The 144,179-nt window shown below is 42.3% G+C and overlaps 1 protein-coding gene across 1 annotated transcript; it reads left to right on the top strand.

Moving 5' to 3' along the window:
* The first annotated feature begins 49,473 nt into the window (after positions 1-49,473).
* On the top strand, positions 49,474-123,664 carry POU2AF1 (POU class 2 homeobox associating factor 1). The gene is made up of 5 exons (XM_075604372.1): positions 49,474-49,882; positions 116,031-116,158; positions 117,856-117,898; positions 117,995-118,281; positions 120,875-123,664. The coding sequence occupies exons 1-5, from the start codon at positions 49,867-49,869 to the stop codon at positions 121,190-121,192; spliced, it is 792 nt and encodes a 263-aa protein (XP_075460487.1). The 5' UTR covers positions 49,474-49,866; the 3' UTR covers positions 121,193-123,664.
* The last annotated feature ends 20,515 nt before the right edge of the window (positions 123,665-144,179 follow it).

Genomic DNA, 144,179 nt, shown 5'->3' with positions numbered 1-144,179 from the left:
CAAAATACTATAACTGGATTGAAAAACAACTTTAAAGGTCTAAATAATATTTTATAGCTGCAATAAAGCCATGCAACCCTTGTTCAATTTCTAACAGTTAGTTCAACATTTTACATATGCTTAATAGCTGTAAAAATGAATACAAAATATCCCAATTTTCAGGGATTTTATTGCTTCCAAAATTTCAAGGGGCGCTATAGTTTTTTCAAGGTATTATATAATTCAAATCTAGTGTGGGGTGCTGGCATTCTGCTAAAAAATTTCGAATCTTTATTCCCTTTTTGTTTTTAGCAGAGTCTCCAACTGGGCCTGGTAAATTGTAAAGGGATGTATAGTATTTTTTAAATGAGTCACTTATGTTATATCAGTAGATTCCAGTTGTAGTGAAATTTTTAAGGGGTTACATCTGAGTGGTTGATTCCTTTTTCACTTTGGGAGAGGGGGAGAGAGGGCGAGAGAGGTTATATACCTCCCCAAACACTCCTTTATACCATGCGTGGAGAAATACATGTGAATGAAAATGAACACACCTGAGAGTGCCCTTATGGTGTGCTCTGAGCCCTTAACGTGAGGTCACATCCTTTTGAACAAATGGAACATATCACATGGTACAGGAACCAATGGGATTGTCTTCTATCCCAGTGATGTACAGTAATAGCCATGTGGTTTTAAGGATGTCACATACCTCCCTTGGAGATGACGTTGCATCCTTATATAGTCCCTTTACCCCCACCCTTAGTGAGATCTGGTCTGCTACTAGTGTCTTTGATGTAGAATGGCGCATACCTGTTAGGTAACAGGAGGGCTGAGCACTTCCGCGGTGGTGTGGGGAATCATCAGGACAGGATTTACAGGGTACCTTTGTTCATTGGTTGCAGCGCCTCCAGTCAGCTTGGATCCTCTGGATAGTAGGATGGTCCAGACTGACACCTTTCTTTAGCCCAAGACAGTGAATCGCACTGGTACTGATGCAGCCACGAGTATCCGAACACTTGCCTGGGAAAATCTGGGGCAATACCCCAGTAATGCTGCAACATTACATACATCCAATATTTATCTCAACTTTAGAAGTCTTCACCCTCCGAATTCTGGCGGATCAGGAAGCTCTTGATCGGCGACGTCATCCACCGCAATCCACCTCCATCCTCCGCGAAGATCAGCATAAGGTTAAAAAAAAATCTTCTTTCTTCCATCTTCTTTCATCTTCTGTAATTCTTTTCTTCCATCTTCTTTATTTGTAATCCATTCCCCCTGGTAAATCCAGCAACAGAAGTAGCCTCATAGTCTTCTTGAGCTAAAATGAGACGGAACAGGCCTTATATAGGGCCTGTAATGTCATATTTCAGGGTCAGATGATAGAGCTCCAATCCGATTGAATGCTGTATCATGTGACCGGCTTTTTCTTTTTAAATGTAAATGTAGCCTAGCCTCCGGCCGCTACTTATTTCCCTGGGCCCTACCAGTGTAAGCCCTGTTACGTACAAACAGCGGATGGGTTCATTCCTCCATAAGGCCTTGTTTGCTATTGCAGCCTTAGATGCAGTAGCTGTATCTAAGGACGGGCCTAGCAACAGCCAGAGAGTGTCAGCCTGGGGGAGGTACTGGCTGAGTGTCATGCTGGATGTGCTGACCTGTCAGTATCAGACCTGTTCTGTTATGGGGCAGGGTTACAAGCCCAACCCCAGGGTATAAATACAGTCTCTCTGCCAAAAGTGGGTGTGTCTCTTTCCTCCCTCTGTGGAGTGAGCAACAACTTCCCTGTGTCCCATAAGGGGGCATCAGGGGGAGCACCATGCAGGAGGAAGCTTGGAGGGGCCTCGAGCCTTGAAGGGACCTTCTTAGGGGAAGCAAGGGAAGTGATGTACCTGCTGTGTAAGATCCTAAACACTGCAATAAATACCATCGAACTATATACAGATGCAGCAACGAGTATCCCAACACTTGCCTTTTAAAATCTGGGGCAATCTCCCAGTAATGCTGCAACATTTCTGTGATGTTTCTGCTCCGGAGACCCCCAACTCATGTACACTGGTATTAACATTTATATTAAAACCATGCGATCGCTGGCAAGATATGTGCAAGGAGATGCAGCTCACTCTGTGCAGCTCTCTTTGCAGCTGGCCCACATCGCTGCAGATCGCACGTGTGAGAACTTTTGGGAGAGGCTGAGATCAAATCGCTGCTCATCGTAAGTTTGGTCATTTTACTATCACATGGCTTCAGAGTCTTTCTGAATACGGTGATGACTAAACTAACAAAACCTCTGGCGTAACATGCTAAGCGAAAAATGTTATCAAGGTTACTAGAATAGGCCCCTGTATTTTTTTGGCGATACCGAATTTTTTGCTTACTACAGCTTGATGTATCCGGACCATAGTATCCATACATTCACACACTTATACAGATAAGACAGTCATTTACAATACTGTATACATAGAGTATATTAACACACTGGTCGTAGTGACCCATAGTGATACACACTGTATGCACACATTAGCACACTGATACACACAGGCAGTGATAAACACCCAACGCACACATTAGCACACTGATGCAGACACACAAATGCATTATTATGCACAGAATAGTATTGCTCATGCACACATGCAAAACGTACTGTACACACAGACCCACACATGTTCAGCCCACATTTTTCTAAATCATACCGTATAAATGGAAATAAAAGAAAACATAAGGAATAAGCTATTAAATTCGATCCATATGTTATTAGTATTTTCTTTTATGCAAAGCTGGTGCCATTTTACGCATTAAAAAGTGCAACAGAATTCCTGTATTAAAGGAGCAATCCAGGCCATTTTTTACTTTTCTTTAATTTTCTAATACAGGATTGAAGCAGGGGGTCTCCGGAGCTGAACCCCATTAATTTCAGCTTTGGGAACCCCCTGCTTCCAGAGATACTTACCTCTGAAGGGGGTGCCAGTATCTCTTTGCGGGTTTCTGCAGTTAATGCCCACAGTCACATATGCCAATCGGAAGCGGAACTTGATGACATCATGGCTTCCTATTGGCCAGCAGGGCCCGGGAGCTTTGAAAATCAGCCATAATGTGAATTCTGGAGTGGCTACCGGCACCCACTACAGAGGCAAGTACCTCCAGAATCAGGGGTCCCAGAGCTGAATTTAATGGGGTTCAGCTCCGGAGAGACCTTGCTTCAATCTTGTAAAAAAAAGGAAAAAAATAAAAAAATAAAACGGCTTGGGTTGCCTCTTTAAGGAAAGCAATCCTAATTATTTTAATATGATTTTTCTCTTTGCTATATCTGGTGCACAATTTGTGCCCCCAAAATGTAGTGGTTAATAGCAAAGAAATGTATAACAAATAAACATTGTACATAGCCCTATTGGGGTGAGTTAGTACTAAACTCTCACGCCTGCAAACCTAAAGCAAACCCAATGCATAAGATTTACATAAGATTCATCAAAGGAAAACCTAAACATTGATTGTAATGGGATTTTTTTGCTTTAATAAATCTGGGGATGTCTTTTGCACTGGTTTGGCAGCCTGAACACTTTAGCAAATTGACTCCTTAATATGTACTGTGTATGTTTGATGTGCCGATCTCATCACACAGTAATTTCCTGTATTTTATACACATACACATATGTACTTAGACAATGGTAACTTATTTTAAAGGGTTTGCGAAAGGGTCTTTTTATTTATTAGTTGTTAAGTATCTATACTTATTAGCTTTGACCCACTTTCTATCCCCTTTTATTACACACTCTTTATGATGTAACCTAAATATTGGTATTGGACTTAACACAACATAAGATCCCACCGGTAGCAACGTGTATATGGAATTACACAAGTGTTCAGGCAGATTTATTATTTTACAGAAGAAAAAGCCTCAGTAGATTGATTTTAGTGCTCGACTTGGAAAGAATGGAATATTTGGTCCCAAAATGTAGTGCAGCTGGTTTAACTGGTATAGGTGCTGGAAAAGTGTAGATTTGTTGAAGGCTGTGGAACCTTTTAAAGGGAGAGATATACAAGTAGCCACCTTTATGTCACACGTTAACCTGACACAACATCAAAGCTGACATTAATGTGAGATTGGGAGCGCTGTAAACAAATGTTGCTGCTCACTAAATGATGCATCAGTGGGCATCATTTAATGCAATTTTTTTTACAACATTGATACGTTAACGGTGGTAATTAAGTTGGCTACATATGTAGTTCTTCATATGTGCAATAGTATGTACAATGCTTTTAATGTTTTACAGGTCTCTTCTTTATGTGTATACTGTAACAAGGGGGTAGTTACACAAATTATTCAGCAATCCAAAATGAGAACAATGTTGCATGAAAAGCTTCTAATGCAGATAATTATTGTTTTTCCCAAATGTCTGGCTTTTCTCCTTCTTTTAACACTTTTGTAAAACTTAGTAAAATGGTCTCTGTGGGGACACTATGTGAAAAATTCCCTGCTGTTAATTTGCCCTGATGAAAACGTGTATTATTTTGAAGCAATAAATATCTTTAAAATGCTCACTCAAAAATATCACAGAGGCTTTTATAAAATCAGTGTATTTATTTGTTTAATTTACAAAGTATGAGACAGCGAGAGAGAGTGAAACAGAGTGTGTGAGTGAGGGTGAGATTAGGAGATGGAAAAAGCGTTAAGATTCACATATCGTTATGTTTTTTTTTTTAAATATCTAAAGTTGCTCATTTTGTTTACATCAGTAACAGATGTCTTTTTAAGTAAAACTGGTTTCAAGTAAAAATCAGACGTTTCTATGAGAGTTAATCATTTCTTCTTTTTCTGCTTCAAAGCAGAAGATCCACCCACTTCTCTCAAAGAAGAGGATTCTGGGAGTTTTCAGTTGAGTTCTGGAAGTGCATGTCCTGTTTCAGAAGGAGCAGTCCTTGTGCTTTGATCTTCTAGATTAAAACAAAAAAAACAATTGGAGTCAGGGAGCGGTTATATGGACCAGTAGGAAGAGTTATAGGTAGGGAGCAGATTTTTGGGCCGATAGAAGGAGTTATAGGTAGCGGTTATATGGACTAGTAGAAGTACTTATATGGAACAATGGGAGGAGTAAGGGAGAAGCTACCAACTTGTTAAGTTATCAAGTGTAGTGTTAAAAAACTGAAACTAGTATATTTTTCAATCTCAGCCATAGCATTACACCATAACATTACCCATAGATTGGTACTCTGCAGAAGCATTCTCCTCTTCTGTAGGGATATTATGCATAACTGGAGTCTCTCTTGCATTTCCACTCATGCCTCCGATCAGTTGCTCCCTGAAGTCGTTATATGAACCTAGATAAAAAGATAAGAGATGTTGCTGGAATATGTATCGGGAATGGTTAAACCAGGGGAGACTGTGTTAGCAGATACAGTAGATATTTTTAAGAAAAAGTTCCACATCTTTTTTAGAAAGGAAAGACATACAAGGATATGCCAAACAAATTAAAACAAAGTATAGAAAATAATCCAGAGAGAAATCTGATTGCCATTACTGGAGTCAGGATGGGAGGTTTATACTTTATGAGGCATAATTGGGTTTTCTCTTCAAGTGTACTGTCTTGAACTGTCACACAGTACACTTGAAGAAGAGACGTACAGTATGAGTTTTGGAAAGGTCTGTAGTTCAATGTAATATATGAAGAACACTTACAGTATGTTGGACCCCTAAAATGTATAACAGTTCTCCAGGATCTATACATCTACTCGAACTTTGAACTACATACATATCATGCAAATGGGACAACCTCATAGTCACATTTCACTATGAGATGGATGTATACTGTATGTATAAATGTATGTTTAATATTATTTATATAGCACCAACAGTATGCACAGAGCTTTACAAGATAATTGTGTGGTATTACTCACAGTGCATGAGTTCTTTAACAGACAAATGACAAGCCGGGTCATTTAATTGGAGATCGGATATGTGCTGACGTTGAAATGTTACAGGACAGTAAAAATACTGAGGGAGAGGAGAAGGTAACTGCTTTTCAAGTCTTCTCAGCTTTGCCAAACTGGGATAAAAAAAAGGAAGAGAGACGCAAGAGATGTTAGAAATGTAGAACAGATGCATTTTATATAACACTTTTGTCAACGCTGAGTAATTTAATGTAGTTTAGATACAAATGAACTGGTTTTTCTTAATATTTCCGCACCTTTTTCTTTACAAAACTGCCCACTAACAGTAATACATTTCCTTATATAGCACTGAGAGTGTATGCAAAGCTGTACATAAAAAATGAGAGACAGAAAATATCAAATTAATGGAGCTCTCTCCTTATAGGCCGCTGACACAAGATAACTTACGTGTGGTGAGACATATTAAAAAAAAATAGTATATATGTAAAAAGTGTGCAAGGCGAAAGCAACAATTTGGTTCCCTCCACGAGTAGAACAGAGTACCTAATGCTAGTAGTACTGTATATGAGGAGAGAGTAGTTATTTTGTTACAGGGTGTCTCTCTGTATTTGCACAGATACCGTAGTTGTTATTGAATACAATAAATAGAGATGGGCTATTGTTTTGCACAAGTTTGTAAACCATGTGAAATTTGCTGACATTATTTGTGAAACATTTTGCAAAAACGTTAACTTTCGCAAACACGGCAAGCATTACAAGTCAATGAATATTGCAAATTTCAACACAGACACAAATGGGAACGAATGGAACAGTATAAATATTATTATAGGCTTTAACTGTTAAATTCCAGGCATTATTGAAATCCCTATTCTCTGATTGGATAATGCCCGGAATTTTAACCAATCAGTAATGGCCCGGAATTTTTGGCACCGTGCCAAGTTTTTCAGCCAATCAACTTTCAGTTCTCATTCATAGAGTCAGATTAGCTCTTAGACAGGGTAGGTGATTGGACAGGAGGCAGCAGCAAGGCACTGGCTCCTCCCACACCCTGCCTAAAGAGATCTCTGCACAGGAGAGTGAGGGGCAAGGTTTGTGTGTCTGTGTGTGTGTGTGTGTGTTTTGTGGGTGTGAAGGGGCCAGCAGAGTGTTTTATTGTTCTGTGTGTCTTCTTTTGATGTGTGTTTTGTGGGTGTAGAGAGGGCAGCAGTCTGTTTTGTTGGTGTGTGTATGCTGTGTGTGTGTTTTGTGGTTGTAGAGGGGGGGGTTGCAGTGTGTGTGTCTTCAGTGTGTGTTTTGTGGGTGGAGGAGGGGTGGAGAGTGTTTTGTTGGTGTGTGTCTTCAGTGTGTGGGTTTACAGGGGGCTGCAGTGGGTGTAGGGAGGGGGCTGATGGTGTGTTTTTGCTGATGTAGAAGTGGCAGTCAGTTTTTTTGGTTTGTGTGAGTCTGCCGTGTGTGTTTTGTGGGTTCAGAGGGGGGGCTGCAGTGTGTGTTTTGTGGGCGGAGGAGGGGTGCAGAGTGTTGTGTGTGTGTGTCTGCAGTGTGTGGGTTTACAGGGGGCTGCAGTGAGTGTAGAGGTGGGCTGCTGGTGTGTGTTTTGTGGAGGTAGAGGGGCAGCAAAGGGGGGGAGCCGTTTGTTTTGTTGGTGTGTGTCTACAGTGTGTTTTGTGGGTATAGAGAGGGGCTGCAGTGTGTGTTTTGTGTTTTGTCAGTGTAGGGGTGGAGGAGGGCTGCAGTGTGTTTTGTGGGTGTAGAGGAGGGGGCTGCACAGTGTGTAGGGGGGACTGCAGAATGTTTGTATATATAGAGGGGGGTTTGTAGAGTGTGTGTGTGTGTGTGTGTGTGTGTGTGTGTGTGTGTGTGTGTGTGTGTGTGTTTATATATATATATATATATATATATATATATATATATATATATATATATATATATATATATATATATATATATATATATATATATATATATATAGAGGGGGCTGTGTGTATGTATACAATGTATCTTTTTTTAATGAAAATTTAAAAAAAAAAGCCTATAATAGTAATAACCCCCTCAGAAAAGGGCATTATTGGCCAGTAATGCACCCTGTTCTTCTGGGATTATTACTTAAATATTGCAACATTTTGTAAGCATTATAACACCTGTACCATACATATATTTACATTACCTTAACTCAGCGGTGCGCAATCTGTGGGGCGCGACCCCCAGGGGGGGCGCGAGACTGCCGACGGGGGGCGCGGGGTTTACAGAGGCCCCGCGCGCTTCCCGAAGGCACTTAAATTAAGTGCCGGGGGAGCTGCAGGGCCTCTGTAAACCATACTTACCCGTGGCTCCGGCGGCTTCCTCCCGGCGTCGCCATGGCAACGCGGCGTCAAAATGACGCTGCGGGGTCATGTGACGTCACGTTGCTATGGCAACGTGACGTCATTACGCCGGGGCGCGGGTAAGTTGGGGTTGGGGGGGGCGCGGGAGCGAGGGGACAGCCGTCAGGGGGGCGCAGGGAAAAAAGTTTGCGCCCCCCTGCCTTAACTTACTGCCCAGGTGAGTTTCAGTGTGAAAACTGCACTGCCTTAGCTACTAGTAAGAAATTAGCAGGAACAGAGAGACCAATTGCCACATCAATGTTGAAGAGCTCCGCCATACAGTAAGATCTACAGCCTTGTAACAAGAACCCAAAGCTTACCGGATTGATAATTCACACTGAGATGCACTCCTCTTTCTGTAACTACGACGTTCTGTGCCTTGCCTTCCTCTCATCACTCTAGCATGCTCCAGGAAGGTACGCTGGCCTGCTCTCTCTTCTGCCTCATGCAGACCCCCAGAGGTGCCCTTATATTCTGACTCTGCTTCAAGCTGAGGGTCTATCCTTAAACAAGTAGAACTCGAGCGAGGTAAGACCCAGAAAGCAGGCATGTTCCTGTAAGAAGAATTCATAGTTTATAGCAACGTTCTAATACTCATTTACTTATCTTTCTTCCTCGATCTGCCTATCTTCTTTCTTTCTTCTCTCTTTTTTCTTCGCAGCCGCTCTCTTTTTTTCATTTATTTTGCTCTCACTCACTTTCTTTTCATATATTTTCTTTTCTCCTGTATTTTTTTGCACACAGATGCAGCAGCCGTTATTCGAACAAATCACAGAGCCGTTTTCGTGTGCTCAGCTGTATTACAAGCGTCATGAACGCGGCCAATCGCCCCAAGCACTTGTGTTATCGCGGTTGCTTTGTTTGAATTTCATTGGTTCTGTTTTGTTTCCGTGGCAGAAATGAATGAATTATATTGTGTACAGTGCTGTGATACTGTGTCAATTTCAGTGTTTAACACTGTTTAAAACTAAAATGCAATTTTCTGCACTTGCGTCTTAAGGCGGTACGGTTGGAAGAAATCACGCGCTATGACATGGGTATTCCGAGATATACAACGCGTGACGTGTTTGAATAACGGCCGTTGCATCTGTATGATGTTTTCATTAGAAGCTAGTTAAAGGATCAGACCAAAATGAGGCAACAACACTTCAATGGTTTCAGAGCCACAGGGATTTGGGATGACTTATAGAATGTTTCTAATAAAATTCGCTATGGTGTCCATAACTACTGTAAGATAACCCACCTTTTTTAACCTCTTGGGCCCCTAAGGTTTGCAGCACATTGTGCCATAGATTTTCCTACTTCTGGTGTAGTGGTCACATAACTGTAACCTTCCCCTAAGCCTAGAACAGTCCTCCTTTTCTTCCATTACGTTTGCAATCTCAGCCCACTGAGAACTGAGGTTGTGATTTCCCCTATATACAAGCAAAATATCAATGACATTGGGGTAATATCATAAGACCACCAGGAGGCTACCTAATATGACTTTGCTCCAATGTCATGGGGCATTCGAAGGGTTAAAGCTGCAGTTCAGTCTTTTTTTTTTTTACATTTATTTTTTTACTTCAATAGTTTCATGTGTGCAATCTCTAATTACCTAAAGAACTGTATAGCTGCAGCTCAATTCGTTTTCCATGTATTGATAGGTCGAAATTTGGTGACATACAGTATTAAAAGCTGGCATTTGTTTATAATCTGCTTGACTGGCAGTGGAAGCTCATGAATATTCATGAGCAATCCTGAACTGACAAGTGCTAGAGGGAGGGCAGGGCTGACAAAGGGGTGTGCCAGGGCTTGTGACAGGACATGAAGGGGCAGTGCCTTAGCAAATGGCTGTTAAAATAAAATACAAGAAAATTGGTCTTTCAAATTTGTTTTTTTTAAAACAGAAAATGCTAAAAGTATTTTTTCTTACTACAGAACTGATTTATTAAAAAAAACAAACATGCAGGATATTGACTGAACTGCAGCTTTAATACTGACATTTATTTTGTATTACAATAAAACAATGAGAGGTGCAGGTAATTTCTGTAAGCAAAATGGGACTGAGGTTTACCAAAAATCCAAGTCTTGTTTTTGATCAACCGTCTCCATTGTCTTGTTCCTGTTGTTACTTTCATTCCCACAGCTCTTGTTTTTGACAAAAGCTTTTGTTTTGTTTGAGCCTTTTGAATTTGTTTTTTGAGGACCTGAAAAAAAGAAGAGAACTCTTCGTTAAACAGAACATCTTGTCCTTCTATTTACAGTAGTGGAGTATTGGTGTCTTGTGTGTAGTCGTCTTGTCTTTCATGGGTATTAACTGACAAGAGGTATCTTGTCCTAGATGACAGAAGGTTCCTTGTTCTGCTAGGAATGAGAGGGAGCAGGTAACATGGAATGTTTTGTCTTCTCTTGGTAACCAAGCTCTTTTCTGGTTTTCCTTTTATCTTTCTCTTCTCCTATTGACCTGTCTGTTGCTGTGCGTCAGGGTACTGTCTTAGGACCACTCCTTTTCGTTCTATATACACGGTCACTTTTCTCTGTCTGTCTACTCTAATAAACGTTAACGCACGCCCTTATTCTCTCCGGTCTCGACTATTGTAAACTTCTTGTGTCCGGCCTTCCTTACTCTCACCTGTCTCCCCTACAATGTATCTTAAATGCTTCTGCTAGAATCACCTTACTCCTAAATCTGTCTCAGCATCTCTCCTGCTGAAATCCCTCTCCTGGCTTCCTTTTAAATCCTGTATTATACACACAATTCTCCTCCTCTCTTTTAAGGCTATACACTCTTCTGCCCCTCCTTACATATCAGCCCTAATGTCTCATTATAGACCTGCCAATCTTGCATTCTGCTCAAGGATGTCTTCTGTCTACCCCTCTTGCATCTAAAGCCCTCTCCCCCTAAAACCTTTCTCATTCACTGCCCCACACCTCAGGAATGCCCTTCCTCTTAATATCCGACTGGCACCCTCTCTCTCCACCTATAGGACCTTTCTTAAAACATACCTCTTTAATGAAGCATATGGGTAGCTCCGCTGGCTGATACTATACATCTCAAATGCACTGACCTTGGCCCCTTGCAGACTTACTTACCAGAGTCCACTCCTTCTGTTTCTGTAAATTCTCCCACTTACTACTTAGATTGTAAGCTGTTCGGGGCAGAGACTACTTTTCCTATTGTTTTATGTCTGAAGCACTTATTCCCATTGTGTTATAATATTATGTCACGTGTATTGTAAAGTGCTATGTACCTTAATGGCACTCTATTAATAAAGATATACATACATGCACTTGTTGATTTCTTTAACTTCTTTGGATTCAAATATCACCTCACATTCTAAACTTTTTCCTGACATCCAGTACCAAGTAACTTATTGTCTCTCTGCTAATTCAGACTGGATGGCCCTCTGTCGTCTGAAGCTTAACATGTCTAAAATGAAGCTCATCATAATCCCACCTAAATCAGGTCAATTGCTTTATTTTCTGTCAATAGTTTAAACATTTATCCAGTCTCCAAAGCATGCTACCTAGGTGTAATATTTGACTTATCCCTTTCCTCAGCACACATTCATACTGTTGCTAAATCTTGCCAATTTACAGTATTCTCTACAATATTGCCAGAATTTGCTCTTTCCTCTGACGCTCCACAACCAAAACTCTTATGTGTGTCCTCATTATCACCCAACTTGACTATTGCAACCTTCTCGTCTCTGATCTTGCTCCATACTCTACAATGTATACAATGTATATGTAACGGGTTTTCCCCCACCCTCTGGGAGATTCTGCCATTACTGGTCGTGTGGTGCATGATACCTGCTGGTAACAGGAGGGCGGAGTCGTTCGCTGATGGTAGTGGGGACACAGGATCAGGTTTCTGAGGGTACATTAACCACATGGTTCTGTAGCAGTGCAGTGCCTCCATATGCTGTAGGCTCCAGGTTGGTGGAGATGATCTCTTACAGTAGAACTATCACCTCTCCCCCCAGTAAGATCACATACTAGGCGGGAGTATAACAACAGGAACGGTTTATTCTCTCACTCTGTGCAGCACAGTAAAGCAAGGCCCCGCTTCTCGGTGCCCCGCTTTTCGTCGATCCATCGATATGGCGGAACCAAGAAGGGGGCCGCCATATCTGTGCATGCGCAGAACGGAAATCCGAGGTCGTGCATGCGAAGAATGGGGGTTGCCGAGGTTGTGCATGCGCAGAACGAAGGTTGCGCATGTGCCTAATTGAGGTTGCGCATGCGCAGAAGGGGGAATTGCCGGTCTGCGCATGTGCACACGCCAAAAATCACCGGTTCTGCTTTATGGCAATTTTCGCTTTGCGGCGGGCCCTTAGAATGGAACCCGCTGCATGCCCGGGGCCCTCCTGTACACGGCAGGGTTCTGCCCAATCCAGCAACTGTCAGCTACTCACTGAAGGATGGTCCCTGGACCTTCACTACAGGCCAAGGGCACCCCCAGCTCTTCCCTACCACTCTAGCAGGGGCAGAGGTATCATACACACTCACTCTCCCCCGAGGGGAAGAGGACCAGAGAAGGCCCAGTAGTTAGGCTCTTGGCTGTGCGACCTGCCCCTCTCAAGTAGGTAGAAGCACTGCCAAATTTGGGGCGGCACTGCCCTTAAGTACAGCTAGGAGGAAGGCACCAGGTCCGTTCCATGATTGGACATGCTCAAGCCAGATGTCACCGCCTCCCACTGTCACTCAAGTACAGCTCCAGTGAGTGGGGAAAACCCATATTGACTACTGGCAGCATGATTCTAACAGGGCTTGCCAGGAGTAGGGCAAGTTAGTAGTTAAAGGTGGCATGGCTATATCCTCCCACTGGTGGAAACTCCAACAGCCACGCTTGGACCCTAAATTTTTTAGGCACCATCATTCAATGTATAACAAACAGAACAGTAGAGATAATACAGTATATTACTCATTACAACACATGATAAATACTTGTGGCAATACTGTCAAACATAATTTAATGCAGCATTCCATGATTTACCCAGGTTCTTCCCAACATGAAGAACCTATTACTCAATAGTAATGCTCAGTGTCTGGTTTGCTGACCAGTGTCCCAGTACTATCGGGCATTGTAATTGAAAAGACGCTCTTAGGGTGGTCTACTTATGGCATTATCCTGGGTTTAAAGTGATAGCATAGTGATATTCCTGATAGCATACTGAACATTCACAACCAGGAAAAACTTTAGGCATGGATGCTATGGGTCTGAGGGGTATCATACCATGACGATTCCCTGGATGCTTTCCCTGCGCTGTAAACCCCTTCTTCTGCCCTATACCAATTTTTATCTGAGACCTCAGAGTCCCCATTCTCTCTGGAACTGCCTAACTCCCAATTTTCCTCAGAACTATCAGTATCCCACCACCCAGGAATCTTGTGAAGCATCTCTTCCCTTTCCTAGGTAGACAAGTAGATGATTCCCCTAATCCTTCATAGGACTGGTACACCACCATAAACTCATTGTCCCAGGGCGGTGGAACATAAGGTGCGGAAGGCACCAGGCACATAGTTGTTAATCACTCTACGCATGATATCCTTAAAGGCTGTGTTAGAGAATGCCCTTAAGTATTTATCCTCATCAGAGCTGAATTCAATCTCCTCGTCATCGGAACCCATTTCAAACTCAATCTCCCCTTCCCATGGTTGGTGAAAGTATTGACTTATGGTGATTTCTGGCTATTCTCGCTGACATCGGGGCTACATAGGGTTTAACAAGTGTGGTAGGGACAATACTAATGGTCTTATCTTAAACCCCACAGTCCTAAATTTGACCCCCCTATGGTATTATTGTACTGGGTTGAGTGTTCCCATCATCTCGGGGGCATACAGCACAGGCATACGCACCAGGGTCAATTTATTGGTCTTAAGTCCATCTTGGTGTGCCTGTATAGAATGGATAAAACATCCCAAGCCAGTGCTTGGTAAGGCGGTACTCACCGGAGCAGGGAGCGGCTTTTCCTTATGCACCCCGGCAGTCGCCATAGTAGTGACATCCTCTCCAGAATATCTCACGGGCTACTGGGGCAAGTCCAGACCCTGCACCGGAAGTGCTTCGACATCCGGTCTTGGAGAGATCGTGTCGCCAACGTCCTCTGCGTTGAGGTCATGGCCATCCAAGGCCTTCTCGCCGGAAATCTTCACTGGTTCCTGCTGGGAGTAAGGAGGTGATCTCTCACTGCTCCACTGTTGTGCTGGAACTTGGTACTCTTCGATCGAGACACTGGTACACCGACCAGGCCACAGGACATCTTTGCAAAGGGGATGCCCCTCCGTCTCTTTGGTCGCTCCCTCATGGGTCTCAGCTCCTCTTTGGATAGAGCTGTAATCGGGAGCACTTCTGGCTGTACGTGAGCTGGTTCCAAGCCCGCAAACCATACCTGGCACCTTGCTGGGAACCGGATCTGGAACCATTTGGGCATACGGGCCCCCCTTAGCAGTCTTTAGAGCCCTTAGGCCCTCTCTAATCGCCAACGGCAATGTAGGCCCATCATCATCTAGCTCGGTATCAGAGCCAGTCAGATCCCTGAAATCAAAGTCCATAGACCATGGTAGCATGGGCACGAAGTTGTTAGCTCCGCACCTTGGGCAAGTAGCGCCCAAACCAGATCACCACCTGGGTAGTCACAATTAGGGCATAGGCACATCAGGCACTGAGACTCACCGACCTTTACTTCTAGGAACCCTTCTGGCAGAGAGTAATATCCCAGTACACGGGTCACCATTTCGGCCTGGATCAAGTGCGTGGAGGCAGGAGCACTGATAGTTTAGTTCCTCCGTTGTCAATGGCTCCGAAGAACTGAGGGTGGTCGGCCACACCCGGCTCCTCCTTCAATGGTAGGAGTCGTTCGGCATTGGTTGTCCTCGTGTCCCATAATGGCATTAAAGCCATTCTGCTTTTGATGAAGGCCATGTATGGCCGAAACGTCAAGTCATTCTGTTGGCAATAAATAGTATATTTAAAATCCGTGGAGCCCTGTTCTTTATACCTTTCGCTTTTACTGGATTATCACAGAGAATCCTGAACCAGGAGCACCGGTATTTGTATCTTATTTATTTTGTATATTTTGGTGTGCAGCAGTTTCCCTATATTACCGTTTCATGATTGGACATACTCACGCCAGATGTCACCACCTTCCACTGTCACTCAAGTGCAGCTCCAGTGAGTGGGGAAAACCCATATTGACTACTTGCAGCCTGATTCTAGCAGGGCTTACTGCCAGGAATAGGGCAGCTTAATAGCCAAAGGTGGCATGGCTACAAATGCAAAAGGCTTCTTCAAGAATTCTCACTCTCTTCTACTGTTGGTCTGTCTCTGCCCTCTCCTCTTTAAAAGCTCTCCAATTCACATCAAATTGCATGCTTCCATGTTAGCTATACAATTATTTTTCTCTCCTTCAATACTTTTCATTCCTCTACCCATGTGAAGCATTGGTGCACTTATACCTTCCTGAGCACTCCTGTACCCAGGTGCAGCTGTCAGATACAGAACAGTCAGGTCCACCGCAGGGCCTTGACACCAATCCCCTCACTCCTTAGGATCCTGATCCTCCTCATGAGGTGCAAGCTCCAGCTGGAGGGTCTCACACAATGTCTTAAGGTCCTGTAGCCTGGTCCCAGACCACAGCAAACCGCGTGGCCGTCCGGTCACCGGTGCAACAATACCTCTATGTACTAATGGGGAAGCGCCCCTATCTGGGGCCTGCCCTGCAATACTCCACTGGGGTGACTCAGGGCCTAGCTGGGGCCTAAGGGGCAAGACTAGGCCTAGTCCAGGATGCACTGCGTCGTGAACACTACCTACCCTCTTGCCATCCTCTGTCCGACTGACGCATGTGTCCCTAGCCCGCGGAGGATATACTGGTTTCCCCCTGCTCCTCAACCCTATTGGCTGGGACTCTCCATGTGTGTCTCCCTCCCTGATGATCCTGATTGTCCCCCGCGTCCTGACTGAGCATATGCCGCCTGAGATTCTGTGCATGCGCAACACTGAAGATGGTGTCTCCCGCCCTCCGATACAGCGAGGAGCTCCGCTGACTATCCCAGCAGTTCCCCCCTCACCGGAGGTAAGGAGGGGGCTCTGCTACATATCTATCACTATTTGTGCTTTCCTTTACCTGTCTATTTGTCAATCAATGTCCTCCCATTTTTATGCCACTTTCTGTATTGCTCAGTGTTTATGTCCCTCTTAGCTCCCTTTACAAGTCTCCTTGACCCTCCAAGGGGGAACACTGGGTTAGATCATTTCCATATTAAATTATAGAGACTTTTCTGATTTACTAGAGTACTAATAGAAGCTGAACCCAGCTTGTTTCTTGTTAAATGTATCTAATGTACAGATGTAGAAGATTGTATTGTTCTCTCTGGTGCATTAAGATGGAAATATTATGACTTTGACTTAGCGTATGAAAATTCTGTGATGTTCTGAGATATAGTATCAAGGGGGAACAGTGTCACATGCTACATCTGTACATAAAGTATCTTTATGTACTGATTACCTTCCTCTCTCTTGCTTTGCTGATCCTGAACAGATCCATTATAATTAGCTTTTTTCCTTTTTAGAATGGGTGAATCTTCATGGTTAAATATCATACTACACTGCTTTGTAAGGTTATTATAATTACTTTCAAACTTCTCTTCCAGCTGTGCTAATCTACAACAGAAAGGTGACAAAAATTAAAGAAAACTGAAACAATTCTAGGAACATATAATAAATATCCTTAGGGTTATTTACTAAAGTTTTCCGAGCTGCAAAAGTGGTGCAAACAGACAGGGTCAAATACAAATATGTTATCACTATACTGTATATAATAATAATTGTTTTTGTCTTGAATAGCGCTGAGAGTGTATGCAGCGCTGTACATAGAATTTTGCAGACATGAGTCCCTGCCACATAGAGCTTACAATCTATTTTTGGTGCCTGTGGCACAGGGAGACAAAGTGACTTATCCAAGGTCACAAGGAGCTGACACGGGATATACCAGGAATTACAGTATGAGTCTTGTTACACCTGAATGCTTGATTCTGTAAGTCACGGGAGCGCAAACTCCTAGCGCTTTCCCCCTGCCTTCACTCCCCCTGGGTCACGCCCCCCCACCTTTAATGATGCATCAAATGATGCCGCAGGTCATATGGAGACGCGTGGATCGAAGCCTGGTAAGTGAGTTTACATTGGCCTATCGCTGAGCTCGGTAACTGCTGCGACATCCCCCCCAAAAAAACACTCTTGCTATAACTTACCCAGTAGAAACATCTTCATGGGACTTTATTTTTCTATTCTTCCGACCAGGCTCGCTTTGGACTATTTCCCAAGTGTCTTTCTCCCTATGGTTCTGATCCACAGACGATCTGAGCCTTTTTGAGTTGTGTTTTCCTACAAAAAGTGTTGAAAAGATTTAGAGTATGAATTAAACTAAGCGAGACTAAATCATATTGACATAGAAATTCAGATATTGTGGATAATGTAATTCTGCTATTTAACAAAGATTAAAAGAAACAAATGGATTTTTGCGGAAACATCCTGTGATTTTGAATGCCACCTACCTGTCTTATTATCACTATGTAGAAAAGTTAGCATACCCTCTGACAATAATGTGTTATAAAGGGCACCCTTGCAAGATCTTTGTGATCTCCTCAACTGCGAGACCTTTGTTGACTTAATACCATCACTTCCATTATCTTTGGCCTTTTCTTGGAATATCATCTGAAGAACTTCCTTTGTTGAGGGTTGATAATCTGACTCCTCCATAATATCTGTGGATCTATCCTCCACAGCCTTTTCCCCTCTTGATTTCCCTTTCTTCTGTTTTACTTTTGGTTCTAAGCCTCCCATCGAGTCCGGACAACATTTGTCTTCTCTGCTTGTTGGCAATAAAGGCTTTTCAACACCACATTCTCCTTTTATAACTAATTCTATAGTATCTACAATACTTTCAGTGTCCTGTATTTTATTACCAGATTTATGTATTACTTTATGAGTACTTGTCTTCTTTATCCTTCCTTTGATCAGCACTATGCTTGACCGTTGAGGAGAACAAGGTTTTCGCCTCTTTTTTTTCCTGGGTCCCACCTCAGATTTCTTCTTTGGATGACAGCTGTGAAGGTCTTCATTGGTTAGATATTTTTCTAATGACCCTGTTTCCAATTCCTTGAAGTTGACTTTCTTTTCTCTCTCTTTCAGTTCCTCCACATTACCATCCCTAGAGCTTTCCACATTCATGTCTTCTATTGAATGACCCATCTAGAAAACAGTAGGTGTTTATGAACTTTGTTATTTGTGAGAAGTTCTGTCAAAGGGTGAGGTACAAAATAATTCTTAATACTTTTATCACTCTACATGTTGCTTACAAAGTGGGCCTGTTAACAAGGGTATTTCCATATTTTGCCCTTATTCATCAAGGTTTTTAGTTAATAGCAGTTACGATATACCGAAAACTGACAAAGTTATTGAATAAGGGCCTATAACTTTGTTTATGATGCTCTCTTAATTTCTTAAAAACACCTTCTTAAAATCGCTTATATGGTGTTAAGGAGGAGTTATATTGTAGAAAACAGTTGTATGGAGAAGTTATGGAGAAGTTGTACCGAGCGGTTTATGAACATATAGCAGGAGTGGTACAGCCGTAGGAGGAGTTACAGGTGCACTAGAAGGGGCTTTAGGGAGTAGTTATATGAAGCAGTAGGCGCCAAAAACATTCCTCACCTTTTGCTCAGTCAAAGAATGTTCTTCCTGTGAAGTTCTGTTTTGTTCAAATATGTAATCTGCAAAACAGAATCATAAATATTTGGATACGAGAGATAATAGCAGGTGTTTAATGTTTTTTATATTGTTTTTTACATTTGCTCTGCATCGGGGCATTACATTGACGCTTGCAAAGAAATTGTCATCCTGTGTGTCTTAGGGCCCATGTATTAAGTTACTTTGCATCTTTTCTGCCCTGTGTGCGTAAGATTGGGATTTAGGAGGTGTCAATAGAAGTTAATAAAGAGAATGTACTGTATAGGAAGCAGTTACATGGAGCAATTTGATGAGTTATAGATAGGGGTAAGTTGAGCAATTGGAGGAGTTGTAGAGGGTGGTTATATGGAGCAATAGGTGGAGTTATAAGGAATAAGAGAGTATGTATTAAACAAGCAGAAACTAAATAACATGAACACAGAAATTCAGATATACTGGTCAATCGTATTCTGATATTTGACAAAAGCCAAAAGAATAATAGACTGGACCTTTCCTTAACTTGATCCATCATGTGACTTTGATGGCCTCTTACTGTACCTGTATTATTATCATCATGTTGAGAAGTTAACATGCCCTCTGACAGTGATGTTTCATAAAGGGCAGTCTTGCAAGATCTTTGTGACCTTCTAAACTGGGAGATATTTGTCATCTTATCACCGTCACTTTCATCATCTTTGGCCTCTTCTTGGAATATCACTGGAAAAACTTCCTTTGCCGAGGGCTGAAGATCTGATGCCTCCAAAGTATCTGTGGATCTATCTTTCACAGCCTTCTTCCCTCTTGATCTCCTTTTCTTCTGTTTTAGCTTTGAATCTAAGCCTCCCATCTTATCAACACAACATTGGTCAGCTCTGCTGGTTGGCACTAAATGCTTTTCAACACCCCACTTTCCTTTTACAACAAACTCTATAGTATTTTCAATACTTTTTGTGTCTTGTATTGTATTATAAGCTTTATGTCTTGGTTTATGAATGCTTATCTTCTTTATATCTTTTTTGATCCGCTCTGCACATTTAGAAGTGCTTGACTCATGAGGAGAACAAGCTTGCTGTCTCTTATTTTTCCTCGGTTCCACCATAGCTATCACCTTTGGAGAACAGCAGATTATCTGAGCCTCTTTGTTGGTTGGATCCTCCGATGACTCAGTTTTCAATTCCTTAAAGTCAACTTTCTTTTCTGTCTCTTTCAGCTTCACCACTTTATCATCCCTAGTCCTTTCAATACTCATGTCTTCCATATGTTCCATCTAGAAAAAAGTAGTTGCTTATGAATGTTAGACAATAATTTATGACTTGTGATTTATAAGAGGTTCTGCGCAAGGTTGAGGGTCGCTCTCATATCTTTTTATTTTAGTATGTGTCAATATAATACTTAATCCCATTATTACTCTGCATGTTGCTTCTAAAGTGAACCTTTTAACAGAGGTTTATCCAGCTTCGGTCTTACTTCAATAAGGTCCGTTGTCAATGGCAGCTGCAATTTGCTGAAAACGGAAAAGTTATTAATTATGGGCCTATATCTTTATGAGGGCCCTTCATTTCTTATTTTCATATGTGCACTTACGCCTTAAGATAGGTTATATGCAGTTAGGTAGGAGCTGTACTGTAAGTAACAGCTATATGGATAAACAGGAGGGAATGGTTATATGAAGTCCTAGGATGAGTTACAGGAGCAATAGGAGGAATTAAAGGGAGTAGTTACAGTATATGAAGCAATAAAATGGGTTATAGGGAGCAGTTTTATTAAGAAATAGGAGCGGGAAAAAAATCTGCACCCTTTGATCAGTCAAAGAATGTTCTTCCTGTGAAGTTCTGGTTTGTTCAAGAATTTGATCTGAAAAACAAAATCAAAGAAATTTAAATCAGAGAAAAAATAGCAGGGGTTTATTGTTTTTTACATTGTCTGCTTAAAACTGCAGTCCAAGCAATATCCTACATGCGTCTGGTTTTTTTTTTTTTTAAATAAATCAGCTGTGTACTACTGTATGAGAAAATACTTGTACCATTTTTTTAAACAACTCTGAATTACATTTTTAATGTATTATAATGTAACAAGCATTTTTGTTGCTATAGCAACCATTTACAAAGTCACATCACCTTCCTCATCTGAAACAGGCTCTGACACACCCCTTTTTGAAACCTGCCCTGTCACTAGCAGTGCACCAATTGTATCTAGTGACTGCCTGGTCACATGATCTTCAACACAGAACTTTGTCATATTAATATGCAAATGCATTCCACTGACTGCAGAATACTCCTCTGCAGTCATTTAGTGAACCCCCGAGCCGAATGTTTGCCGATCGATCTACAACTTAGCTAATTACTTATCATAGTGTGGATTGTATTGATGCATATATTAAAGGGAAAAATCAAATGTAAAAAACTCGGCAGCATGGACTGCTGCTTTAACCTCTTTGCTTGGCAACAAAAATGTTAAACAATGCACAGTATCTGGATATTAAATTGATGCTTAGAGAGACATTTTCAACCTGTGTGTCTTATGGTTCATGTGTTAAGGTACTTTGCAACCATTAAACCCTGTGTGCTTAAGCTTGTGATTTAGGATGTGTCAATTGAATCAAAAATAATAGTTATTCAAATTTGTAACTTGGAGCAATAAGAGGTGTTCTTGAGAGCGGTTATATGGAGCAACAGTAGTAGTTAGATATATAGAGCTATTGGAGGAGTTTTTTGGAGTGGGTATATGGATGAATAAAAGTTATAGGGAGCTGTCATATGGAGCAATAGGAGGAGTAATAGGAAACTTTTATGTGGAGCAATAGGAGAAGAAACAGGGAGAATTTATCAGGATCTATAAGTGACATTATAGGAAGCAGTTATGTAGCACAATAGGAGAAGTTATAGGGTACAGATATATAGAACAATAAACAGAGTTATATGGAGCTCTTATATGAAGCAATAGGAGGAGTTAGGGCGGTGTTACAATATACAGTATTATGGTATTTTTATGGGATGTATTCAATTCTCTGTTACTGTTATTACTTTTTCCTTTATTTTTTTCTATATCAAAACATAGGAGTTACAGGGAGCAATTATATGTACAATGTGTTACAAGCCTGAGTTTTGTACTTGTAAATCCGATATAAGGTAGATGCAATTTAATGGGGATTTAGTACCAAGCTAGTTTTATAAATAGATTACATGGGTGTTTAGTCTATATGGACACAGGAAGGAATCCTGTACACTATATGACTCATGTACCCACCTGAAGACTACATCTACAGGAGACCCATGTGTTGAAGTCAGAGATTTCACCACTGGCACCTTTATGTTATGAGACAGCCCATAATATTGATATTCAACGAGAGAGTCAGATAACTTCAACACATGAAGATTGTCCTGTCATGGTAATCAATGACAGTTCTTTGATTACCATGACAGGACAATCTTCACGTGTTGAAGTTATCTGACTCTCTCGTTGAATATCAATATTATGGGCTGTCTCATAACATAAAGGTGCCAGTGGTGAAATCTCTGACTTCAACACATGGGTCTCCTGTAGATGTAGCCTGTCCTCATTCACATGCTGTCCATATTCATAATCCACGGTAGTACCCTCTCTGTTCTTGAATAGGTTGGTGCCAGAACTTGGGTGTACAGAAAATCCCAAGTCGGTGGGATCCATCATTATTTCCATAATGCATTCACTGGTCTGTCTTCTTTAAGAAGCCAACTGAAGCTGTCATGGTTTGATTTTTATGTCTCTGTGGAAACACCCAAGGTTCCATGATGTCATAAAGATGCCATCAGCAGCTACCGCACTTAGGGGGCTATGCACTAAGCAGCGCGTTTTTGCGCCGATTGGAACATTTTTGCTTGGCCAATAAAAAAAGTGAAGCCAAACGAGGGATTCATTAACAAGTTTAAGGCTGCGTCCAGGGTGAATCCAGCCGGGCGGAGGCGCACTGAGGCTGAGGGAAAGCGGGTGATTTCCCTGGCCTTAGACCGCGCGGCGTCCGGGGGCGAGTCGGGGAGGGGGGGGGGGGGGCTGTGACGTCACGGAGCTGGTTCGCCCTCATTGGCCAAAACTAAAATTTTGTTTTATTTAATAGTATATTGTGAGTTTTTGTAAGCTGATTGTTTCATTGTATTTTAAATATTGTATTAAAGATTTGTATTGTATTGTATTGTATGTCTTTATTTATATAGCGCCATTAATGTACATAGCGCTTCACAGTAGTAATACATCTGGTAATCAAATAAATAACAGATAATATAAATAACAGATCATGGGAATAAGTGCTTTAGACATAAAAGTAACATTTAGAAAGAGGAGTCCCTGCTCCAAGGAGCTTACAATCTAAGTGGTAGGTAGGAAGAACGTACAGAGACAGTGGGAGGGCTTTCTGGTAAGTGCGACTGCAGGGGGCCAAGCTTGATGTATCATGTGTCCAGGGTTATCCACAGTGCTATTCATATGCTTCTTTAACCAAGTGTGTCTGAAGGTGGGTCTTAAAGATGGATAGAGAGCATGCTACTCGGGTATTAAGGGGAAGGGTATTCCAGAGGTGTGGGGCAGTCAGTGAAAAAGGTTTAAGGCGAGAGAGGGCTTTCGATACAGAAGGGGTAGAAAGAAGACATCCCTGAGCAGAACGCAAGAGTCGGGATGGTGCATAGCGAGAAATTAGGGCTGAGATGTAAGGAGGGGCAGAAGAGTGTAAAGCTTTAAAAGTGAGGAGAAGAATGGAGTGTGAGATGCGGGATTTGATCGGAAGCCAGGAGAGGGATTTCATGAGGGGAGATGCTGAGACAGATCTAGGAAAGCGTAGAGTGATTCTGGCAGCAGCGTTTAGGATAGATTGTAGGGGAGACAGGTGAGAGGCAGGAAGGTCGGACAGCAGGAGGTTACAGTAATCAAGACGGGAGAGAATGAGGGCCTGAGTCAGAATTTTAGCAGTCGAGCAACAGAAGAAAGGGCGTATCTTTGTTATATTGCGGAGGAAAATTACTTGTTTTTAGTGCATACTAATTAGGCATTCAAGTAGGGAGATGCCTGTGCAATTCAGCACAGGTATTGCCAATTAGAACAAGCATTACCATCTCTGCTAATTACTAACTCACTATGTTGGATCCAGCTGAGTTAGTTCTATTTCCAATGCCTAGTTTGGTATATAAGTGCATTCAAGTTAGTATTGAACATGACCCCCCAGATGAAGTCCAGTGGGACGAAACCGGTTGGGCTTTTTTGATGCTTTGAGGCCACCGTACCCAATCTCCTGAGAAGCCCTGATTGGAAGGAGACTGCTGAGACGACCGTGACGCGGCGGAGTGCCCCCACTACGGGTGAGAGACGCTGGCAGAGGCAATCGCGGTCTGTTCCTGACTGAGAAGTGGAGCTGTCATCTAAGGAAAAGGGTTGAAGTGCGCCCAAAATCACTTCTTGTTTACTTACCAGCGGGAAAGTGTGAGTGTGTTACCATTCCCCTCTGTGTTGTCTGCCATCTTAAGTAAATGATAATGCACTATACTCTCCGCATTTGTGATCTTTTCTTCATATGAGGATCTACAAAGTGTCTGCTGACCTGGAGAATCCTCTCCTTGGAATTACAGTATTATGTGTTTTTCAGTGCTAATCAACACTGGGATCATTTGCACATATTAACTGTTTTATCACTTTGCGCCACGAACACTGTTTTGTTTAGGTTATCTTAATTTGCGGTTTTGGGGAAAAACATGGGTGTTTAGGCTGCAGCTTGATTATATCACATTATTTTTTGCGCTTTATTATCGATTTTTCGCTATGGCAATGAAGCTGCATTAATGTAATTTTTATCAATAGTGTGCGGGAGCAGGGGGTCTCCTGAGCTGATAATAGAAATCCTAGAATCGCTCCAAGGAATTACTGATGCTACCAATTGTATGCAGATAGTGCTACAAATAGTTCAGAAAAAATTACTGCACCATAAATAATAGAACACACTTCCGTTCAGTGTCCCATTGATGAATGAATGATATAACCACCCCACTTGAACCGTGTAACGTGACGTCTCACGGGTAGAGGCTGAGATGTGGTAGGGAGGAACGTGAAGCAACAATACCGCCGTGTCCCCTGTAAGGGAACCATAAACAGCTAAGTATGCCGCCACCCTCCGCCACTGCCCTCATACACCGGGCGCCACACAGGGTCAAGGTAACCTCACAGCGGAGGTGAGATAAGGGGGAAATAAGGAGCGATAACACTCACAGTCTTGACACGACGGGTCTCTGATCAGCGCTCAGCGTTCGGCGTTCAGCATCCAGCGATGACGTCAGGCACCTCTGAACCGGAAGTGAATTACAGCGTGCTCCAGCCCAGGGAAATCAGACAAAAGTAAAACAAAGAGGCGGTGCACTGCTGCCATCAGGGTATGAAAATAACACGCAATTAAAATGAAAGGTTGTTTTTAATTAGTGCATATACTGCACCGACACACTTTATTCGAGCAAATACCCAGTATGTACCTGGCAGATACCTGGAATGCGCCGCTCCTCACCTCTGACAAGCCCCGTTGCATTTGCCTTCCCAGCCTGGGTTCATGCCTGGCTGATGGGCGGCTGATCTGTTAAATGATAATGATTAGGATTTAATAGGCTGCAATGTTTCGCGTGTCTACCAGATGGCATAAATTCATGAATTGTAATGCAATATATATATATATACTGTGCAGTATTGCAGCCAGCGGGAATAAAATGCTTCAATCCCTGCCTGAAAAATACCTCAATGCACTCGGGCAGAAAACAGTCACAAACCTCAATACACCCGGGTATACCCGAATTCGTGGGACTAGCCGAGCTCGAATAAAGTGTGTCGCCAGTGTACACTGAAAAAAGTATGCTACAGAGCGAACTCTGACGCGTTTCGTCCCTGCCTGGGACTTTGTCAAAGAGTATCTGGCACTGCCGTTGATGATGCATATATAGTGAGCCCAAGAATACTATTGGTTGAACTAAATTAGTGAGTAGAAAACACACCAGGTGATTGCTTGACCAATTAATAACAAGAGGAACTATTCCCCTGTATGGTTATTAGAGCTCACTCACAAGGCATCATCATGGACATTAAGTTGTATTAACAAGACACTAAAAGACACAAAATTCTGTTAAAAACAATACTTGTCTAATAAAACAAATATGCAATATAGACAACAAGTACCAGTAACTGAGTAGCAAAAACCAAGCAACATATATATATATATATATATATATATATACACAAAGAGCAATAATGACTCACTATAAACCACATTAATATAATAATAACATACATGGTATATAATATCACATCTAAATCATATAATTTATATTACTAAAAAACCTATGTTACTTATGAATAGGTTAAATTAACCTGATATTTTTCTGCTCTTTTCTCCCATCCCATTTTCCTGTATTCATTTTATATGATTATGCTGAGTGCTATATACAAGCAACTGCTTCCAGTATAGAGATACATACAAATATGCAGCAGTTAGCTTTTTATGTACTTTTTATGTACTCTTTATGTATTAGTCAGTTCTCTATATGTATTAGTTAGTTTTAAGTTAGATTAGCAATGTTTTAAAATGATTGTATTAAATAAAACTGTGTCATTTATATATTTATTATGTATTATGTAATACTGTGATATTAGCATATACGGGTAGTCTCGCCCACCAGCCAATCACCAGGAACTATTCCAGCCAGTAGGAAGTGCTAAAATAATTAATCATCCAATAGGAACCAATTAGGGGTATATATAGGTACAATGGAACGTTAAGCTGCAGATCAGACTCCTGACGAAGCTGCCACGCCAGCGAAACGCGTTGAGTGAACTTGCAGCAGTTCAGAAGTGTGCCCCGAATGCCCCAGAACCCGTGTGGATCCATTCTGTGTTTGATCACGAAACCGGAAGTGACGCGACGGGCCGAACCGGAAGTGACGCGACGCGACCTCGGGAGAGGGGTGGATGCTGTACACCTATGCTGCGCATCAATTGTTACGTGTCTAAGCACTTGTTGCTCATGTACTGCACCGACACACTTTATTCGAGCAAATACCCAGTATGAACCTGGCAGATACCTGGAATGCGCCGCTCCTCACCTCTGACTAGCCCCGTTGCGTTTGCCTTCCCAGCCTGGGTTCATGCCTGTCTGACGGGCGGCTGATCTGTTAAATGATAATGATTAGGATTTAATAGGCTGCAATGCTTCGCGTGTCTACCAGATGGCATAAATTCATGAATTGTAATGCAGTATATATATATATATATATATACTGTGCAGTATTGCAGCCAGCGGGAATAAAATGCTTCAATCCCTGCCTAGAAAATAACCCAATGCACTCGGGCAGAAAACAGTCACAAACCTCAATACACCCGGGTATACCCGAATTCGTGGGACTAGCCGAGCTCGAATAAAGTGTGTCGCCAGTGTAAGTGCAATAACAATTGCCGTTTTTGAATATATCATCAGTGAACATACAATGTTGCACTAGAGTTGTCTTTCTTTCATTCTGTTGAGGTTTGTCCTGCTGACATCAGGGAGTGTATACAAGCAAGATCCCCCTGCACATTGCTGAGTCTTCTCACCACACTATTTGCTATTCAATGCTGTATTACCACTGGGAGAATGTGAGTCTCCAATCATGATTCCTGTTTGAATTGCTGTATTTGTTTAGATATACTGCACTATTTTATATTTTTTTCCCTATATGTATGGTGATACCTGCGCTCCCCACAAGCTTCTCCTTACCAAACATGGGGTGCCAGTATCTCCTCCATTATTTACATGTCGCACGTCACGTGACGTGGACGCTTTAAAAATGGCGGTGACACTGGCATCCTGTGCTCCATACCGGGGCCTGTAACTCGGGAAGGTCCCTGAGCCAGAAATCAAAGTGGTTCAGCTCAGGAGACCCCCCGGCTACCCGCTAAGGCAATAAAGGAGTTAAGGCACAATAGCATGTTTATAGGGTACAATTGTCCTCAAACTTTGCAATACACAACACACTCACCCCAGGTGCCCCCCAACAACCCCTATACCCCTCTAACATACATAAAATATCTAAAAAACAAAAAACAAAAACAAAAAAAATTATGCAGAGGAATTATACTATAGGCCGGTTGTGGCCCTTGGGTGGTCCCTGTGGGTGTCTGGGGGTCCCCACTTGCCTGCGGCAACAATCCTGTGCCCCAAAAAAATACATAGATAAATATTTTAAATAAATACATCCCCGCCTAACACATACAGTACAGTAATGGGCAAAATTACTATTATCCAGATATGGATAATAGTGCATTTGCCCATTTAAAATACAATAAGCAGCATAAATAAAGTAAATAAATCTTGCACTCCCCCCTGCCAGACTGCCACGATGAAGGCCGTCCTCATCCTCATCACTGTCCATGTCCTCCGTTGCTACAAACAATACAGAAGAATAAAAAAATACATTCCAATGTCCTCTAACACCTTAATCACCTTAGCGGTTAGTAACCACTATATTAATTAAGGGGTTAACCCACCCTCCCCCACTACCAACTAGGTAGGCCTAATCACCCATCCTTGGGGCTAATACCCCGTTCATCCACCCCCGCTACCCACCATAAACACTAGCACACACAACAGCTCTACTACCAGCCTTCTCATCCCCCAATAAACATTACAATATTTACTAAACAATACACAATCCACCCACTCCCTGTGTCCCCACATAAAACAAATATTTATTTATTTTACACACATAATTAATACCCCAGGCCGGTGGGGGTCCCTGGGTGGTCCTGATGAGTGTCCGCAGGCCCCATAGTGCACCCTGGGGTACCCACGGGTGTCTGGGGGCATACAAGTGGTCCTCACTAGGCTCCGTAGCCTCCAGGTGGTCCCTGTGGGTCCCCGCTGGGTCCATGGGTAGTCCCGCGGGTGTCTGGGCATCCCCGGGTCATCCCCACAGGTGTCTGGGGGCCCTTGGGTGGTTCCCACAGGGATCTGTGGTGCCCCAGGTGGACCCTGCGGGTCCCCAACAACTCTGGGGTGCCCAGATCTTCCCCCCGGGTGACCCCCATGGGTCTTCAGGTGGTACCTTTTGGGCAGGGCCGCCAACAGAAATCCTAGGGCCCAGGACAAATGAAAGGAGCATGGCCCCCCCAACCCATAGCGCACCTACCACGGGAAAAAAACAGAACATACATATAAAAATAAACTGTATGCCTATGATGTTCTTAATGTAAAGGCAGGAACCCTTTCCTGCCGGTTTGGCAATGAAGCCATATGCCCATATGTTATGGATGAATGAGCTGAGGGATTTTTCATCTCTGTACTTCAAAGGGCACCCTGCTAGGTTGGTGCGCCAGTGTCTAGAGAAGTCCGGAGTTGAAAAGCCTCAGGTGTTAGGGTGGCCGGATTATTCCCAAGTACCAGATACCGTTTTTTAAGTATGGGCGCTTCACACTTGGTAGCCAAACCCCAAACTTACTGTCGCCAGGTAAGGGGTTGGGCCCGGTATGCTAAGCAGCTCAGGTGTTTGGTTAACACATGCTCTTAGCAGACCTGGAAGCAGCTTCTGCCCGTTCTTTGAACTCCTGGCATGCCTGGGATAGGTGGGAAAATTTATTCCCACGGGGGATTGGCTGTATATGTTAGGAATAGGATCCTTAACCCTATAAAGATGCCTGCAGCCCAGTCCCAGACAGATTCATCTAAGATTTTACCAAGAAACGTCCAAGTTACAGCGTCAGCGGTTCTGGAGTGTGAGGGGTTAACTACATCGTAACCAAGGATCATACCCCTCTTGCAGAATTCGTTTGAGCTAAGGATTTCCAAACGAATCCTGTAAGGATATTACGAAATCTTTCCTTTCGGCAGAGATATAGGGGTGGCAAGTTGCGCCCCTAGCCAAGGACTGTCGCATGGCTCAAATCGCGCACCCACTTGCAGGGGTGCCCAGAGACTTTGTTTCGTTCTGTGGACATTTTATTTAGTTTCCCGATCCCAGCAAGTGTTTATTGAGTTTAATTGTGAAGTATTGTGTGTTTGTCTTAAAAGGAAATAAATTACAATTTATTTTACCCTCCTTGTACTGCTCAATCCAGAATCCCGGTATTAATGTGTTGGTAAGACCTGGTCTACCGTCTTATTTACTGATGGCAGCGGTAGGATGCTGATTGAGCCTATGGTATAGTCTCCTGCGGGATTCTATAACATAGTGGGGAAACTCGTAGATTGCGAGCTCCCCAGAGAAGTAGTAACTTACACACGCTTCACAAGAGCACGAGATATTACACCTGACCCCTTGCCTATACCCCTGTACTAACATCACACCATAAGTAACCGCTCAGGATGGTTCCGATCTAATAAAGGGGATGGATAATCAGATTTATGAGGAGAGGCTAGCTAATTTAGATATGTTTACATTAAAAAATAGGCGTCTAAGAGTGGATATGATAACTATATACAAATATATTCGAGGACAATACAAGGAGCTTTCAAAAGAACTATTCATCCCAAGGGAAGTACAAACAACATGGGGTCATCCATTATGGTTGAAGGAAAGGAGATTTCACCAGCAACAAAGGAAATGGTCTGTACAATAATGGCAGTTAAAATATGGAATTCATTACCCAAGGAGACAGTGATAGTACAGTAGATACAATAAATGCAGTATGTTAAAAAAAAAATTGGACATCTTTTTGAAAGGAAAGCTATACAGGGATATACCAAATACGTAAACATGGGAAGGATGTTGATCCAGGGAGTAATCTGTTTGCTAATATTTGGAGTCATAAAGGAATTTATTTTTCCCGTCTGAGTTATCATTAGATGATATTTCACAAGGAGTTTTTGTTTACAATCTTTGGATAAACCATAGGATAAAGTATCTGCCATAAATTTAGCATAGGTTTAACTTGATGGACATATGTCTTTTTTCAACCTCATCTATTATGTAACTGTGTAACTATATTAGAAATCTGCGCTCGGATGAGAGAGAGGATTTCAATACCAACTATGTGGAGTTGATAAGCCTAAGACACTGGACTGGTGACTGGAATGGTGTGCTGTTGTCAAATCCAACAGGCCTATAACTCACAACTCCTGCTTTTCTAGACAACAGCTCTAGCAGTGTGAGCTACTGTAAATCAGCTGCTGGGTAGAATCACTCAGATCATACTTTTGCATTGCTCACACATGTAGCTAATTAGCATAACTCACAAGTATCTTAAGTGGGCTCACAAGAAACATTAAATTGTCAACCAGTAAGTGGAAGTGGTCTGATTTTACAGGAAGCCAGTGGGGGGGCAGATACAGATATAAGTTCTCATTTGGTCCTACATTACGGATATACACAAAGGGGACTGCGACAGAATAGTGACAACATTATTCACTGTGCTATCTGCCAGAGAGCCAGACACATACTGAATTAAAATACTTTATTTCAAAATAAATAAAACTGGACAAACTGCAGGACGTGATTCCGCTGGCTTACCACAGTGCGCAAAGTGTTATAGGTTTGATAAGTCTAAGGCACCTTATGAGGAATAGGGTATAGTGTCGGGCCCAACAGAATCAGAACCCATACAATCTGTTATTCAGAACAATAGCTCTAGCATTGTGAGCTAAACCAGCTGATTGCTAGCACCACTTTCACAGTATACTTTGTTTTGAGATCTACTTCTCATTGAGTTATCATACTGTACCTGTACAAAGCACTTTAACCTCTTCAGGGATAGATAAGCATATCTAATAAGCAGTCTTCTGGCATTGGAAGACACCTACAGTCCATTTATTTAAATAGGCTGTAATGTATTCCAGCACCAAAGGTGCCTTATGGATAACACTGCTTAGTGAATATGGACCACTGTTTTTATCCTTTATAAGATTAAAAGCACTAACTGGTCACCAGCTAATGTTGTTATATTACTTATAGTCCTCATATTATGACTTTGTGCTTGAAGACCCTCTCTCTTCTCTCCCCCTCTCTCCAGCCCCCCCTCTCTCCTCCCCTCCTCTCTCTCTCCCCCCATCTCTCTCTCAACCTCTCGTCGTCGTCCCTCTCTCTCATACTCTCTCACAGTCTCTCTCGTCTTTTTTTTTCAGTACACAATCCGCAGACAGAGTTTAGAGGGGGAGGGGAGGGGGTGTGGATTTGGTCTAAACAATACACGGAATTTCGGGAAACGGATCTGGACTGGATCACCCATCTCTAGCTAGCAGGTCACTTAGGCTTCTAATGGCTTAAGATATTATAAACTCTATCAAAGCTAATTTAATTACTGTTGTAGCTATTCACTTTTGTAATACATTTAACCTAGTTTAGGTATAACTTTTTTTATCGTAATAGTACTCCACCACGTTAATCTTAACAGAGGTTAGTGGATATAGGGTATGCTTATGATAACAACTAATGTTAATGACTTTAGTGAGTACCACATTAGCCTTATTGTGATGTTAACAGATTAATGTCGCATTAATTGATTGTGAAAGTTAGTGAAAGAGGGCTTTGAAATTTCTTTCTCAATAGAACATTTCATAAAAATTTGAAGGAAAACATGAAAAAAAAACATTGAATAAAAAAATGAATGTATGGACATTTTAAATATTTTTGCAATTATTTTATCTGTCACTGATACATTTTACTGGTTGATATTTATTGTACAGTATTCATGTATGTGTACAGGCGAATAAAACACTATAAAATACATATGTTCAATAATTTACTCTTTTATTTGGTCCTAACAGCTGAGGTGTCACTTGAATTTCCTAAACTCACGAAATTAGTTCAAGGACATGTACAATTCAATTCAATGTACAGTTCAATTTATTGTGGCTTAAAATAGGTACAGTACTATTATACCATGGGAACCATGATGCCTACTTGCCTCAATGATTATTTGAGTTTTGCAATGTATCTTTGATCCTGTACTTTTGCTTTGCTAACCCCTCCCCTTTCTTCTTTCATGTCTTTTCCGGCTATTTGCGCCTATCCCTCCCCTTCGGCCTACAGCGGTACCACCTCTGAACCACAAGATTTAGCGATGCAATCTTAAAAGATGTCTCCCTACAAATTGGATTTCCTCCTTCATCTTCCCAAGAACTACTGTATGATCTTCTTCTCTGTGATCCCATGGCCTGGAAGATACCAGTCATAACCTTCTATGGCAGCCTAAGTCCATTGATGTGACGCTATCACTATAAAACTGTACTATGGACCTTTCCTTCTGGAATACTAATTGACTCCGTTTATTCAGTGTCATAACAGCATGGACTTTATAATCTTGACTGTTGTTAGATGTGATTCTTGCATGCCTCTGAGTGTGGTATAAGTATTATTACTTCATCATTATGTAAGTGATATCCTTTGTATCAAACAGTTCTGTTTATCATTAATGTTGTCCGCACTATTCCACCTAGATGTGGAGCCCCCTCTGGCTACGGCTTCCAGCTATGCTTGTTAGTGTGACTGCACCGTGATGCGATCACGCATTGCCATGGTAACGGCGTCATTTACGTGATTACGTCATAGCGTGATGATGTGTTACGTTTAGCCGGGCAGCGATTCGGAGATGGAGGGGATATCGGTTGTTATATGCGAGTAAGAACAGCTGAGTTTTGGCGCAAATTTAACCACAATTAATGTCTGTATATAGAGTCTGCGTTTCCCTATTATGCCAGCACTCCCAGTTGAAGACCAGCCAGATCGAAACGCGTAGGAGTGGGAGCTTGGCAGGGGGACTCTTATTCATTGTTAATGTTACTAGGGACCACCCTCATGATTTGCCCTTACTCCTGCTTATTGGTGATGTATTTGGACTTTGCGAAGCTTATGGACTGTATTTCTCATACACAGCATCTGCAGGCTTTAGTAAGAGTCCATGTACTCTCATAGCCTCTCATGAATTGCTATTCATATTACCACCTTGCATTTGGCAATTAGCTTTTCCTACTTTTCGCTGCTTTTCTGCATGTTGTGATGTGTTGCAAGTTCTGTTTATATTGGCATTCAGGCATTTTGTGGTATTAACTATTTACTCTGCACGTGTATTTATATTCCAATAGTTATTCATTTCCACCACTTGTTTGTCTTCCCCCAGCTCATGCACACCTTTGTCATTAGACCCCCGTGTGGTTTCTGATTTTGTGTCCTGATTTGCAGACACTGTTTACAGCCCATTCTTTGCAACTCAGTCCTTTCCCTCCAGATTTCAGGTTTATGTCCCCCTCCATTTTATTTTATTTCTCCCCTGTTTTTATGGATTATAATAAACTTTGTTATTCACTTGGTACACCTGTGTGCTCCCTATAGGGATTTGTGTTGTTGTTTTCATATATCACCCTTCCCTGGAGCACCGCTGGTATATTACTATTTTATCATGGCCAGTATTTAGGTACATTCATTGTCAGGCGTGCATGCGGTACTCTGTGTGTTTGTAGTACTATTATACTGTAGGTATAGATACTAATAGGCATCTGGTTTAGTATTGGTAAATATGTTATGCCTATGTTGTTATTGGAGATTAGATTTAATTGACTGGATTAATAGACACAATGTAAATTTCTCAAGAGGCCTCCCTGCTACATTTGAAAGGCCTTTTTAGCTTGAAGTAGGTCCATACACTACGTAACAGTTTTATAATCCAAGCATTTATTGAAACTGATCCTTACAACACAAACTGGCTGAATGATAATTTATACACAGATGTCAACCTACAAAGGGCAACATCTGGGGAGTTTGCATATAAAAACACTAAATAAAAATACACTTATGGTGCATTTGCTTGTCTCAGACAGGTCTGTAACCCTGTCTTTCCCCATTATCGCTTAGCAAACACATTATCGCTCGACTGCACCAAGGGATTCTGGGTAATGACATCCAAATGAACACAGTGTGTCACTCTTTACTTCTCATACATATTGACATGGACCTCTATAAGCTTATGACTGCTATAAATGCTTTTTCTGCTAAATGTACCAGGTCATAGATTACCACTCACGTTTCAATACATAGAATTTTTCATTATATGTGCAGCTTCACTGAAAAGTGAGGCATATACAGTACAGTATAGATAGTTATGAACACATAGGCTATTTATGTAATCTTTATGTAAATGTAAATTTAAAAAAAGTAAAATTATCTGAAAATATTTATGGAAACTTTAATTCACAAATACTTATTGAAACAAGATGTTTAAAGAAAAATTCCAAAAATCTATTATTTCTGCATGAACTGACAGAACATGCATTTTTTTCCCCTGACAAAGCAATACAGTAACGTTGGAAATATGTTTATCTACTATAAGGGAAGCTATCTGCAAATTGATTTTCTTCTACAGTAATTGAACAGATTGAGGGTTTCTGCTTGTTAATGAACAAATCAAACATACTGTACCTTGATATTTGACAGATAACTGAATGTGTCAACAATATTGTTTACGTAACATTTATGAATGGTGGATTTGAGCTAATACACTTGAGAAAACATATGTGACATGTCACTTGACATGTTCCCCATTACAAAATATTATTTGAGTATGAATGGACTTTCCTTGTGAAAATATACCAATAAATAGATGAGTCAGTCAGTGTATAATTACACTCGTATCAACAAAAAAACAAAATAAAGATCGTTAAAGGTGCAGCTGTCTCCAAAACTGAGTGAACTCAGTGAGATGCCCATTAAAGCAGATTACCAACCTTATTGTTTAGTTTTTATTTTACATTTTCTCTAAATATCGCCAAAGCCTGCAGTAGAGTGTGCCCATTGTAACCTGTCACAAAGTGGAATGGAATAGCTCTTATTTTTCAGAAATGAAACACACAATTTAAGAAAAAAGTGAACACGGAGAAATCAGTGGCGATAGAAGTCCTAGTGCATACTATGGTAAATAGATCTTTAAAAAATAAACAAGCGGGGTAACTGCACCTTTAAATACACTTAATTCACTTTCATTTGAATAATTAGCACCACGCATCAATTTTTGCTCATTTGAATAATCCCCTCACTGCAGTTTTGTCTTGAAACAATGAGTTCAGGTATGTTGAGTGGTCGCTAAGTGTAAGTAATGAGACGGGTAAATTCAACTTTATATTGTAGATGGTTGGGTTTTTAGCAGGATGTACATTGTCTTCATATACTGTAGCACCAATTACGTTCCACAGCTCTTTGTAAAGATAGGGAAGAAGATATAATACAGGGGAACATAATACAAAAGTAGGAGTGCAAAAAATATTTGCATTCAATTTGGATTGATATATATATATATAAAGCCCTTACATCGCCGTCTGGGAGGAATTTGTAATTATATAAAATGTCCAGGATTTTCCAAGGGGTACGGCGGTAGATGGCGGCTACGGCAGAGGGCCATGGTGGTAGCGGCGGCAGCAGGTAGCAGTGATGGAGCCCACCCCAGCGGTATATGAAGCCCACCCCAGCGGTATATGACCCCAAAGTCAATTACAACTTCTAATAACTCTGCTGCCAACATCGCCATGGTACTCCGCAGCCGCCACCCCCCTTCACACCTCTGTCAAGCTTCTCCCGTCACTGTTTACCGCCAGGTAAGTGCTGCGTGGCGAGAGGGGGTCTTTGAGGAGGAGGTCGGGGGCTGGAAAGCCTCAATAATCAGAGGAGCTGTTAGGAGGAGGGGAGGCTGTGAGGAGGTGGAGGGGAGCTGTGAGGAGGAGTAGAGGAGATGTGAGAAGGAGGAGGAGGCTATGAAGAGGAGGTTGAGCGGGGGCTATGAAGTTGGAAGAAGTATGCATGGGCACAGAAGAAAAAAAACTGAAGAACTGCTGAAAGGAAAGGACTCACTACATATAAAGAGGTACAGTAACATTTTAATAATTCGACTTCACTATTCAGGCCATATCTCTAATTCTTATAGATACTCAATATAGACGACATGTACAGTAGTGTATACCATATATAACACATTAACACAACGTGAGTTGGTAGATACTGGTGCAAATACCCCCTGCCCTGTGGAGTGTCCTCTTTTCTGAATGTTCAAATATGGTAACCTAATATATATCAATAATCATCATGATCTTCAGCCCTTGTTGATCCACTGTTGGATGAAGGCTTCCCCAATGATCTTCAAAGTACTGTGGTTGCAAGCCTCTCTTCTCCATATTGCTCCAACAAATTTTCTGATTAAATTCTCCCATCTTACTTTTGGTCATCGTCTTGTTCTTTTGATATCCTTTGGAACCCTGTTGAGTATATCTTTGCCCAACAATGGTAATTTTTTCTTGCGATATATCCAGCCCACAGCCATTTTAATTTCTTCACGCTTTTGATAATGTCACAGACATTTGTTTGTTTTCTAATCCATTCATTATTTTTCCTATCTCTTCTGGTAATATCAAGCATACATCTATCAATATATATTTGTTGTCTGTAACTTCTGAATGGCCTTTACATTTAAGGTCCAACTTTTGCATCCATAAGTAAGCACAGGCAAAATACATGGGTCAAACACTTTTTTTTTGAGGAAAAGTGGATGGTTCCCTTGCAGAATTGTCTTGTTCCTTCCAAATGTCCTCCATCCCATCTTCATTCGCCTATTGATTTCATTTGAAAGGTTCCCATCAATTGATACTGGCTGGCCAATGTAGACCAAAATATACAGATGAGGCTGCGCTGGTGGCAATTTAGCTACTGATCCAAGCGTTGGTTAAATCTGCTGCTCCCACTCAATCCCGCAAATCCAACAGGGCCAATAAATCACACAACATATAAAAGAAAGGGGCATAAGAAAAAATAAAATCAATATGACTATCATAACTTTATATTCAATTGTTAAAACACGGTAATTTACAGCACATGAAATTAACAAAGCTGTCTTAAATAATGGCACATTCCCACATCACCCCTTCCTAAGATGTTAGCATATACCTTAGTGCTTGGTAATATCCCTTCACAACCAGTACCGGTTGGAGGCTGTGAATCTGTCCACGCTGATATCACGTGGGCTGGCAGCAGAGCTCGAGCTGCACGCCCGCTACTGAGTGAGAGAAGGGGGTAGGTGGGGATTCCTGCCGCGCCCTGCGCTGACATCACTCATCCCTCAGAGACTCATTATACCTCTACACGTTTCGTGTTTGCCAACACTTCGTCAGGGGGTGTATCCTGGCTCTCAAAGGATACCCCTTACTGTACTGTATATAGGGGATATCTCTTGATTCAATCCCTATTGGTGCTTTGAATCTTTTAACCTTTTAGACTCCACAGTGTATTCTTAATGAAAACATTATATACCAATCAACAATTACATACATAAATCACACAACAACCTTGATTCTTACTACTAACAACTCAAATTAACCCCTACATAACAATGTAAATGTCATCTTATGAACCACATGGTTAACATTACTACCCTTTTACACTATCATATTGTATGAAAATATATATATGTATACATATACAAGCATATTTACACATGATTTACAATAACAAATATATATAATATGCAAAATTCATAAAAACTACAATTATCAACACAATATATTTATATTTAAATAAACATTACAAATTACCCTTAATATTATTACAATCTCACATACCAAGGTGAATGAATCATTCTAATGATCTTACTTGCAATTGATTAATAATTAAATGCACCTTATAAAATTATTCATAAATATATATATTATACTATAAAAACCGATTACTTTATATTAAAAATACAAAGAGATGACAGTTCTTTCAATTAGCATGACATTTCACACTTCCCATAAAACAGGCTCATCATACTATATATTGAACACTTCTAATTAAATTAATAAAATGTATTAAAAAAATATTAAATTAATTTTCAGTTATTAATTATTCTCTCTATAATCCAGAGTTTTAGGGGATCTTCTTTGTCTTATAAAATATTACTTTTTGTTTTTAATTATTTAAAAAAATGGATGCAATTGAATTTGCTCATTTAGGCCCAGGGGATATTTGCTATGTAGTGATTATATCCAATATTGTTCCCGCTGAATGTGTTTCAGTTCCCTTTCCCCCTTTTTAGGATCCCTATCTCTAGACCTTTGAATTTTATATCCTTAGGAGACCCTCGTTGACAATCGAAAATCTGTTGCGCAAGATTATGCACCCCCCCCCCTCCAACAAACGTTTGGCATTCCTTATGCCGTTTACATGTTCACCTATACGCACTTTCAGCGACCGTATAGTCTTCCCAATGTAATACTTATTACAGTACATGGGCAGGTGATCATTTATACAACAAAGTTGCTACGGCAATTAATAAAGTGTCTGATCTTGTATTCCTTCCCGGTATAACAATCCTTGAAGGATTTTTCCCGTGTCATGAAAATTTCCTAGTGGTTTATTCAAAAATTGAGTACCTGGGGCGACACTAGATGTTTTCTTTAAAACACTTGGAGCCAATATAATTTTTAAATTCTTAGCTTTTCTTAAAGATTACTTTTGGTTTCATTGAAAGCGTTTGTTTTAGGATTGGATCCATTTTTAAGCCATCCCAATGTTCATATAGAATCCTTTTAATAACATTCTCTTGTTTACAATAATTTGCAATAACCATGAGAGTGTCTTGTTCCATAGGTTTTTGACCCTGGGGACTAGCAAAAAAAAACCTTGATCTTCCCCTACTTCTATTTTTTGCATCTTTAACAACCGTTGCATTGTATCCTTTTTCCAAAAATCTTTGTTTCAATACTTTTGATTGTGTCTCAAAATCCATCAACTCTGAGCACTTTCTTCACACCTTTAGGATATGCCCATTGGCTATATTCCTAAGCCATTGTTGCGAATGATTACTAGCATAATCAAGAGAAGAACTGACATCCACTTTTAAAAAAAAGTTTTACTTTCAATGTGATCCCACACAGCCGTAAACTGAAGGTCCAGAAAATTGACCTCTTTTGGGTTACATTCACCAACCAGGACAATGTTATGATTATTTTCATTGAGATAGTTAGTAAATGACAACAGGTCATCCTTTGTACCAGACCATATAATTAAGATGTCATCAATATATTTTCTATAAAATACTATAAATTCATGGTACCGATTTCAAACCCACACACACTGTTCTTCCCACATTCCCATGAAGATACCCGCTTAATTGGGTGCAAAAAATTACACATTGCCGTCCCATTGGTCTGCATATAGAACTTGCCCTCAAATTAAAAATAATTGTGATATAAAATACATTCAATACTGTCAATTATACATTTCTGTTGTGCAGATGATAATTTGTCCTGTTTAAATAAATAGTGGGAAATTGCTTCTATCCCTAGTGTGTGCTCAATGCAGGTATACAATGAACTTACATCCGGGGTTAACCATATGTAATGCTCCTGCCATGTGATCTTGGACAGTAAGTTCAAAACCTCCATACTACAGTATCCCTTAAGTATGAAGGTAATGCAAGGGTTAGAGGCGCAAGAAAATAATCGACATAATGGGAAAAATGTGCCATTATGGAATCTATTCCAGACACAATGGGATGGCCAGGGGGATACGATAAGCTCCTATGAATCTTGTGAATGTGATATAGAATTGGTATACGTGAGTGTGAGTTAAAGATATACCCATATTCTTTTGCATTAAGAATCCCAGCACTCTTGGCTTGACCCAAGAGGACTTGTAGGGTACTGGAGTATCATTGAATCTTTATCCAATCTCTGGTACGATATACTGTCACTTAACAGCCGATAGGCTTCCTTTAGGTAATCTACCCGATTTTGGAGAACCAAACTCCCACCCTTGTCCGCTTGACGGATAATTAAAGCTTCATTCTCATTGAGATCATTTAATGCTTGTCTCTCCTGGCGTGTACGGTTATCATTTTTTACTACACATCGATTGGAAATCCTGTTCAACCAATTTCCCAAACAGCTCCATATATGGACCTTTGGACTCATATGGGTTAAACACTGATTTTGGCTTCAGTCCCGTGTGTGATATACACATGTCTTTATCACTTTCTCAATATAAGCATATTACATCATTCAAAATGTCTGTATCGTTGACCAATACATTGTTACATTCTGAATCATTCTGGGATATAGAAAAAGCATCAACCCATTCCGATACATCTATTAGATCTAGCTAATCCTTTGACCTGTTTAGTTGATTATTAACATCACTTATTCCAATTTCAGAAATGAGTGAAGTTCCCTCTCCCTAATTATTCTGCTTATTGTATTTTAAATGGGCAAATGCACTATTATCCATATGTGGATAATAGTAATGTGTTAGGGTGCAGGGGGGGGGGGTGTATTTATTTTAAAGTATTTATGTATTATTTATTATTTATTTGGGCACAGAATTGGTACAGCTGGCAAGCAGGGACCCCCAGACACCCGCGGGGACCACCTGAGGGCCACCGCCAGCCTATAGTATCATTCATGAGCCTAAAAAAATGTACTGTATGTTAGGGGGTATAGGGGTTGCTGGGGGCACAGGGGGTGGGTGGTATATTTGATATAGTAATGTTTATTGAGGGCCTAGGAGGTGGGGCTGTTGTGTGTATTGTTTTTATTGTGGGTAGAGGGGGGGGGTGAAAGGGTTATTATTTATTTATTTATTTATAAAATATTTTACCAGGAAGTAATACATTGAGAGTTACCTCTCGTTTTCAAGTATGTCCTGGGCACAGAGTAAAACAAAATAATACATGGTTACAAATACAGTTACATAAATGAACAGGTATACATTATATACAAGACATTGCATGTGCAGTTAAAGAAAATATATATTATGAGCGTATGAAACAGTTACAGACCAGATTAAAGTGTGAGACAGCCTTAGATTTGAAAGAACTTAAGCTGGTGGTGGATATGAGAGTCTCTGGTAGGTTGTTCCAGTTTTGGGGTGCACGGAAGGAGAAGGAGGAACGTCCGGATACTTTGTTGAGTCTTGGGACCATGAATAGTCTTTTGGAGTCTGATCTCAGGTGGTAGGTACTGCATGTGGTAGGGGTGAGGAGCTTGTTCAGGTAGCTGGGTAGCTTGCCCAGAAAGTATTTGAGGGTGAGACAGGAAAGGTGAACTTTGCGCCTAGACTCTAGTGATGACCAATCTAGTTCTTTGAGCATTTCGCAGTGATGTGTGTTGTAGTTGCATTGGAGAACAAAACGACAAATTGAATTGTAGAGGGTGTCAAGTTTGCTAAGGTGGGTTTGAGGAGCCGAGCCATATACTATGTCTCCATAGTCAATAATTGGCATTAGCATCTGCTGTGCAATACGCTTTCTGACCAGGAGACTTAGGGAGGATTTGTTCCTGTAAAGTACCCCTAGTTTGGCATAGGTCTTGGTTGTCAGGGTATCAATGTGCATCCCGAATGTTAAGTGGGAGTCAAACCATAAGCCCAGGTATTTAAAACTAGTGACAGGTGTTAGGGTGGTGGTAGCGTTGGTTCTAATCAGGAGCTCAGTCACTGGAAGCTTTACAAATTTAGTCTTGGTCCCAAATACCATTGTTACAGTCTTGTCAGTGTTTAAAAACAGTTTGTTTTGGGAAATCCAATTTTCGAGTCTCAAAAAGTCAGACTGAATTATGTGTTGAAGGTCAGAGAGGCTATGGCTGTGTGCATACAGGATTGTGTCATCTGCATACATGTGTATTGAGGCTTCCTTACAAGCTGTGGGAAGATCATTAATGAACACTGAGAAGAGTAGGGGCCCCAGAACAGAGCCTTGTGGTACACCACAGGTGATATCCAGGGGGTTGGAGTTAGAGCCTGAGATGGACACATGTTGGGATCTTCCTGATAGGTAGGACTGAAACCAGTTTAAAGCATGTTTCCCTATTCCAGAGCTCTGGAGTTTGTTAAGCAGGATAACATGATCAACTGTGTCAAAAGCCTTTGCAAAATCTAGGAATACTGCACCAGTGAGTTGTCCCCGTTCCATTCCACACTGGATTTCATTGCAAACTTTTAGCAGGGTAGTTACGGTGGAGTGTTTGGGATGAAACCCAGACTGGAATTGGCTAGGGAAATTTGTCTTGGTGTAGAAATCGCTTAGTTGGGAGTGGACACATTTTTCCATAACTTTGGATAGAATTGGGAGAAGTGAGATTGGCCTGTAGTTTGAGACAGTGTTTTTGTCCCCACTTTTGAAGATTGGGACAACTCTGGCAGATTTCCAGGTCTTAGGGATATGGCCTGCAGACAGGATAGAGTTGACTATGGACGCAATTGGTTTGGCAATGGCTGGGGCACCAAGTCGTAGGAACCTAGATTGTAGTAAGTCGGGTCCACATTGGCTGCTTAGTTTTAGTTTGAGGAGCGCTTGTGTAATCTCCTCTTCAGATACTGGGCTAAATTGAAAATTGTGGGCAGTGTAGGGAGGGGGTGGGACTGTAGGGATACTCCCAGGATGAGATTCATGTTTGGGGTTTGTGCTGCATTTCGCTAATAAGTTAGTGGCACACCCCACAAAGTAATCATTGAATGCATTTGCAATGTCAGTGGGGTTTGTCAGAGTAATATCCCCCTTAGTGATATTACTTGGTTGTTGATGGTTAGGAGCCTGGAATATATTGTTGATAACCTTCCAGAAGTTACCTGGGTTTGATGTATTTTGGTGGAGATTGTCAGAGTAATATTGTGCTTTTGCATACCTTGTTTGCCTTGTGCACACGTTCCGCAGGCATCTGTAGTGATTGAGATCCTTGGTAGTGCCAGTTACTTTGTAGCTTTTCCACAAGGCATCCCTGAACTGGTAGAGTGCTATAAGGTCAGGTGTAACCCATGGAAGGTGGGCACCCCGTACCCTTATTCTGCGTAGTGGAGCATGGGTATCGCAGAGTTTTAAGAACTCAGATTGGAAATAGTCGAGCGCAGAATCAGGGTCGGGAATTAAATCGATTCTGTGCCATGGGCAGTTGGTAAGGTCATCCAGAAACTGTTGTGGGTTAAAGTTTTTAAATGTTCTAGTGAGGAGAACTTTAGGGCTTGAATGGGGCGGTTTAATTTTCCTTACACAGTACACTATTGCATGGTCACTGAAAATATCAGGAAGGATGCCAGAGGATTGGATTCTGCTGGGGTTTGAGGAGAGAATCCAGTCTAGCAAGGAATGGTTATGCGACTTCAGGTTTATTCGTGTGGGTTGGGAAATGAGTTGCGATAGGTTAAGTGACTTGAGTTGTATCTGGATTTTGTGGTTTTTAGGGTCAAGCCAATTGAGGTTGAAATCCCCTAGAACTAGCAGCTCACTCTTCTCATTCAGAGAGGAAATGGAGGCAAGAAATTGGGTGATATCAAGGATTGTAGAGGGGCTTTAGGGGGGCGGTAGATGCCAGCAAGCAAGATGGGCTTAGAAAAGGGGAGGCAGATTTTGCCAACTAGAGTTTCAAAAGAGGGTGGACTTGGTGGGCAATGTAACAGTGTAAATTGTAAGGTGTCTGCAATATAAAATAACACCCCTCCTCCTCTCTTTGACCTATCTCTCCTAAAAATGGAGTATCCCTGAATGGCGATATTTGCATCAGGGGTTTTAGAGGATAGCCATGTTTCTGTAAGAACGATGGCTTTGGGTTTATGCATAAGGCACCATGCCCTTAGTTCATCCAGTTTGTGCAGCAGGCTCTGGATGTTTATATGGGCGACAGATAGCCCTTTTTGGAATTTAAAGGTGGAATTCTCAGGGGCATGGGACAGAGCTGAAATGGGAGGACCTGGGTTAGTTTCAACATCACCTGCTAGAGAGAGTAATAGTATGAGTAGAAATTTGGGTAGTTGTTTGCAAGTTGTAAATTTGTGGTGTTTTCCATTTGAGTGTGCGGTGGTTGGTGTGCTGGTTTTTAGAGTTCTCCACCAACATTCAGTAGATAGTGCAAGGCTTTTGAGAAGTCCAGGGTGTATGGTGATGTTGGGTGTGGACCAGGATGGAGGAGTTTGTAGTGGATAGAGGGAGTAACATCTCCATGAGGCCAGGAGAAATAAAAAAGTTAGAAGACATAGCAGGTTCATGATGCCAGAGGTAGGCAGTGCTGTTGTGAGCAGAGTGAGTGTGTGCAGACTAAACAGCAGGGGTGGGCCTGTACCTTGTCAAGTGTTTTGCTGCATTGCAATGCTAGGGTCAATTCAGGGTTTCAGTGTTTTGTGCAGTCAGTTTTGGGAGAGGCTGCAGTGAAAGAAGTTGTAAAGGGGTGGGGGGTTAAACTATGCAGGCTAACAAGCTTGGGATCATAGTGTGATCTGAATACACTGGCGACACACTTTATTCGAGCTCGGCTAGTCCCACGAATTCGGGTATACCCGGGTGTATTGAGGTTTGTGACTGTTTTCTGCCCGAGTGCATTGAGTTATTTTCCGGCAGGGATTGAAGCATTTTATTCCCGCTGGCTGCAATACTGCACAGTACATATATATATACTGCATTACAATTCATGATTTTATGCCATCTGGTAGACACGCGAAGCATTGCAGCCTATTAAATCCTAATCATTTTCATTTAACAGATCAGCCGCCCATCAGCCAGGCATGAACCCAGGCTGGGAAGGCAAATGCAACGGGGCTTGTCAGAGGTGAGGAGCGGCGCATTCCAGGTATCTGCCAGGTACATACCGGGTATTTGCTCGAATAAAGTGTGTCGGTGCAGTAGCTTACCGTTTGTGGTCTTGAGTAAAAGAGTGTGCAGTCCCCAGTCACCACTAATCAAACTGTAGTCTAACTGTATCACTTAAAAACCTCACTTTAAATGCCTCACTGCCTAATGCAGTTCCTGCCCAATGCAGCGAAGGTGTTAGTATTATACACAAAAAAAAAAAGTCACATGACCCTCCCCCTCCCCAATCAGTCAGCTTGTTCCATTTGGTCAATTAACAGCACAGAGTTAAGAGGGGAAAAAAAAAAAAAAACTTTTTAAATTCAAACATACTAACTTATATATCAATTCAACAAGGCCAGATTCAGTCTTATACAGAGGGTTTCAACATCAGGAACATACTTATATATCAATTCAACAAGGCCAGATTCAGTCTTATACAGAGGGTTTCAACATCAGGAACATACTTATATATCAATTCAACAAGGCCAGATTCAGTCTTATACAGAGGGTTTCAACATCAGGAACATACCCGTGAAGAGAATGCAATTAGATCCATGTCATTTCAGCTGAGGTTATTGGTTATTGGTCTTGCATGAAGAAAGTGAGTATATTAACTATATATATATTAACTGTAGTCTAACTGTTTTTATCACTTTTATCACTTAAAAACCTCACTTTAAATGCCTCACTGCCTTATCCCCAAGGGTGAGTGTTTAGGCCTTGCGGGTGGGTAGCGGGAGGGGTTAACCCCTTCATTACCTTAGCGGTATTAACCGCTAAGTAATGAGGGAGTTAAGTACACCCGCAGTCCCCCAGTCAGAGCCTAAACCACCATCAAGGGCCAAACACCCCCTTCACCCTCCCCCGCTACCCACAATAAGCCTGGCACGGGTGGTTAACCCATTCATTGCCTTAGCGGTTAGCCGCTAAGGTAATGAAGTGGGCTGTAAATGCATTTTTCCTGCATCTAATTCATGCCGGGTGTCTCTGGTGCTGGTATTAATGGATATCAGCTCCGGAGACCCCATGCATCAACCCCGAGGCAGGAAACATGCATTTTTTTTCTAAGCCTCATCTCAGCACTTCTCGCCAGCTTCTCCCCACCAAGTAGTCAACTTTTTTTGGCGAGGCGTTTTGGAGAGAAATTCTCAATTTTTGAGTGGCGAATAGCCGCGAGAAGCTGATTGGGGCTTGTAGAATACCACGAGTTTCAGAACCTGGTGAACAGCGGCGAGAAGTGGCTTCTCACCGAGCGTTTGGTGAATTTTTATTTCCCGCCAAAAAAATGGCGAATCTCGAATTTTACGCCAGCTTCTCGGAGCTTACTGAATTGCAGTAGGCACTTTTGGCGAGAAGCTGGCGAAAACTGACTTATCGGAGCTCTCTGCATAGGCCCCTATGTGTTCATGTGAATTGCGGTGGTGTGATAGATTTGTGAATTGTATAAAATGATGCACTCTGTAGAATATTGACTTGTATGAACCTATTTTAAAGCACAAAGTACAGATCAAAGTTTATTGCACTCACTGGTGCATTATTTAAAACCAGAGACAGAACATAAAACACAGACAGAGCTCAGTGCACATCCAGTGAAACTCATACACGGTAAAGTGCCTAAATATATATGTATGAATATCTATTAAACAAAATGGTCTTTTAGTTTAACATTTTTGGCCAAAATTGTTGTAAGCCCCTGAGCCACTGCATGGCAGATCACAGTTCCAGGGGTCCCTAACACTAATATAAATTCTTAATAACCTGTGCAATACCAGGAAGAATGATTTATAATAAATCTGTCAATATTAGTTGCAAAGTTCTAAGTCTGATTGAAGCTTTTAATAACCTGTACATTACCAGGAAAAGCACTCTGCACTGGTGCATTATGGTGGGATATTCTGTGATTTTCGGTGTTATCATTCTCTGTCAATGAATCCTTTAAAAAATTGGATATATTCTGCATTAGAACATAATATTCTGTATTATCAGCAGCTTCAATAACCTTTGCTACATCTGTACAAATAGTGGCACATTTGACACTAATGCATATGTCAACTCAGTGGCTCAAATAGTAACTTTATGATTTTAACATCCCCCACTCTGCCACTTTATCTCTATTTTAAGAGACTTGATGTCTTCCTTTCAAACTGAAACACCTCACTGAGCAATGCTAAAACAAGAAGCACTTTACCAGATTCCGGTTAACTTCTAAATTCTGTTAAACTATTGTAGCAGATTGCACCACGCTTTATCAAACACAGATCTGTAGGGTTGTCATTGAAATCAAATGGGAAATAGAATATAACGATTTTCCCCAGATTCGGCCATCTGGCTTCATCTGGTATTTTATCCCAGTGTAAGGACCTATAAAAGGCCAATTTCTCCCCATAGTACTGTCATTTTCTTACCACTCTATGATAAAACCAGAAACTGCATTAGAACACACTATGCATTGTCCGGAACAAGTTAATGACAGGTGTGTTTTGCAACCCCCAAACGGGTCTATGCTATCCACAGAAGAACACTAAAAGCTTCCCCTGTACTAGGGGTGCGCAAACTTTCCCCCCTGCGCCCCCCTGCCTGCTGTGCCCCCCTGCTTACCTTGTCCTCCACGTTAAATGGCACCACAGGGTCACTAGACATCGCGTTGCCATAGTGACGCGTCACCGAAAACAAGGTAAGGGAAGTAGCAGAGGCCTCACGCAATCCACTTGCACTTAATTTAAATGCCTGAGGAAGAGTGCGGAGCTTCTGCAACTGCTGTGCCCCCCTGGAAAATCTTGGCGCACCCCCCAGTTTGCGCACCCCTGCCCTAGACAATATTTGCGTAAGGCCAGGAACTTTGTATGGGTTTTGATTCATTTTAACTAATTTGTTTAAATAAATAATCGGAGAAGTTACTGGTTACGTAGGAAGTCAAGAGAAAAGTTAATTGAATTGCCATACTGTACATACACTTGGTATATATATCATATCCAATTTTGGTGGGATCAATATATGAAGCAGTTTTTCTTTCTTGCTGTTAAAGAAGTTGATATACAGGCATACCCCGGTTTAAGGACATTCACTTTAAGTACACTCGCGAGTAAGGACATGTCGCCCAATAGGCAAATGGCAGCTCACGCATGCGCCTGTTAGCTCGTCCTGAACAGCAATACCGGCTCCCTACCTGTACTGAAGCTGTGTGCAAGCGGGGAGGCTATAGAGCCTGTTACAAATGCGTTATTTATATCAGTTATGCACGTATATGACGATTGCAGTACAGTACATGCATCAATAAGTGGAAAAAAGGTAGTGCTTCACTTTAAGTACATTTTCGCTTTACATACATGCTCTGGTCCCATTGCGTACATTAATGCGGGGTATGCCTGTACAGATCTACAGAAGAATAGGGTAATATTACGTTTCGTATACCAAGTATACTTCATCAGGCTTAAGAACATTCTCTGACGTTTGAAAAATACACCCATAGAATCTTCATACTAGTTTTGCATCAAATGTCTGAAACTTGATAAAGCATTATATAATAACAATATTATGCCAGATCACAAAAGTATAATATTGTAATTCATTTTTACATGTATTTTAAGTACAAATTACTTTTTGTTATAATGCTAAAATGTGATAAATATTTGTGTGTTGGGTTCAGTTATTAACATGACAGCCAACATGAACCGGTATACTATGGCCTTTTAGTGATCAAAAACAAGGTATGTTTCATTTCTATAAATATTTTCCATAGCCAACATTTTAGAACAGTTGTATTTAAGGCAGAAAAAAAATGTTTGAGGTTCAATGATGCTTGAATAGTTTGCAGGTGCATCCTTCCAAAAAGTGTCCCTGGGGGACACAGTCTTCTCATCAAACAGACAAAACTAAAAAAGTTCAGTAAACTAATTTTAAAGACAGTTATCAGTTTACATAACGTGTTATTATTCAAAACCAGTCTGTATATTGCTAAGTAAGAAATATAAAGGACCAGAGTTTGTGTACAGTAGCTCATGTAAAGATTATTCCTTATTCTAAATATCAGGGGCATCAAAGCATTAACACATCTGCATCCTAGTAACAGAATTGTCAGTCTGTACATCTATACTGTAGGTTAAATAAACCCAGTTGGAAGGCTGATTCTATTCTCTATTCCATGTAGTAATTTAGAATTAATATGGTAATTTACAACACTGTATTTTTTCTTGTATGTAGTTTTTTCTGCACACCACTTGTGGTCAGAAAATGTGGTGACGTCATCTATGTATCAGGCACATGGGGCTTTAAAAAACTTGAAGGAGACATCGTCCCGTTCACTTGTCTCAATACTTTTAAAGGTGAAAAAATTCTCATCTTGTGAGCCATCAAACAGCCAAACTGTCTACATCAAAGAGGAAAAACTGCAACTTGCTGTCACAGAACATGCATTGGCAAAAATGTAAGTGTTTATGGTTGCTCCTAGTCATTTAAATAGTATAGATGCACAAGAGATGCAAGGAGTCAGCTGCAAATAGGACAATGTAACCTGTCAAATAGTCTTACAGTGCAAGTTGTCTATTGTATAGAATGTACATTTATATGCAGCTTATATATTACAGTCAGATATGGCAAAGTTCAGCAAATATTTCAGTGGCAGTGCTAAAGATTCAGCTAGTCTAGATTTAGAAAAAAAAATATATTCTTATGTTTTGTATTTCTACTATATATTTGCTATACGTATGGATCAATCTAGATACGTACCTGTATTTTTAAAAATAATTATGTTTCTCTAGACAAAATAGGCAGTGTTTTTGCAGCAATGGAAAATGTAGCATAGATAACGCGTTGGTTTCAGAAGTGTTAACAGGGACGTTAAGAGGTTGGATGCACGAGCATTATTGTATCTCAGTTTTGAGAAACAATATTAACACATACTGAAGTATTTAAATTTTGCAATGTACTGTATCAAGGTTCTATACACCAGGTTTATCAGTTTGTGATTTGAGGCGTCAATAAGAGAAGTTAGGGAGCCATTAACATAATAACATTGATCTAATTCTGTGTCTCAGTCAATGATTTGCCTCAGAAATATATGTGAGTTTTGATGTTGTATTATAAAACTTAACACTTCTTATATCTGATGCAGACACCAGCAGAACAATAAAGGGAAAAATGGCAAGACTGCTTAAAATGAGAGATCAACAGTTGTAAGGTTATATGTGACAGACTTCACACTCTAAGCGCTATGTACATTAATGGCGCTATATAAATAAAGACATACAATACACTCTACAACTGTCAAAACAGCACCCATTTCTGGCTTGCATTGGTCTAGTGATTTTGTTTAACGCTTTAGCATCCTTTAAAAAATGCATATATGAGATAAACAAAGGCAGATATTGCCTTTATGCAAGTAGTAACATTTTGGTGCAGTAGTACCGGGGTTGCCAACCCGTAGCCTGCCGGCCGCATGTGGCCTTCAGGGCTTCATGTGCGGCTCCTGAAGTGAGCGTAGGGAAAAAAATATATACTGTAAATGCTGAGATTTTTCCAGGTCCTAAGAAATACCTAAAATGCTATTATAACATAGGCACACATAAAACAGAAGTTATAACTTCATCCCTGTGTCGTCCGACAGAGGGTATGAAGATAGAGGAATGAACTAAAAGTCGACATGCAGGGAAAATCAAAGATGCTGTCGGATCTAGTGCAGACAGACTGTGGTTGCATTTGTAAACAAGCTTCTGTTGTTTCAAAGGCAAATGCAAAAGGGAGAAGTGTCACAATTTCAATCAGGGCAAAAGGAAGACTTGGAAGCCAATGTTTTATCCCAGAGTACAGAAAGATATGTAGGTTTGGTTGCGAATCTCATCGAGAGCTTCAAAATTATATTCTATGACCTGCACCACAAAAAGCCACAGATCACTTTTTTGATTGATCCGTTTACTCTGTAAGCTCATTTAGTCACTGATGAAGCAGCAGTTCATATTGAAATAATTAAACTCCAGGAGGATGACAGATTCAAATGTGCTGAAATAGGGAATTCTTACCTTCTGAAAATATGTACCAATAAGGACATATTCAAACATCAGACATGCAGACTTGAAATTAATCTCAATGTTTGCCTCAACCTATACTGTATTTGTGAATCAGTTTTTTTAACAGACTGTTAAGTCAAAGAACTGCTGCATCTGAGCACAACTTACCACAAACCCCATTTCAAGACTTTGGTTGAAACGAAAGACGGCCAGAGATCCCACTGAGTTCAAACTTGAAAATGTCAAGATATGAAAGATAATCGTTGTTTCATTATGAGTCATAATTTTAGATGTAATTTAGATGAGTAATTAAAACATTTGATAATTCTGTTCAGTATAATAAATGATTGAGGCATTCATTTTTTTTTTATTGTGGCCCTTTGACAACGACACTGGTAAGTTCTGGCTCCAACTCCCAGCCAGGTTGGCTGCATTAGCATCTCTTAACCACTTTCCTGGCAGAAAGGTTTACAATGCTTTGCAGTGCAAACCTCTAGCAGATAAGGGGTTTAATCACGTGCAACTAGGTTCATAAAATGAAAAAAAGCTTCGCATTAAATTGTCAATAATTGTTGAAATGGCATATTATAAAACAGATACAGAGGGCTATTTATAGAAGTCTTAGGCTGTGATTATCGTGGTGACGTGCACGTGATGCCGCGCGCCTCCAGAACAAATCTATGTACCCTCATGATGCCACCCATAGAGCGCGGTACTGATGGAGCGCGACCACTCGCGTGATTCTGGAGAAGGTAGGGATTTTATCTTTCCCGTGTGACGGCCAGGTCACATGCGTGGTTCGGCCAATGGGGGTGATGTCACAGCCACACTCCACCATGCCTTCCCATCGCCTCGGACCTCAGTGCAGGTTTCGCGCGAGTGGCAGGCGTGTGCATGACGTCATGTGCTCACGCCACCACTATACTCGCGGCCTTAGGTGGAAAATGCAGCCCCAGATGTATCAAAGAAAAAAATCCTGGTATTCTGGGTAGTGGGTAGTGACATACAAATGAGCACACAATGTCAACTTTTACTTCATGTCCATACAGTATTAACATGGACCCCTGTAAGCATAAGCATATGGCTGCCACATTACACAGCTTTTCAACACAGCCATGAAGTGAAAAGTGTGTTTCTGACAGTTAGCAGTATTATGCATTCTGGTAATAAGTAACAAGGAAGCATTAGCACTTTTACTTCCTTGCATCTATATTGCTCTTAAAGTTGTTTCATCAGCAAATGGACATTATACACGTGCAGCAGTGTTTGTGGTCTAATATTTTAAAACGTTAATTTCTGGAATAACCTTTAACACAACACTGCTACATTTGAGAGTAGAAAGAGTTAATAAGTTGAGCGTCGCTTATTGATGTTCCATTTGCGGAGAGTACAGTAAAGTTTGATTTTCCATCATGTTGCAGATGAAAGATTCTGAAATGTATTCTTCCCACGGTGCACCAAGATACGCTGATAAAATCAATATTAATGTTCATTTGACACATCACACTTCACGGAATACTCCTCTATATTATGCTGTGATTAGGATTTTTATTTTCCGGTCAGAAATAAACCTACTCAACAATATCAGCGGCAGATGAGAAGATGTTCATATAGCTAATGATATGCACAATATGTATACTAATTCTCTGCTTTGAGGCATTGGCATGTCCTCTGAATATGCGGATATGTTTTGTACACGTCTGCTGTCCCTCCCATTGTAAGATTTCGAGGATTAGATTGTCACAAACGATAAACTGGGTACTTGGACTTGCATCAGAAAGGAGAGATTATTTAGGGTGGTATCTCGAACTTATATCATATGTGAATTATTAAATATAATACTTCCCAGGCCAGCAGGATATCCACTGCTGGGCTAGGCACCGCGATGTCTGGTGGAACAGCCAAATGCTCTGATTTTCAGGTTGATGCCTCCCCGGCCACTCCCCTTTGTCACCTGCACCTCTCCTCCAGTCCTAGAAATAGTGAGGTATCTGACTATGCGTATATGTGAAGGAGAGATGATGCTCAAATGCCTGGTCCTATCCTAAAATATAGTCCATTCATAAAAGGGAAAGAGCACACTGGGTATATAATTAATGTGGTAATAATTCAAATGTACTTAAACCTAAAGAGGGGCTCTAGAACACCCTGAAGATGGGGGATAGGCATACAGAATCACCTCCCCCCTCCTCATTGGGTTGGCCCTAGGTATGAGTACTCACAAGTTCCCAGCAGCTCTCCCCAAAGCGTGCAGCTGTGTCCAAGTCCAGAGAAATCCAATGCAGTGTGTGTGCAGCGCACAGCAAGAGAGAGAGAGAAGCAGGTCTGGTAAAAAAAATAATCACTTTAATGGGAAGCCATAAAAATCGAGGGTTGCAGCCCTTCTACGCGTTTCATGCAGGTTATGCACTTTATCAAGAAGTCTTGATAAATTTCTTGATAAAGTGCATAACCTGCGTGAAACGCGTAGAAGGGCTGCAACCCTCGATTTTTATGGTTTCCCATTAAAGTGATTATTTTTCTACCAGATCTGCTTCTCTCTCTCTCTTGCTGTGCGCTGCACACACATTGCATTGGATGTATCTGACTATGCGGGCTGCACAAAGGGTTCTGAACTCCGCATGTCCAGAGACCTTGGCTATGCTTTAAGTATGCGCAATCAAATTTATATACTTAGGTACAGTTTATACACAGAGGAATAAATAATTAAATTTATAAGGTATGCAAAGGGCTTCTGGGCATATAAAACCAGGGTACCTGCGGAGTCTGGTGTCCAGATGAGCCCCAGGAAAGGATGGGCAGGGGCAAGGCTTAACCTTTAAAATGCTGGTCCCTGGGTCCCTTTCCATCACAATGTTGACCTCCATGATTTCCAAGGAAACTGACAGAAATGACTGACGATGAAGCTGTTCCATGCAAAGTAAATTATCTCATTTGTATCCCTCTTACAGTAAAATAATGCACTCCATTGTGAATCAGTGATTTCAAAACTGGCTTCCAAGCACCACCAGTCATATTTGATGACGGTATTGATGTGGTGATCCTTGAAACTCTTAAACTCATCGTAGATGCTGTAACTTAATAAATGAAATGATCACCATACAGTACGTGTCCCTGGTCACTAATAAATTGTGATAATAGATAATCCATGTACCTGCACAATAAACTTTTCTTTTTTCTTACTGTATGGTATGCCTTTGTTACACTACAGTTTTTACCATAAACTGTACATAATCTGTCATCTTCTCGGCAGCTGTTGCAACCTGCTGCAAAGATGTTTTACAAGGATTAGAAATGTGTAAATGTGTTGAAGAGCGGTTTGCAACTTTTTTTTTGTGTTTAGTGTATGTTTTTGCATTGCTTGACAAATTTAGCAAAATCGCACATTTATACTGAGCATTTGCAGCTTTGCCAAGCCTTTTTAAGCTATTGCAGACTCGGAAATAGGACTTCTGCAGGAGTGGAGGGAAATATTTCAGAGTCTGCATTAAAAGGCTTGGCAAATGACTTGCAAACTGATGAGACCTCAAAATTTGTGGTCGCAAAGAAAGAGAAAATTTTGCCTGGTTCGCAAAAGTCGCATCTTTAATGAGGACAATAATGAAAAACACAGTGGGTGGAATTACTTCTACTTTTGGTAATATTTGGCACTTCAATCCAATGCTAACTGACTATGAGTGTGGGAGTCGTAACTTCTGACTTGCCTAATTAAAACCGTAGAATTATGTTAAATATTCACTTAAAAATTTAAAACAAACAAAACCTACTGAATTATGCCTGGTGAATATTTTGTTATTTAAACAATTGACAGATAGAGGGTAACCTTGCTCAACTTTCAGAGGCTGTATGAGAAGGTGGGTGCTACCTAGGATATAGAGGGTATCACAAAATGTAGTAGGATGTACATTGCACACTGCCAAAAACAAAATATTAGTCGGTAGTAAAACTCATAATTTTATTAAGCATGGTTAAAATAAATGCAGCATTAATAAATATAGACCAGTGCTCAAAAATTAAAGTGAAGTAAAATGTTTCTCCCTAATTAATAAGTCAAGGCGCGGGTTATAATAACCAGGTATTACACCTACACAATAGTGGTAGGCTTGGCTCAGCCAGAGCACAATTATTTAGCCTATTGCTAATGATTAAAGTGAGCAAGTTTGGTTCAGGGTCTCTTGAGATCAGTAAGCGAGGGTTAGATAGATAGATAGATAGATAGATAGATAGATAGATAGATAGATAGATAGATAGATAGATAGATCTGTATTATTAAATGTGTTGTTCTCTTGGTATTGGTTGTTTATGGTTAATAGAGCAGAGGGACACTCACTCAGTATTTGGATGTTTAGTGTTTGTTTGGTATCAATTATTACATTAATCCTTTAGACTGGAGGGTTGTTTGTCCTGTATATAAGGGGATTGGATAGCTCTGTTACCTCTTCGTTTTGCTAAGTAAGTATACTGACTTGGCTCTAATAGCAATGGGAGTAATTATATCTAGGGCAAGTGGTCATGCGTGTAGAAATAGGATATGATGTAGTTTAGTGTCTCTCCTAACGAGGAGAGCGAATACACAGACCTGCCTATCGAGTGCCCTGCTGCTGATTTAAACTCATGGGGTGTCAGTGTATTGGCCGCCTGTGTGAACAGCCGCTGCACGAGTGGAACACAGAAATGAGTTGACAGGCGGTGATAGTGCAGAGCAGGGAGTAAGGCCTCGATTATACCAAGAGCTGCAGGGTGGCAGCGCTATCCTGTTATGTCACCGAGTGGCATCTTGGTTATACCAGGGCTTCAGGAGAGGAGACAGGAGAAGAGGTATAGGAGGCGTGGTGGAGGCATGTCCGTGAGCGAATTGCCCTAATTGGCTGGAGCCGCTCACAAGACACGGCAGTCGCCACCACAAAACAAATTCTTAAATAGCTCCAGGAGACAGCTGCCCTGCAGCTCCACACGCAACAGGTATGTGCGTCCTATTGTTTTTTTTTTTTATTTTGTTTTTCAGGCGCACAGCGCCACGCACCATCATGCGCAATTTTTAGTATAATCACGGACTGTATGAGTGCGGCTGTCGCTGTACCTGTCATCCCACAGTCGCGTCAGCGGTATACCGGCATGGAATCCCCCTTGTGCCGCTGCCGCACGAGTGAGATGGGCTGGCAGGCGGTTGGTAAATGACGGTACCGGTGAAGGGGGGGACGGATGGGTGGAGGAGTGGTGCGGAGCAGTGAAAGCACTGTAACTAACCGGATCAGTACCAGATATACTACAGCTACACCTGAGATATGCTAGTGGAGGAGAGAGAATGAAAGCTGCTGCTGTAGAAAGGCTCAGAAACTGAGGGATACCCAAAAGGTCAAACACCTCTAGTAGACTGGTGCCGGTGTGGAAGCCGACATACGTTTCGCTGTACATGTACGTGACAGCGTCTTCCGGGGTGGGTGAGTAACGTCTTGGGCGGCCCCTTTATAGTCTACGGTTGCCATGGCAACCACAGACGCTAAGTGTGACAGCTTAACTCCTATCATTTAGATTTATAACGAGGATTGATTCATTGTCCATAAGCATGTTATGCGATGAAGGAATACTTGTCACGCAGAATGTAGAAAATGTATACATCTTTCTGTTAAGCATCCTTAGTGGCTGAGGTGGCGTAAATATGTAGTGATAATATGCAGAGATGGGCAAAACTACAAACCAGCAGCAGGAACCTTTCTCAATGTTGATGAGTTAATAAAACTTCAGTTGTTTGATTTCTCAAAAAATATATATATTTATTATTTATCAGTATTGCATGCTATATCACAGAAAAAAGAAGCCATAATACAATAATTATTAATCATAAGGCAGTCCATTTAAGATATAATAATATTAGCATTAAAACATAAAAAATCAAAAGGGGAGGAGAAATTGGGGGGGGGGGGAGAGGAATACAGAAAGCATAAAAAAAGGATATAGGAGAGGAATGGGGAAGGGGTATGGAAAAGTACCAAGGTTAGCATGATCAGATGAGAAGTGCAATGTCTATTTGTTATATATATGTCAATGTGTCATAGAGGATACCTGAGTAGATAACTCTAAGTCAAGGGTGCGCAAAGTTTTTGACCTGCGCCCCCCCTGCCTCGCAGCCACAGCATTCACGCCCCCCTCTCCTGCGACATGGCGTCAAATGATGCCATGGATCATGTGACATCACTTCACGTGACTACGCAGCGTCACTTGATGCGCGTTGCCATGGCTACGTGTCGTCGAAGACCCGGCTGGCAGCAGCTTAGGGATTTTACAGAGGCCTCTTGCCTCCATCGTCATTTAATTTAAAGGCCCCCCTCACGCCCCCCCCTCTAGAAAATCTTGTGCCCCTCAGTTTGCACACCCCTGCTCTAAGTTATTCTGTCAATCAGTGATGGAATGAAAGGCTTGTCATGGTGCCCATATAGTCTCAAATGTATTAGAAGAATCTTGGGAAATGTGTAATTTTCTCCATCTCATGTATTCCAGACCTTAGACAGCCATACTGTACCTCCAGAGCTATCTTGGTCTTTTTCCCAAAACATCAGGATAAAGCTTCTAGATGGATTTAAGAGGTGTTACATAGTTACATAGTAGATATTGAAAAAAGGCATACGTCCATCCAGTTCAGCCTGTGCTAAATTTATTTTATTTATTTATTTTATTTATTTATAAAATATTTTACCAGGAAGTAATACATGGAGAGTTTCCTCTTGTTTTCAAGTATGTCCTGGGCACAGAGTTAAGACAAATAATAGATGGTTACAAATACAGTTACATAAATGAACAGGGTATACATTATATACAAGACATTGCATTCACTGTTAAAGAAAATATATATTATGGGCGTATGAAACAGTTACAGACCAGATTAAAATGTGAGACAGCCTTAGATTTGAAAAAACTTAAACTGGTGGTGGATGTGAGAGTCTCTGGTAGGTTGTTCCAGTTTTGGGGTTCTCGGTAAGATAAGGAGGAACGGCCGGATACTTTGTTGAGCCTTAGGACCATGAACAGTCTTTTGGAGTCTGATCTCAGGTGATAAGTGCTGCATGTGGTAGGGGTGAGGATCTTATTCAGATAGCTGGGTAGCTTGCCTATAAAGAATTAAAGGCAAGACAGGAAAGGTGAACTTTGCGCCTAGACTCTAGTGATGACCAATCTAGTTCTTTGAGCATTTCGCAGTGATGTGTGTTGTAGTTGCATTGGAGAACAAAACGACAAATTGAATTGCAGAGGGTGTCAAGTTTGCTAAAGTGGGTTTGAGGTGCCGAGCCATATACTATGTCTCCATAGTCAATAATTGGCATTAGCATCTGCTGTACGATACGTTTTCTGACCAGGAGACTTAGGGAGGATTTGTTCCTGTAAAGTACCCCTAGTTTGGCATAGGTCTTGGTTGTCAGGGTATCAATGTGCATTCCGAATGTTAAGTGGGAGTCAAACCATAAGCCCAGGTATTTAAAACTAGTGACAGGGGTTAGGGTGGTGTTAGCTTTGGTTCTAATCAGGAGCTCAGTCGCTGGAAGCTTTAAAGATTTAGTCTTGGTCCCAAATACCATTGTTACAGTCTTGTCAGTGTTTAAAAACAGTTTGTTTTGGGAAATCCAGTTTTCAAGTCTCAAAAAGTCAGACTAAAGTATGTGTTCAAGGTCAGAGAGGCTGTGGCTGTGGCTGTGTGCATATAGGATTGTGTCATCTGCATACATGTGTATTGAGGCTTCCTGACAAGCTGTGGGAAGATCATTAACGAACACTGAGAAGAGTAGGGGCCCCAGAACAGTGCTTTGCGGGACACCACAGGTGATATCTAGGGGGTTGGAGTTAGAGCCTGAGATGGACACATGTTGGGATCTTCCTGATAGGTAGGACTGAAACCAGTTTAAAGCATGCTTCCCTATTCCAGAGCTCTGGAGTTTGTTAAGCAGGATAGCATGATCAACTGTATCAAAAGCCTTTGCAAAATCTAGGAATACTGCACCAGTGAGTTGTCCGCGTTCCATTCCACACTGGATTTCATTGCAAATTTTTAGCAGGGTAGTTACGGTGGAGTATTTGGGACGAAAGCCAAATTGGAATTGGCTAGGGAAATTTGTCTTGGTATAGTAATTGCTTAATTGGGAGTGGACACATTTTCCATGACTTTGGATAGAATTGGGAGAAGTGAGATTGGCCTGTAGTTTGAGACAATTTTTTTGTCCCCACTTTTGAAGATTGGGACAACTCTGGCAGTTTAGATGACAGATACTTTTGTGTATATTTGTACTTTGATCAATTTGTATATTGATCCAGAGGAATGCTAACAAAAAACCCCAGTGAAACATAATCTAATGATATCTCATAAAGGGAAAAATAAATTCCTTGCTGACTCCAAATATTGACAATCAGATTACACCCTGGATCAACATCTTCCCAAAGGAAGGGAGCGAGTTGCCATGCAGCTGGGGTTCGGTGTAGTCATGTGAGCGTGCCGCGCGCATGAGAATGCGCAACGCGTCCGTAGGTGCCAAGCTCAGAGAACCAAGCTCAGAGACACGACTAGCCCAGCTGCATGTGTGCGCATGCTCTGGCAGCAGAGCGGGGATGCGCACATTCTCAGGCACCAACGCGGGGTGTGTGTGTTGCCACTAGTGAGGAATGTAGCAGTACTGACCTCTGCGTGAAGAGTAGCAGCAGGTCTCAGGAAACACAGGAACACAGGCCTCTGCATGGAGGGTAGCAGCAGGCCTCAGGAAACTCAGGAACACAGGCCTCGGCATGGAGGGTAGCAGCAGGCCTCAGGAAACACAGGAACACAGTCTTCTGCATGGGGGGTAGCAGCAGGCCTCCGGAAACTCAGGAACTAATAACAAGAATTAGAGAGGAGCCGGGGAGGAAAGAATCCAGAGCACAAGGTCACAATAGAAATGCTTGTTGGAGGACGTCCAGCCTCCTAAAAGGCATAGTGCCAGTAACAGAAGAGTGCTGCAAATACTAAATTCAAAGTAAGGGTTCTTTAGTTGAATACTTTGGCCAAGGTATTGTAAGCCTGCTACCACGTCAAGGTAAACCCTAATCAGCAGGTCCTACACTACCCGACGGTAAACTAACCTTAGTAGTAAATGAGAGACTGTCCCAGTCTTCCGGAATCCAAAGGAGATGAGTAAAGGTCCCAAGGAGGTCCAGGCAGGAACAGCATGTGATGGTAGTACTAGCAGGAACTAGGGCAGGCAGCAAATGACTAATAGCAATGAGAAAGTCAGAGAGAGGCTTACTTCCTGTCAGGAGGAAGAGGGCAGGAATTGCCAGAAAGCAAGATGGCGTAGGAAGCTTCAGAATACTTAAAGACACAGTATCTTGACTCGCAGCTAGAGGGCGGCAATCAGAAATTAAACAGGTAAGGAAGGAACACACCGCAGGGGGCGTGTTCTGCGCATCGTAACAGTACCCCCTCTTCAGGGTCGAACTCCAAGCGATCCAACAGACTAAGGAGCAGAGATGCATAGGAAGATAGACTCGCAGCAAGAGGGCAGCGTCCGCCACACAGTGAATAACAGGGAATCTTGACTCGCAGCTAGAAGGCGGCGTATGCCATACAGAGAGAGATCAGAGAATCTAGGCACACAGGTAGAGAATATGCCACAAGGGGGTGTGAAACTTGACTCACAGCTGGAGGGTGGCACATGCCGTCACGTGTACGCGCTACGCATGAGAGAATGCGCGACACAACCAGGGGTGGCCGGGCTCCGTGGTACGAGTAGGGAACCGCGGATGCGTGCATGCTCTATTAGGAGAGTGGGAACTGAGATGCAGCAGGTAAGTAGGGAGCACGCCGCAGGGGGCGTGTTCCCCGATTCCTTACACTTATCCCAGAACACAGAGGTGCCCCATGGCACCCACAACCATGGTGTCCACAGAGTGAATCACCCACCCAAGTGTGTGAGACAGTGCTGCTCCACTAGCCTGTGTATAGTTGTTGCATGTGGTGAGATGAAGTACCTGCCGGGTGCTCCAACACCCAGGTGTGCAGATTCTGTAAAATGGGATCCACTGATCCAGGGAAGGTGTCCGTGAAGCCTTCGCCTCTGCGTTGGGTGGTGTCCTGAGTGCATGGTGCCACCATGCAGAATGTCTATGCAGAATGTCTCTCTCTGTAGTTGGTGATCTGTTCCCAGACCACCAGATACCAGGATGCAGCCGCGTCCTGGCTGTGTCCCTCAGACTTATGCTACAGGGGCAGTGTCCCTATCTCATGGGCCTGTCCCTGCAGCAACCACAAACTGAGGGGAGTCGGGGCCTAGCTGGGGGGTCTCTGGTCTAGTGCAGGTGCCTCAGACACATGCACATACAACCTATCCTGACCTTGTCCCAGCTCCGACTGCCGTGGCTCACAGGGCGCCAAATGTACCAACTGTGGAAGCAGGGGAATATGGCCACGCGATTGGCTGCTGTGTGTCACCTGATTCTCCTGTGCTAGGGCCTTCTGCGGGCTGTTGTTCCCCTGCGGACTTCTATGGGTAATGGCCACCCTGTACAACAGCTTACGCGCATGCGTGAAGCTCCCTAATGGCAGCCGCCCATGGGAGCCATTCTGCGAATGCACGTTCAATTCAAGATGGTGGCGCCCGCTAGCCAGGGTGTGCCTCAAAGCTCCCGGCGACTGGCTCAACTCTCCAGCCGCCTCAACCTCCCTGACTGCCAGCAAGGTCCCCTGTTGTAGCAGAGGTAAGCGAGGGGACTGCTGGGGGGCCGGGGGAAAGAACCAGGTAAATTTTCAAGTTCATATATTTCTCCCTGAACAACGCTTTAGCTAGAAGGTTAAGTACAGGTTGCAGAAAGGACCAGTAAAGGAGAGAGGAAGATAAACAGTTTGCTCAGTTAACCAAAAGTAGCTAAACCATTAGCCTGGAACAATGCAGAGGATTTTCGGACAGCCAGAAAAGCCAAAAAAGCACTCAAAACTCACCGGGTAGGGACGAATTAAAGGAGTACTCCTTGAGAAAGCGCTATGACAGCGTGAAATGCGTGGGAGAACCCCCCTTTATGTTTTGTGTTCCCATGATGTTTTTTATGTAGATTCATTAAACTTTTTAATTCGTCCCTGCCCGGTGAGTTTTGAGTGCTTTTTTGACTTTTCTGGCTGTCCTTCAATCTTCTTCGTTGTTCCTGGCTTCCTCTCTGATTGAACGTACCCACAGCAGCAGTGCAGGGTCAGATGTCAGCAGATTTTACTACAGATTGCTCCGGAGGACGGCGTTGGAGGTTCAGCACCACGCTGGGACCGGAGGAGAACGGGAATAGACTGTTTAATTGAGCGGGACCATAGAGGTAAATTTTATTTACATTTGCTCTCTTTTGGATATTCCTGCCAACAGTCACCACTGAGCCTGCCAGCTCTATTTCCCCCACATCAAGGTCCACTATCCCCCACACGGAGCAACTGTAATCATATCACGCTGCTGACACCATATCATACAGTACCTGCAATCTAACGCTGCTGTTTTCATGCCATTTTTTTCATATTAGACTATACATCTTATGAACATATTTTTGGTCATTAATACTTATAGCTGCCTTGGGAGCTGAAAATGGTTTGTTTGTCAAACATTTTAAACCATTAGCCAAACTGAAAGTGAGAGCACATTTTACATCTCTCTATTGCACAAATATCCAGATGATTTTCTATTTTGTTGCTCTGGTCTTTTCTGATCACACAAATTTATCTATATCTATCTACAGTATCTATCTATCATCTATATCCTCTCTCACATACATACATATTTTACACCCACAATAATTTCCTTTGTATGCCTGAGTCACTAACTAATCTCATTTGATGAGTCAACCGTTTCCTTATTTTTAATTTTGTTTCGATAAATGTAATGACAATGATGGGTATGGGTGTGCATCAAATATATTATTTGGTGGCTACTAGAGACACAACACAAATATGTGCTTTACTTGTGTACATAAAATGTAAGAAACTTATTTTTTAGTCAAATGTCTTACATTTGATGTTGATCTTTAGCTAGAGAAGTTTATGGAAACTAAACCTTTTTAATAATTCAGAAACAAAGGGAATGCTAGATAACAGATGCAGAATTTGATAAATCCCATAATAAAAAAGTCCTTATTGTTAGAGATGTTAACATCCTAACCCCTCCCTAAACCTCAGCGATCCAAGTAAAAGTTAGCCCACAGCTTGAATTGCGTGCTGGGCCTGAACTGAAAATTAGTAAAAACCTTGTTTTTGTTTCCCACTTGGCTAGGATCTTCCTAAATGTCCCCCTTCCTACTGTATGAAAGAGCCTCTCCTTTCCTCTGCTGCCATTTTATGTTTCCAATGGAAGAGGTAGAAGTGTATACGTAGGCTGTCATGGAGTTAAAGACATAGAGGGGCAGAGAAACAGAGACACAATTTCAAATTATGATTCATTAATCTCCCTGTGCCTCAGGCAATAAAAAATAGATTGTACGCTCAGCAGGCCAGGGATGTGTGCCTGCAAAATGTCTCTATAAAGCGCTACATAAAACTAGCAGTTTTATACAAGAACATGCTAAATAAAAAATCCAAGCTTTTTAATTGTTGTTTTTTCATTTTTTTTTAATTAATATCAGCTCAGGAAACCCCCAATCCAGTTGAGTACCAACTTAGTCCAACGATGGTCATTTCATCTTGTGATATGTCTTCATGTGCAGACCTTGATTTGTGAAAAGGGGCACACATTACTCGCATAAATATGGTGCACAGGCAGAATGGACGTTCAACCATGGGTATGAGCTTAAGCCCTACACTCAGCATCTTAATGCTGGTACACTGATTGGTACTGTCCCATTCCTATCCATACACTGGGAATTGGTGATTAGCACAGGGAGTGGGAAGAAGCAATGATTCACACTAACATCATCTCCTCTTCCTATTTACTGGGGATATGGAAAGATAGGGAGAGCAGATTGCTGGGGTGGGAAACAGTTGAGGGCCACATGCAACCCCTGGATCATGATGCAAACCAATGATTTAGAACCACTGACATGGTTTTTCAGATTCTATGAATCCTAAGCTTAGTGGTAGATCATATTCATTACTTCAGTAATCATTTCTTGTACGACTTGGATGTGGTCTATTGTGTTGTATCCACTGCAAAATCCCACTTGTTCTCTAAATTGGGCAGTCTATGGTGTCCTGCAGCAGGTTAGTAAGTGTCGCCATAAAAATCTTGTAAGGTATTGGAAGTAGACCGATTGGTCTGTAGTTCTTGATATATATCAAAATATATACATATAGTATACAGATATAATATTTATAAATCCAAACCATGAGGCACCTTCCAGCGCATGATGACATTTTACATTATATTCAAATCGATGAACTGTAGTAGTATTCGTTTAGGGATTTTTTTCATGTCTTAGAAACCACTCAATACAAATGGAGCATCTGTAAGATATTCTATTATCTAATAACCTATGTTGCATTTGTACCCTTCTAATGCTTTCTCCAAATGACTGAACAGTCATTTTAAAGAAACAGATGTCAAAGTACCATTGTAGGTTTCAAGGGACTGTCCCACATTCTAATAATATATGCTGAAACTGCTATGAAATGAAAGCTATAATTTGAGCAATGTAACAAATTCTTTAGAACTGTAATTATTGTTTCCAGAACAGTGGGAATCAGCTGAGATTGCAAAAGTTTGCAAAACCAGTAAATACCTGTACTGCAATTTGCTACAACTTTTAGATCCAAAAGTTCTAGTGAAGTAACCAAAATTGTTCAACATTTGCTACTTAGCTTTTTTTTAAATGGCATAATACATTTATTTTTAAAAAGGTTTTTATTTTAAAAATTCCATACCAAATAAAAATGAATCAACATGCAATGTTAAGTGACTTTTTAGTGTTAGGCGAAGTTCTTTCAAATTTCTTGATCGAAGCAAAAATTTTTGCTGAATTAAAAAAGGGGAAATATGCATAAAATGTGGACATATATAGTTTAGGTATTAATAGGTTTGTTTGCTGAGCTAATACCTTTAACTGTGAAAAGTTCAATACCAAATATCACAGAATATACAATACATGCTACTTTTATCAAACAGTGGTTAAGAACAGGAGTAATTAGGAGGAGGAAATAATGCAGCCCACATTTCATAGTTGCAGTGACCAGGTCATCTTTAAAAGGTCCAAGAGAAAATGTTTTCAATCAATGTTTCTCCAAAAAACCTATTCAAAGGGTAATCCTTCCAAGGACCAAAATGTCTAATGACAGTGACATGTCTGGTGATTTTATGTTTTTTTTTAACCAAAGTTTGTAAACTAAGGAATTGTAATTTATGTTTAAAGGGAATTTGAGTACCAACTTAGTCCAACGATGGTCATTTCATCTTGTGATATGTCTTCATGTGCAGACCTTGATTTGTGAAAAGGGGCACACATTACTCGCATAAATATGGTGCACAGGCAGAATGGACGTTCAACCATGGGTATGAGCTTAAGCCCTACACTCAGCATCTTAATGCTGGTACACGGATTGGTACTGTCCCATTCCTCTCTATACACTGGGAATTGGTGATTAGCACAGGGAGTGGGAAGAAGCAATGATTCACACTAACATCATCTCCTCTTCCTATTTACTGGGGATATGGAAAGATAGGGAGAGCAGATTGCTGGGGTGGGAAGCAGTTGAGGGCCACATGCAACCCCTGGATCATGATGCAAACCAATGATTTAGAACCAATGACATGGTTTTTCAGATTCTATGAATCCTAAGCTTAGTGGTAGATCATATTCATTACTTCAGTAATCATTTCTTGTACGACTTGGATGTGGTCTATTGTGTTGTATCCACTGCAAAATCCAAATGTTGTCTAAATTGGGCAGTCTATGGTGTCCTGCAGCAGGTTAGTAAGTGTCGCCATAAAAATCTTGTAAGGTATTGGAAGTAGACCGATTGGTCTGTAGTTCTTGATATATATCAAAATATATACATATAGTATACAGATATAATATTTATAAATCCAAACCATGAGGCACCTTCCAGCGCATGATGACATTTTACATTATATTCAAATCGATGAACTGTAGTAGTATTCGTTTAGGGATTTTTTTCATGTCTTAGAAACCACTCAATACAAATGGAGCATCTGTAAGATATTCTATTATCTAATAACCTATGTTGCATTTGTACGCTTCTAATGCTTTCTCCAAATGACTGAACAGTCATTTTAAAGAATCAGATGTCAAAGTACCATTGTAGGTTTCAAGGGACTGTCCCACATTCTAATAATATATGCTGAAACTGCTATGAAATGAAAGCTATAATTTGAGCAATGTAACAAATTCTTTAGAACTGTAATTATTGTTTCCAGAACAGTGGGAATCAGCTGAGATTGCAAAAGTTTGCAAAACCAGTAAATACCTGTACTGCAATTTGCTACAACTTTTAGATCCAAAAGTTCTAGTGAAGTAACCAAAATTGTTCAACATTTGCTACTTAGCTTTTTTTTAAATGGCATAATACATTTATTTTTTAAAAGGTTTTTATTTTAAAAATTCCATACCAAATAAAAATGAATCAACATGCAATGTTAAGTGACTTTTTAGTGTTAGGCGAAGTTCTTTCAAATTTCTTGATCGAAGCAAACTTTTTTGCTGAATTAAAAAAGGGGAAATATGCATAAAATGTGGACATATATAATTTAGGTATTAATAGGTTTGTTTGCTGAGCTAATACCTTTAACTGTGAAAAGTTCAATACCAAATATCACAGAATATACAATACATGCTACTTTTATCAAACAGTGGTTAAGAACAGGAGTAATTAGGAGGAGGAAATAATGCAGCCCACATTTCATAGTTGCAGTGACCAGGTCATCTTTAAAAGGTCCAAGAGAAAATGTTTTCAATCAATGTTTCTCCAAAAAACCTATTCAAAGGGTAATCCTTCCAAGGACCAAAATGTCTAATGACAGTGACATGTCTGGTGATTTTATGTTTTTTTTTAACCAAAGTTTGTCAACTAAGGAATTGTAATTTATGTTTAAAGGGAATTTGTAAACATGGTCAGCTGAGACTTGGTAGATTTAGATTTCCTATCTTTACTTTATCATTATTGGTTCTGAGATATGGGCGGGATGGGCTAAGGTTAAAGAAAACACACGATTGACAAACTCTCCCCAATTCAGAAGCTGCTAAAAAAAATGCACTCTGCACCTGTAGATGATTTCACAACCAGGACCTAGGCATGAATTATAAAGCATTTTGATCAGCTATAGCTGTAGCACATTGTTTCCCCATATAACACAACAGAATATTGCAGAGTTTTTATTGGAATCAGTGGCAAATATCATCTCATATCCCCCCATAATACACAACTGGGCACAAACCACATGGTACATCTCTACCTCTTAGGAAATCCTCATATCAGTAACATTACTAAACAAAGATAATATACTGTACAGTGGCGAGAAAAAGTTTGTAAACCCCATTGATAATCACAGAAATTCCATAGTTTTTCCATATTAACCTTCTTGAATCAAAACCATTTTTTTCTTAAATATCCAATAGGGTTTATATTAACAAATTCCATGTCTTTTGAAACAAAATAATGTAGGAATTAGACAACCAGTGAGTAATTAAAAGTCAGGGTATGTGAAAAAGTAAGTGAAACCCTGGTTTTATCAGCTAAATTAAAGGGGATAATTAGAATTAGGTGTTTAAATAAATTGGTAGATCTTCAGAGGTGGGTTTGGGAGGCCCCATCTTATATAAAGATCAGAAACTTTGTGCGTTTGGTCTTCACCATACAGGTGTGTGGAAACACGTCATGCCATGATCAAAAGAAATATCTGAGGAACTCAGAAAGGCAGTTATTCCTGCTCATTAGTCTAGAAAATGTTAAAAAAACAATTTCTAAGGATTTGGTTCTCCACCAATCCCTTGTCAGACAGATAGTCTGCAAATTGAGAAAGTTCAAGACCACAGTTACTCTACCCAGAAGTGGTCTGCCTATCAAAATCTCTCCAAGAACATACCGCAAATCATCCAGGAAGCAAAGAAGAACCCCAGTAACATCCAATGATCTGCAGGCCAGTCTCACGTTGGCTAATGTGTTCATGACTCAACTATCAGAAAAATATTTAACAAGAATGGTGTCATGGAAGGATAGCCAGGAGGAAACCACTGCAAAAGTGATTGATATAAGGCGCACACTTATATACTAGTGCTCAATTTGTGACAATGTGAAATGGTATATTTATACATATACAGACGTAAATGAAAATAATATATATTGCAGTGCCAAACGATATACACAAATCAGATGCAGCAAAAACACTAGCAGTGTCCAACCTGCAATAAAAACCAGTGAAAAAGAAGAGTGTGTATGGCGCAAACTGATATTAGATACAGTGAATAACCAAATAGTGAATAAGGGTAATATCGATACCAGGACTTATTCAAAAGTCACAGTACTCCGATGAATCAAGCATCTTGCTCTAAATCTCCATTGTAGATATGTTTTCTACATATTGTTAGATATTCTTTTTCAGGAGGAAACCACTGCTCACTTAAAAGAACATTGATGCCGTTTGAAGTTCGCCAAAAACCACATAGATGGATCCACAAGACTTCTGGAACAATGTTCTCTGGACCGACAAATCAAAGGTAGAACTGTTTTGCCTCAATGAGAAATGTTATGTTTGGCGAAAATCAAAACTACGTTTAAACAGAAGAACCACATTCTAACCGTTAGTGGTGGTGGACTTGTGATGGTTTGGGGCTGCTTTGCTGCCTCAGCACCTGGGTGGCTTGCCATCATTGACACAACCATAAATTCTGCATTGTATCAGAAGATTCTGGAAGAGAATGTCAGGCTATCCGTCTGTGAGCTGAAATTGAAGCGAAAGTGGGTCATGTAGCAAGACAATAATACTAAACATACAAGCAAATCTACAAAAGAATGGCTGCAGAAATAGAACTTCCACGTTTTAGAATGGCCTAGTCAAAGTTTGGACCTAAACCCAATTGAAATGTTGTAGCAGGACCTGAAGTGAGCTGTCCATGCAAGGAAGTCCTCAAATGTCACTGAATTGAAGCAATTCTGTAAGGATGAATGGGCCAAAATTCCTCAAAACCGATGTGAAAGACTGACCAGCAGTTACAGGAATCGCTTATTTGAAGTAATTACTGCTCAAGGGGGCGCCGCCAGGTACTGAACCTAAAGTTTCACATACTTTTTCACACATGGATATTGAATGTTGAATCATTTGTGGATAAATAAATGTTGAAAAAGTACGGTATCATGTTTTTGTGTAATTTGTTTGATCAGGTTATCTTTATCTATTATTAAGACTTAATAACATTTTAGGATTGAGATTTGTGAAAATCCTAAGTGGTTCACAAACTTTTTCTTGCCACTGTAAATGTATGTACAATACAGCAGGGCCCCAGTCATGCGGTGGGTTCCGTTCTGAGGACCCGCCGCAAAGCGAAAATAGGCGGAACGCATAACCGGCGATTTTCGTTATGTGCGCAGACCGGCAATGCGTGACCCCGGACCGGCCCATTCTGGGCGTGCGCGGACATGACAGCCCCCTTCTTGGAACCTCCGTATCGGCGGATCGCCGAAAAGCGGAGCGCCGAGAAGCGGGGCCTTGTTGTACACAATAGCCACTTTTCGCTTGTATCCCATGCTACGCTCAATACTAATACAGTAGGTCCTGTCTCTGCAAAGCTACCCAGGAAGCCTTTCCACACCTACACAGTTTATTAAAAATAAGATGCTTTTGAAGATATCGATCTTTGAAACACAACCTCTCCAGTTCAGAATACTAAGAATTGGAAAATGAAAGCTAAGCAAATTAGCACATATATTTGTGGGTTAACTAAATGACTGATGCCTTGTAAAAAATCAAGCATAAGGGTTTTATAAATCCGTATTTAAATGATCCTTTAATTTAATTTCCAATGGGGCTCTCTATGGCTGGTTCACTGTCAATCTTGTTGGTATTACCGCTATTATAAGGTAATCAGATTGGGTGTCAAATGACAAAGTACAAACGCAGGGGACAGGATAAGAGAGAGGAATTGAACATACAGTACAAGGGCAGTTAAAGTCACCCGTAACTTGAGATTGCAATATTGAAAATTGTTGCCAGAAAAACTATTTGGGGAAAAAAAAAAAAAAAATGACTTGTAAAAAAACAAAAACTTACAGTGGTGTGAAAAAGAAAGTACACCCTCTTTGAATTCTATGGTTTTACATATCAGGACATAATAACATACATCTGTTCCTTAGCAGGTCTTAAAATTAGGTAAATACAACCTCAGATGAACAACAACACATGACATATTACACCGTCAGAATTTATTTAATAAAAATAAAGCCAAAATGGCTGTCTCGCTGCCAGAAAGCAGGTAGCAATCTTCAGAGTTCCCCTCCACTTCGCCATTTAAAGAAACCACATATCTTCCTCAAATATTAGCTGGAACATTCGCAAACAGAATTTAGCCAGTACATTAGATTAGTTACAGTCTTTCAGATACATGTTTCTTTATCTTAGTACTGTACTAATAAGTGTTTAATGTAAGAGAAATCTGGTATACCATTTTTTCCTAGTGACGATGATTTTTGAAGGATGTGACCACAAACCAGATGCAATGTTTCAGAACCGCTTTATGAAAATATAAAAAAAAGCAAAGCTGAGAGTTGAAAGTAACATATGCAGTTGATCTGGTGTCCAAATACAGAACGCAGAAACTACAGTAGCACAGTAGCTAGGGAAAGAAACAAGACTAACAAATCATAAAAGGAACTAAGGGCCTCATGCAGTAAGCCCCGATAAGGCTTTTTCGGCATTTTATAGCCATTTTTTTCCTTCCTGATTCAGTAAGTGCCGATAAGTGGGAATTATCGGCAACTTTTCCTCCCGATAAGAACTTATCGGGAGACGGCTGCCGATAAGCCACTTATCGGCACTTTTTAAACCCGGCTGAATTCAGGAAGCCCCGATCAGCTTTTCGGTGCTGATCGGCACCCCAGATTGGAGATTTTATGGCCAATCCAGCCCGCAACTAAAGTTGGCAACTTGCTGGAGGAGAAGCATCGGCCGGGGCGACACTTAGAAAAAATCAGCCCTTTTTCCTGCCTGTGATTGATGCCGGGGGCCCTCCGGAGCTGATACCCGCACCGGAGACCCCCGGCATGCATCCGAGGCAGGAAAAAGGCATTTAAAGGCCACTTCATTACCTTAGCGGCTAACCGCTAAGGCAATGAAGGGGTTAACCCACCGTGCCATCTTTATTGTGGGTAGCGGGGGTGGGTGAAGGGGGTATTTGGCCCTGGGTGTGAGTTTAGGACTTGCGGGGGGGTTGCGGGGGCACTTAACCCCTTTACGACCATAGTGGTTAATACCGCTACGGTCATGAAGGGGTTAAGGCCTCCCGCTACCCACCCGCAAGCCCTAAACAACCACCGATGGGGCTAATACCCCCTTCACCCACCCCCACTACCCACAATAATAAAAAATACACACACCAGCCCCACACTAACTAAATAAATAAATATATATATATATATATATATATATATATATATATATATATATATATATATATATATATATGACCCCAACAACACCTATACCCCCCTAACATACAGTATAGTAATGGGCAAAATGACTATTATCCACAAATGGATAATAGTGCAGTTGTCCATTTAAAATACATACACAACAATACATTAAATACATATAGTACTCACCACCCATGTCCGGCTGCCACGATAAAGGCCATCCTCATCTTCATCCTGCCCATGCCCCATCCGCTTCTGCAAAACAGACACAATAATTAAAACATCCAATGTAATGTCCCCTAACCCCTTAATCACCATAGCGGTTATTAACCGCTACAGTCATTAAGGGGTTAACCCACCATCACCCACATACCCTCCCCCACTAACCCCCCCAACCACCCTCACCCACTACCCACAGGGGAGTCCTACCAAATACCCTTGGGGCCAATACCTCCTCCCCCAGCACATACAGTACAATAATGTGCCAAATAACTATTATCCACATAGGGATAATACATTTTTTGGCCATTATTAAACACATTAAATACCTTAATAAAATAAAGAAAATTGTACTAACCTCATCAATAAGAAGGCTCCGTCGCCAGCATCATCCATGGGGTCCGTTGCCAAAATAATAAATAGGCAATACATCTCAATTACATTAACATACCAATGAACCCCTTAATCACTTTATCGGGTACTAACCTCAAAGGTAATTAAGGGGTGAAGCCATCCTGCAATGGCAACACCACTTATGCATAACATCCTCAATGAATTAAAAAGCAATTTCCTAACCAAATCTCATTTAATCATTCAATCTGAAGGCTCAAATGCCACTTAAAACATTGCTTTTACAGTGTATACATGTAGCATAACATGTAAACTACATGTAGACGCTGCAAATCAATGTTAACAATACAGTAAGCCAACTCAAATAGCCTGACATCACAAGAACTATATTATGTAAGCAAATAAAGTCAACATCAATGAATAAACACACATGAATTACATCCCTAAACAATTAAAATACCACCCATACCAATTACACAATTAACTATAGCTATCGTAACAGAGAACAAGTTCAAAACATACTAAAAAGGACACCAACATTTACAATATACTAAAGCAAGCCTCTCCATAACCTACAGTACAGCATACAGCCCAAAACTTACATCTCTCTAATAATAAAATACATTTAACACACATCTATGCATAGCAGCATAGCCACAATCATTTACAATACAGAAAATCAAGCTTTAAAAACACTATCATTTCTTAGATGATTTCTGTAGATGTGCAGAGGGTCTCCGGAGCTGAAGCGTTTTTGTTTTAGGTCCGGGGACCCCCTGCTTCCCGAGATACAGGCCCCTTTAGGGGGTGCCGGTATCCCTCTGATTTGTGTACATGCCGCGGTACGTGATCGGGACCTTTAAATGCAGAGGGATACCGGCACCTCATAAAGGGGCCTGTATCTCGGGGAGCAGGGGGTCCCCCGACCTGAAACCAATGCGGTTCAACTCCGGAGACCCCCTGCACATGTACACTATGAATAAAAGTTGTTTAAAAATACTTTATTTGTTGCCGATGTTTGCGCTGAGAGAGCAGCTTGTCTCTCTCTGCTGCAAACATCTATCGGCAGACAAGTCCTATCGGAAAGCTTATCGGGAGCCAGCCTGTGTCGGCACAGGCTCATCGGCAGCTTTGCTATCGCAGTGCTTCGGCAGGGATCGGAAGGATTCGGCCCTTACTGAGTACTGCGAGGGCAAATCGCCAAAAAAAGGCCGATCCCCCATCTATCCGCCACACTTGGTGAAAAGATTTTATCGGGCCTTACTGCATGAGGCCCTAAATCTGAAACTAAACTCATGCCTGCCCAGGAATGATAAGGAGTTCAAGTTTAGATAGATGAAACCAATAAGGTCTATGCATGAACCAATATGCGTGTATGTACAGTATAACAGTATATATACATATAACAAAAGGAGTAGCGCCAGTGATTGTGTGGTTGATGTGCTATAATGTGAATCTATAAAATGAAATATATAATATATAAACTCGTGAACAAATTAAGTGATATCACCACAAATATGAATATATGAATATAAATAACTGATAATAACACAATGACCAATTGAAGAACTAATGAAAGAAAAAATAGAACAATATGCAATAATATATATATAAAAAAATATATTAAAAATATAGGACCAGTCCCAATATGGAGTCCAGAGAATGTATGTAGTTAAATCCAGTAGGAGGGGAACTTCAGGCTGCTCTCAAATAGATGAACCACATCCAGTGAAACCTGTAGAAAAGAGGAGAGAACGCACGGTCTGTACTCAACATCCAGCGCAACTCAACCAGATCGCGCACTTCCGTGGTGACGCAGTGTCGTGACGTAATTGCGTAGTGACGTCACTACGCAATTACATCACGACACTGCGTCACCACGGAAGTGTGCGATCTGGTCGAGTCACGCTGGATGTTGAGTACAGACCGTTTGTTTCTCTGAGCCGAGTGAGACACCCAGCCGAGCAGCTAAACACCTAAGAAAAGGATACAACTGGTGTTTTACAATCTTTATTAACTGCAAGCACGGAGTATCATCTTCCCTGTGGATTTCGTCCTTGGACTGCGGTGATAGTGCAGCTTGGCGGTGATATGATATTTCACAATTGTGCATTTGTATTTGACATCTTGTGAGTGCGATTCTTATCCCTCCCCTTCTCCCATCCCCAATCCAATAAATTGTTACTTTTTTACGCTATGGGGCGTGCGCTCTCTCCTCTTTTCTTTTATATATATATATTTACTGCTGCCTCTCCCAACACTGACTGTACACAACTACCTCCCCCCCATCAACCCTCACCCACACAGCCCACTGCAAACCCTGAATAGACCCTGACATTGCAATGCAACAAAACATTTGACAAGAAAAAGGCACACCTGTGCTGTTTAGTCTGCACACACATACTTGGCTCACAACAGCTCCATGCAGCATTACCTACCTCTAACATAATGAACCTGGTATATACCTTAACTTTGTTCTTTCTTGTGGCCTCATGGAAATATTATTCTCTCTATCCACTACAAACTCCTCCCTCCTGGCCCGCACCCAACCTCACCATACACCCTGGACTACTCAAAAGCTTTGCACTATCTACTGAATGTTGGTGGTGAACCCTAAAAACCAGTACACCAACCACTGCGCACTCTAATGGTAAACACTACAAATGTACAACTTGCAAACTACTCAAATTTCTACTCATACTATTACTCTCTTTAGCAGGTGATATTGAACCTAACCCAGGCCCTCCCTTTCTAACTCTGTCCCATACCCCTGAGAATACCCCCTCTAAATTCCAAAAAGGTCTATCTGTCGCCCATATAAATATCCGGAGCCTGCTGCCCAAACTGGATGAAGTAAGAGTATGGTGCCTTATGCATAAACCAAAAGCCATCGTTCTCACAGAAACATGGCTAACCCCTAAAACTCCTGATGCACATATTGCCATTCAGGGATACATTTCTAGGAGAGATAGGTCAAAGAGAGGAGGAGGGGTGTTATTTTATATTGCAGACACCTTACAATTTACACGGTTAAATTGCCCCCCAAGCCCGCCCTCTTTTGAAATCCTAGTTGGCAGAATCTGCCTCCCCTTTTCTAAACCCATCTTGCTTGCTGGCATCTACCGCCCCCCTAAAGCCCCTTTACAATCCACGACTGATATCACACAGTTTCTTGGCTTCATTTCCTCTCTGAATAAGAAGAGTGAGCTGCTAGTTCTTCGGGATTTCAACTTCAATTGGCTTGACCCTAAAAACCATAAAATACAAATCAAATCGCGTAACCTATCGCAACTCCTTTCCCAAACCACACGGACAAACCTGAAATCTCACAACCAGTCCTTGTTAGACTGGATTCTCTCCTCAAATCCCAGCAGAATCCAATCCTCTGGCATCCTTCCTGACATTTTCAGTGACCGTGCAATCGTGTACTGTGTAAGGAAAATAAAACCACCCCAATCAAGCCCTAAAATTCTCTTCACTAGAACATTTAGAAACTTTAACCCACAACAGTTTCTGGATGACCTTACCAACTGCCCTTGGCACACAATCGATTTAATTCCTGACCCTGATTCTGCGCTCGACTATTTCCAATCAGAGTTCTTAAAACTCTGTGATACCCATGCTCCACTACGCAGAATAAGGGTACGGGGGACCCACCTACCATGGGTTACAACTGACCTTATAGCACTCTACCAGTTCAGGGATGCCTTGTGGACAAGCTACAAAGTAACTGGCACTACCAAGGATCGCAACCACTACAGATGCCTGTGGAACATGTGCACAAGGCAAACAAGGCATGCAAAAGCACAATATTACTCTGACAATCTCCTCCAGAATACATCAAACCCAGCTAACTTCTGGAAGGTTATCAACAATATATTCCGGACTTCTAACCATCAACAACCAAGTAATATCACTAAGGGGGATATTAATCTGACAAACCTCACTGACATTGCAAATGCATTCAATGATTACTTTGTGGGGTGTGCTGCTATCTTATTAGCGAAACACAACCCAAACCACAAACATGAATCTCATCCTGGAAGTACCCCTATAGCCCCACCCTCTCCCAACACTGCCCACAATTTTCAATTTGGCCCAGTATCCGAAGAGGAGATTACACAAACGCTCCTCAAATTAAAACTAAGCAACCAATGTGGACCTAACTTACTACAATCTAAGTTCCTAAGACTTGGTGCCCCAGCCATTGCCAAACCAATTGCTTCAATAGTCAACTCTATCCTGTCTGCAGGCCATATCCCTAAGATCTGGAAAACTGCCAGAGTTGTCCCAATCTTCAAAAGTGGGGACAAAAACACAGTCTCAAACTACAGGCCAATCTCTCTTCTCCCTATACTATCCAAAGTCATGGAAAAATGTGTCCACTCCCAATTAAGCAATTACTATACCAAGACAAATTTCCCTAGCCAATTCCAATCTAGCTTTTGCCCCAAACACTCCACCGTTACTACCCTGCTAAAAGTTTGCAATGAAATCCATTGTGGAATGGGGACAACTCACTGGTGCAATATTCCTAGATTTTGCAAAGACTTTTGATAGTGTTGATCATTCTATCCTGCTTAACAAACTCCAGAGCTCTGGAATTTGGAAGCATGCTTTCAACTGGTTTCAGTCCTACCTATCAGGTAGATCCCAACATGTGTCCATCTCAGGCTCTAACTCCAACCCCCTGGAATCTAAAGAGTTAAAATTGAAATAGTGAGACGTTCAAAATACTTTGAATTCTAGGGGTTTACCCTTGAGTAGAAAATTCCCCACATCCACTATTCCCTCTGCCTTCCTCTCCTGCACCCACTGCCCCTCTGTCTACCTCCTGCACCCACTGCCCCTCTGTATACCTTCTGCACCCACTGCCGCACTGTCTACCTCCTGCACCAACTGCCCCTCTATCTTCCTCTCCTGCACCCACTGCCCCTCTGTCTTCCTCCCCTCAACCCACTGCCCCTCTGTCTTCCTCTCCTCAACCCACTGCCCCTCTGTCTCCCCTCCTGCACCCAATGTCCCTTTGCCTTACTTTCCTGCACCCACTGGCCCTCTGTCTCTCTTCTGTACCCACTGTCCATCTGTCTTCCTCTCCTGCACACACTAGCCCCTCTCTTACTTCCTTCTGCACCCTCCTGGCTCCCGGTCAAGCACTCACTGTCCCTCTGTCTCCTTTCTGCATCGACTACCACTCTGTCTCCCTCCTGCACCCACTGTCCCTCTGTTTCCCTCCTGTGCCCACTGCCTCCCATCTGCATCGACTACCCCTCTTTGTCCCACCTGCACACACTGTCCTAAACCCACTGCCCCTCTGCCTCAATCCGGCACCCACTATCCCTCTGTCTTCTTCTCCTGCACCCACTTCCCCTCTGTCTACCTCCTGCCCCCACTGCCCCTCTGTCTCCCCTTCCTGCACCCAATGTCCCTTTGCCTTACTTTCCTTCACCCACTGCCCATCTGTCAACCTCTCATGCACACACTAGCCCCTCTCTTGCTTCCTTCTGCACCCTCCTAGCTCCCGGTCCAGCACTCACTGCCCCTCTGTCTTCCTCCTGCATCGACTACCCCTCTCCATCCTGGTTCACTGCCCATCTATCTCTGTGTGTGTGTGATAATAATACTTTCAAAGATATCCTGCTTGCTGTGTAATGTGAAATAATGGCACATGGCCTAAAGGTAGAGGTTGTGGAACGAGGGCTTAATTGTCTGAAGTGTCAGTAGACTATTTGGAGACCACACTTTATGTTTTCTGTTGCTTTCTTTAAGGATTCATACCTTTTTTGATGGTTCGGATATTTTCTGGGAATTGAAAATGGCTGATTCTGTATATAGATTTAGCCATTTAACCCTAATTCTGCGAACACAATTTTGCAGGAACAGTGTAAGTTCTACAGTGCAATCATTTAAATATATATATATATATATATATATATATATATATATATATATATATAATCAAAAAATAAATTGACGATACCGTTCTGTGGCTAACGAAATGCTTTCATTTGTGCGAGCTTTCGAGATACACTGATCTCTTCTTCCGGCGATGTTACAATGCCGGAAGAAGAGATCAGTGTATCTCGAAAGCTCGCACAAATAAAAGCATTTCGTTAGCCACAGAACGGTATCGTCTATTTATTTTTTGATTATTGAAGCTCGGCTAACACGGTACTGATACCTCTACATGTATATATATATATATATATATATATAGGTAATCACCACCACTATTAAGGTTATGGTGGGTTAACTGACTTTGCATCTCCCAAGTCCTTGCTTAAAAGCTGTGTTTAAAGCAGCATGCATTGGCTAAGGGTTGCTCATGTAATGTGAGCATGAGATAAAAAGTGGCACTGTGTGCTCATTTGCATATCATTTCCCAGAATCCCTTGCTGCAGTGGAAGTGCGGTTTGCTGGGTGATAATGGTGAAAGACAGGGTTGCAGACCTGTCTAAGACATGCAAATGAATATACAGGAATATTTAGAGTTGCTATATATATAGCATATATATATATATACAGTAGCAACTGTAAATATTCCTGTATGTTCATTTGCATGTCTTAGACAGGTCTGCAACCCTGGGAAATGACATGCACACAGTGTCACCTTTTATGTCAAACTCACATTATATGAGCAACCCTTAGCCAATGCATGCTGTTTTATATATATATATATATATATATATATATATAATCTTTCTAGTCCAAGGTAAAAAAAAAAACACATCGCCACATCACATGGTGACGTGTTGCCATGACAACGTCATGTCACATGGCACTACAACATCATGGCGCAGTGACGCTGCAGGAGGAGGGTCGCCTTGTAGAAAGGCTCCCAAAGTCCTGGTACCTAGGGGTCCCAGAGGGTCTTAATCTGGCACTGGAGTGACGTTAGAGGGTTCGTTAATGTTAACATTATACCTTCCACAAACAATGAAATGTATGTGGTGGTGCCGATTTTAATGCCCATTATATTTGTGTTCTTAACATACAAGCAAGAAGCTCAATTGTGGGAGTGAATAGAAGTGTCGCTATAGTGTCGCAGACGGGTTGTAGTATAGAGCTAATACATCTCTGAGGAAGTTCCCTTGAAAACCAAACTTTTCCAGAGTTTTCCTAAATTAAAACCAACTGATCCTGCCAAATGCCTTCTTGGTATCTAAACTAATGAGGACAGTCTTTATCTTTTCCTTGTGAACATGATTGATCACGTCATAATCCGAAGCCTGGCGTTCATTAATGAAACCAACCTTGTCACAGTGAATTCCTTTAGGAAGATTTGGATTCAATGGATTAGCTAATAGCTTGGCACATTGACTTTTAATAATTATCAAATGTTTTTAGCAAAGCTTTACATTTTTGCAATTACAAACTCCAGCGAAAAATGTGAACATCTCTATTCAAGACCTTTGCAATTGGTTTGTTGTCATTCATATTAAGCCATGAGGTGGCAGTGTAATCTTTAGCTTGTTAACTGTATTGAGCACATTCTTACCTTACATCCCTGAAAATAAATATTCTGCTTCATATACTATTGTGAATTAACTGCAGTGGTCTGAGGACCAGATACACTACACTTCGTTAGGCTACTTAACACACATTTAAAAAATGCGCTCAGGACTGTGATATGGTGAAAAACGAAGTGATATAAATAAACAACTTAAGGTGAATCTATAATGTGATATACATTAACCAATTGATAAAGTGATGTGTTCAACAACCATAGATTGAAACCTGTTATTAGGTATGTGAAAAAATTCTCTGACGAAGTTACTCTATAACGAAAAGCGTTGGAAGGCGCGTTCCAGTGCCACTTTGATTGTATCTTTGGACATTGAAGTTCATTGCGAGGCAATTATCCTCACGGACATTTCCATTCAGCCCCTTCCGGTACAACACGCGACGGAACTCTGGTGACATCATCAGAAGTCTGCTGTATAACGGACATACGCATCCAGCGAGGAATAGAACGCTTCCAGATTGAAGCTAACATCCCCTCTTTACCTGGCAACCCACACACCAGCAGAAGTTGCAGAGACGGCATCTTGTGCGAGAGAGGAACTTACCTCATCGATCGGTCTGACTGTCGTGTGCTGTTTCGGTTTACGCCCTGAAGAAGCGTTCATTCGTGAAACACGCGCGTCGGCCACTTACCTACTCCTGACACGCGGGAAGCCTTTCATCTGAATGCAGCATTGATTGTTACTGTTCCTAGCTGCGATACTGCTGGCGCCCCGTGTGCTGTTTATATATTTTGCTCCTTTGTGTTACTATCACACATTAGGATCTTGTTCACCATAGGTCCGTTCCTAATCCACTATACTAGTTAGGCTTGCCCTCGAGCACATCAGCGCTGATATACTTACGATCAGCGGTGATGTAGGGGACAAAGCATGGTCAGATATTATTGTGCTACCTGTCTTTTAATGTATGAATTTCACTTACCTGCTCGAGAGGAGGTTCGTGTGGGCTATCGGTCTATTTAACCACCTGGTATTTGCCTCCGTCGGGGCTCTGCTTCAATCAGCTGTTCCATACTGGCTGGGTAAGGAGCACGAGTATAGCTGTCGGCAGGTTTATTGATCCTGCCGTGATACTGCACGGATTAGCCATTTAGGAGTACTTCTTGTATACACCACCTGCTAATACCTTACTGACTAGGTGGATATCTGGGTTATCTTTTACCAGTGTAATTATACCCACCGCGTGTCACGGTATACTGCAGCTAGTATATATTCTGCGCAGAGGTTATACACTATCAGCTGCTTAGGACTCTATGGAGATTGTATAAGCACTTCTCTCAACACGGCTCTTAGTACCCTCTATGGGTGTTTGCATTAACCCTTATATACACCCTAGACCTTTTTCATTTAAGGCTCTAGGGACTGCAATCACTAAGTGACTTCTCCAGTTCTAGGATAAGCAGCTCTGAATGTATGTGATCATACAGCAGTTTACAGGTGGACACACACAGTATTTTGCTGTGTCTGGCATAGATGTTACCTTTATACCACTTATATGTCACCATAGATTCAGAGCACATATAAGCTCTGAGAATATACATTTATATGTGGATGGACATATAGTGTATGGTGGTTACATCACGGACCTATCTCCACAATAAAGGAGGCTATATACATAGCCATAGATCCTGAATATCCATAAAGGATCTCCATATATACACACCACTTAACTACCTTTGATTAAGTTACCAATGATTACAGTCACGTGCTGTTTGACACATTCTCTGATTTTAAAGCCCATTTTTTTATTCATTGTTTATTAATAAAATATTTTAATTATGTCACTATACATTTAGTTTGATAGAGTGCTGGTAAACTAGGTTTCCTTTTCTTCTGTGTACCTTTATCCCTTACCTAGTAAGCACCTCGAATGTGGTTCACATTGTAGCGGTGCGGGAGTTTTCATTGTGTGTAGCTAATGTCAATAGTAAACCTTATTTGCTAAAGTGAATAACAAAACGTTAACACGGTTTTACTCATTTAAATAGTGTAGCGTTCATTTTTACAGACATCGTTGCTAATGATATGCAGACAAAGTATTCACCCTAACATCGCCTATCCACTAAAGTCTGTTAATTTTAACACAGGGACTTAACATTATGTTAGGTACTGTAAGTCATACTGTACTGTAGCTAAACTTGCAGTTTCTCCATCCAGACCCTGAAAAGGGGGGGAGAGAGAATGCCCTTATCCAGGGTCCTGGATAGGAGTAGAGCTAAGACATACTTAACGTCACCTTATTGGAAGATAACACAAAGTTATGCTACAATAATGTTAAGCTTATGCTAATGAGATGGAGCTGCTTTGGTATACTGTATAATTAGCTTTCATGATGCACGTTAAACTCAGGGTAAATAATGTATGTTACTGTTTTAGTTAACATCACATCATTTGCTTTGATTGTACAAAGCTTGGTGTAACTGGCTTCTAGTAAGATAGTATTAGGGGGTGCTGAGTAACACTTAAGAAAAATGATTTTTTTTTAGGAAGCCCCGCTCCCTTTTTACTTTTTAACACAGATTTTATATCAATAATGTTATAATATGGTTACAATCTTGTTTCTGCAATGCTAAATACATTTAGAGTTTAAGTAATGTACAGTACCGCTACATTTGAAACCACTTGGTCCGCTGAGTAACTGTAAATATGCTCAGCACTCAAAGTCTTACTAACAATAAAGAAACAGATAATGAACTAAATAGAATAGATAGGGTTTGGGAAATAGCAACGGGTTATGAAGGTAGAATGTGAGCAAGTGGGAGTTTGGCAAGCAGGAAGACACCCATATTAAATACAAATAATACAAGAAAACTTATAAAGACTATATCCAATTGGAGTAGAAAAGCAGGGGCAGATAAGATAATAATACACATTGGAAAAAACCTTAAATGCATGCTTGCTAATGCAAGAAACCTGACAGATAAAATGGGGGAGCTTGGATTGATAGCTGCAAGGGAGCAGTATGATAAATAGGCATTACTGAAACATGGTGGGTTGAAACTCATGACTGGGCAGTTAATTTAGAGGGTTATTCCCTTTTTCGGAAGTATTGAGCAAATAGATGAGGAGGTGGAATATGTTTACATGTTAAACAGGATCTAAAACCTATTATAAATGAAGATGTTTATGAAGGGAATGATGAAAATGTAGAGATCTTGTGGATAGAAATTAGCAGTGGAGATAAAAGTAAAAATAATATATTTGTAGGGGTGTGCCATAAACCTCCAAATATCTGTGAGATAGAGAAAGCCAAAATACTTTTTTTCAAATGGAGAAGGCATCAAAACTAGGTCATGTTTGTATAATGGGTGATTTTAGATATAGAGTGGAGCAATGAGATTGGCATTGAAAGGAGACAGGCTTTTGGGGGTGCTTAAAGACAATTACTTGACCAAAATTATCGAGGAACCAACCAGGAGAGGGGCAATACTGGATTTGGTAATATCAAACAATGTAATAAAAATATTCAAGTACAAGAACATTTGGGAAACAGTGATCATAACATTGTCTCATTTGAAATAAATAATCAAAAAACATATTACGTGGTTCAACAAAGACTTACATTTTTAGGAAGGCAGATTTTAATAAATTGAGGAATAATCTACAAGGAATACATTGGAATGATGTTTTTGCTGGGAAAGATGTAGAAGATAAATGGCCAGTCTTTAAAACATTGTTAGAAAATGCACTTATCTGTGTATAACCGTGGGTAATAAATATAAAAGAAACAAGTCTAAACCAATGTGGCTAAATAAATAGGTAAGAGAGGAAATGGAAAAGAAGAGGCAGGCATAGTATAGATTCTTTAAGTCAGAAGGGATGGAGGCATCATATCAGAATTATAAGGAATGTTACAAAAGTTGCAAAAGGGCAATCAAATTAGAAAAAAAATGAAAAAAGGATTGCAATAGAAAGTAAGATCAACATAAAGAGTTTTTTAAGTACCTTAATAACAAACAAACAAAATAGAAAAGAAAATATAGTACCCTGTAACAGGGACTTATCCCTTTGAAGAACCTCTTTCTAAAATCCAACAGGGATCTTGTTAATTGCAGCAGGCCTCCTGTTTCCAACAGGAGAGAGATTCCCCAGCCCCCAACTGGGCTGGCCTGGGGAAAAGATGTCTTGATGCACACAGAAAGACTACAGTATATGCTGACAGCAAGACAAGGGGGACAAGACCTCTATACCTGGACACAGACGTTTCAATAGCACATAAGGATGCAGACCCAGGAGAGCAGAGAGGCCTTCCCCTACAGCTACAACAGAAACAGATAAGAGACTTTCTTGTTGGACTGTTGTATATATATGTTTGGGGTGGCAATTAGCTTAGCTACCCACCCAGTTAGAGAGGGCTGGCGTAAAGGTGTAGATATTCTCCAAAGCAGAGTAGGCCTTAATTTTGTTTATTTTTAATGTTTTGCCGTGTTACAGGCGCAATAAAACCTTATTTTAGTTTCACCTTAAAAACGGTCTCCATTGCATACCTCTGCACACATCTCTTACAGACCCTTTCAGTGTGAGATGGGCAGGCACATTATCGGAGATAAGAAAAAAGCAAAGGTATTAAACACATTCTTTGCCTCTGTATTTATCAGGAAAGAATCAATTACAATAATAGTGCCGCAGGAGGAAGCCACATCCTCCTAAATTGACTAACAATTGGTTAACTGAGGAAGAGGTTCATAGGCAGCTTGATGAAATTAAAGTAAATAAGGCACCTGGCCCCGATGGCATACATCCAAGAGTTCTTAAGGAGCTACTGTAAGTTCAGTAATAGCCAAACCATCACAGTCAATATTCAAGGACTCAATTTCCACAGGCTCTGTACCCCTAGATTGGCATAAAGTAGACATGGTCCCTATATTTAAAAAGGTAGCTAGATCACAACTGGGGAATTACAGACCTGTAAACCTAACATCAATAGTGGGGAAGCTACAGTACTTGAAGGTTTAGTATGGGATTATACTCAAGAATTAACGTCTTTTTGTCCCGTGGACTAAATAGATTTAATACACGTAAGTGCTAGGGGACCGGATGATTAATATCTATAGGACTATTAAACAATAATGATTATCACCTTCACTTCACACACACGTACGATTATCAACATCTACGTTACTTGGATCTACTGTTATATGTTGATTTATCCTTTAAGATACACACTGACATCTTCCGCAAGGAAAATTCAAGGAACGCTTATCTGAGATAGCAGCCACCCTAGGACCCATATTAAAGGAAGGGACAATTTATGAGAGCAAAAAGAAACTGCTCGAGCGAAGCCGATTTCCAAAAACAGTCCAAAGATCTATTTGAAAGATTCCTAGCCAGGGGTTATAGATCTAAGGACCTGCTTGATTCTTGGGAAGAGGTGAGTGATATGAACAGAGATATGTTACTTGTCAGAAAACCCAAGAAGGTTTCTTCTTTTCAGGGTTCACTATTCATTACCCAATTCAGCCAGCAGGCTAATCAAATCAAGTAGATTATGAAAAAACACTGCGATATTCTGCGCCTAGATCCCGTTTTTGGACCGGGTCTACAAGCCGGCCCTAATGTGGTCTTTAGAAGGACAAAAACTATTTCTAACTCCTTATCACCCAGTCTGTTCTCGTCTCAGACACATAGACCGACCCAATCAACCAGAAGGTCATATAGATGTGGTTTCTGTAAGGTTTGTCGACTTATGACAAACCAAAAGCTTTCAGTCCACGGTTACTAGTGATACTTTTCAGATTCATCACTTTATAAATTGTAAAACTACTTTTGTAATTGACTAACTGACCTGCGGCTGTGGCCGACAATATGTGGGGCTGACAAGATGTTTGAAAATAAGAATTATGGAGCCTGTAAGGCTCATAAATCTAAAAGACATTAATCATCTGGTCCCCGTGCACTTTACACACTGTGCTAGGGGAGATAGTAAAAATCACAAATTCTGCGGAATTTAGTTTATCCCCCCCCTTATCAGAGGGGTTGATCACATTAAAAAATTGACGAGAGGGAGGCTTACTGGATATTCATTAGGAAAACCCAGTTCCCATTCAGTTTGAATACTGATTGGGACCTGGGACACTTTTTGTAGTCCTGTAACCCTTCCTCTGGTTTTCATGTATCAACTGTAGTCTCAATAGTTTAGTTTTACATATCTCAGATGGTTTACCATGTAGTTATGAACCGATAATTCATATGGTTCTAGTTCATTTTTTAATTTATGTTATAATAGATGATACTATCTGAATTCTCGTATGTCTCAACCTAGGGAATGTTATATGGTGACCGAGATATGATATTGTCTCTTAAATTTCAAAGTGGCCACTTGATATCATTGTAACTGTCCATGTTTGTCTCTTATCACTACTATGGTTTATCTTTTTATCCTTTTATTGTTTTGTCAGTCTAGTTGTGATTTATATGTGCTATCCTTATTATTATTATTATTTGGTTATTGAGCTTTGGTTGATTTTACAATCTTATGCATTAGGTTTGTAACAGTCCTATTCTGGATTTTTGAATGATCCATATCCATATTTAATGATCCTGAGATTTTCCTAGATTGGATATCATGTTATACCATATTATATGTTCACTGTATGGATTTGCATAGCCAATTATATATTGATTTAGTGGGTACTATTTTTGTACACACAGTAATCTATTCTAGTGTAGGGCCATTATCATTTGGATTTGTTTTAGGGTTAATTACATTTTCTTACTTTTATATTAAATGGTTTATTTGTATAGTTATTGTTGTCATTTCATGTTATTATTTGTTGTTTCCTTTCTTTTTTAATTTTTCTTTTCTTCTCATTTTTCTTTCTTTTATTTCATCCCTTTTTTTTTTAGTTTGTTCTACATTTCTAATGGTTTTAATGCTTGTATTGACATTGGTTCTGCTTATACACTGGGCAAACCACTGGGATAGCTGTAACAAATCTACATAAGTACCAGCACTCACTGTCTAATGGCTAAATGATGAAAACAGTTGTGATTCAGAAAATACATTTAATAATAAAACAAACCAGAAATAAATCAAATGTGTTTGCAGAAACCAGTGTCACAAATGGGCATGTCACAAAGTGAGGGGTGGGGGGGAAAAAGGAAAAGGGGAAAAAAACATGAAACACAAGGAATATACACAAATAATGGAGAACGGAAAGTATGCTGTAGGTCTCAGATTAGACCGGAGACCCCTGGGAATACGCTTAACTCTAAAGTACTCCGCTAAAGTGGTTGCATGTAATTCCAGGTTTATTTTTTGTTAGCCACGCTCTGTTTGGGGGACAGGGATTTCCTATCTGAGGATAATCCCACAGATATCCCAGTGGATTTAGAAAGAATTTTGAAACAAAAAAGTGAGTGCTGGTACTTACGTAGATTTGTTAGTACTATACAGGGGAATAAGGGTCCCCTTTTGTTCCGTGCACCCTGCAATTGCATAAATTTAACACTATCAGTGGGCTGTCTATCGTCCCCCTTTCCACTGGGATAGCTGTGTACATTTATCTTTATTTTTAACTTTAGGGATTGAGGGAATAGTTGGTTGATTCCATGCTGTCGCTAGTTCGCTTCTTGCGGCTGAAGATATGTGCCACAGTAATTTATTCTCATGTCTCGTTACAGGTAATATGGTTTGTTTAATTGAAATAACCAGGGATCCATTGGTAGGTTCAAACCAAAAAACCTTTGTGACCACATTTTGATTTCCAGCCAATAAACTGATATGAATGGGCACCCCCACCACATATGTATAAATGTTGCTTGTACTCAACATCCCTTCAGATATATTGTTGGGTACTCTGGGATGAATTTAGCTAGTCACGTGGGGGTTAAGTACCACCTGATCATAACTTTATAGGCATTTTCTCTGATTGTGATACACATTGAGGATGTAGCAACCGTCTGAAAAATATCATTCCAGTCTTCCAGGTCTAGTTCCTCCCCCAGATCACCCTCCCATTGGATCATATATTTCAGTTTTTGATTCATAGGAGGAGGAGGGCTATTTCTATCTGCTAGACAAAGTGACTCAAATCTAGTTAGCAATTCGGGGGGGGGCGGATTTTGTTATAGAAGGCCTTCAATTGAAGGTATTGGAGGAACTGATTGTTTGGGATAGCCTTTTCTTTGTGGAAATATTCAAAGGGTCTGGGAAATCCCTCTGAGCCTACATCTTTTAATCTTGTGACACCTGCTGTTTTCCAGTCTTTAAACCTATTACGGCCCATTCCTGGACCAAATTTTGGGTTGTCATATAGTGGAGTCATAAGAGAATTACGTGTTGTAAGGAGGTGTCGAATCGCAACAGAGTGCCATAATTTGAGTGAGTGGGCTATAATTTGGCTGGAACAGGAGAAAAAACGGCAATGCACTTGCAAGAAAACCAGGAGGAGGCTCATGGCAGCAAAAGCAAAGATTTATTTGAGCTTCTCAACTGCAGATGTTACGAATACACTAAGGACTTGTCTTTCTGATGCACTGGCGTTCTACACATCTATAATTTGGCTGGATTTGAATATTTCGGGTCTCTTTCTCACTGGGGACCACAGAAGATTACTTAATTCAACTGGGGCAACTAAATCTGTTTCCAAAGATACCCAGCGTCTGTGGACTGGGTATCCATACTCTTTGAGGAAGCACTATCTCAGCGTGAAACATGTCAGAGGTACATCCCCTACACCACGATGCTGTGCACCCCCAATAAATAATACTTTTAATTAATTCGCTTAGCCCCGGATTGTTTTCTTCTTGGACCGGCTGTGCTTCAGTTTTTCCACGAGGATTCCTGTCTGCATTGTATACCAGCTGCACGCACACCTCTGAGACGGCATACAAACAACACTCATGTGAGTAAGAACTACACCATTATACCACTGGATATTCATATCTTGCTCTGGGTTGCTGCCAGATAGAGACCTGCTGTTCACACTGATGTTCATATACACCGGTTAGTTCAGATTAGGTTTTTGTCACACCATTGGCAGCAGGTAACCTATTAATGAGCTCTGCAATCAAGACACTCCTAGTTGTTTGTGATTACTTACCTATCCCAGGGTTAGCCTAAGCTTGTTTATTCACTTATGACTATCAGATCTCACACTTTGATGCACTTGGTTTGGAGGACATTCCTCCTACAATTTCTAAAGCATTAGTAAGACCACACCTTGAATATGGAGTACAGTTTTGGGCACCACTCTATAGAAAATACATTATGGAACTAGAAAAAGTGCAGAGAAGAGCCACCAAATTAATAAAGGGGATGGATAATCTTATTTAGGAGGTTCGGCTAACTAAATTAGATTTGTTTACATTAGAAAAGAGGGGTCGAAGAGGGGATATGATAACTATATTCAAAGATATTCGAGGATAATACAAGGAAAATTCAAAAGAACTATTCACCCCAAAGGCAGTACAAATGACACAGGGTCATCCCTTAAGGTTGGAGGAAAGGAGATTACACCAGCAACAAAGGGTTCTTTACAGTAAGGGCCGTTAAAATGTGGAATTCATTATCCATGCAGACTGAGATGGCAGATACAATAGAAATCTTAAAAAAAAGGTTTGACATCTTTTTAGAAAGGAAAGGTATATAGGGATATACCAAATAAGTAAACATGGGAAGGATATTGATCCAGGGAGTAATATGATATTTAACTGAGTTCTTTTGCTTGCCTTCCTCAGGATCAATATACTATAAGTACAAATATAGGATAAAGTATCTGTCATTTACATTTTAGCCTAAGTTGAACTTGATGGATGTATGGCTTTGTTCAACCTCATCTACTATGTAAGTTATGAGTCTAACTGAGTAAAGTGAGGATTATAATGACTGCCATAAACAGTGACAGTGAGGATAAGGATCCACTGGACTGACAGGACTGAACCTCTTTGATCAGGAGCTGGGGTTGTACTGGATTAGTGGGGCCCAGACTATTTACCAACTCCTGAAAATAAAAAGTTTAAACACTTTCTGTAGGCAAAAATCAGTGGTTCAAGTTTGATGGTGGTACAGAGCACAACTACTTTTTTATGTACAGAATGCATTTGCACAATCCCCCATATGTTTAAGAATAAGCTATTTGTTTTAGAACAACTCTCCCCTTTCTGTTTTTATAGCATAAATGTTGCAAAAATCTTTCTAAAGGAAACAAGAACATTAATATTTTTTTCAATTTATATAAACTTTGGGACAATCAGACACAGACCAACAATTTTTTAAGCCCCTTCTACTTCTGGCTCGCAGGCACTTAAGCAATACTAAAGAGGAACCATTTCCTGCAGTATTGCAGCCTGTAGCATAGCACCCATCTAAAGTCAAGCCGCCATATTGTTCTATCACAGCTTGCTGGTTACGTTACGCATTGTTTTGTTGACAAAAAAATAGAAAACAAAAAAAAGCAGCAAAAAGGTTAAAATGCCAACGTCCTCAAAAACCCAACAATGGCACCAGTTAAAGTTTGATGAATCAGCTTGTTCCAAGACTGTCAGAAAATAAAAATGTTTCCAGCAGTTAGCTGCAGGATATACAATTTCCGATGTGAGCAGCATTTTATGAGCCCTTCCTGGAGGAAATTCTGACAACACAGTGTAATATTGATGCCTGCACAGCTACACTAGAGCATGCAGGTGCCTTACAGTATATCACTGTGGTTTCAGTTTCTCAGAAAACTGCTCTGTGCCCCAAATCATTTCAAATGCTTCCTTAGCAACATGCTTTCTTATTAAGTTAGCATAGAAAAGTGTAGTGTTTCGATTAGCTCCTAGCCAAGTCTAATGCTAATGGGGGTTCCAATATGCTGTGCAAAGGGCTCCGTGTTCGGTCTGCTTGTGTTTTTTCCTGTGTCAGTTCCTTTAACTTGCTGAAATTTGATCTCTTTGATCCGTGCACCGGACTGTCCCTGTAACCTATTAAACATGTCACTGTCATTAGTGCAGTTTGGGCCTCCCGTACATGGGATTGACACTCCAACAAATCCCTATCATTAGATCACTGTGGTCCTACATGAAACCGACACTTTTAACCATTAAATATGTCACTGTTATTTCATAATTTTACATAGAACTAGCCCTTTAACCAATTAAAAAGTGGCTTTGTTCTTACATGACAATCAACCTTTAACTCTTTAAATTAATTACTGTAATTAGGTCACTTTGGAGCCAATGTGTGACTTACCCTTTAGCCTATTAAACTTATCATTGTCATTGGATCACTTTGGTTCTACGTGGAATTGACCCTTTAGACCACGAAGCAATCTTTTTTCTGAACTTTATATACTGTAGTGGGTATATTTGGTTTGGCCTGACAAAGTCAATTAAAGGCCCATTGTGGACAGAAGAAATGGGTTCTATAATTGTAAGAGCCAGTCCTGAACCTTCTGCTTGTGAAATAAAATGTGGAACAATAAGGTAATATTCAGTAGTACTCAATAATTTAATATTTGAAGGCAATATGTGAATATATGCAATAATCTAAAACTTGTGAAGTTTTTAAGCATTTACAGATACCTGTTATTAGAGATGGGCGAACCTGTCAGAATCCGTTCCACTTATTTGTATACTGACAGAGCCTGATGATACTTTCTGTGCCCAGGCCCCACTGTTTGAATAGGTATGCAAGCAGGAGATCTAGCAGAACATGTTACATGTGCAAGCTGGTCAGGCTGGTGTTGATGTTGCTGGAGCAGGTCCCAGTTTCAATATGTTGTAGTCTGCCATGACAGGTTTTGAATCTGTGGCCCTGGATTCAGTTTATGCTGCACCATTTGAGTCTGCTATGCCAAGCACTCTGCTGCTGCTTGTGCTGCTCTAGCTTGGGCACATAAAGCATCATCAGCTGTATATGGGGTTTAGAAGGTGCAATCGCAGGCTGGAGGAGTAAACATGTAAACTAAACATGTTTAGTCCAGTAGTTAATGTGGTTTAGGGAAACCACAGGTGTTTAGGCAGCATTTGATTTACATTTTTAGGTGTTTCATCAATTTATCTGTTGTGCTTTTTGTTTGTTTCACATACACAAATCCTCTAACTGTAGAAGATTAAAAATATGAGCACTCACAACAAAAAGTAATTTTAACAAATTAAATGTTGTATTTGTACAGGATAATAAAGGAAAAAGGAATAATACAAAAATACGTTGCTTCTTCTTCCGAATGTAAAATATTTTTTCCGTGCATGCGTGTATGTCTAATTGGAACCTTGTTGAAATGCATATGCGTGTCATCACATTCATGCGCATGCATGTATGTCTAATTGTCTAACTGGCAAATTTACAGTAGTTGCACCATCACCCCCCCCCCCCACAAAGCCTAACAAACAAAAACAAATTCAACTGCTTATCGACACCTCCCCTAGAGCCATTCATTATGTTTCAGGCTTTGATGAACTGTGTAGAGTCTTGAGGCCAGTTTCACAAGCATGCGCACGTGTGATAAGTTCTTCATGGGTATTTGGCGAGAATAACTTCACATTCAATGTGAATTTCAAGTCTGAAAACAAAAAACATAAAAGAGGCATCCCTTTTTTTTTCTCGACATGGGCTTATTGAATGAGTGATTTTAAGAAATTATGTGAAGCATGTTTTTCATACTTTATCATTTTTTGCCGTTCTTACTATAATTTTTATTTGGGGGTGGGGGTTCAAATGATTCTGATGAACAACTGATTCTGATGAACTGTTCAAATGATTTATTTGAACTACATGTACAGGTAGGGAAAAGGGAGACCAAAAAGCGCACCAGCACAAACGGAGCAGGAAGAACCCAGGACAAAAAAATGATTAAAAGGGCACTTTAATGTGACAAAAGACCCATCCAATGCATTTCGAACGTCGCAGCGTTCTTTTTCAAGGATAAAACACAATGTGATAACATCCATTATATACCCTCTTACCTGTGGGCCGTTTCGCGCCAAAAATCAGAACCTGATGACGTCATAACAGGGCGACTCAGTGCTGATCTAAGGGCAAAAGGAAGTACCAAAGGCAGTGTGGCCATCTTGGATGTGGGCAAACATAGGAACACAATAACAAAGCTTTATTGACCATTCCAGCAGAACAAAATACATTGCTGCTAACTGGACAAGCATATTTAAACGAAATAAAGCTATATTAAACTAAACTAATGCTTAATTAAGGGTACTATTATATCAAGAAAAAACATGAACAAGGTGGATTAAAAAACTAGCTGTGTTGCAACTAAGTTATATACAAAAAAAAGTTAAAATTAAAAACCTCTAGACATGATTAAAAAAAAATGTGCAAGAAAAGTAAATTTAAAGACATATTACACATATATACTGCATAACACAGATTGTGTACCTAAATCGTAGGAACCAGGGAAATACAACCATTATAAAATATAAATTATTATCCACAAGATACATCAAAGAACAATTTAAGCTTACATATTGGCATAATATTTGCATGATAAGGCTTAGGTTCAAAGGTTATAATGATAAGAATATAATGTCCAATATAATGACAATTGTCTTATTTAATCTGTATTACCAACTAATTACACCATAAAACGTCTATCACATAAATGTTTACAAAAAATGTGTTAGTTGCCAGTCAATGTTCAAGCCCATAGGGAAGCGTGTTTGGAGAGTGAAGATCCAATACGCCTCCCTACGGTCCAGAAGGTTGATATGATCACCTCCTCTAGATTTAGAAATAACTGATTCAATCCCCAAAAAGGAAAAATTATTAATTCCTCCCTGACCACATTCAGTGAAATGTTTTGAGACTGGATGATTAGTGTCTCTCAATTTTATGAGCCTTAAATGCTCTAACATCCCGCCTTTAAGGGCTCTAGTCGTCCTCCCCACATACCTCTTGCCACAACCACATGTTATTAGATAAATCACAAATTGACTTTTACAATTTATAAAACTGTTAATCTTAAATTCCTTATTTGGTAATATATTCACACCATGTGGCGGTGGCAAGGCAAACTGGAAAAAACTTTTGGCAGGCTTCATGTGTTTACATGCACTACAAGAGCCACATTTGAAGGAACCCCTAGTGATAAAAGGTTTTTTGAGACCAGAAGATTTGAGTTCACTTGGTGAAACATGAGATCCAATTGTTCTCGCTCTACGATATATAAAAGTAGGACCAGAATCCACATATTTTTTAAGGACAGGGTCCATGGATAAGACATTCCAATGTTTTGAAATTATAGAGTTTACTTTTCCACTTTGTTTACTAAATTGTGAAATAAAAAGAGTAGTGCATGTAAACACATGAAGCCTGCCAAAAGTTTTTTCCAGTTTGCCTTGCCACCGCCACATGGTGTGAATATATTACTGCAAGGTTTTTCCCAACTCAATAAAATTGAGTTTACTCCTAGCGACGGAGGCGTGGCCACGCCCCCACCGGCGGTTCCCCCAATGAGGGCGAACCAGCCGCGTGACGTAATGGCCCTGCCCCCGCAAATCCCCGACCACACCCCCTCCCGTCGCAAGATTCTCCTCTCCCTCACAGACCGCAGATCGCGGTTAGCACTGTGCACGCGCTGCCCCCCCCCCCCCGCGCCGGGCGCGCGTGTCACAGACATTACTGGGACCGCAGCCTAAAGACAGGAAGAGGAGGGCTTGTGTCTGTGGGCAGAGAGAAACCCCGCCCCCTCTGCAAGCACAGGGAAACAGTAGCAGCATAGAGCTTCACCCCGCCTGTGCACTGCCCTGCTCTGCCCCCAGGTTTCGCCGCACAGCCTGCGCCCCCCAGTTTGCGCACCGCTGGTATAAGGAATCAATAGCTGGCACAATCAGAACAGACAAAGCAATACATAACTAAAGCTTATTAAAGCCAGTTGTGACCCCAAAAAGGCTGGGATCCCTCAGAACAAGCAAAAGCTTTGCTTGCTTTGGAGTGATACCAAATATGGTCAGGTGCGTCATAGCTACTAAGTCTATAGTCTAGACTTGTGTAATAAGCTTCAGAGGGATAGATCCATGTATAGTTTAATACACTACATCAGCCGTGGGGTCTCTTGCAGACAGGGGAAGGGAAACATGTCTGGCACAGTGCAGAAGTTCAAGTAAGGTAAAGACAGATAGTTATTGTATATACTGTATGTTATATAACCTCTTATCATACCATATTCAGATTTTTTTATAGCATTGCATTTTTCTTTTCTTTTTTTGATTCATGTGATTCTTTTTTTTTATTAAAGAGAACAAGAAACCACATACAAACCTTGTCTCAGAAATTACAGCTACTCCTTTGTCCACTTTTCTTTCAGCTTCTTTTGAATCAACTGACCCCTGGCTTACATTTCACATGCTGGTACTTATTGGGGAATGTGCAAACATATTAACATTTCAAAGGCTTTAGAAAGAAAAGTAAATATTTGCTAGTGGTACGTAACTTGGCATTAGGATGGACGATTCAGGATTCCCAGAATCTGAACACCCCTGAACTTGGGCAGTATTAAAGTATTCCTTGAATGTGTAGCGTTTAGTGGGGGTAACCTTGTTATTTAAACACTGACAAGACTGTAACAATGGTATTTGGGACCAAGACTAAATTTGTAAAGCTTCCAGTGACTGAGCTCCTGATTAGAACCAACGTTAACACCACCCTAACACCTGTCACTAGTTTTAAATACCTGGGCTTATGGTTTGACTCCCACTTAACATTCGGGATGCACATTGATACCTTGACAACCAAGACCTATGCCAAACTAGGGGTACTTTACAGGAACAAATCCTCCCTAAGTCTCCTGGTCAGAAAGCGTATCGTACAGCAGATGCTAATGCCAATTATTGACTATGGAGACATAGTATATGGCTCGGCTCCTCAAACCCACCTTAGCAAACTTGACACCCTCTACAATTCAATTTGTCGTTTTGTTCTCCAATGCAACTACAACACACATCACTGCGAAATGCTCAAAGAACTAGATTGGTCAACACTAGAATCTAGGCGCAAAGTTCACCTTTCCTGTCTTGTCTTTAAATTCTTCATGGGCAAGCTACCCAGCTACCTGAACAAGCTCCTCACCCCTACCACATGCAGCACTTATCACCTGAGATCAGAGTCCAAAAGACTATTCATGGTCCCAAGGCTCAACAAAGTATCCGGACGTTCCTCCTTCTCCTTCCGTGCACATCAAAACTGGAACAACCTACCAGAGACTCTCACATCCACCACTAGTTTAAGTTCTTTCAAATCTAAAACACAAAGAAAGACAACAGCGCAAACGCACATAGTGAAGTTTGTAAAAATATGTAGTGTATATTAATAGGGTATTATATCTGCGTACATCAGATTAGTTGGTTTACAGCATTTCATGTGCAATACATGAGTTACCAGTCGTCGCACTGTCACTACCAGACCTCGGGGGTTCCCCTTCACAGTCTTCAAGACAAGCTGCCATGATAATGATGTGGAGCCTCCACTGCGGTGCTGTGTCCGGATCGATGTCCTTTCCCGATCACTGCCGTCACTACCGCTCACTCCTCAGGTCTGCCGCCGCCTGCAACTGCTTCCAGCACCTCAGATCACTGAGTTGGTTGGTTACATGTCCCGTGGGGTTTTGCGACCGGCCGTAAAGGGACGCTTATAGCGTAAAGCGTGATGGTATCTTTACTCCAGCATACCGAGTGCAGCTACTGCATACAATAAGTCCAATGGGGATGAACCACGCAGAATGTAGAAATACAGTTCTAGGAATATTAAAATTCTTTATCCAACGCGTTTCGAAGCGTGAGCTTCTTCTTCATCCCTGACGCTTCGCTCACGCTTCGAAACGCGTTGGATAAAGAATTTTAATATTCCTAGAACTGTATTTCTACATTCTGCGTGGTTCATCCCCATTGGACTTATTGTATGCAGTAGCTGCACTCGGTATGCTGGAGTAAAGATACCATCACGCTTTACGCTATAAGCGTCCCTTTACGGCCGGTCGCAAAACCCCACGGGACATGTAACCAACCAACTCAGTGATCTGAGGTGCTGGAAGCAGTTGCAGGCGGCGGCAGACCTGAGGAGTGAGCGGTAGTGACGGCAGTGATCGGGAAAGGACATCGATCCGGACACAGCACCACAGTGGAGGCTCCACATCATTATCGTGGCAGCTTGTCTTGAAGACTGTGAAGGGGAACCCCCGAGGTCTGGTGGTGGCAGTGCGACGACTGGTAACTCATGTATTGCACATGAAATGCTGTAAACCAACTAATCTGATGTACGCAGATATAATACCCTATTAATATACACTATATATTTTTACAAACTTCACTATGTGCGTTTGCGCTGTTGTCTTTCTTTGTGTTTCAGTTACCTAGGGGGTCCTTATCCCTATCAATATAGCTGCAGACCACCAATAGAGGTTGTACACATTTTTTCTATATTTAACACAAGGTGGTGAAGGGTATAACAGTAGAATTAGTAATTTGCGCACTTTATCTGTTCTGTTTTTCTGTTCTTTCAAATCTAAGGCTGTCTCACATTTTAACCTGGTCTGTAACTGTTTCATACGCTCATAATATATATTTTCTTTAACTGTGCACGCAATGTCTTGTATATAATTGTAACGGGTTTTCTGGACTGGCCTGACCCACCCAATCTCATATTGGCCCCTGTGGTCTAACCAGTCCCCATTACAGTGTGATGTCTGGTGGTGCACCTGTTGGCAACAGGACTCCTGAGTCTCCCGCATTATGTTGTGTTGGGGATTGCCAACCCAGACAGGCAGCTGAGGTAGTGTGCTTGAGTCCTACCTAGATCCAGTGCAGCGCCTCCACCTCATCAGGATCCCAGCTTGAGCTTGTGGATGGTCCTGGTGAGGAACTCCTCTGTGGTGCAACCCCCGGTGTAATCACTCCACACTTACACACGAGGGTATCTTTCAACGGGAACATCTTTATTGTTGGATATGGCTAGCTGCCTTCCACAATGGGTGTATTTAGCCACACATGATTGTCCAGCAGCTTCCCTCTGAAAGGTATATTCCTCCTTGATTATGGATTCCCTCTCCCCGTAGGGATATCTACCCTGTGCCAGGTCCCTGGTCACAGTCTCATTATTCCACAGCGTATATATCAACTCTGAACTCCTCTAACTACTCGTTCTACTCTCCTAACTTTTGATCAGTGCTGTGCCTTATGTATCCTCTGGGGCTGACACAACTCTGACATCACTAACCGTGGAGCCAGAGCATGTGACCACTCCCATCCATACATAGGGCACCTCACCAGGGTGTGAGGGCAAACCTCCATAATTACTGCTGGCATGCCCATAACTTACCAGGCCTTACTGTCAGTAGGAGAGATGACTGCAGCCATTTTCCAGCATGGCTACATAATGTATACCCTGTTCATTTATGTAACTGTACTTGTAACCATGTACTATTTGTTTTACTCTGTGCCCAGGACATACTTGAAAATGAGAGGTAACTCTCAATGTATTACTTCCTGGTAAAATATTTTGTAAATAAATAAATAAATATTGGAGCCAGGGGATCTGTCAGTCTTAATGAAAAGGCACTTAAGTTTGTTACCTTGGTGGTAACAAAATAGTCACTTGTTCTGTAGAGTGTCAGATAGACAGGGATCGGAGCTAGGGATAGCCCAATTATCCATAACAGCCTTGCCAATTGTATTTGTTACTGGTGTGAAGGTAGTAATGCCTGGAATTTGTTAATGGGGGAAGGCTTATCTTTCTGGATTGCTCTTGGAGATAGGGGCCTTAAAGCATGGACTCTTTTCACCTCCTTCCTATAGCCCCTTTCCAGAAAACTGTCCCTATTGATTGCTATTCAAATTGGGTAGAGTCACTCACTACCCTTTGTGCCATCAACATACTGTATATGAGTAGGGAGTCCATATTTAAGTGCAGGTGGGTGAAAACTGCTAACAAATTATTACCACCTTATATGATGACATCTATAAGGTTAATGGACTTTTGGTCATATGTCAGCATGTATTTAACAAGTAAAGATGATATCTTCTATAATCAATGGAGGGGCAGTATGGTAAAATAGTCATGTCGTGGAGGAATAGAGAGAAAGTGTTCTATTAGAAAAAAATGCACATATGAATTGGCGAATGAAGGGAATACACTTGACCCCACTGCAGTCCCAATGACTTCAAATTTGAAGTACAGCAATTGTTTGTGAGACCATATTAGGTCCAAAAGGGAAATAAACAATTAAACTGGTGTGCCAGTGTTTCTTGTCTGTAATTAGTTCTTTTACACATCTAATACCATCAGCATGGATGATGATAGTATACAAATTAGTCCCAGTAAGTGTGATGCATATCAGTGGGAAGATCAGATGTAGATTGGAGTGTGTAAGCAAAGTGGCGGTATCTTTCAAGCTGTATTACCACACTCACAGAGGTGGGACAGAAAGGATCGCAAGCACACTCACTGTGTTACCAGACTCACAGGTGTGACAGACAGGATCACATTCACACTCACTACGTTAATATGTCAGCAGGCGTGATGATTTGAGGAGATGGCGATGAGTTTATCTCGATGGAGTGTTGTTCCAGCGTCGAGGTGCAGGCGACTACTTAGTAGCGACGTAACAGGCTCGGCCAAACTTCCTATTCTGCCATTCAGTGCCCTATAGCAGGGAATGCGCAAACTAGGGGATGCAACATTTTCCTGAGGGGGGGAAGGGCAGAGCGCTTAAACAACACTGAAATAAAATGCTGGGGGAGCGTGCAAGGCCTCTGTATGTCTCTTAACTTCTCTCCTGCGGCTTCTGGTGACACGTCTCCGTGTCAACACAGAGTTAAATGATACTGCGCGGGTCAAATGACAACACATGTTTCGTGACGTCAAATGGTGCCGCCGATGCCAGAGAAAAGGTAATGAGGGGAAGGAGCAAGCGGGGGGGGGGGGCAGAGCAGGCAGGGGGACGCAAACAAAAAAGTTTGCACACCCCTGCCCTACAGACATACAGCATACGGTGCGTCATGAAGGTTGGCACCCTGGGGGCCGTTATGACTACACCATAACATCATGGGGTTTTCCTTGTTTTCTGGGAGGCAGTTCACGATTAGCGCTCAATAGTTGCATTGACTGCGAACTAAACATAAGGGGAGGGACGTTCCTTATCCGTTTACATCAACAGAGGCAGGAAGAGATTGATTGAGCGTTCAGGACAGCTATCTCGGATCGACCCTCTGGCACTAATGGGGTAAAGCATGCACTCCCTCCCACAACCATAATGATTCAATTACCTTTGCTTCACAGTAAAGGCGGTTCAAATGTGAAATTCCGTACCCATGGAGACTGTGATGGCAGATACAATAGATATCTATAATAAAAAGGTTAGACATCTTCTTAGAAAGGAAAGGTATACTGGGATATACCAAATAGGTAAACATGGGAAGGATGTTGAAAACCCCCTCCTTCAGTAATCAAATGGTCCCTGTCACAGGCAGAGTCATAAATGACATCACAGGAGGTAACAATCGGACAGCAGAGAGATGCAGAATATTACACATGGTAGCACACGGAGGAAACCATGAAGTCTGGTACAAGTTAGCTTGATTATTTTATTGATATTTAGATTTATCTTGATATATTAAACACACACAGTTATTGGCTTACATAAAAAAAACATTCAAATGATTATTTTCATTGGGTTGTATCCTGTCTGTAAATGAGCTATACTTCTTACACATGGACATAACAGCTCTCTTCATAGGCCTCTGTTCAATATAGTGAGAATACAGCAGTACATGCTTAACAATGCAATAAGTTATATTTCTCTTAAATGGACATCAGTACATTAACTATACAGTATAAGCTTCTCATCTTATTATAATGGTGCCATAAAATAAAAAATAGCACATGGGTTATGTATATTTTAGTTGAGTATATACTGTACCAAAACATGCAGCTGGATTCATTAATAAACATAGTAATTGAAACAGACACACAAATAAATAGAAGCCGATGCAGTCCCCCACCCCCTCCCACAAAATATTGAAAGTGAATTCTATGTTATGCCCTTTAAAGAAGATTATTAACTTTAGTTTTCTTTTTGTTCAAGCTGTTTTTGATTATATGTTCATGTTTCCTTTTAATAGGCCCAAAGCCTGCAGTAGAGTCTCCACATGGCAACCCTACTGCTTATTTTCACTCCATGGAAGCACAATGCTGTCTTCCGTGCAGACTTCAAACAGCCTGAGAGAAGTTGTCTTATCCTGCATGTTTCTGATAGGGCTGTTTGAAGTCCAGTGAAAATATAAAGTGGGGGCCTTGACAGCCATTTTAATTTTGTTTTTTATTTTAGTTTTAAGGAATAAAACACAATGTAAAAATCAGCGAGCAGGAGAAAAACTAGAGAGGCGAAAACAGACTTTCTATTGTGCAGTAAACTAAATAAACCTTTAAAAATTGAACAAACAGAGTGAGTTACATCTAGTATATTTAGTAGCTTTACTAAATAGCCTCCTATGAAGACTACCAATTGTAAACTGTTTTTTTATTTTATGCTAAGGCTTTATGAGCTAACAAGATTTATCTACTGTACAGTAACTTACAGTAACTTCACTATAATAGCAGGTAAGTGGAGAGTGAATGTCGAGTTACTGGAAGCTAAAAGTGAACCGCCCACTTGGAGCTCTTTTGTAGGTAGGTATGTATCATTTTATATATATCACGTCAACAATGTACACAGCGCTTTACAAAATGACAGTCCAAGATAAATAAATGACAAACAATGGGAATAAGTGTAACAGGTAAATGACAACATGAGGCAAAGTAAAGACCCTGCTCCAAAGAGCTTACGTCTATTCTAAGTGGTAAGTTTCATGTCCCTCTGGAATGCACGTCCCTTTCTAACAAGTTCCTCTCTATGCATGACTTCTTTTTATCTCATTATCTGCTCCTCTTTGCTATAACTGAGACCTGTCTCACTCAGTCTGACTCTGCTCTGGAAGCTGCCTTCTCTTATGGTGGTCTTTCTTTCTCCCACACTCCATGCCCTGATGGCAGGGGAGGAGGCGTGGGGCTCCTGCTCTCCTCTATTTGCCACTACCGTACCCTTTCTATTCCTCCCTCTTTCTTTTTCCTCCTTTGAGTCTCACACTGTCCAGATTTTCTCTCTCCCTGTTCATGTGGCGGTCATCTATCGCCTACCTCTACTCATCCCCTTTGTGTCTTTCTCTCTCACTTTGAATCCTGGCTCTCTTTCTTTCTCTCCTCAGACTCCCCTGTTCTTCTCTTTGGGGACTTCAACTACCACATTGGTGACCCCTCTCTCCCTTGGCCTTCCCACTTTCTCTCTCTAACCTCTTCTTTTGTACTTCAGCAGTGGACTGCAGCCAGCACCCATAAGGATGGCCACTACCTAGATCTGACTTTCACTCAAAACTTCTCTCTCTGATGTCTCTATTTCCCCCTTCTTCTCTCTGATCATCGCCTCATCTCATTTTCTCTCTCTCACTTCTCACCTTCACCTCCATCTACCCCTAGTTTGTGCAGAGACCTGAGCTCTATTAACCTACCAGATTTTGATTCCACTTTATGCTCCTCACTCTCCTCTCTCAGTTCTGCTCCAGACCCTGACAATCTGGTCAGGAACTACAACTTTGCCCTGTCCTCCTCTCTTGATCTACATGCCTCACTTTCTCTCTGCTGTCCTCATCCTTCTAGCCCGGACCCTGACTAAATTCCCACACCCGAATGCTGCGTTCCTGCACTCATTCCTCTGAACGCCTCTGGAGGAAATCTCACACTCTTGAAGACTTCCTTCACTACAAATGTATGCTATCCTGTTTCAACTCTTCCCTCTCTCAAGCTAAACGAACCTACTATTCTTCACTATTCAAAACGCACAAGTCTAATCCATGCAGATTCTTCTCTGTCTTTGACTCCCTACTCAGACCACCCTCATCTGCCTGTTCTTTTTCCTCCATCTCAGGACTATGCTGACTATTTCAAGTAAAAGGTGGAATCCATTTGTCAGGACATCCACTCTATCCCCCTCCCATCCTACACCTCTTCCTAACTCTCCTCCTGCCTTCCTTGACTCTTTTTCCACTGTCACAGAAGAGGATGTGTTGTTGCTGATCTCCTCTTCTCCCTCTACCACCTACCCTCTTGACGCCATTACCTCTCATCTCCAAAAACCTCTTGCTCCTACTATAATCCCTACACTCACACACATTTTTAACTCCTTCCTCTACTCTGGTACCTTTGCCTCTTCCTTCCAACATGTAACAGTTATACCATTACTCAAAAAGATCAAGCTTGGCCATACCTATCTTTCTGACTATCGGCCTGTCTCCCTCCTGCCTTTTGCATCTAAACTACTTGAACTTCTTGTATTCTTTGGTTTGCTCCATTTTCTCAGCACCTATTCTCTCCTAGACCCTCTACAATCTGGCTTTCGCACTGCTCACTCCACTGAAACAGCCCACACTAAAATAACTTATGACCTCCGTGCTGCCAAAGACAAAGGTCATTACACTTTGCTCATATTACTTTACCTTTCTGCAGCATTTGATACTGTGGACCACCCTCTTCTACTTCACATTCTCCATACACTTGGTATTCGTAACAAAGCTCTATCTTGGATCTCTTCTTACCTCTCCCATCATACTTTCAGTGTCTCTTCTGCTAACACCTCCTCCACTATTGATCTCTCTGTGGGGATACCCCAGGGCTCTGTCATACACCCAGTAGCGCAATCATGCTGCCTAGGGGTCACACTTGACTCCTCTCTCACATTCTCCTCTCACATTCAAAATGTATCTAAAACCTGTCACTTTGTCCTCCGCAATATTACAAAGATACATCTGTTGCTTGACTGCTAAAATTCTGCCACAGGCCCTTTTTTTCTACTGTCTCGATTAATGTAACCTCCTGCTGTCCGGCCTACTTGCCTCTCACCTGTCTCCCCTACAATCTATTCTAAACGCTGCTGGCAGAATCACTCTACTCTTTAATAAATCTGTCTCAGCGTCTCCCCTGCTGAAATCACTCCTCCTGGCTTCCTATCAATTCCCACATCACACACTCAATTCTTCTCCTCACTTTTAAACCTTTATACTCTTCTGCTCCTCCTTATATCTCAGCTATGCACCATCCCGACACTTGCGTTCTGCTCAAGGAGGCCTTCTGTCTACTGCCTTTGAATCTAAAGCCCTCTCCCGCCTTAAACCTTTCTAACTGACTTCCCCACACCTCTGTAAGGCCTTCCCCTCAATACCCGACTTGCACTTTCTCTATCCACCTTTAAGACCCACCTTAAAACACACCTGCTTAACGAAGCATATGAGTAGCTCCGTGGCTGAAACTATACACCTGAAACATAAAGCTCGTCATTTAGCTTAAACACCTCGTCCTCCATTGATCCTTGACTCTGCAGCGATTCTTGCTGTTTATTTTCAAGCTGGGTAGTTCTCAGAGAGAGAGCATTAGAGGTTAGATGTAAATTCAGCCACAGCTTAGCCTAGAGCAGCTTAAATTTTTTTTTGCATCTCTTTAAATAGTTCTCTGAGAGCTTTTGGAGTTATTTGGGTATTTTTGGGGTTTTCTGGTTCCTAATCTGATTCTGAGTGGTTCCTTACTTGTTTCTTTGACTGCTCCTGTGCCTTCTGCTGCGCGTGCACGTCCACCCGCCACAATTGTTGGAGTCAGGGACCGGCAGGCTACTTTTACCTGGTTAATTTTGGCAGCTGTGTCTTCTTGTCCTTCTTTGGCAGCATCTCCGGTGGCTCCTGCTGTCGCTTTAACTCTTTTTATTTTCATTTTTGGGGGTTTATTTCATTATTTATATTGCGGCGTCACCGGAGCTTTTTCAGAGGGCTCCCATCCATCCAACGCTGTGTTCTCTTTTCTAAATAAAAAAAAGTTTATTTAGTGTTAAAAAGAATGATTTTCTTAAGCTCTAGCATCTGGTTACCGTGGTAACCTGTGGACGGCTCTGTACTCCATTTAACCTCTTGAACACGTCATATTTCAAATGTGTATATCTCCTGAATGGAGCATCAGATTGTAAAAATAAAATAGCATTGGAAAGGGAAGAAAATAAACATCTTAAAGAGGCAATCCAAGCATGCAAATATTTAATTTTTACATACAATTGAAGAAGGGGGTCTCGGAGCTGAACCCCATTAATTTTAGCTCCGGGGCCCATGCTTCTGTAGATACCTACATAGGGGTGTCGGTAGCTGCTCTGCTCAGTAAGTTAAGAAGTAAAATGGCACATACAAAACACATCCTTGCCTTTGAGTAATTTATCTCCTATTATCTACTTTTTCACTGCATCATCAGAATCTCCACATAGACTAGATATAGATGTAACCCCCTGTGTCTGCTATCAGCACAGGACATGGCCCCTTTAAGAATTACACTGGACCATGTGACTGTGCTTAGCCAGTGGAATGAATTTTGTTACCCGCCCCAGATCTTCAAGGTGGATGGCATTGGATGGACTTTGATCACATCACAGAGCTTCCTGATAGAGTTGGAAAGGGATTGCTGAGGGGACTGGTGTGGCAGTTTGTTTTGATATGGTGAGGCTGCTGCAGAACACTCTGCAAGGACCTGACAGGTCCATGGAGTGAAGAGACTGGTGAATTTTGCTGGCCAGTACAAAGTACAGTGACACCTTGGCATCCCTGAGGCTTCCAACTCCGGGTCCTGAGCAAACTCAGTGGCGCCAAGCTTGGTAGCTATCTGGTCTCTCGGAACCACGACTTGGAAATCTCACAGGCACATACACATAGGTACAAGCATATACATTTATCAAATAAAAACCTTTAATAAAATATACTTTGACTCGGTGTCTTATGTTTAAACATGTCTACAGTAAGTCTCCTGGTCTGGTGTCAGGGATAGAAAAATAATATATGTTCCCTACTCTTAGTAGCCTTATCCCTGGCACTGTGACGGTTCAGGGGATTCCTTCCCCTCCATGTGTCCCTGACGCCCCGCGCTTGCCTGCCTCTTCTGATCCTTCCCTGCCTTTCCCTGCTATTCTCCCTTCCTCTGCGGCAACCTCTGACATCATCCCGGCGTCAGCGCGCGCACCCCGCAAGTCACGCGCACCCGCTCGGTCTCCCATTTCCTGCTGCGGTAGTCCCTGCTCACGGTCCCGCTCGGTCCCTGCTCCACTCGCCTTACCTCTGGTGGCTTCTCCCTCTGTGTGCCCTCCTGCTCGGTGGGTGCTCCTGTGGCGCGGTGCCCCGCCCGCCTTGTGACGCAGGCTGTGCGCGCGCACTCTAACCTTACAGAGGGTGCGCGCACACGCTCCTCTTGTAGGCTCTCTCAGACTCCTGGCTCCTCCTCTCGTGCTCTTCAGGCTATCTCCCTCACTGGCTCACTTGTCTCCACCTCTTCTCCTCCTCACCTATCCCTGCTGTCTCCCACTTCACCCTCTGCTCCTCTTCTCTCTCCTATTGGTGTTCCCTCCTTTATAACCCCTGTCTGTCCTTTCTCTCATTGCTCTGCATACTGTAGTTCTTTGTTACCTCTGTGTGTGCAGTCCTATGCTTGGCTCTCCTCTGTGTTCCAGCTTTGTTCCTGCTCCTGCTTACCTCTTGGATTTCCCTGGCTTGACCTCTGCTCGTACTGGACTACTCTGCTCGCTATTGCCCTTGAACCCTGCTTACGAACACGACCTTGCTGACTTCTGTGATCCCTGGACTTTGGCTTACGAACTTTACAATTCTGATCTCTATACCCCTGGACTCTGGCGCACGGACACCACTACTCTTACTCTGAACTCCAAAGGCGTTGCAAGTATTACTAACCATCTCTCTACAGGCCCAGCAATGCCATACCACACTCCGGGCACGCCCTCACTGCTGTGGGTGTGTGGTGATACCCTTCCCACCTCAGTACTGGGGACTGGCCAAGTCTGCGGGCATACAGGCATGACAGGCACACTGCAAATCCCTGACTTTATCTTTATACACAATTAATATCCTCGCAGCTTTATTACATAGCTGGAGCACCCCCTAAACCCCTGTACCAGGTTCAGGGTAACATGGGCATGAACTGGGCATCCCACCTTATGCTAGGGACCCCTGGACTGTTCTGGGGATACCTTGATCCCTGATGCCCTTTTTACCTTTGCTGTTTGTGCTGAAGCAGGGAACCCTGGTGGTGAGTTGCAAGAACATTTCATGGGTAGGATTTTGCCGGAGCACTGTGCTTCAATGTGCCTGAGAATCTTACCTGATTCCCGGGTACATCTTTGGGGTATCCGATAACTTGGGAACCCCGCTAAATAGCCACAATCTGAAAAACGTTTCTCCGCAAAACTCACCTTAAAACTCATAGCCTAGCAAGCTCCTCTGGCTAGCACTCCTGGAAAGGTAAAAACTGAAAAATACTGTATTGTCGCATAATTTACACACAGTCACAGTGATGCATATATGAAAGTCAGGTCCAAGAGCTGACACTCTAGGACCTTCAAACATGGATCAGGTGTAACCAAGTGGGCTTAACCTTTATTAGCCTGGTTACCCCCTCACCATTACAGAAGGTACACCAAACTTGGCCTTGGATCTGGGGCCTGGGATGCAGGGGAAGACAGGTCCGGTTCCCGGGAAGGTGCAGGCATAGGCAAGGGGAAGACGCAAGTAGAAGACTCAGGACTCAGGAATGGACTCAGAAACAAACAAGGACAAGGGAACCAGACTGGGACAGGAACACCACAGGGGGAACCGGACTGGGACAAGGCAGGAACAACGCAGGAGGTAATCTGTTACAGACAGGGGTCAAGACAAACAGGGTCAAAGGCAGAGTAAGGCATAGAGTACTGGACTACTTTGCATGAGTGAAGACAAGTTGCAGCTGCTTGCTATTTAAAGGCCAGAGGCAGCTGTTGGCAATGAGAGCCAGAGAGAGGCTTATTTCCTGTCAGGGGGGTTAAGGGCAGAATTTGCCAGGAAGTAAGTTGGCCACACTTGCTTCAGTGGGATTGAAGCCACTTCCTCTTAGGAACGGAAGGCAGGATTTGCCAGGAAGTGAGATGGTCCTGATTGCTTCAGTGAGGATGATGTAACTTAATGGCAGCGGCCATCTTAGGTAATGAACAGATCCCTTATAGTATCACCCCTTCAGGATCGAACTCCGGACAATCCACTATAGGCGTAGGGGAAACAACAAAGAGAGAGTTTTTACCCAACACGGCGTTACAGGCTGGGTTCCGGGCAGATTTCCATGGAGCGATCAGAAGAGAGTCCAGGCTGCTGTGAAGGCAAGGTACGCGGAACAGGAATTATGAACTAGAACAGGCATTAAAAACAAAACAACCTTGAATCTCACAGGAACAGAACTCCGTGGTCTGGTGCTATCCGGAGGACGTCCAGCCGCCTTAAAGGCAGAGTGCCAGTAACAGCAAAGAGAGCCGAATCCTCAGTGAGAGTGTAAGTGAGAAGCTGCACTATATACAAAGTAAGGGTTCTTTGGTTAAATGCTTTGGCCAAAGGATTATAAGCCTGCTACCATATCACGGTAAACCCTCTTCAGCAGGACCTACACTACCCACAACGGTTTTCTATACCGCTCTCCTGGAGGGAGAAATGTCCCAATATCGGGGTAGCATGAAGAGGACAAGCAGGGGTCCATGTGGGAGTCCAGGCAGGACAAAGCATGCCATAATCAGGAACAAAAGGGGAAAGGCAGGGATCCAGGCGAGGAACATCCAGGGTGCAAGGCACTACAAAGTGGGCATTGGCCATGCTAAAAGCCCCATAGCGCCCCTCCCTTCAAGAGAGAACTCTGGACTATCCAAAGTGGGGGGGGAGGGGGCAGTGTTCCTACCTCTGCGGTTCCATTGCAATGTGTAACGCTGCTGCAGGACAGAATACGGGCCCACAGCGCAGAGGTAGGGTGCAAGTACACCAACCTTGGCCTGGAATCTGGAGCCTAGGATGCAGGGGAAGGCAGTTCCAGTTCCAGGGAAGGTGCAGGCATAGGCAAGGGGAAGACTCAGGACTCAGGAACGGACTCAGGAACAAACTGATTCTGGAATAACAGGAAAACCACAGGGGGAACAGGACTGGAACAAGGCAGGAACAACGCAGGAGGTAATTCGGTACAGGCAGGGGTCAAGACAAACAGGGTCAAAGGCAGAGCAAGGCATAGAGTACTGGACTACTTTGCATGAGCGAAGAAATGTTGCAACTGTCTGCTATTTAAAGGCCAGATAAAAGTGATAAGTAGAGCACAGCTAAAAAAGGAGCAAGGAGAGGATACAATAAATGCAAAAATATTTAATGGAGTAACCAAAGCATAGAGGATAACCTTCAACGCGTTTTGAACTCCTTACAAGGAGTAAAATACAAATGCCTGGCAGTCCCTTTTAAACATAAAACCCATTCTCCGCTTTGCGCCAAAACAGCATCATAACGTCATGACGTACACTGTGGTGGCCAGAGGCAGCTGCTGGCAATGAGAGCCAGCGAGAGGCCTTACTTCCTGTCAGGGGGGTAAGGGCAGAATTTGCCAAGAAGTAAAATGGCCACGCTTGCTTCAGTGGGATTGAAGTCACTGCCTGCCGGGAACTGAGGGCAGGATTTGCCAGGAAGTGAGATGGTACCAATTGCTTCAGTGAAGAAGATGTAACTTCATGGCAGCGGCCATCTTAGGTGATGAACAGCTCCCTTATAGTTGGCACGTGAGTGTAGCCCTCTTTCCTGCTGATATAGAGAGACTACTAGTGCTGTATGTACTTGCTGGCTCAGCGAGATCTGGGCCTCCGCTAACTGGGAGCCTGGGGTAACAATATGTTCTTGGCAACGCCTCCACTTACCCAGGATCCCCAATAATTAAGATTCCCCTAGGTAAGAATAATGATAACAAGCCACAACGTTGTAACCTTTTACTAATAAGTAATTGCAAAACCTTAGCTTACACCTATTAGGAATAAAACACATATAATCACAGTACATGATACTCAGTAATTATACACCAGTGGCCTGGCCACTCTCCACGTTGAGTAATGTCACTTCCCACCACCACGTGTACCCCACACCGTGTCCAATGTATAGACTCAGTCCCTTGGTCACTCAACCCAGTGTCCCCCAAAGAACCCTACCCCAAGGCGGAATCAGCGCCTGAAGGTACCGGTGTTGCACTTATTAAATACCTTCCGGTCACTCCAGCAGCCGGTAACAGACTTCGAAAAGGATCCGCCGATCCAGCGTAGTCTCTCACGAGTTTGGTAATTTCCAGCAGCTTGAGCCCAAACCACTGAACATGCAGCAGCTTAGGAAGAACACTGCGTCCCTGTCTGCTAATACAGTAAGGGAATAGGATGTCTCTCTCTAGGGCGGTTCCCTGCAGTACCACAAGCTGGTGGTAACTCAGGGTCTGCACTGGGGCCTGAGGGGAAATCTGGCCTACGCAGGTGGGTCACTTACCCCCTGCACACACATTACCACTCCCCTTGCTCCTCCGTCACCCTCTGCTAGCGTGGTCTCTCCCCCACGCTTCCCTTTCCTGCCTGCCAGCAATCTCTTCACTCCTATTCGTTCCCTGGTGTCATGTGGCTCCGCTGAGGCTCGTGGGAATTGTAGTTTTACTTCAGAGCCTCCTGGTTATTGGCCAGCCGTTCACGCGCTTACACTGGGCATGGGCGAACTCTCTCCGTGCCTCCGGTCGCGCATGAGTATTGCGCAATGCCATTTACAACATGGCGGCGCCCTGTGCTATCGGGCTGCTGCGGAACCTCCGGACGCTCCCTACACAGCACCCCTCGTGATTGCGCCCTGCAGCGGAGGTAGAGGGGAAACCAGAACACCCCTACATGAGGATAAAGTAAGAATGCTAGAGGAGAGAGAGATGGAAAGAGTTGGGGACATCATAAAGTGTTAAAGGAAAGTGATGGAAGGGAGGAGAGAGATTAGGGGAAAAAGAGAGCAGGGGGAAGCGTGAAGGGGGTAGGAAGGATTGGGGTTGGCTTTTTAGAATTTCCAAGCAAAGTCAGGTACTTTCAGTTATTATCATATAAATGTTTCTCGTATAACATAACAAAACAGCTCCTCTATTTTTAAGCTCTGTTCAAAATGCTAATGCTACTATGTTAATAGTTCAGCTCCATTCACATGAGTGGGACTAAAATCTTCTCCAGCACAGGGAAGTACAGGTGGAGGAAAAGGAATAATAATGTGTGTGTTAAATGTTGCTATTGTTTTTAATGGAGTGGTGTTATTTCTTGCATTAAATATTGCAGTGGCGTTACCGGGAAAGCTGTAAACTTAACTTCATCTGTAGCTTCAACGCATGTTGAATACAGGGGCACATTCGAGGAAATGGGCAATTGAGTACCTTAGAGTTTAGCACCACTTAGTAAATATGGTTCATAATTGCCAGCTCGTTTGGTTGAAAAACCCTTTTAGACTATGTCAGCTTCAATTTGACCTGAATTTAACACATTTCAGATCTACAGTATTTAGGCCGATATATTTGAATTCATTTAGTCAACCATGGTTTACAATGTAACACCGCCATAGGCTGGCATGTGTTCAGAGTGCATACAAATATTGAAACACTATGTACACTAACCAGGTAGTGTAAATACAGCACAGTTAAATACAGTACCGTATCTTTAATCAGATTAATGAATGGAATGGACATATAGCATGCTAAGAACTATGATCTTGAAGATCTGATATGTTTATATTTGAAAGTTCAACAAAGGTAAGTTAGCAAGAATGTTGATATGAATTGTCGAGCTTCCTGAACTTTTATAGCATTGTTACCTACAAAGTTTGTCGTTATTATTTGCCCTTAGATATGGCTTAAAAGATACGTTTCACACAATTATTAAACAGTTCTGATTTCCTGTGACTCACTCACAAAATGACATCTGGCTGGAAATATTGAATTAATCACCAGTTGCAGATGTTCCCTGCAAGAGTTGGAGATCACAATAATATGCTGAAGAAGCGCAGCCCCTTCAATTTTTTTATTTAACTTTTTTGACAGAGGCCTTTTAGCCTTAAGGCTAGTGATTGCTGGCCAAACTAATTAGCAACCTTAAAAAGGTAATCCTAGGACCAAACTGTACATGTTAAAGGCATCATATCTTGGTGATTGATACCTTTTTTGAAACAAAATCTGATGCCTATAAGTATGTTTACATAATAATTTTAACTAATTTTGTGTACACGGTTGAGCTGAGTTTTGAGAAGAGTTTGAATTCCTCTGGCTGATCCCTTTTGTCTGACGTCACTGTGCGTTCAACAACAGTTTTTACAGCCAGGGACCACCCCTTTCCCTCTCCCCTTATTATATTTGGCTCTGCGATAAGTCCAAGGTGAGAGTAAAGACAACACACCCCATTCACAGGTCCCCAAGAAATGCAATTTGCAGTGAAATTCAAGTGAAACAAAAGAACCCAGATCTTTGCTATTTTCATGGTTAGATTATTTGTAGGAAGCCAATTAGTTTGTTAAATGGTTAACAAAAGTTTTTTTTTTTTTTTTGCTGGCTGTGTGGCGCTGCAAGTGTGGGCTTCAATAAAGACATAGGACAGACCTGCTGTAACAGTTGAAGGGACTTATGAAGGCACCCTTTGCCATATTGATATAGAATGTCTTCTAATACAGTAGACACATACCTAATGATCTTTTATAACCATATTTATTATCTGGAAAAATGGTTGGAACTTGCCTTGTGCCTTTATGTTCATTTATTAATAATGGAAGGACTTTCAATACCATTGGTAGATTGTGTATCAAAAAGACAGAAAGGGAGTCAGACAAGTGAACAGATGGTGACAAAGAGAAATAAAGACACAATCAATATATATTCCACTATTTTTTTTTTTGGGAGGGAGGCACACATCCCATACCTTGGGAGAATGATGTCCCTAATACATAATAATTGCTTTTCTGGGAGGCCAGTGTAAAACATATGGGTACCACTAATATAGGATGACATTACACTTTTACTGAGCTATCTCAAATACAGTATGTTGAATGTACATGGTCTCAACATAAATCCCATACCATACATATTGACTTGAAAGTACAGTACTGTAGGTGTAACTGAAACTACCTTGTTAGTTACCCACTATAACTGTTTGGAATGTTATGACTTTATCATCTAATCAAACAGCCTGATGTAACAACGAAACAAGTACTCTAAAGAAAGTCTTTGATGTTTGCATTGTATTGGTCCACCATGCATTATTGTCCCTACCATTCTTATTGCCACGTCATCATCTTTTCACTAGACTTTTCATATATTTTATTATGCTTTAATGTTATGCTCATGCTTCTTGCATGTTGTGATATCTTTTTAATGTACCTGCGCACATGGGCGTCCGCAGAAATGTTTTCGGGGGGGGCTGGGGGGCATAATTTTAACTAGACAGAGAGAGAGAGTGGGTGTGGGGGTGTGGGGGTGTGTGGGTGATGGAGTGGGTGACTGACACTTGGGTGGGTGGGTGACTGACTGACTCGTGTGTGACTGACACTTGGGTGGGTGACTGACTGTGGGTTGGTGTCTGTATTCATTCACAGACATACAGACACAAATACACACACTCTCCCTCTCAGACTCTCCCTCTCAGTCTCTCCCTCTCAGTCTCTCCCTCTCAGTCTCTCCCTCCCAGTCTCTCCCTCTCAGTCTCTCCCTCTCAGTCTCTCCCTCTCAGTATCTCCCTCTCAGACTCTCCCTCTCAGTCTCTCCCTCTCAGACTTTCCCTCTCAGACTCTCCCTCTCAGACTCTCCCTCTCAGTCTCTCCCTCTCAGTCTCTCCCTCTCAGTCTCTCCCTCTCAGTCTCTCCCTCTCAGACTTTCCCTCTCAGACTCTCCCTCTCAGACTCTCCCTCTCAGTCTCTCCCTCTCAGTCTCTCCCTCTCAGACTCTCCCTCTCAGTCTCTCCCTCTCAGACTTTCCCTCTCAGACTCTCCCTCTCAGACTCTCCCTCTCAGACTCTCCCTCTCAGTCTCTCCCTCTCAGACTCTCCCTCTCAGTCTCTCCCTCTCAGTCTCTCCCTCTCAGTATCTCCCTCTCAGACTCTCCCTCTCAGTCTCTCCCTCTCAGACTTTCCCTCTCAGACTCTCCCTCTCAGACTTTCCCTCTCAGACTCTCCCTCTCAGACTCTCCCTCTCAGTCTCTCCCTCTCAGTCTCTCCCTCTCAGTCTCTCAGACTCTCCCTCTCAGTCTCTCAGACTCTCCCTCTCTCAGACTCTCTCAGACTCTCTCAGACTCTCCCTCTCTCAGACTCTCTCAGACTCTCCCTCTCTCAGACACACACACACACACGCCTCAGACAGACACACACACACACACACACACACACACACAGTGGAGCAAGAGATGCAGCGCCGGATGTAAGTGCCTGGGGACGGGAGGGGGGGGGGGGAAGGCCGGCGATCCGACCAGCCAGAAGTGCATCACCACTACCCGCCCCCGCGCTCATCTTCCACACCAAGGGGACGGGGGATGGGAGCACCAGGGCAGGAGGGAGCGGAGCACCAGGGCAGGAGGGAGCGGAGCACCAGGGCAGGAGGGAGCGGAGCACCAGGGCAGGAAGGAGCAACAGGACAGGAGGGAGCACCAGGACAGGAAGGAGCAACAGGACAGGAGGGAGCACCAGGGCAGGAGGGAGCACCAGGACAGGAGGGAGCGGAGCACCAGGACAGGAGGGAGCACCAGGACAGGAGGGAGCACCAGGGCAGGAGGGAGCGGAGCACCAGGGCAGGAGGGAGCACCAGGACAGGAGGGAGCGGAGCACCAGGGCAGGAGGGAGCACCAGGACAGGAGGGAGCACCAGGGCAGGAGGGAGCACCAGGACAGGAGGGAGCAGAGCACCAGGGCAGGAGGGAGCGGAGCACCAGGGCAGGAGGGAGCACCAGGACAGGAGGGAGCACCAGGACAGGAGGGAGCACCAGGGCAGGAGGGAGCGGAGCACCAGGGCAGGAGGGAGCACCAGGACAGGAGGGAGCGGAGCACCAGGGCAGGAGGGAGCACCAGGACAGGAGGGAGCACCAGGGCAGGAGGGAGCAACAGGACAGGAGGCAACTCCTCCCCCCCCTGGCGGCCGCACCCCTGCACCTACCTACTATCACCCTGGGCGGGTGGGCAGCCACGGAGACCCGGGGAAGAAGGGGGGACACTGTGCAGCCACCAGTAGAGGAGCGGGAAGATTCTGCGTCACGGACAGTCACGCGCTCACTAGCAGCAGGCACAGGAAGTGCCGCGAGCGGCTGTGAGCGGGCTCGGGGGGAGGAAGGGGGGGTCCCAGGTGGGGGGGAGCAGGGAAGATACGCGCGCGCTTCCTTGCACATCGTGAGCGCGCTAAATCCTGTCACGCCAGTGCCCTCTGTCTCCCGCTGTTGGCAGCCCAGGATCCAGTGGGGGGCAAGCGCCCCCCTTGCCCCCCCCTGCGGATGCCCATGCCTGTGCAGCTATAGTACCTTGTAATGGAGCAACATGAGAGTACTTCATAGATTAAATTATAGTGTTCAAAGCTGAAATCTCACAGGTATCTTCTGTAAAGTAGGCTATTGTGCATTCATCTGTTGATGCATATAGATGTATCACAACTTACATCTACTCCACCAGGGCCAAAATGTCTATTAGAAATATGAACTATATAAATGAAAAAATGCAGGTTTTCATAGATGTAGACATGCACAAGTTTTTGAAACCTTACAAGGTCTTAATAATACAATGTACAGGAAGAGACTTGTGTATCACTAAATCCATGTAACTCAATTACAACCTGCAATGACCTGACTTTCTATTACAACACTGGATACAATGTAACTAATAACAGTTGATATTTTGGTCCTATTGATGGGAAAAATTACAAACATATTACTAGGAATTCATTTTTTTATGTGTTTGATGGACGCAGTTGTATTGTAATTTCCTGTAGTATATGTTTTCTGTAAGGCACTAAACACATTGTTGGCACTATGTAAATACAATTATATGGGCAAATAGTTCGTTATTTTATTCCTAAATCTGTTTTCTAGCTGTGAATTCAGACCAGCAACATCGACAAACCCGGCCATACCTTGGAGTGCGTGTGAAAGAGCCCGTCAAAGAACTGCTGAAAAGAAAGCGTGGGAATTTTAGCAGCACTAATACCATAACATCTACGGTAATATCTAAACCTTCATTCAAGAGCAAATGACTTTCCATGAACGTTAGTTAAAGGTGCAATTCAGAAAACAAGCTTTTGTAAAGAATTTAACAGTTTAGTTGGCTTAACTAAGGATACATGCCGATGCTAATAGCAAAGGTTTTGCTGCTTCATTTTTTTGGATGTTAATGACAAGTTACATTTCTTAGGGTTCTCCAATGAGGAAGTGTTTGTCAATCAAGTGCCAACTCTCTCATAAATCTCAACTCACCATGTTTATATAATTACTTCATTATTTAAAAATGTTGATATGTCAGATTTTTGTTAAAAAAAGGCATTGATCTCCCAGATCAACTCCTTACACATGTCACTGGCATTTGTTCCCTTTGGCCCAAGGGATTGCCCCTTGGAAGTTGCAGTCCCTCCTGGTTCAAAATGAACCAATTGCAGTGACATGTTTAAGATAGTAAATCTGGGTGACAGATGCCTTTTACAAAAATAAGACATCTACAAGTATTTTTAGATAACTGTTAAAAGTTTACTTGTAGACATTGTGAGCAGAGATACTATATGGGAGGAATATGATTGTCCATTTAGTTCAAATGAGTAGCACATTTTTATCTTATACAGCAGTGCTCTTAACTCCTTCAATGCCGGAAGATCCTGCCACCTCCACTCCCATGGCCCCCTGGCAGGGCTGCCACCTCTCTGGGTTTGACCCGGAGACTCCGGGTTTCGGGTACTTACCTCCGGGCTGCGGGTTTAGCCCGTCAATCTCTGGGTGGCGGAGGAGGGGGGCGGCGTGCTGCGGCGGTGTCTCCGGCATTCTCCAGTATTTTAATTCACCCTCTAACTGCAGTAAACATGGCTGCACGGCAACATATGACATGGCAACGTGACGGTACCCATGGCAACGTGACGGTACCCATGGCAACATGACATTATGCATTGCCACGGCAATGTGACACCGATTAGCGTCATGACTTCATGTTGAACTCCGTTGCCATTGAATTGCGCAGCCATGTTCACTGCAATTGGAGGGGGAGTTGCAGCAGGATGCCGGGAGATGCCGCCGCCGCACCATGCCACCAAGTAAGGGATTTTTTTTTTTTTTTTTTTCTCTGGGTTGGCCATCAGCTGAAGGTGGCAACCCTGCCCTCTGGCACTAACGATCATGGGATCACTGTCCTAAGCACTCACATGATCGCTTCCTCCTTCCATTTAGTTTGTGGTAGACTCTCCTATGAGCACTGATTGCGAAAGCTTGCTAGAAAACAAACAAAATCCAATGACGTATTGCATACATCATAATGCTTTCTAGGGTACCAGCCTTCATGATGTACGCTGTATGTCTATATGACACTGAAGGACTTAAACTAATTTTTCAAAGGGCTGTATGAGAAACAAATTAAGTAGAAGGGTGGGAAGTGTACTGCGAACTAATTTTAAATACCTCTAAAAGGATTTAAAAATGTATATTTTGAAAGCATTTAGAAAATCTGTACCACATATGTTTATCTCCTTAGCTATATCTTGATTTTCAATGTAAAAAAAAACACTTAGCTACCTGAGCAACTGCAATTAATTTAGCTGGAGCACACAGTCCAATGACCACTCCAAAGTCCTTCAGGGGACAGATTTGGACCACTGGCAGCAAGTTGAAGAGCCCTTTTGTGCAGTATTAATTTATCAATGCAATATTCTATGTATTGTAGGTGACCTCAACTTACCAGACGTATCCATCTTACACACCAATTGGTAATGCATCTAAAATGTAATTATTTAATTTATTTTAACATCCTTTGTTAAGCCTCCTTGATACATCATACTGTGTTTATTATTTATTGTTTCCAGTTTCCAATTCCAATGATCTGCCATATGGTGATATAGATATTGCTGCATCAGCTTTGCCTATCCACGATGAAGGAACCCTGTACACTGGTTGGATTTCTCAGCCTTCCTCTGCAGCTTTTCAACCTTTAACCCAATGGACAACATGCCCAGAGTACATTTCACATGAAGCGGTTAGCTGCCCTTACACTGGAGATATGTATGTCCAGCCAATGTGTCAAGGTTACACTGTTGTGGGACCTCCATCCGTGTTAACGTACACCTCACAACCACTGTTAACCAACTTTACAGTAAGTACAGTACCTCTCTAGGCAAATAACTACAGTTAAACAAATGTATCATTAGCTGATCCAGCTGATTATTTTATAATGGATATTCAATTATAATGGAAGCAACTTGTCTTTTTAATTTTAAATATGGTTGCTATGTAGAACATTTGGGGCAATATGTACTAAATGGTACCCAACAATGAGACACCTTACAGCCTAGTCATTTTAACTTCATATTGACCATTCACTTAAATACGCCATAAGTGGTTTTATGGTTATTATGCCCTTTGTGTTTGTGAATCATGATGAGTATTGTGAGGCACTTCTAACCATTTACAGTAACTTTCATTCTAATTAGAATATTGTGTATATAGGTTCCATATTTAATGTAAAAATATAAGAAGAAAAAATAAGTAGCAAAATAACTAATATGTTAAATTTTATTTTCATCAAATAGTCCATAATAAGTGCATTATACAGATGTACTGTAGCCAAGGTTATTGCACCTGTTCATAATGCATTTTGATGCGGAATACCAACCATTTCTAATAGGATTCAATGGCAGTGATTGTCACGGGGACCAGCATTTTTAACACCTTTACCACCAGGATCACTATCACCAGAGAGGACACAATAGTTCAATAAACAAAAGTTTATTCTAGCAAGTCAGCAAACACACAAAATACACAATCACAATGCACACTCACCAACTGGGGCCTGGGGGAGAAGAATCTAGCCTCAACTAGGTGCAGGGGCCTGCTTCAGTAGGCTTGCCCTGAACTGCTTCTTCTCCAGCTTCTCAATGCTATTCTTCAAATAGCACTTTCGAAAACCCGCCAGTCGTGTCTCTGATCAACTAGCAAATTCTTCTGGTACTCTGATCAGCCACGCTCATTATATAGCCCACAGTCTGCTATACTTTTCATGGAGCAGGGGCCACCGGCCAATCAGAACACGGATCGTGGCGATGCAGCCAATTGGAGGACAAGGACTCGTTCGACTGCACCAATTGGAGGAGGGGTCTGGCCTAGGCACTCTGGACCTCCCCTTGGTGAGGGAGTTGCTGGCAAGCGGGAAATTCGAACCGGTCAATGGGAATCATGCCAACGGCACTAAGACCTGGCAACGGTTCCCTTGGACAGCCCCATACCTCCCTCTGGGTAGGCGCCTCTGTGTCTCGGGAGTACAAAGGCTCTGCCCCACGAGAGCCATTTCCCAGACCTTATTATCAGCTCTTCCCCACTTACCATTGTCCTGGACTTATGCTGATCCCAACCTTCTGGAAGAGATTACACCAAACATATACATTACATTCAGGCCAAATGAGCTTCACAGAGGTGGCCATTACACACGGTTTTGGGGCAGCCAGCTCGGATTAACCTTTATTATGTGAGGCTGACTACCCCTACCGTGACAGTGATAATACAGAATATCACAGAATATTCCACCATAATGTACCCGCGGGTACAAAAACCTTGGCTACATCTGTACACACTAACTGTAAAGTTGGGAAAGAATACTATTGTCTACTTCTGACGTGTTTTAGGGCCATTGCAAGCATTAAGGGCTATTACACTTTACTTGTAGTGGATAATCCTCTATAATCTACAAAGTAATCAATTCTATCTAAAGTGTGATAGCCATGGTTAGGCCAGTCAAGCATTAAGAAGCATTAAGGTTTATTACACCTTAATAAATATGCCCCATAGTCTGCAATATAAAATGTAATAGCCATAGTTAACGGTCATTCAAGTATTAAGAAAATTTAGGGTATTACACCTTCGTGGTGAAGTAGTAAATAAGTGGTATATTCACAATTTATATTAATACTCACTTTGTATTTACTATTTCCCTTTAGCGGTGAAATACAGTAGTATATAAATAGTGAATATATCCCATTTCCAACAAAGGTAACAAGACCATGTAAAGTACGATATCCTTAGTTAATTGTAATTTGGTCATTAAGAAGCTGTAACGGCTATCACACCTTAGTAAATATACCGGATATTCTACAAGGAAATAAAGCTACCTTTATTTTTTAAGTAAAAACATGCCTCCCCTTCAAGGGGCATCGCAATATTTTACAGTCAGTTTGACAAGAAACAGAATTAAATACAATTATTTTGTTACACAAGACAGACAGAAAAAGTCAGTGTTATAATAATAACATTAAATGAACAAAGGCTGTACATTCAGTTTACAGATATTTCATGGACAGTTAGAGTTATGATTATGGGCATAAGCAACATTTACAGACCGGATTAAAAGTGTGTTAGAAGAGGTAGAATAAGCCTGCAAGGTGTTGTTAGGCAGGGTAGATTGAAACATTGGGTATAGGGGATAAGAGGGCTGGTGAGTTTAAAATGCAATAAAAGAGCTGCAATGTTACCAAACAAGGCCTTTGGGGTGACTCGGGTGTTATATCCAATAAATTCTTTGGTAGTAATGGTTATGTAAACCGTGATGGCCATTGGCAATGGCTATTCAAGCTTTAAGAAGCATTACAGGTTCTCACACCATAGTAAATATACCCCGATGTCTACCATGACTGGAGTATAGCGTTGACTATGCTGTGAGCATCTCACATCTTATAATATCTTCTTTTATTTACTAGACAAGAAGCACCCCTTCAGGTCTTGCTACGCAAATGGAGTATACAGATCAGCAAGCCCCTCTGACTTATTTCCCTTGGGCTCAACCGTTTTCCACTGTTCCTGCAGCAACTCACACCATACCATACCAGACAGCTCCGGCCACACTGCCAGGACCACAGTTTGTCCCCATACCTATTTCATTACCAGAACCAGTGCCACATGAACTAGATGACACAAGAAGAGTAATCAACAATATACCCATTGAAAAACTACTGCAGGAAGATGATGATAATGATTCTTATGTCTTACATCATACCCTTTCTATTGAAGGGCTTTAAATGGCTGGCCCTTCAAAACGACATAGTATTTTTTGATTTTACTGGAAACTTATTGTAATGTATTAAAAAAAAATGTATTGTGGTAATAGAAACTCAGCCAAGAATAATCTTATTATGTGACCCTTTGAGAGCAATTTACAGCACCAAGGGGTCTAAAAGAGCTGTCCTGCTTAGCAACATATATATTGGAAATGCTATAAATTGAAAGCACCCAGTCGTATAACACATTCCATTTCAACCTTTTTGGTGCCGGACGTCTGGTATTGCAACCATGATTGTTTGGGTAGTTATCACACAGTCACGAATGTACTTCTGATGATGTGATCAGAAGTGGAGCATTCTCCTCTACTGGACTGATCACGTTTAATGCCCCAATGGAGCGGGGAATGCGCTGTCCCCCTAGAAAACAATCCTACCCAAAATACCTGTGTTGATGTTGCAGAATAGGAGCAAATATTAAGATTGTATAGTATTTTTTTAGTACAATATATTACAACACCATAAAACTGTACAAATAGTGATTGTGCAGTTGAAGAAATAGACATCCTTTTTAAAAATAAAATTGGCAAAGCAAAGGCAAAAATATCTGAAGCGCCATCAGTTTTAAATAGAGAAATAAATTGATCGAGAGCCTTATGGTTTGGTATTGCCAATAATCAATTGATTTTGGCCCTAGATTTTTAATCACATTAAGAATCACGATAAATATAGACAAACAAAAGAATCTTAAGTGTTTTATTAACCCGTTGGCAGCTAAAGGAGTCAACAATGTGTTAAACCAATAGATTATGTTAAGGAGAAGCACCCCAATACTTCTCAACACAGGCATTTTGCTATATTCGTCCATTTCTTCAACATTTTGCTATCATTATTTCCTGTGCATCCTTTATTGTTTTTACGAATTCTAACAGCTGTACTCTTTTGTGTCTCCCACAATGACTTTCACACAAATATATCTATATATCCAACACCCCCCTTATGTATCTTCACTCATCATCATCCCTTTTCAAATAAAAAAGTGCAGATGTGTACTGTTGTTGTAATCATGGTAAGCTAATTACAGTACCGTACAGTATACCACAAAAGAGAGGGAGATATTTACTGCTATTCCATAAGATATCTTCCATGCTGGAAGACACCTTTTGGCTCCATTGAATTGAATGGGCTATTGGGGGCCATATTTACTAAGTGGGTGTTATTCCATAGGAAATCTTTAATGCAGGAATACACCTTAAACCATACATTTAAATGTGCCTTAAAGGCCATATTTACCAAGCCAACATATTTACAGGCTTATGGAGTAACATCGCTTAGTAAATATAGCCCATAATGATATAATGGACAATTGTGCATATGTATTTTTATTTTTACAACTTTAACTTTCGTAGTTACTATTCTGGTCTGCATCAATTGTCAGCTCGGATCTTCCCACCTTGACTGATGCTCAATAGGGTTTTCTAAAGATGAGCACACATATCAAGGCATTGACTTTTTCTTAAGCACTTGCTCTATGCTGTTTGGTTCTCCCTCTTATTAGTCTTATTTCATCAAATTTACACTCGCATATATACAGAAATACACAATTTCAAATGTAGTGTGGATCCAGAATTACAGTAGAGTGAAGGGAAAATTATGAGAAGAGGGTTATGATAGGCACCGCTAGTGACATTATCTAACCATTACCATTAATAATAGGGAGGAGATATTGGGCAGTGATGATGATTCATTGATGATTCTTTAATATTTACAGTATATTTGGAAAAGATTAGCAGGAAACCTGAATAAATGCAGCTTGGTACAGTATGTGTTGAAATCTTACCATATGATTAACATCTCTCTTGCATAAACTGATCCTCTGGGTAAAGTTGATTTCTGTGGCTCACCTCACCTGGATATACAGTAAGAGTCAATCAACCAATTTACAGCAAGTAGGAGTTAATCAGCCAATCTACTGTATGTGATGTATTGTATCACTTCCCTTATCCCTACCGATTGATAGACCCCACAACTGGTTGATTATACTATCTTGACCACTTTCCCTTACAAACAAAGATGCAGATCTTCACAATCACTCAGTTCTGCTTATTCAGTTTCCCTCAGAATAGATGCTGAAACTGAAATCAGTGAGAATGAGCATCTCATGTTAACTTCTAGCATTGAGATACTACTACATTCATGTTAGAATGAGGTAAAGTTATATTGTTATATTGTAAAGCAACCATGGGTTAAATAGACAGACACTCTTAATAGTGTGATTCATTTATTGGTATATGCATGTATCTATTTCAAAATGTATCTTTAATTTGTAACACAAAACGTAGTGGCTCAGATGAATGCAGGAATACCTGGAGAATAACTAAATATATAGTATTGCTGAATTTTCAATTATGTTGGTTTATTTTTGTCAGTATATTGAACACCTGTTTTAAAATTATTTAAGGTAATGATGCCACTTGCAGTTATTTTCTGATTTCTGTTAACAGATTAAATAAAGGATTTTACACATTGGTTTCATGGTTATCTTGTGGTCTATTCTGCATGTATAAGTATTTATCCCCTTTGTTGACTTATTCATTAAAACTAAAGGAGCATTGAAGTCTGGATGATACACAATGTCATGGATTAGGTAAATTTATTACTTAATTTACTGTAATTAAGCATGTGGGACAAGTTCCATTTCCACTGTCTCAAAAGCAACATCAGGTTTCCCTAAAATAAATAAACATCCTGTTAACATTTCCAGTGACTTTGTTCGTCCACTATCCAGATCTCCAGAAAAGCTGCAGGAAAATCAAATAAGCTAATGGGTTTCGGTTAAAGGCAATAGTTTGATAACACTTTGATAGGGTGATCATGTATTACTTATTCAGGCATAAAAAAGTTTCACACATTTCATTTCCAAACCCATATTTATCTTACCAGCTGTAAAACGGCAATCTTAGTGAGGCAGATCATTAAAATGACTAGGGGTCGCATCTCTGTTATCAGTGGTTATTTGGCAGTTTGCATAAACTCATTAGTGCAACTTATTAGGCCCATCCTTATCCTGTGAATGTCATGGTTGATTTGCAACCTTCTGTTTCACAGTCCTATGAAAAAGAGAGATATGTTTTGAATATGCCTTTTATTGCATGCCAAGGCTCTATCTGCACAATATTTATTTATTTGAGCCCTGGTCCATGGCAATTACCTTTGTCTGTTTCAATACAGTTTACAAAGACTGAAGAACATAGTATTTTCACATACTTCAGCATTTACAGCAGTAAACCACATCATGGCCAAAGGCCTTGTACTTCGACTCCAGTTACTAGTTACTAGGGTCTAACAGTCTTTGTAAATTTTTGCTCTGTACTTTCTTTGCAAAGTAATTGTGGTGCCATCATTAGACAAACAGATCTGCTTAAATCTAATGTTCCAGACAAATAGCAGTAGGTATTCGTTTTCCACAAGATAGAAATACTGATGCAGCCAATGTTATTGCAACCTGTGGTGGGCTCCCACTGGTGAAATAGTGCAATAGCCCCACCCCCCTTCTCGCGCACGGCTGATTCAAAACAAGGTCTGCTTCTCACTTCTGCTGCTGGTGCATTGTGTATGTCCCATTGCAGCTCGCCATTGGTTCCAATAATGTTAGCTACATCTGCAAGTAAGACAGTTACTTTAAGGGTGCTTGAACCTTTCCAAGGTTGATAAGTTGGAAGTTAATGAGTTGATAAGTCTAACGCTGATAAGTTGTTTAAAATATGTTTTTGACCCATTTGGTTAAAAACTTGTTTTGAACATGCCAACAAGTGTACATTCTATTTATATACCTTAAAACAAGCCATTCAAAATACAAGAGTCATATATATGCCATTCTTAGAATGTAGTTTACTGATCTCTTCTTCGGGTGATGTTACAATTGATTAAGCCAAAAAACTTTCTTAGAAACAAGGCAACTAAAAGACAAATAAAAGCATTTAGTTAGCCACAGAACAGTATCGACTATTTGTTTTTGATTATTAAGCTCGGCTAACACGGTACAAATACCTATACCTATACATATAACACCTCCCCCCCCCCCCCCCTAAGGAAGATTTGCATTCTACGGGTGTACCTGGTGCTGGTTAGCTCACCTGCTGTAACCAGGAAGCATGAGTCTCCACTGATGGTAGTGGGCGTAGCAACGGGACAGGCTGGTAGTTCTTCGGTACAGTGCCTCAAACCTGTAGGGAGCTGCCGGAGGCAGAGAGTACTGTAGTTCCAACAGGAACCCCTTTTCTAGTAACCACACAGAGGCCAGGAACAGTAAACCTTTTATTTGGCATACCAGACCCGATTCCTTCTCGTGCAAGAGGTACTGTTTACACCGACAGCCATGGAACATCTTCACTTGCATCTTGCATTTGGTTACTTCCCTGACTAGGCCCACCAAAGGGCTTGAGGCCCTTGAGGCTAGTCACCCCCCCTTACCCCCTGATGGGGTAAGGCAGACACCACCTTACTCCGGGGAGCAGGCTACATCCTGGAATCAACCACTGCATTTGGGTCAGGAGCCTCTTACTGTAAATACCTGGGGAGGGATTAATAGCCCGCCCCCAAACTGGGCAGATTTTAATGGAGGAGCCACTGTCACACCACACTATGTGCGACCCATTAACACCCCCTCCAGGCATGACGCTCCCAACTGCCGTCCAGCCTGCACCTGGCTATGGCAACAAATTATCCAGTGTGCCAATGGACTCACATCCTGGCCCATGTGAAAGGGATTTAACCCCAGCACTGCCTGCACTTACCAATACTTACATGCTAGGCCAGGGAACACATAGCCAGGGGCACTAGGCTACATATATACATATACACCCATATATATATATATATATATATATATATATATATATATATATATATATATATATATATATATATATATATATAAATATATATATATAAAGCAGAAAATAATGATAAGACTCTTTGACACCAAAACCAAAGGACTTAATGCGGACATGGGTTTTCTCACACCTATCAAAATTGCTTGTAACTATCCTGCTTGCCTCTATTCTTATCCACACTTTCTCTCTCACCCCCCCCCCCCCAGTATCCCTCCCTCTCCCCACCTTTCTTTGACACCGTCCCCTAGCTTCAAACACATTTAAGACCCTACCTTATCTACAGTAAATATCTGCTGGGTTTTTTTTTCCCCCCTCTCTCTACACTGTTTTAGCCATAGAATCCTTTGTATAGCAGTATTGCTTGACCTGAAGAAGAGAGGATAACTCTCAAAAGCTTGTCCTATGACATAAATTGTTAGTCAATAAAAGAGGTATCACCTAATACTGAAGAACTCATTTATTCTGCACTATATACAGTATATATAAATATTTATTTGCAGGGCTTGACAAATTGCAAAAATAGCTACTCGCCCAATCAAAAAAAGCGACTCACCCTGGCCTCACACTCTAGTCCCGCCCCAATTTGAAGAAAAAAAATGCAATAATGGAATAATTCACGTCTCTGACAGGTCTGCAAGCCTGTCTTTCTCCATGTACACTGAGCATACAGTGCTACACAACTACATTCATTAAACATTTGTGTTAGTCCTTTTTATTTTTATCTACGTATCTTGACTTTTAAGTCATAGGCAAGAGAACTTCACCAGCTCATGCCTCCATTACAAGAGGCCATTCGATATCTGCCCTTTCATTTTCTGATTTAGTATGGCAAGGGAAAGGGGAGAGAGGGGGAGGAAAATCTCTTGCTACAGTCTATTATAGAAGTCGGTGCTAGGGGCAAAAAGGAATAGTTCGATGATAACTTGCCAAAGCAAGCAAAAGAAGCCCCTACAGTAGAGCACTCCTCACCAATGTGGTTAGATTAGAGGGTTAAAGCAGGGGTGTGGAGAGAGAGAACGAAAACCGCGTACAAGCTCTAAGTGGTCCGGCTGCAGGTGCACTAAGTCACTATTCAAAACAATATATGGAGCTGACACCGGGTAATAGGGAATAAACGGTGATGCAGTGATAAGTATAAACGGATGATAAGGGAGGACAGGAGGGGAACAACACAGGGACAATATAAGGTGAAATATATTCACATAGTCCCCATAGCCCCGGCGAGCCCGGTGTGGAGTAGCCTTACTCACGATAAAACACCGTCCTGAGTCCCTTCCTTCAGCTGCTTCCCTGACGCTGCCAGAGTGAATGCGTCTCCCGTGTGGCTTCCGGTGGTGTAACAAGATCCTCACAGACGACGGCAAACAAGTATGGATCAAAAGAACATCCGCTCCAAGGAAAAAGGTAAGGCGCTCACCAACAATGGAGGGTTAAAAACAACTTTAATAGACTACATAAAAAACAAAGAAACAAACAGTGCTAACTACTCTCCCATGCGTTTCACGCCACTGTGGCGCTTTCTCAATTTAAGCTTATACTGGGTTAGTATCCCTGCATTGGGAGTACCCGTTATATATTTTTATATATATTTTTTTATATATTTATATACTTACCTTGGTTTTGGTTTCTAGTTTGTAATTATATGTCATGTGTAGTACTGTGCTGCTTTAACCATTTAATTTTTTGTGTGGTCTGTGTGACCAGTTATTAAATATTGATTTTTATGCTAATCCGTGGTGCGCTTGTGTGCATTGTTTTTCTTTGTTGTTTGGAGGGCTCTCTAAGGAGCTCTCCATATTAGGAGTAATTGAGAAGTGGCTCCTGGTGCCGAAAGCTGCAAGCGGATTACAGACCTTTTATAGAACAGCACGACCTCAGAAACCTTATTTTTACCTATGGTGCAAATTGGTGCACATAAGTGGGGTGAAATTAGAAAAAATTACATAACAGTCTGTGAATTTATAAATAACATACTTCCCCACCGACTTTTCGAGCGCACCACATTTTTCACCATTGTGTCCAGTATTTTTGCACAAGCCACCTGGTAACCCTAGTGTTGGTGTACCAGACACACTGCATTTGGTTTGTTTGGGAAAGGGGAAACATAAACCCCTTCTCATTTTAAATATCTTGGGTTTTGGACTTCCTGTGACATCAAGAAGAATGCTGCCTGAGAGACTTGCTCCAGGGCCCCCTCCAACGAATAACTTAAGCACTTAAATAAACAAATCCCCCACCAAACCTAACAGACCTGAACCCCAAAGATTAACTGGGCACAGGGGTGGCACAAGGGTGGCCTCTGCCTGCTTTCCGGAGAGGGGTTGCCGGCGTTCTGGGAGGCCTCCTGTAAGTCCCGACCCGCGGTGGAAGTCCCCACCTGGCTGACGCGCAAAATCGGAAGAGCATTCTTTAAGAGCGGGCCGGGAGGTAGGAGAGGTGGCGGGGCTAGGCTCCGGGTGTCCGGTCTAACTGCGGGGTTCGGGGATCCCCCCCCGCGTTCGCTGTGTCTAAAGCGCGCCCGCGGCAGCCTCCCGCGGCCCCGTGGTAGAGCTTGGGCAGCATCTCTACACTTTCCCCCCCCCCCCCGTGACGGAATCAATTAAATAAATAGAAAATAAATCAAGCTCCATACCCCATCAGGAGATCCCGGCAGGGGAGAGTACCCCCTGGCTGAAGCAACTGCGAGTCACACCACGAGGCCTCAGAGGAGGAGGCGGCCATCTTAGAGGAGGCATCATCTCCCCTTAAAGGGGTGTACGGTTGGCTATCCCAATCACCAAGAATTTGGCCCTGCTGCCTGAGCCTCAGGGTGCTATAACCCTCTACCTCCCCAGCAATTGTACTGAGCCAAATAAATAAATAAATAACTATTCAGTGGCTCCAGAAACACCCCAAAAGGACTGCAACATTCTCCCCCCCCCCCCTCAAATAAAAACAATAAAGAGGGGACTGTCAGACTACAGGGGACATCCCCCGAAGCAGGTGCAATGCTGCCAAAGAACAAGCGGACCCAAAACACGGTCACTAAGTTCTTTGCACCCGCGCACCGCCAGATGGAGCCGGCCGCCGAGACCCAAGATGGCGTCGCGGACCCCGACCACGCCGGGACAAGTGCGGAGCAGATCCAATTTGAACTGCCTGAACACGGACTACACAAAGATTTCTTTGAGGCCCTATTTAATAAAATCAGAAGGGGGTTCCAGGAAGATTTGGCTTCAGCCATAGAAGGCCTCAGATCTGACGTAGATAACCTCACTGCACGCGCTGACACACTAGAAGCAAAGGTAGAGGAGGTCTGCAACACTCAATCAACAACAGAGGACGAGGTGAACAGGCTTGGTAACCTCGTGAACGAGCTAAGGGATGCCCTCGACGACCAGGAAAATAGACAGAGGAGACATAACATCCACATCAGGAATGTGCCAGAAACAATCCTGCCGGACGCCATACAAGCTTACCTGAACAAGATTTTTCTGAAACTGATCCTGGATCTGCAGGAACATGAGCTACTGATGGACCGCACCCATCGTGCCCTGGGACCCAAATTCCCAGACCCCAACCGCCGCAGAGACATCATAGTCAAAATGCATACCTACACCGCAAAGGAGCGAATCATGGCGGCTAGCAGAGGGGTGGGCGACATCCAAATAGGAGAAGACACCCTGCAGATCTTTGCTGACCTGTCCGCCTTCACAATCAACAAACACAAAGAGATGAAACCCTTAACTACTATACAGAGGGCTCAAGGCATCCGCTATAGATGGGGATTCCCCTTCAAACTGCTGGTCCCCAGAAATGGACGCTTTCTAACCATTGTGGACCCAGAGGATATCCAGGACTTCCTTAAGGCTCTCGGAATACCCTCTCCACAAACCCAACAGCCTCCCCCCAGAGCGGCCAACAAACCTACCTCCTCTGAGACCCCCCGTGCTTCGGAACGGCTGGCGAGCCAGAAGCAACACTAGAGCCAACAAACCTCATCTCCCGCTATGGGCCGGAAGCACTAGCTCCCCACCAAAACATGCCTACAGCCCATACTGCTGCGACAGACCTGCCGAGGACCGACGAGGACTTGAGGGAGGAAGGCTGCCAGAGGAGCCCCACCCGAAGGGAGACCAAGACCTGATGTTCCTGCTACCTCCAATCTCGGCAACTGGCACCGCAGCACCACATCCCCAGCGTAGAAACGCAGAGACAATCAGCGACAGATCCCCCAGCACACTGCCATCTAGAACTCAGCCAAGACCCCCCTCCACTAACCCTCATTCCCCCCCACCACAACCCTTTCCTCCCCTCATCCCCCCCGCCCCTTCCCCCACCCCCGCCCCCTTCCCCCACCCTCCCTCCCCCCAACCTTTTCCCCCTCCCCCCAACCCCTCGCCCCCTCGACCCACCCCCATCCTGAATCCCCCCCTCCCCCTCCTCCCCTACCTGCCCCTCCCGACCCCCCCCCTTTCCTCCCACCACTTACCAGAGCCGGGGGAGTTGGAGTCGGAGGGTGACGACCCCAACCAGGGGCCTCCGACCCCGGCGATCATGGTACAGCCCCCCGAGAGAAAACCCTGGCTACTGAAGAGGACTATGCAGACTATATCTCTAACCCAAGGGGGTTCAGCAACAATCAGGTTGGATCCATCTTTTCCCCCTGACCCCGATATGCCACCAACCTACTCCTACCCCCCCCCCCCGCCCCTCCGCTACCGCCACCGCTACTGTCCCCAAGCCCTCTCCCCCCCTCTCTGATCCCCTGTACCCCCCCATCCCCCCTCCCAGAGAGGCCCAGACCTGGGCCCCCATCGCAACGCCAGCTCCCATACAATCCAAAAGAAGAACTATATACCCCTGAAATTGCGAGCAAACCATTAGCCTCCCCCCACCCCTCCCCCACACACCAGCCCCCCTAGCCCCACCCCTCCCCCACACACCACCCCCCTCCCCCACCCTCCACCTACTATCCACCTCCCCGCCAAAGGGAGGCAAAGCCCATGACAAATATCACGTGACAGGATGCACAGAGAGCTTATCAACATCATGTATGAAAATGCTTACATCTATGTTAAAATGTTGTGGTATAGATCCCTCCCCTTCCCCCTCCCCCTTTTTCACCTCTTCCCCCCCCCTTCCGCTCCTTTCCCCCCTTTCCCCCCCTTCTCCCCCCCCTCCCCAATCAACAGAAAGGGTAACACAGCCTTCAAACCCTTCCCCCCATCCCCTCCCTCCCCCCCCCCCAAGGCAGCCGAAGTGATGCGTAGGGAAATGTAAGGAAGGCATTAAAAAAAACAAATACGCAGCCACAAGGCAAGGCAACCAAAACCCTCTGCCCCTCTCCCCCCCCCCCTTTCGCCTCCCCCCCCCACTCTCGACCCCCCCTACCCCTCCCCAACAAATCAAATTAAAGAGTACTCTATGAGAGTTGAAAATACTACTAAAATGTGACAATGCAGTCAGAAAGCATAACCACCCCCCCTTCGCCCCCTCCACTCAAAGAGGCACAGGAATATGTCAACGATGCGTTCCATAGAAGGTATTTTGAGGATGTATACAACAATTTTGGGACTAGAAAGATGCTGAAATGTTTAGAGTAATAACCTGATTAGGCTATGTCTACAAAACATCAACTGTGGAAAGAAATGCTTTATATGTTTGCACACAGGTTTTTCTACGTTTTTTCTCTCCCTTTCCCCTCCCCCTCCCCCCTGCTCTATATCCCTCTCCTCCCCAGTTAGTCCCATGCCCTTCAGCCTACAAGACTCAAAGGCCACACTGCGCCGCAAATTTAGACGGGAGGCAGCTTTCCCCTCATTTTACTAGGTCTCCATTAAACACAGTATGTTCGAAGACACAGAGGGTGTCGGACCATATACCTAGTTCTTTCTCCCATTCCAGGCTTGGTGTCCTGGAAGGATCTCCATGGGTATTTGACCCCGCCACCATTCTCACCGTCGTGAGAAAGGTTACTCTTTTGGGCCTGTTAAAGGCCCGTATGTTCTTTTCTTGCCCTATGTGTCCACCCTTCCCCCCCTCCAATCCGATGCCCAGAGACGTCCTATCCCTTCCCATCCACACTGACTAGGGACCTTTGTCCTATGCCTGAAGAACGAGTTCTTGTCATGGGAAATCCAAGAGCATCAGAGCCTGGAGCTCTGGGAATACCCCCCAAGGGACAATGTCTTCCATTAAATTAATCTCACTTAACGTCAAAGGACTCAATTCAGTAACAAAGAGGAAGCTATTCCTTCAGGACCTAAAGAAATCAAAGGGAGACATTGTCCTCATCCAAGAGACTCACTTCAATTCCCCAACCCCACCCAACACATTAAAAAATGTATTCCCCCAGGCATATTTTGCATCCTCGCCAAGCAAAAAAAGAGGAGTAGCCATCCTTATACGGAATTGCGTCCCTTTTGTTCTATCCAAGTCACTCCCAGACCCCGATGGTCGGCTGCTGATACTACAGGGCACCCTGTCTGGCACCCCAATCACGCTTGTAAACGTCTACGCCCCCAATGACAACCAACTCCCTTTCCTAAGAACACTCCTCCAATCCCTAGAACAGCAATCTTTCTCATCTCTGATTATCGGAGGTGACTTTAACATGGTGGCCTCCCACGCACTAGCAAATCGAACCCCGCCCCCACCCTTCTCCCATCCTCTCCCACTCCATACACCATCCAATCCCAAAAGAAAGCTAAGAAATTTAGTGACATCATTGAGGAATACTCACTAGTGGATATATGGAGGGCTCAGCACCAGGGTCAGAGGGACTATACCTTCTTCTCCACCCCTCATCAGTCCTACTCGAGGATCGATTATTTTCTAGGTATTAGCAACATCTTCCAGGCGTCCTCCCAGTCAAACATAGGCCCAATCACCTGGTCCGACCATGTACCAATTGAACTTAACCTATCCATACCCTTTGTGAAAAACACCCAATACAAATGGAAATTAAATGATTCCATGTTAAACTGCCCTGACACAGAAATGGTACTCCGCCAAAAGCTATCAATGTTCTGTCAAATTAATGCAGGTTCAGTCTCCGCCCCAGCCATGCTCTGGGAGGCCCATAAAGCCTCCATCAGAGGAGACCTGGTTTCAATCGCATCACACAAAAAGAAAATTAAACTTAAGCTCCAAAAAGAGATCTTAGACAAGATCACCAAGCTAGAACAGCAGCATAAAACTACTGCATCTAAAAAAACGCTTAACAACTAAATCTAGCTAGATCTGCCCTCAAACAGACCCAACTCAAGGAAGTAGAGAAGGCACTAAGGTGGTCGAAGCAAAAATTCTTTGATAAAGGCAATAAAGCTGACAGGATTCTAGCCTCAAAACTCAGGGGCACGAGAGTCAAATCTCACATAGCCCGCATACAGACACGAAATGGACAGACCACATGCATAGAAAAATAGATAGCACAGGAATTTGCAGACTTTTACTCGGACCTTTACAACCTTCATCCCCCAACCCAGGACCCGGTTAGCCTTAATACTATCTCACAATATCTAGAGCAATGCAACCTGCCCATGCTATCCCAGGAAGAGGTAGAGAAGTTAAATAAAAATGTCTCCCAAGAGGAACTATCTGAAGCCATTAAATCCCTCAAATTAGCCAAAACCCCGGGCCCAGACGGTTTCTCAAACTCTTATTATAAAAATTTCATGCCAATCCTCTCCTCATACCTATTAGATAAGTACAACTCCTTCTTCCAAGGGGAACCAATCCCCGCTATGATTACAGTGGCAAATCTGGCTATAATCCACAAGGAGGGTAGAGACCCGCTCCTCTGCGGTAACTATAGGCTTATCTCCCTGTTAAATACCGATCTCAAAATCTACAGTAAGATCTTGGCAAACAGGCTAAATCCAATTCTCCCTAGGTTTCGTGTCAGGAAGACAAGCCACCGACAACACCCGCAAAATTGTGGATATAATAGACCACGTGCATCTCACCGGATCCAAAGCAATGATTCTGAGCCTCGACGCTGAAAAAGCGTTCGACAGAATCAAATGGTCTTTTTTAGACCAAACATTGCTGAGGTTCGGCTTCAGTGGCCCTTTCCTAGAGGGAGTGAGAGCCCTCTATCAAAACCAAACAGCGTATGTCAAACTATCAGGCGGCTTCTCGGATCCAATAAAAATCAGGAACGGGACCAGACAGGGCTACCCGCTTTCCCCCTTGTTATTTGCCCTAACCATTGAACCTCTAGCGGCCAAAATTAGAGCCAAAAAAAAGTATCAAGGGGATCCAAATTGCGGACCGAGAGTACAAAATTTCCCTATTCGCGGACGATGTGATTCTGACCCTCGATGACCCCCTTTCCTCCCCTTCCTAGCCTTCAAAGGCATCTGACTCAATTTGGGCAGGTCTCTGACTATAAGGTAAACATAGACAAATCGGAAGCCCTAAATATCTCCCTCCCACCCCAGACGTGGAAACTTATCCAAGCCCACTACAAATACAAGTGGAGCTCCACCTATATAAAATATCTGGGGGTCAAAATTTTCAAACTCGTATAACTCCCTTTATCAACACAATTACCCCCCTCCCTATTTGACCAGATTAAAAAAGACTTGGAAACGTGGAAAAAACACCAAATTTCCTGGTTCGGAAGAATAGTGTCCGTAAAAATGAACGTCCTCCCACGGTTACTATATTACTTCCAAACCCTCCCCATTGTAGTGCCACGCCCGGCTCTAAAGAACATCCAGTCACTAATACTCCAATTCATTTGGAACGATAAGAGACCTAGGGTCCCAAGGTCAGTGATGCTCTCCTCAAATGCAAGAGGAGGCATGGGGGTCCCCGACTTAGTCAGATATTACTTCGCAGCACAATTGAAGCAGGCTGTAGTTTGGAATTGCGACCCAGCCTCGGCCTGTTGGCTCGCAATAGAGTCACATTATGCAAAGCCTCACTCCATCCAAGTGGCACTCTGGACCACAGGAGAGAGAAGGAGTGGGCCACAGAGGTTCGGCCTCGGAGCAATGAGATGCACGTGGGACGCATGGCTCAAAAGCAAAGGGAAGTATGGTCTGCTAGCTTCTCCCTCCCAGCTCACCCCACTCTTTGGGAACCCCAACTTCCCGCCAGGGTGTTCCACAAAACAATTTGACCAATTCCAGGGACACAATATTAGGATGGTTGCCGATCTACTGCAGAAGGGAGAGATCCTAACTTTTCAGGCATTAAAGAACAAATTCCAGACCCAAGACCTTCATCTATTTAAATATCTACAACTTAGGCACTTCCTACACTCACTGTCTCCAACCTCCAAATTCCCCCCGCTGAACCGGTTTGAAACCCTATGTCTCAAAGACATATACCAGAGAGGCCTGATATCACAGATATACAAAAGCACGGAACTGACATCAGACCCCCCGGAACACCGCTATATGCAAAAATGGTCGGACGAACTAGGTCTCCCAATAGACCTGGAAGACTGGGAGGATATTTGGGAGCAAGCCACTAAAACCTCAATTTGTATGACAATAAAAGAAAACATCTATGAAATTATATTCCAGTGGTACCTGACCCCGGCTAGGCTGAGCCAGGTCTACCCCGGCACACCTGACCTCTGCTGGAGGGGATGTGGTCAAAAGGGAGACATGGCCCACATTTGGTGGTCATGTCCGGAGATCCAGAAGTTCTGGACCAAGATCCAGACACTCATCTATGAGATCACTGGAATCCCCCTCCCCTTGGACCCTCTGACCATGGTGCTGAGCAAACCCATTGGCGACCTCCCCCCACCAATGTCCCGGCTGATCAGGGCCATGCTGACAGCGGCCAGATGCTCTATAGCGGCAGCCTGGAAACAGATTAAGGCCCCCTCGAGAACCACAGTAGTGAGAAGGGTTAATGAGGTCATGACTATGGAGAAGCTTACGGCCATGCTCCAAAAGAAAATGCCCCAGTTCTGGAAAACATGGGATCCCTGGATCGAGAGATAAATCCCCAAAAATTCAAAGCACCTAGGTCTAGCAGCCACCCCCAAACAATTGGAGAGCTACACGGGGACACCTCTGGGCAAGCCCACATAACCCCCTCCCCCTCTTTCCCCCCCTCCCATGTTTGTCTCCTCCCCCCCCCTCCTCTTCCCTTACTCTTTTTCCTACTGAAAATGGAAAACTGTTATTGGTCCTTCTCTGAAAGTAATGAGCAGAAATGTTGTGGGCCCACGACACTACTGTATGTAAAATTATCTATGACTGTGACCAATAAAAAAATTGTTACAAAAAAAAATCTTGGGTTTTACTTACTATGCCTCAAAGTGGGTACTTGGGCTTGAACTGAGGTATCTGAAACTAATCTCACAAATTGCTAAATCCTATTGATCAGCAAGGTATCTCAGTTTATACCATAATATAATGTAGATATTATTGATGAATAGTCCTTTTTACTGATTGCCTAGTATTTTAAAAGTATATTTAAGCCTTTGATCACAATGAAGTGATTACTAATTGTTGAATTTGTCACAGCCTATTTATCTAGTGTCAACAACCTGTCAGTGTGATTGTATTTTATAATTATTCTTCCAGATATACTTGACACCTATTGCTTTTCACCTGATCACATTTGACAATTAGTATCAAGCACCTGAACTAATTCCCTTTTTCTCATTCGAAACATTGAGTGCTTTATAAAGGTCTACACTTACATGCTGTGAAATAATAACCAATCTATTTCAGTGCAAACAATCTGTGACTATGATACTAACATAAGTGATCCTGCTCAGGCATCTTGTCTTGAGATATTTTGCAAATATGGGACAATGGCTGTCTACTTTGAGATGTACAGTATGCCAATTGACTTTGTCAAAAATGTACCTCAGGGTGGAAACCGATCTCTGATGCTTCTTCGACAAGAGGCTTTTTGGATCTTAACGTTAGATACTGTACACCCTAAGGGTTGAAATGTCAATTTGTAATTATCCTGTTTTTTCGATAAAAGATAACATGCCTATGTTCTCCATTTTTTCTTGATTTTATGAATTTTCTCTTTTATATATTTGTTACGTAATTTTTTTTTGTTTTGTTTTATATTGTTTTATGTTTTTTATTGGTTTATATTGTATATTTGTTTTATATTGTTTATATGTTATTTTGATGCATAATTCTGCTGCCCTTGATAATGTTTTTTTCTCTCTATAAACAACTGTTTGAACTATTGGGTAAGATACCCCAATGTTTGGTGTCCAGTCCTTCCTAGGGGCTATTAGGCCAGTTTTAATGTGAGCTCTGAACACCCTTGTGGCTTTAAGATGTCTTAAAAAATTTGACAATTGCTATTATGCATACATGTGAATTTTGCCCAGTTTGGCATTTTAGCTTTTACCACAATGCATCTTGGGTTTGTGCTTATGCGTCATGAGTTTTTTGTTTGTTTTATTTTATATTTATTTTATTATGTTTATATTTATTTAGTTTTATTTTGTTTATTTAATTTTCCTTTTTCTTCCTTTTCTTTTTACTTTGAAAATGGAATGTTATTATATATTAATTTAGTTAGCCAATATACAGTAGCTTTCTTTTTCTTTTAACTTATTTTGGTGTTTCTTCAATTTCTGGTTAGTATTGTGGATTTTCAGTATTCAGGTATTCTCATGGCATTTAATCTCCATCAGATTAAGGTCAAGAGAATACTTCTGTATTCAACTGCACTATATCTTTATAAAATAGACCAGTAGTATGCTCTCTCCCTCTCTACCGAATAAGTAATTACTGTTAGTGTGTAACGGTGTTTAGCCCACCCGGTGGGAGATTTGGCCATTACGGATTGTGTGGTGCATGATACCTGCTGGTACCAGGAGGGCTGCATTGTCCGCCGATGATAGTGGGGACACAGGACCAGAGTTCTGGGTTCATAGCCAACATATATCTTCAGCAGTGCAACACCTCCATCGGCCGTAGGCTCCAGGAACTGAAGGTGATCTCCCATGGTAGAACTTATTACCTCTCCCCCCAGTAAGGTCATGCACCAGGCAGGAGGTATATGCAAACAGAAACGGGTTTATTGCTCTTCTGTACGGTTACAGGAACAAGTCAGGTTCTGCCCAATACAGTCTCTCAGCTATTCACTGGATGATGGTCCCGGGACCCTCAATAGAGGCTAAGGGCACCCACAGCTGTCCTAGCTCTTCCCTACCTCCCTAGCAGAGGCAGAGGGATGGTCTACACAAGCTCTCCCTCAAGGGGAAGAGGACTGGAGAATGCCCAATCTCCGTCTTTCCACTGTGTGACCTGCCTTCCTCAGAGGGGGAAGGACACTCCTAAATTTAGGGTGGTACTGCCCTTACGTACAGCCAGGAGGAGGGCACCAGGTCTGGCTCATGATTGGTCATGTCCAGGCCTGATGTCACCTCCACCCGCTGTCACTCAAATACAGTTCCTCGGAGGGTGAAAACTCCATACCAACTACTGGCAACCTGATTGTACCTGGGTTTACTGCCAGCCCAAGGGCAGAATAGTAGCCATCAGGTGACCTGGCTACATGTGTACAGTATAAAAAAGTGATTTTTGAAGATTTTATGAAGACAACATGCAGTAGATGGGAACTGCTTTTCTTTATGTGTATTTTAACATCATTTTTTAAATGGGTATCTACAAGATATCATACTATGGGTTATGGCAGGGGTGCTCAACTGCCGTCCTCGAGCCCTCCCAGGAGGTCAGATTTTACGGATATCCCAGCTTCAGCACAGGTAGATCAATCAGCGGTTCAGTCAAAGACTGAGCTTCTGATTGCGTCACCTGTGCTGAAGCAGTGATTGAGCCACCTGTGCTGAAGCAGAAATATACTTAAAACCTGACTTGTTGGGGGGCGGGGGGTTGAGGACTGACTTTTGCACCCCTGGGTTAAGGTATAGTAATGGTATCATGGGTGGAGTGGCAACTTATGTATCACGTGATGATGTCATGATGCAGGGGCAAGATTTAGCACATTAGAGGTGTGCTTATGATTAATCTGTGGCTGAACCTCTCATACACTGTGCTTGACAGTTGGTATGAGGTGTTTGTGCTGATATGCTGTGTTTGGTTTTTCGCCAAACGTGGCGCTGTGCATAATGGCCAAATATCTCCACTTTGGTCTTGTCTCTCCAAAGGACATTGTTCTAGAAGTCTTGTGGTTTGTTCAGATGCAACTTTGCAAATCTAAGCCGTGCTGCCATGTTCTTTTTAGAGAGAAGAGGCTTTCTCCTGGCAACCCTTCCAAACAAACCATACTTATTCAGTCTTTTTCTAATTGTACTGTCATGAACTTTAACATTTAACATGCTAACTGAGGCCTGTAGAGTCTGAAATGTAACTCTTGGATTTTTTGCAATTTCTCTGAGCATTGCACGGTCTGACCTTGGGGTGAATTTGCTGGGACGTCCACTCTTGGGAAGATTGGCGACTGTCTTGAATGTTTCCACTTTTGAATAATCTTTCTCACTGTAGAATGATGGACTTAAATTGTTTGGAAATGGCCTTATAACCCTTCCCAGATTGATGGGCAGCAACAATTGCTTCTCTCAGATCATTGCTGATGTCTTTCCTCCTTGGCATTGTGTTAACACACACCTGAATGCTCCAGACCAGCAAACTGCTAAAACTTCGGCTTTTATAGAGGTGGTTACACTTGCTGATGATCAATTAACAAGGGCATTTGATTAGCAGGACCTGTCTGCTACTTAGCATCTTAATTCCTATGGAAGCAGTAAGAGAGTACTTCGTTTTTCACACATAGCTTCTCCATTTTGGCTTTATTTTTGTTAAATAAATCATGACACGGTGTAATATGTCATGTGTTGTTGTTCATCTGAGGTTGTATTTACCTCATTTTAAGACCTGCTAAGGAATGGATGATTGTTATTATGTCCTGATATGTAAACCCATAGAATTCAAAGAGGATGTACTTTCTTTTTCACACAACTGTATATATATATTTATATACACACAATACACAGTGAGTATGCTGCGCTACTCTTCCCTATTTAGTCCCATTTGTCTGTGGCAGCTCATTAGGCTAATTTTATTTCCAGCACTGCGTTGGAGCTCTATTCTCTACAGGCGTGTAGTTGCATTGCAGGTCTGTTATGTGTGAAACATTTGTGAGGTGTGTGTGGCAGACTTAAGTTGTTGCTGGCTATAGGCTGGGGAGGGGGGTTGTTCGCGCTAGCATAGTTACGCCATGATATCACGGCGAAATATGATGCTGCGTTGTCATGGTAATGAATCATCATGTGATGTTGCTGTGTCATTTGAAGTTGCCGCAATGTCGTCATGCAACAGGAAAGGGCCCGCTCTGGAAAAAGCAAGAATCTCACACATTTCCTCCAAAATGAATTGCCGCCCAAAAATAAATTACTGCTCTAAGCTATAGCGTATTCAGCCTTTTGGGAAATCCGCCACTGGTAATACATCAAAGATACTCAAGTTGCAAGAACAGGCCTACCAGATGTCTGTTATCCTGTTCTGCTTTGACAGCCCGACAAGTATCTTGATCTATTTTACTCTGGTCCCCTCTCTTTCTCTGCGTGTACAGAATGTGTTCCTGTCCTTGGCTAGCAGTCTCATACAATTCTCTTCTTTCACTCTGTGAGTGTCATGCTGCCTCTCAAGTCCCTCTCACTGTCACCTCGGCTTTCTCTCTGTGTGCCTGTCAGACTGGTACAGTACTACCTATATCGGTGTCTCCTCTCAGAATGTCACTAGCTGTCACTCTGTCTCAGTATGGTAGTTGGACCCCTTCTGTCTCTCTCAAAAAGACAGCTTGTTTCAGTATTCTATAACTGTTTTTCTTCTTATCCATTCCCATACAGTATCTCTTGTCATGTGTTGCCAGGCAGATCAGGGACAGTCACTTATTCCATATCGTTGAGCAGATTAATTGTTCACAGTATCCATATATTTGTAGCAGGGGCTACATTCATATATAGCACTACTGCTTTGTAAGACATAAACCAGTGGGTTTCGATAAATACAGTACACACTGTCTACTGAACAGGTGATATTAAACTGTGGGAAAATAGAAGTGTAAATACTATTTTACTTACATTGTGGTTATTTGCATGCAAAACTATCAATCAACTTGTCAGCAATTTTTAACTTTAGTTTTTCCGTGTATGGGAACCCTGGGCTATATTATTTAATGACAAAAATGATTGTTCTCTGGTCATTTTATCTAACTTTTTACAAACATTTCTGCTGACGTCAATAACTTACTCTACCAGAGTGAAAGTTCAGGCACCTGCCTTAAGCTAAGAAGTTGCCATCTGCTCTGTATAAGTGCAGATTTGCAACCGTGTTATCTACTGTAAAAACCTAAGGCTTTTATTGAAGCAGAAATATATGTTGTAGTAACTATATAATTTAGATAAATGCTCAAGGTTTCTCCATTTTAATAAAATAGGTAATACTAACTATATACAATATTCATCACCTGGAATATGGTTTTCAGTTCTGGAGACCATACTGTAAACAAGGAAAAAGGGAAGTCTAAAATAATGCATGATTTCCAAGATAAAACTCAACACATAACTGTAAACGAGTGAAGCCAAGTGCACACATCTAGTGCCAATGGTCCCGTGGTGCCATTTATTGTATATAAACAAGACAGGGGAGTGCACAACATTTTGGGAAATTAAAAATCCCTTCATCAGGTTTAAACAACAAACCTAGTATACCGACTACTATTTATAAGTGTAGCCAGGTCCCCTTTACCTCTATGTCCTCGGGGTGGGGGATGGCTGCAGAGGCGACCAACGTGCAGGGAGTGCTGCGGTGGGGGCTGAGTGGCGATCGGGTCGCCGGAGCCCCACGGTTAAACCCAGCAAGCAGGGGCCGCCATCTTAAGTTCCGGGCGCATGCGCAGTCAGTGCGGTGGCCATTACATGCGAAATGAGTAAAAGAGTTGCGGTGGCCATCTTGGATAGGGCTCCGCATGGGACTCCAAGTCCCAGCAGTCTCAGGGGCTCCACATCAGGTGGGGGAACACAGCCAATAGGGCTGTAGAATCCCCGGCGCGAAGAGAGATACAATTTGGCGCACGTAGAGGGACCACACCAGTCAGAGACTGGGAGCTGAAGGGACAGGTAGTGTACAGGTGCCAGTGGCTCCCGGACTAGGCCTAGAGTTACCCCACAGGCTCCAGTTAGGCCCTGACCATTAGTAGTTTGTGGCTGCTGTAGGGAAGGTCCACAGATAGGGACATTTCCACAATAGCATCACCAGTGTTAGTGCACCAAGGCCAAGACGCCACGTGGTGTGCGCGGCCTGCAGCCTGGGACCAGACCACAGGCAACTAGAGAAACTCATAGGGACACACACCAGCGGGAGCTCTCTCAGAGGCGGACGCCTTCGGGGAAGGACTGGACAGGCCTACATCTTGTGATCAGATGAATCCTTTGTGTTATTCAGCGGTACCTTGGTACTGTAGTGCTCGGGGAGGTAACCAACAGTCCACAGGGGTACCAATACTCCCTACACTTGGGTTGGTTTGGGAAGAACACCAGGGATATTGTTGCTAAGCAACCAAGGTACTTTGGGGAATACTCACCCTGTATTGTTATTGTTGTATTGTGTGTTATACTGGTGGTCCCGTTATATCATTGTTCTACTGTCAGTAAACCAATTGTTATATACCGCTGTGTGTATAATTTCACTGTAATTGGTCCTGCAAGGGGTTATCCTGCTTCGCTGGGATACCTCTCAGGTTGAGGCGCTGCACCAAGGAGAACGACAGATCACCCCAGGCTTCCAGCGGCGGAGGCTCAGGCTTTCTGTGAGCCACATGTAACGGCAGCATGTGCGTTTTTTTTCCTTAGTTACGGGGAAAAGGGGCTATAGATACCCCCCGGGCCCTGCACTTTCCGTAAGCCTTGCCTGCCTGTTGATCTTTCACGAATTGCCAATAACAATAACAACTTCCAGTCCGGGACCCACATCAGAAGTACCCTATCGGGCTGAGTCTTCCCTCCCTACACCCCAAGGAGGAGCGTAGCCCCAACCACAGGTTGTTCCTTACTCTACTCAGACCCACGCCTACCCAGGGTAATCTTCAGTCTGGGAACCCCACTAGAGGTACCTCACGGGTTGAAACACCACGACCCTCATATACCCCCAGATGATACGGGACTAGTCCCAAGCGAGTTCCTAGTCGCAAACCTTACCAACACAGTGGCCTTTCAACAGAGACTGACTTGGGGGTAACACTACCCCAACTGGTGGATGCCCTAACGCAGTTCTCACAGTCCCACCAATATCGCAAGCTTAAAGCTTTCTCTGGCATGCAGCCTACACCGCTGGGAGAAGAGGAGTTTGAAGAGTGGAAGGACCATGCTGTGTAAGTGCTGCCAGAATGGTCTTGCTCTGATGGTGTAAAAAGACAGAGGATTAGAGAGTGCCTGCGGCCCCTAGCTGCCAACATAGTATGACTATATTGTGAGTGCCATGAAGAGGCCGACGCCCAAAATCTGATTCGGGCCTTAACCAAAGCATATGGCACTAAAGACGACCCCATTGTGTTGCTGGCCCAGTTCCATGGCCTCAAGCAAAAGGAGGGGGAGGAACTGTCTGAATTTGTGTGACGATTACAGCTGGCGCTGTGGACTCTGGTCAATAAAAAGGTCACCCGTGTGCCTGAATTGGATGACTATCGCACCAAGAAGTTCCTGCGAGGAGCCTTGCTCAACCACCCTCTAGTGGCCAGGATCTACTGTGTTCTTTCCACGGAGGATCCCCCTAACTTTGAGGATCTAATAGACTGAATACAAGAACAAGAGGTCATCTTACACTTCCACGTTCCCAAGACCTCTCGAGAATCGTCAAAGGTAGAGACCGAAGCGAACCCTCCCAAGAAGCCTAGTGGAAAAGATAATCCTGAGAACCACACCCACCAGGATCCTCCACGACAGGCTCCGTCGGTGCCTAGGAGATCGGCCCCTAATCCTGGTTTCAATGTTGACCGCGATAACCGCTATTACAACTGTAACCGAGATGGTCACTTCGCTAAGGACTGCCCAAAACCCAAAAGATCCACCTCTGGACCACGGCTTTCACAGTGCAGACGACGGAACCATCTGTCATCTGACAGCGCCCTGGTGCCCAACCCTGAAGAAGTATACCAACCAG

This window comes from Ascaphus truei, chromosome 6 (assembly GCF_040206685.1).
Source record: "Ascaphus truei isolate aAscTru1 chromosome 6, aAscTru1.hap1, whole genome shotgun sequence".
In the NCBI taxonomy this organism is placed as follows: domain Eukaryota; kingdom Metazoa; phylum Chordata; class Amphibia; order Anura; family Ascaphidae; genus Ascaphus; species Ascaphus truei.
This window is presented reverse-complemented; position numbering and strand designations above follow the sequence as displayed.

Coding starts and splice junctions, on each gene's coding strand:
- POU2AF1 (XM_075604372.1), top strand. Junction 117,899..117,994: donor TCCATCTTACACACCAATTG/GTAATGCATCTA, acceptor TATTGTTTCCAG/TTTCCAATTCCAATGATCTG. Junction 118,282..120,874: donor CACTGTTAACCAACTTTACA/GTAAGTACAGTA, acceptor TTTATTTACTAG/ACAAGAAGCACCCCTTCAGG.